The following is a 121896-nucleotide window of genomic DNA, read 5'->3' on the forward strand; positions in this document are numbered from 1 at the left end:
GGCTGGAACCCAGCTCTGGCTGAGCCCAGAGCCCACCCTGAGCTGGAGGTGGAAGGAAGGCCAGGCCACCTGGGCCCCCCAGGCCAGGGCCTGGGGACCTGGGTCTTTCAGGACATCTTGCAGACTGAAACTGGATTTAAAAAAAGAATTCATATTCTATGAAAATCTATTTGGAGTATGCGCTCATTTTTAATAAGTATTTAAGATCCACAATAGCACACCACGTCTGGGAATGTTTGACAGGTTATTTTTAGCAAACATTCTGTGTGATCACCTTTTGAATTAAAAGCTCCCGAACACTCAGCAGCAGAGAAGGGGGGACACAGACAAGAGAGGGCAGGGAGGGGTGTCTCCCTCCTCGAGAGGGTGTGACAAAGGGCACAGCGTCATTTACAGAGCAGCGGACGAACCAGGAAAGGGAGAGTCTGGAGTGGGAAGGGATGTTATCAGTGTGGCTGAAATGTTCCTTGCAGACCTCGCCCCCGTTCACAGATCTGAGGGTGCTGTTTGTCTTCACTTCTCCTCACCTCTGCTCTGCCAGGCAAGCCTGGCTAGGGGAGGGCAGAGGGTGGGGCTGCTATCTAGTTTACAGCGAGTAAACAGGGACTGGGACCCAGGAAATCCCCCCAAGGTCTCAGGAAATCCCCCCAAGGACGAGGCTGGATGTTTGGGCCTCAGAGTACCTTGGGTTAAGCATTGCCCTCCATGCATACAATAGAAGTGTCACAGAAGACCCTCAACACCAGAGTGACATCACCATGCCATCCAAGAGGGTCAAGGCTGGGAGATTTGAGAGGCTGGAGCACCATGTCGAAGGAGTTGCCACTCATGATGAGTGTTCTGACAGAACACTGCCTTCTTCCATCTCCCCGAGTGAGCTTCCTCTTCTGTGTGATGCGGGGTGAGTGGGCACCCTCTCTGGGCTCAGCTTCCTCCCTGCAGATTGAGACAGTGGGCCTCGGGGACATGTGTTAGAGTCGGCCACGTGCAGGGAAGTCGGCCCTTCCCCTTTGGGCTGGGGTTAGCCCAGGGTGGGGCAGGCTGCCTCCCTGATAGGCCTCTTCCTGATCTCCACCCCATGTTACATTCCAAAGGCACTTTCGCACGGTGCCTTTGCCTCTATTGTTCCCTCTGCCTCGCGTGCCTTTCCCCTGATGAGCTCTTAGTCATCCTTCAAGACACAGCTTGGCCGCCATCTTGTCTGGGAAACTTTCTCCCTCTCGGGTCCCTGGAACAAATGTGGCCCCCGTGCCCCAAGCTCCCACGGCACCTTGTCCTCGCCTCCATTACAACTTTGGCATGTTGGACAGTCATCAACCAGGTTCACACCTGTCTCTCCAGGGGCCCCGTGAGCTCCACTGGTGAGGGCCCACATCTGGTGGGTCTCCCTCCCCACACCCCTGATACAGGCCCCGCACAGAGGAGCCACTCGTGAAGGCTCAGGGACCGAATGTGGAAGCCTCCAGCGTGGCCTCCTGGGAGGAGGTAAGATAGCAGGGACGTGGGGTCAGGATGCAGACAGTGTGGACGCCGTGCAAACGCTGATCTCGTGTCATCCACACCAGACCCCCGGGGCGGGGCCGTTATCTTCATCTCACGCTGCAGATGGGGAAAGCAAGGCTCAGCGAGATGAAAAGACCTGCTCAAGGTCACACCAGGCGGCAGGAGTCATGCCCTCCGTGGACGTAGGATTCCCCACACCCTCTCCTGACCCCACTCCCCAGCACCAAGCTGAGGATAAACCGGACTCACACCTTGACGGAGCTCCGCCACCCCACCCCCACCCCGCCCCGCTGCAGCCTCTGGTCCCCCTGCAGAAGCTGGTGTGAGCTCGCAGGTACACACGTGCACACATGCGTGTGTTCCCTGGTTCCCCAGTCAATCTCTCCAGCTGTGTCTGCCCACATCCAGGCCCGGGTGTGCGCAGGGCGGGCTGGGTCAGAGTCAGGTCCACGGGCAAGACGGCTGATGGAGTGGAAAGGGCTCAGACTTTGAGCAGGACTTGTGTTGTAGCCCTGTGTCCAGACTCTTGCCAGCAGGAGGTTAAAAACACGGGTGAGGACAACCCCAGAAGCAGGGCTGACCCCGCTCCTCTGGGTCTCAGGCAGGACACACCTGCAGGGGTGAGGCTCCGGCTTCCAGTCTAACGCACCTGCTGGAGATGATTGCACTGAGATAGCCAGCTTCAGAGAGGGCCCTGGTCTGTCACTTGCTGAGCCCTGACCCTGGTCACACACTGACTCTGATCCTGGTACACACTGAATCCTGATGTTGGCCACATACTGAGCCCAGATCATATGCTGAGCCCTGACCTGCGTCACACATTGACCCTTGATCGTGGTCACAGACTAAGCCCTGATCTCAGTTACACACTGAGCCCTGCTCCTGATCACATACTGAGCCCTGATCCTGGTCACACACTGAGCCCTGATCCTGGTCATACTCTGAGCCCTGATCCTGGTCACAGACCCATTGGCCAGCACCAGTCACATGGTCTGGCCTCAGTTCAGGGGCTGGGCAGGGAGGGAATGCAATCCTTCTGGCCTCTTTTGAGGAGCTAAGCTGGGGCTCAAGCCCATGAGCCCAAGGGGCTGTGTCTACTCGGAGGAAGTGCCTTTTTCTAATTCACAGGGAGGGGCTGTCAACCTGGAGGGGGGCCCTGATACAGCGTCCCAAGTGCATATCTTAGTATCCTGTTTGATAAAGGAGCACACTGAGGCTGGCGAGGTGAGGTAACTTGCCCAAGGGCACACAGCTCATTCATGGCAGAGCAGAGTTTGAATCCAGGACTGTGGACCCCAGGAGCAGCCCCCTACCCTCCGTCTCAGCTGCCTGGCTAAACTACTTGATTCAGCCTGCTTTCAGGGGCCTGCTGCTCCCGCCAGGATTAGGAGTGGGGGCTCTAAAAATGAATCAGGGTGCTCCCCACCCCATCAGCACATAGGCAGGGTTCCATTCTGCTTCTGCCACCCATGAGCTGGGTGACCTTGGGCAAGTTACCTAACCTCTCTGAGCTGCTGTTTCCTAGTCTGTAAATGGGTTAAGAGGATTTATTTCCTGCATCAATAAGAGATAATGCAAAAAAAAAAAATTCTCAGAACAAAGCCTGCTACACAGGACACCCTTAATAAGTGTCAGATGCTGGCGGTGTCTCATGAGTGTTTGTTTAACACTGGAAAATCCAGGAGTGTTACAGGATCAAATCAACGTGACCCCAGTGGTGGGGTTTCAGGCACCGTGACAGCATTTGGAGGAAGGGGGAGCCCTACAAAGCCCGTGTTGGGGCCCCTCACTGTCTGGTAGGTCACCAGGAAGCTGGTTAAGGGGATTATGCGGCCCTCGGGAGGGATCTCTCTCTTACTGCCCATCTTACTGGGATTAAGAGCTGCCCTCCACTCAGGAAATTTATAATGGGCTCTCATTTCTGCTCGGCACTGGCCTGAATATCTCCCAGCGTGGCATGCCACCTTCCTGTCCCCCTGACACCTCTGTCCAGAGATTGGCTACGAGCACCACTGTAGCACAATGATCCCCTCTTCCATCGGAGTCCGGATACTGAGAACAGGAGCAGGTGCCGTCCCAGAGCCCACCACTGCCCCTCATCCTGTCCCCAGTCCCCCTTGCTTTGTCCCCATGACCCATGATGCCCGTCTGGGTTTTTGGCTACCAACTAGAGTTCCTGTGTGTAAACCCAGGACCTGCAACCTAAAGGCTGAGCTGGTCTGGCTCTGCAGAGTCCCCACCAGGCAGGCGGGGGGGGGGGGGGCTTCTCCCCGTTACAGCTGGGGAAAATGAGGCTCAGAGGGTGAAGCGGCTCCCCCAGCCCCACAGGCACAGGAGGAAAGTCCCAGGAGGCTCCTTCCCCGTCCCTAAACTTCCGCCCAGCTGCAGCAGGGTCCTCTGAAAGCTTGGCCAGAGCCCCTATCCCCACCCCGAGTCAAACGCTGCTCGTGTGGGCTGAGCAATCACCTCTCCAGTGGGCGGTGGATCCATTCTCCCCTGCTTTCTTTTCCCAAAAGGGCCAGTCTGGCAACAGACAGCTCAGGATAGGGGAATGGAGATGGAATAAAGTGATATATTTGAAATTGGAGGCAAAACTCCCAGTCCCCACGGGTTGGGTCGTGGGGTGAGGCCAGTGGGGAAGGCGGGACGTGGACAGGCCAGGATGCATCAGGGCTCCACCAGCTTCTAGCGGAGGGCACGACTCCCCGTGTGTGGTATGAATTCTAGAACTAGAGATGGGAGAGCAAGTCCTGGAGGATAAAGCCCATCCCGCCACCCGGCTCTCCCTGCCGCCACAGCCGCCCAGGTCCGGACCCAGACTTCAGCGCCTGCCCACCAGCACGCACCTGTGCGGGGCGAGCAAATGACGCTCTCCGGTCTCCCCCGACTTGACTCTCCACGAGCTGACACAAGAGTAAGGCGTAGGGAAAGGTCAACGCCGCCTTTATTCCTGAGTCAGCGGGTACTTGGGGGGTGCTCAGGCGCACAGCCACAGTGTGCTCCCTCTCGCTCCTCGCTAGACGCGGGCAAAGGCCACACCCCACACGCCCTGCAACTCAGCACCCCGACTTCCAGCGCAAAAGGTGCGCCGCCTGCGGGCAGGGGAGCTCCCGGGGCTGGGCATGCGCACGGCCTCCCCCAGGCCCACCAGTCAGAGCGGGTGGGCGGGGCGGGCGGCCGCCGGAGAGCGCCCTCCACGGACGGGAAGTGGGGCGTCAGCGCCCCCTATCCCGCACACACCAGCCCTCACGGCCAACCTGGCAGAAGGCCCGGCGGTTGTTGCCTCCAGCGTGCGGCAGTCCACTCATGTCTCCCCCTGTCCGCCCTCCAGTTCTGGCCAGCTCACGGCCTCACACTTGCTCCCTCCAAGCCTCTCCCAGGCGCCAGGCTGATCTTTCAGATCAGAACACATCACCCCTGCTTAGTCCCCTTCCACAGGCTCCAGCTGTGCTTAATTGAGAAGACCAACATCCCCAGCCTGCCCCCAGGAGGCTCGCTGGCACAGCCCAGCAGTGGGGCTCCTGCCCCAGGACATTTGTACTTGCTGCCCACACCTTGCTTCCTCACACTTCTTTTAGCTCTCAGTAGTCACTTCCCTGGCCCCCATCCGTCTGCTATTTGCCCTCCTAATGCCAGCCAGGTATCTCTCCAAAGGACTGAAGAGTCACAATTTTACATTTACCATCCATGTAAGGGGTTAGCGTCTGCTCCCACATTGTCAGCTCTGCGAGGGCGGGGCTTCCGTCTCTTTCATTCCCAGCTAAATCCTCAGTGCTTAGCATTCCACCTGGCCTATAGGAGGTGCTCAATAAATACTTGTGGGGGGGAGGGAAGGAGAGAGGTGAACACCCCAAGGCAAGGCATTGAGGGCGAGTTGGAGGGCCCTGAGTACTTATTCTGAAGGCAGATGAACGAGGGGCGTGAGTGAGCTCACTCCCAGAGCAGGGAGAGCTCACGTCCTGGGAGCAGAGATCAGCTCAGGGGAGAGGAGCCCACACAGCAGGCAGGAGGAGCCAGGGCCGAAGCTTTCCTGACGTGGCCACAGATCGCTCTCTCGTGGGGACCACATGCACACACGTGAGCGCACTGAATTCTCTCCCCGCCTACGGGAGAGGTGTCCCAGGGCCCCACTGCACAGAGGAGCAACTAGAGGCTCCAGGGGGTGAAGGCCCACCCGGCCACACGGCTAGGATGTACTTCTGACCCGGTTGTCTGCTGCCCCGAGTCCCGGGCGGGGCCTGGGCTGGGAGAAGCTGGCCTGCTGCATGTTGCCTAAGAGCTCTGGCTACCTTGTGGGGGCAACCCTGGTGCACCCCAGCCCCAGGTGCTGTGGGGAGCCCCTCAGGGGCCCCAAACGCTGGCTGCTAGCCCTCCCTGCCCTGGAGGCCCTCGCCTCCTGCAGCTGCTGGGGGCCGCCCTGGCGGAGCGCCCACCAGCCTGTGAAGTGCTTCCCGAGGGAGTCCCCGGGGAACCCCCGGCAGACGCCTGCTGTGGAGTACATCAAGGAGGAGGCCTTCCTTCCCGGCTCATCCGCCAAGGCCGCAGGGTCAGGTCTGGGGTCACCCTCCAGCTGGGACAGGAAGCCTCACATTAGTCTGGCGTGGGGGGTGGGCAGGGGCTGAGAGGCTGACCCAGCAGGCTGGGGACACCAGCTGTCTGGGCTGACACAGACTGGGACAATTCTGCTGCTCTTCACGCGACCCGCCACTGAACACTCGACAGAGCCCAGACCCAGCGCCGCCTTCCGTGTATGTTGGAACCCATCATTCTGAGTTCCTCCTGGGTCCCCTGCCTGGGCTGGTGTCCAAGGGGCAGCCCAGAGAGGGAGCCCACCACAACTCTCCCCTGGACAGTGGCCTCCCTCCAGCCTCCCTGCCTCCACTCCTGCCCCCACAGCCCATCGTCCACACCTGTGCTGTCCCATACAGCGGCCGTGCGCCTCATGTGGCTCTTGGAGTGCAGCCAGTCGGAACTGAGATGGGCTCTAAGTGTGAAACACACACCCGATTTCGAAGACCTAGTGTGAGGAAAATAATGTAAAACATCTTAATGATTTTTTTATTAATGACATGCTGAAATAATATTTTGGATATATTAAGTTAAATAAAATATATTATTAAGATAAATTGCACCGATTTCTTTCTTCTTTTTACAACATGACTACTAGAAAATTTAGTTACTTGTGAGGCTGGCATTTGATTTCTATCAGAGAGCACTGTCTACACCCTCTACAAAAACAGAGGGAGTTTTTCAAACTTAGGTCAGATCGGTCCCTCCCTTGCTTAAAGCCTGTCAGCGGCTCCCGCTGCCCTCGGAGAAAGTCCTTCACGCCCAGTGTAGACTTTTCCTATGACTCAGTGTCATTTCTCACCACTAACCCCACCTTCCAGCTGCCCCAACTGTGCCACATCCCCTCCCACCTCCGGGCCCTTGCATAAGCTCTTCCCTCCGTTGGGATCCCTTCCCTGATCCCCGCTTCTCCCTTCGTCTGGAGAGTCACCTCTTCCTCGATGCTCCTCTGACCATGCCCTCTATCCATCACGCAGCCCCTGCCACGGCCGTGCTGGCTTGGGTTCACAGAGGTGGTTATGGGGGTGCCAGGGTCAAGCAGGATGGTGCAGAGTAACCTACCTCTCTTTGCTCATCTGCAAAGTGGGAGCTCTCCAAATGGGGCCTCCTTCACAGGGCCGTGCGTGGTGCAGCTCGAGAGAGAGAATGTGCTGACATGCTCACATGGGGCCGGCACCCAAGAGGTGCCTGGGAGCCCCTGGTTGGAGGCGTGAAAGTCTGGAGGTCACTGAGGTAGCCACCCTCCCAAACGGAGCCCGTGAATTTCAAAAGTGTTTCTTGAGCCCGAGTCCTGTGCCAAGCCCCATGGTGACGGAGCAGATCCTGCCCGGTGCCTCCCGGGTGCCGGGAGGTCCCCTCACCTAGGGCAGGGCCTGCAAACGACAGCCACGGGCCAAATCTGGCCAGCCACCTGCTTCTGTACAGACTTTGAGCTAAGAATGGTTTTTACGTTTTAAAAGAGTTGAAAAAAGATCTCAAGAGGGCCAATATTTTGTGACACATGAAAATTATATGAAATTCAACTTTCCGTGTCCATCAGTAAAGTTTTATTGGAATACGGCCACACCCTCTCCTTTACATATTGTCTTGGCAGCCTTCAAATGCACCTGCAGAGATGAGTGGTTACAACAGTCAAGGGGGACCTTCCGAGAAGAAAATATTTACTCTCTGGCCCTTTCCAGGATGAATTTGCCGACCCCTGCCCTAGGTAATCCTCACAGCCCCCCGAGTAGGTGCAATCGGCTAATGGGCAAACAGAGGCACAGAGGGGTTAAGTCACTCACCCAAGGGCCCTCAGCCATTGTCTGTGCTCCTAACCATCAGGCTACACAGTCCTCCCTCCCCGCCAAGGGCTCAGAGGTAAGCCATCAGCCCTGCTCTTCCCCAGCTCCCAACATGGGGTCTTGGCAGTTGTTTTTTGTTTTGTCGAAAGGGTGGTGTGCTTTTTACTATTAATGTAATCACCCACGCTCAGTGGAGGCTCACGGCTGCCAGACTTTGGGCTGGGCATTTCATACACATTAATCTAAATGATCTTAACTACCTCCCTGTGTTAGTTTGTTCGGGCTGGTGTAACCAACCCCACAGCCTGGGCGGCTGGGACGGCCGACATCTCTTCTCTCGCGGTGCTGGAGGCCGGAAGTCCGAGATCAAGGTTGGCAGGGTTGGCTCCTCAGAGGCCTCCTTGTAGATGCCATCCACGTGTTCACCCAGCCTTCTCCCTGTGGACCTGGGTCCAAATTTCCCTTCTTATAAGGACCCAGTCAGATCGGAGGAGGGTGGCCTTGTGACCTCATTTACCTGGATCCCCTCTGGAAAGGCCCCATCTCCAAGTAAGTTCCCATTCTCAGGTCCTGGGGGTTAGGACTGGAACATAGGAATTTCAAGGGGCACAATTCAACCCATAACACCCCCCAAAGGGAAGACTCACCACCCCATTTCACAGATGAGGGAAGCCCAGGGGGTTAACAAGTGGGCCAGGATGCTGCTGGGGCGCAGAGGGGCCGCCGCGTTACCTGGAGGGCGGGAGGCTCTGGAGAGGTGGATCCCGGCCTGTGGGTGAATCAAGTTCACTAGGGCGACTGTCACAGTCAAATTTCAAAACCTGGGCCCTTGCAACAGCCTCCTCCTCCTTGATTAATTGGGCGCCCAGGGGGGTATCGATGTTTCTTCTCTAGGTCCCGGGTGACGGTTCCCACAGATGGGTGCGGGTCCCACCCTGTCCGGGGAACAACCTTGGCACCTTCCCTCTCGGCGACCCCATCTGGGGCTGGGATGCTGTTTTCCTGCTGGTTGTGCCCTCTTCTCCCTCAGCATGCCCATCTGTAAAATGGGCTGTGATGAGGATGGGGTTAGTGCCCGTGGAGCCCCTGGAACAGGAAACCCTGCAGAAAGCGCCCCAAGGAGCTCTGTGGGGAGTGAGCTGCTGGAAACCCCACTGCAGACGTTTGTCTCCGCTCTGCAGAGTCCGGCCGGCCTCTCTAATACTGAGAAAAATCCTGCGGGGGGCCTGACTGGCTCTGTTAGAGATGAGCGGGCTCAGAGAGGGGCCAAGAAAGGCAGAGTGGGGCTGGACCACAGGCCTGGCTGAGCCGACCAGAAGGTTCTCTTCCCCTCTGCCCCTCCCTGTCTCCAATCCCAGCCTGTGGAGTCGCGCCCCCAGGGAAGCCTCTCCAGCTGGCCTTCTCAGCACGCGTGTTTTGAGCGGGTCCGAGCATGGTTTTGCTCCTGCTCTGGCATCTCGGCAGTGCTGAGGAAAGCCTTGGTGAGTGAAGGCGCATTTTCCTGTAGTCTGGACGGGGTGGAGAGCGTGGGCAGGGCCGGGTGGCATTCTGGCAGAAGGAACAGTGTGTGCAGTGATTGGGAGTGTGGCTGACCACCGACCACGGCCCCAGTCTGGGCCCCACAGTGCAGGTGGGGAGCCTTCTGCATCCCACCCCATCCCCACCCACTCCGGCTCCAGCCCTCCCAGGGGGCTGCCCGGCCTTGAGGGGATCTCTAGGCCTCGATATTTTTGCACATGCTGTGTTCCTTCTGCTGGAACTCTTTTCCCTGTTTTGTCCATTGATAGAAACCAGCCCATCCTTACTGCCCAGCTCAAACACTACTCACCCTAGGAGGTCTCCCCGAGCCCTCGTCATAGTAACACAAACAGCAGCAAGCTCTGGCTGCGCCCTGGCCTGTGCACTATGACCCTGCCCCATTTCACAGATGAGGAAACCGAGGCACGGAGAACCACGTCACTGTCAGCCAAGGGCCCACGTGATCTAAGCCAAGGCCCCACAACCTTCCTCCTTGAATCTTTCACCTCCCGGAGCCCAGATTTTTCATTCACAGATGGGCTAATCCTGCTGGCCCTCCTGCACCCCTGGAAGGGTTGTAGGGTCAGTGGGGCCCATGGGAGCGGAATCCTTGTCAACGGCAGGTCCCACGCCGTGCCACATGAGGCAGGCCACGGTAAGTGAGGCTCAGAGCCAGGCCATGGCAGGCAACAGGGGCCCTGGGCAGCTCACTCAGCCACGGGGCCTCAGCATCTCCTCTGGGAAGGGGGTGGCAGCAGCTCTGTCTCAGGGTGCTACTGGGGATCACACTGGGGGACTAGTGGGACAGTAGGTCGGGCTCAGGACTGGGCTGTTTCTTGCTTCTTACCGGTTCTCCTCCACTCTTCTGGGCTTGACAATGAGGGTCTGCCACGTGCTGCACAAGACCCTGCTCTGCCCCAAAGAGCTTAGAACTGGAGACGGGTGCTGTGGTTACCAAGGGTCTCACTGCAGGGACCCAGCCAGAATGCTCACATTTCCCCATCAGCCTCAAGGAGGTCTGAGAAGCTTCCAGAAGGAGCTCCTGTCTCAGCGGTGCTATGGCCTTGGAGATGAAGAGTTTGTGTCCCATCCCTGCTGCCTCCATCATTGCTTTCCTTTGTCGAGGGCATTTCATGGAAACCACCTCTTACAGGGTGGCCAGATGCCAGCCCACCTCACAGATGGGGAAACGGGCTCAGCCAGGCAAAGGCCAGTAGCCCAGGTCGTGGGTGTGTCCACAGCTCCCCCTATACTGTTGGCAGAGTCCTGGGGAAGGGGCGCTGTGTCCTTAAAGGGGCCTCAAGGGACAAGCAGAGGTCTTGTGCAGGTGATCCCAGGACACTTGTCTGATCCCAGAGCTGGCAATGACCCCACCAGGACCAGGAGGACTCACCCCAGGCCCTCGTGGAGTCTCACCATGTGGCTGGCACTTTACTTGGTCCTCCAGCGGCCCACAGGTGGCTACTGCCAGTGTCCCCATTTTACAGGTGAGGAGACTAAGGCAGAGGGAGCCCAACGTCACACAGTGGTCAGTGTTGGAGCCAGGACTCCAGGTGGCAAAAGGAGTAGGGGGCTGTGAGCCCTCTGCCAAGGAGCAGGCCGGCACCCTGAAAGGAGAGGCCGCCAAAGCCTCCCCCAGGGATCCACAGGGCGCTAGGCGCAGGTGAATGGAACACTGCCCGCGAGCGGGCACTCTGTGGGGTAACAGGTGAAGAATGGGTGGAGGTGACCTCAGCTTGTGGGGACCCCCACGGGTCCCAGGCAGGGGCGGCAGGAAGGAGAGGCCTTGGCCTAGCTCCTGGCTGGTTCCTGTTTCTCTGAAGCCGCCTAAACCCTCAGGCCCAGGGCTGACTCTCAGGAGACGTGAGCTCCAGGAGCAGGCGTCTAGAAAAGGGGCAGGCGACAAAAAGCAAAGCAAAGTGGAAGCCTCTGCCAGCTTCTAGGGGTGCCTGGGGATGAGGGTGTGGCAGATCCGAGAGACTGCACTTGTAGGAGAGGGAGAGCCAGGCGTGTGTCTGTGTGTGTGGCGGGAGGCGTTTGGGCTGGATCCATGGGCACGTGTAGGTGAGTGTGCATGGTGGCCGAGTGTGGCATGTGGATGTGCACCCATTTGTGCATGCACCCGTGTCTGAGCATGTTCACCTGTAGGTCTGAGGGCAGAGCATATGCGTGTGGGCACAGATCCCCATCTCGTGTCCCGGGGGCCCCCCACTTGACGGGTCCCAAGTCTCTCTCGTTGGCATGAGAGTCGAATGTCCCCAACCATCCGTGCAAGCACGACATGCCACTACACGTGGGGACACTGAGGCAGGGGGAAGGGAAGCGGGTTGTCTGGCTTCACAGCTAGCAGAGGGTGGAGGGGACTTGAACGTCTGCATCTGATTCCAGCCCATGCCCTTTGACCCCACCCCCAGAACCAGGGGCTGAGCCTTGTGGGGTCCAGGCTCTGGGCCTCCACTCAGAACTGTCACTCCATGGACCCCTCCCCAGGCTTTTGTGAGGGGTGTTCAGTGTCTAAAGTTGCAGATGTCGAAACTGAGGCCCTGACTGGCAACATGACCTGTCCATGTCACGGACACGGCTGTCTGTGTCCCGAGTGGGGCTCCCATGCCCACCTGCCTCAGGGTCTGTGCAGCCCTGGGCGGCCGTCGCTGTACACCTGGGCTCACTCGCAAGGCTGGTGGGCTTGAGGCTTTGCCCAGCTCCTCAAACCTGGTGCTCTCCAGAGACTAAGGGGGGTATCCCAAGGGTCTGCACCCCCCACGGCCACAGTGGACTCTAGAAAGTCCCTCAGTGTGAGCCAGAGAGCTTTGGAGAGAGCCAGTGGGGAGGGCGGCGTGGGCGGGCTCCCCAGGCGTGGGGCGCTGGCAGGGCCAAACCAACCCAGCAGGTTGGGCGGGAACTGGGTGGGCCTGCTTCCCTCCCTGCACCCCACCTCTGCAGGATGTGGGCGGCCTTATTCCTGGCCCTGAGGACAGCCTGGGGCAATGGACAGAGGGGTCAGAGCTCTGCTGTCAGCCACAGCAGGGCCAGGCCACCGCTCTCCACCGGGGTTCTGCACGGATGGGTGGAGAGCGGAGGGCAGTCCTCAGACCAGAGGGTGAAGCCCAGAGAGCAGGGGGAGGGTGAGCACAGAGTAAACGCTCAATGAATGCCAGCTGTCGTTCACTCAGGCTCAAATGACGTTATGTGTACTAGAGTGACAGGCCACCCCAGGGTGAGGCGCCCAAGCAGGAGTCGGGGCAGCAGGCAGGGCCCTCCCCGCACTGCCCAGTCGCCCCTGAATTCAGATATGGAGCACCCCCACAGCACCAGTTCCGCCCTCGACGACCCTGACAGCTCTCAGGGTTTGGAGCTCCAGCTCCGGGGCCAGTGGTCTGGAGTCTAGCCCTGGTCCCTCCCGATGGCTGGGTGACTTTGGATGCGTCACTTAACTGCTCTGGGCCTCAGTTTCCTCATCTGAGCAAAAAGAATAACGGTAGCACCTGGTCCAGTGAAATGCGCTCTTCGAGGACTGGATGAGCCATTGTGGTTGCGCAGCCCCGGCCCAAGGTACCCCAACCCGCCTGCATCCCCAACCCTCGCTGCGGATGGGCCCAGAGTTCTCCCTCCACTCGGCCGGTCTGGGAGGGGCCCCCACGTCCTCTGACAGACCCACTGTCACCCCTGGAGCCCTGCCTCTGACCAAGGACTGACTCAGTTGGAGTGGGGGACACATGAGCCAGGCTGTGCAAGTGGCTGGTGGCCGGGCCCAGGAGCTGGGGGCAGGAGAACGGGAAGGGTGTCAAGCAGGGGCAGTTCCCCTGGTCCCATTGTGCTTGAAAAGATGACTCTGGAAACTCTGGAGGTAGGTATGACGTGGAGGAGGTGGGAGGCCTGGGCCCAGCAGGCCAGGAGCCTCTGCCCAGGACTGCACACTCCTGCTCAGATGGCAGATCATTGGGCCAGGAGGTCCCCAAAGCCAAGACCTGTGAGCTCGAGGCAGGGAGGGGAGGCCTTGAGCCCACGGGGACTTGGCCAGTCGGTCGAGCACCCAGAGATGATGCCCAGCTGGGAGCCCCATCACCAAGTTTCACGTGTGTCCCAGGACCGCCCCCCACCCCCAGCCATGTGTCCCTTGCTGATGCTGGTCCTCCCAGGGCTGTCTTCACCCCCACTGCCCTGGCCTCCGTCCACAACCTTCCCGCCAGCCATGCTTGTCTTCCTCTCGAGCTCTCATTCCTTCCTATTGTCTGCTCGTTCTGGTCCACCAAGGGTGGGCAGCCTCTGGGGCACGGAGCGCCCACCAAGCAATCACTCTGTCACCTAGTGGGAACTGGCTGGGGCTGCCTCTGAGCCCCTGGCAAGCATGGCTTGCTTTTTTCTTTCCTTTTTTTTAGAGATAACATCGGTTTATAACATACAGATTTCTGGTGTACATCATTATAATTCGACTTCTGTATACACTACATCGTGTTCAGCACCAAAAGTCTAGTTTCCATATGTCACTGTACAAATGACCCCCTTCACTCACCTCGACCTCCCCCTACTCCCCAAGCGTGGCTTCCCGCCCCATGGAGGCCAGCCTGAAATGCACTCTCTGATGACTGAGCCCTGTGCGTCCACAGCCGGCCCCCGCCTCCTGACACTGGCCATAGCTCACCTTGGCAACCAGATTCCCTTGCTGTGAGCTGACCCGCCTCCCGGCCTTTGCTCAAGCAGTACCCTTTGCCCAGAATGCCCTCCTGCCCGCTCTCTCAAATGAACCACCCGTCAAAGCCTTCTCCAGGGAGCCTTGAGTCCCTGGGTAGAAATACACCCCTGGTCCTTCCTGGGCCTCTGTGTATCTTGTACAATGGAGACTTGACTGAGCCACAGGGGAGAGGGGAGGTCCTTTAGAGCTGGGACTGCAGCTAAGTGACCCTGGAGTCTGAGGCACCTAGAACAGCGCCTGGCACAGAGGAGATGATTCTTAAATGAAAGAGAGAGGAAGATTAATGTGGCTGAACGGTGCAGAGAAAAGAGACCAGTCAACCTTGAGGGTTGTAACCGCCACATCATTTTCACGAGCACCAGTCCCATGCTGAGTTCTGTTGTCAGTCAGACTGAGTCCTGATTCCACTCCAAGATTAGCCCTAATGCTAGTAACAGACTGAGCCCTGATCCACACTGAACTCTGAATCCTAGTGACCCACCTAACTCTGATCCCAGTCACAGGCTGAACTCTGACCTTGCTCATGGACTGAGGATTGACCCTGGTCACACACTGAGCCCTAACCCTGGTCACACTCAGCCCTGATCCTAGTCACACACTGAGCCCTGACCCTTGTCACACACTGAACCCTGATCCTAGTCACAAACTAAGCCCTGACCCTGGTCACACTCTGAGCCCTGACCTTTGTCACACACTGAACTCTGATCCTAGTCACAAACTGAGCCCTGACCTTGGTCACATGCTGAGCCCTAACCCTGATCACACTCTGATCCCTGATCTGGTCACACACTGAGCCCTGACCCTTGTCACAAACTAAGCCCTAACCCTTGTCACACACCGAGCCCTGATCCTAGTCACACTCTGAGCCCTGACCCTTGTCACAAACTGAGCCCTGATCCTGGTCATATACTGAACCCTAACTCTGGTCACACTCTGATCCCTGCTCCTGGTCACACCTTGAGCCCTAATCCTGGTCATACACTGAGCCCTGATCCTTGTTCACATTCTGAGACCTAATCTTGGTCAGACATTGAAGCCCGACCATTATTACACGTTAAGCCTTGATCCTGATCTCAACATATCACTGGCTCTGGCTTTACCCACTGAACTCTGACCCCATGTGCTCCCTGACTGAGCCTAACCCTATTTACTGCCAGGACCCTTTTGCATCTGCTCCACCTCTTCCTCATCAGGCAGCCTGGAGAAGAGGTCTCAGCTCAGGTCCACCCAGCCCCCAGCTCTGAGCCCAGATCAGAGGTGGGCCTGGGCGTGGTTTCCCAGGACTGCAGATTAAGGTGGGCTTGGGCCGCCCACTCCTCTCCAGCTGCCTGCCACCGCCACCCTTCCCAGCTGGCCCAGGGCGGCATGGGCTCAGCCAACCCCACAGCTCCCTCCCGGCCTCCCAGTGTGCTGTCAAGGGGGTGACCCTGGGAACATGGCCCAAAACTCAGAGCTCCTTGGAGCCCGAGGAGCTCAGTAAACATCATGGCAAACACGCCTCCTGGCACCACTGCCCTGGGAAATGGGGTCAGCCCTCTCTGCAGCCTGCGGCTCTTGCTCTGGACTCCAGCCACTCCCCGGCAACTTCTCTTGGGCTCTCCTGCCTCAAGGTCAGACAATGCTGACCCTGCCGCAGGCAGCCACCTAACAGGGCTAGCACCCTTGATCCCAAACAGCCTGCCTCCACTGGATCACTATGGCCCCAGGTCCATTATCAGCACGTCCTTGCCTCTGGGTCCAGCATTGACCTCTCCCACCTCCTGATTTTGAGAAAGAAACCACTATCTGTGGAGCACCTAGCACGTGCCGTATCCGGGGCCCAGACCAGCTCCCAGCATCCATGGAGCCTCAGTCTGGCTTCATTGAACAAACGAGGCTGGCTCCACTCCCACACTCTCCCCGGCTTCTTCTCACCAGAGCCTGGGCAGGGAGGTCCTAGCACCCCACTTTACAGAGAAAGCTGAGGCTGGAGGAGGCTCAGACAAGCTTTCACAGCTAGTAATGACTCTGCTCCCGCATCCCATGGCCTGTCCACAGGTCAGTCCTGTGGCTTCAGCGTTCATCCGGAACCTGCCACTGCTCCCTGGTGCCATCACCGTCACGGCGCTCCCCGCTCCATCACAGGAGCACCCCGTGGTCCCCCGCTCGGCCTCTGCCCCGTGGTCATTTTCCAGGCAGCAGCCTGAAGGACCCTTTAAAACATCTAGGTCGGCGCGTCCCTCCTCTGCCCCGACCCTCCTGACGCCCAGGCCCGCCTGCTGCGCACGGCAGCCCCCTCCTGCCCTCCTTCCTCGGCTCTCTTTTTCTCAGTGGTAGGATAACCGTGCGCTCCTCTTGTTTATTTGTTGCTGTGTCTCCCCAGGAGAATGTGAGCCCCTTGAGAGCGAGGACTTAGTCTGTTTGCATCGCACTCGCTCACCGAGATCGCAGACAATCTGGACTACGCGCTGAGTGAACGACTGTGTGAAAGAGTGACCAGGCGGACGTGCGGATGAACCGGAGGGCCACAGCAGCAGCATGCAGCCCCACTTGGGCTAGTTTCTGAAGGGCGTGCTGTTTCCTCCTCTATCACCCCCTGATGCCTGCACCCCAGACAAGGGGCGTCTGGGAGCAGGGCCAGGGCCTGCCGCCTGCCCGCACATTCTCTCTTTTGCTGGTCCTTCGTGCGCTGGCCAGATGTGGACGCGTGCCAGGCCCAGCCCAGAAGCCAGGCACCCAGGGACCAATGAGGCAGGGTGGGGCCCATCCTGTGTGGCCGAGAGGGTTGCAGGACAGGCGGCTGGGGCTGGGGCGAGGGCCCGGCAGGCAGGCCAGGGAGATCCGCAGTGAGGGGCCAAAGGAGGCTTCTCCGAGCTTCGGCGGGTAGAGGGAGAGAGGCCTAGCCCCCAGCGGGAGACCAGCTGGCTTCCGGGTGGACACCTTCGGGGCTGTCCCCTCCCCTCCTTCAGGCCTTGCCTGACCTCCCAGCACTCTCCCCCCTTCCTGCTTCTGCACAGCCTCCGTCACCACCTCACTTACTGTTGTTACTTCTTCATCGTCTGTCTCCCACGAGGCTGGGATTCCAGGAGGAGGGGATAGTGCTGGTCTGTTTTCCTTGTCGCTGCTTCCACAGCATCTATGACAGCACCTGGCACAGAGTAGGTGCTCAGTCAACATTTTATTGAATGAACGAATGAATGGAAATCTTGTAGGCCAGCCCTTGGCACCCAGAGAAGTCTCAGTAAGTGTTAACCATTGGTACAAAACTAGACCCCACATGAGCTGGGGCCCTTCCCTCACCTCTTGGGTCCCCATCTGCAAATGGGGACAAGAACCCCCTGACCCCATAGGGTTCCTGTGAGGCTCCAGCGAGACCATGGATAGGAAGAGTGCCTTGTAAAGTGCAGATTGCTCTGTAAATGATGATTCACGATGTAACTAAAGCCCAGCTTTATTTCTGCTGTGTGCTGGGGGAGGCATGGATTGCCATGTGCTGGAATGGTCTGGGAGGGCTTCCTGGAGGAGGCACACACAGGACAAGCAGACCCAAAGAGGGAGGGCATTGCTGGCAGGGGCAACAGTGTGAGCAAAGGCAGGAGGAGGGAGAGTCCACCCAGAGGGCTGACCAAGCAGGGGTGGGGGTGGGAGTCTGGAGATGGACGCCTGGCTGGGGACTGTGACCTGGCCGGAGCACCCCAGGGGCCTGCCCTGCCCTTGTTGATGTCAGCAGGTGGGGCCTGTGCCAGAGGCCCTGGGTGGGGTGGCCCCACAATCACCTGTCTTCACCCTGCATTCTGAGAAGTCTTGCCAGACGCCCCACCCTGCCACCTGCTGAGGGCAGCTGGCTCCCTCCCTTCCCTCCAGGTCACCCTGATCATTTGGTTCACAGCTGGGCTGAAGGGACCCTGCGCCTCCCCTCTCACTGTCCTGAGAAGTAGACTCCAGATACCAAGTGGATGCTGCAGCCCCTCCACACTCTGACCGTCTGAGCCCCTTGCAAGCCTGGCGCCCTTGGGCAGAGGGCCAAGGACTCAGAGCCAGGCAGCCCGGGTTCAAATCCCAGCTCAGCCATTCACTCACTGCGTGATGTCGAGCCTGCCATCTTACCTCTCTGTGCCTCAGTTTCCTCTTCTAGCAGACAGGGACACTAACACACCGAGCACAGGGCTGAGGTGGGTCTGAGGTGACCTTGACCAGGCAGGGCCTGCGTCAGCATTCAGTCCCTCATGGTGCTCGTCCTTTATCATTCCCCAGGCTCACGAGTCTGAGCATTAGCACTGAATCTGAGCACCCGTCTTACAGATGAGAACACTAAGGCACAGAGAAGCAGAGAGATTTGTGCACAGCCAGGAACGGCTACATAATTTTTAGGCCCAGTGCAAAAGGAAAAATTGGGTCCCTGTGTTCACAAGTTATTAGAAATTGCAAAATGGCAAACAGAACGTTAAACCAAGCGTGGGGACCTGTGTGAAGCGGGCAAGGAAGGGGTAAAGCTGGGGCTGGAAGCCAGGCAGGCCGGCACCCCAGCTGTCCCCACCCTAGGACTCCTGAGTCCCCTTCAAAGAAGGTCCCTGGGCACCAGTGCCCTTTCCCGCCGGCGCTCGGGTGTCCCACGCTTGGCAGCTCCTGCCAGTCCTCTTGGGATTCAGAGAGGAGGAAGCCTCTTCACTGGTCATTCTTCAGTCCCAGGCCAGAAGGGGACTGAGAGGCTGGCGTTGCAGCCGTGGTGTGCGTGTGTCTGCACCTGTGCATGTGTGTGCGACTGTGTGTGTGCACACACCAGTGTGTGTGCCTGCTTTAAGGCTCTGTGAGCCCTCAGTTGGGCTCTACCACCCCCAAGTAAATTCCCCCCATGACACTCGGCCACTATGGCTCACGAGCCCTCATCGGCAATGCATTCCTCTGGGGTAAGCATTGCCCTCTTTTTAAGAGGCAAAACCCTGAGGGAGAAGGGGAGAGGAAAAGGCAGCTGGTTGTTCCAAGGCTCTGAGTGAGCCAGGAGGGGCAGGGGCAGAAAAGGATGCACGTGGCCTTTTGGATTACAGGTTGGCAACCAGGGCTGCACACGGGGTCAGGCAGACCCTACTTCTCGGCCCTCCTCTCCTGCCCCCGCCCTGCCCTAGCCCTGCCTCACTCTCTCACCAGCCTGGGACAGCTGCTGCCTCTCTGGGCTCCCCAGTCCCGATCCTGCTGCTTCAAGACCTCCCAAGGCTCTCTCACCCTCAGGAACGAGGCCAAATTCCCTCCCCAACACACATGGCCCCACTACCCTGACTGAAGCCCGTGTCTTATTTTACCGTTTTATTTATTTGCTCTACACGTTTAATTGTGGAATATAAGACAACTGCAGAAAAAGGCACAGTACAGTGACATCCATGTCCCCACCCCCCTGGTGGGGAGTCTGCTGTCCCCAGTCCCGACCCGCTCATCTTGTCTGGAAGATGCCCGGTGTTTTCTAGCATGGGGCCTTTCCCAGGCCACTCCCAGGCTGCCCAGCTCTCTTTTGGGAAACCCTGGGTCTGCTAGGCTGGGCAGGTGAGTGCTGTGGCCACCAGCTGAGCATAGCCTGTGTGCCTGTGTGGGCCCCGCACAACCCTTTCCTCCTGTACCCCTCACCATGGCCCTGTGCTCTGCACACAAACTTTCTGTCCACCTCACAGATGAGAAAACCAAGGCTCAGGAGCAGATGGGGCTCACCCAGGACACAGAGGCAGTGGAAAGGCCTAGAAGGAGCCCCAGCTTCCAATGAGACCCTGCTGTGACCATACGACCCCAGCGGCTCTGTGACCCCAACTGGCTATATGACCCTGGGTCACTCTATGACCAGGTAGCCATATGACTCCTGGCAATTGAATGACCCTAGGCAATCGTATGACTCCAGGTAGCCACATGACCTAAGAAACCCCATGACCCTGGGAAGTCATACAACCCCAGGTAGCCATATGACCCCAAGTGGCCATACTACCCCAAGTGGCCATATGACCCCAAATGACCATATGACCCCCAGTGGCCATATGGCCCTGGGAGGCCATATGACCCTGGACAGCCTTATGCCCCCAGGTGGCTGTGTGACCCTGGGAAGCTATATGACCTTGGCTGGCTGTATAGCCCTGGGCAGCCTTATGATTCTGGGAAGCCATATGACCCCAGACAGTCTTGTGACCCCCGAGTGGCCATATAACCCTAGGTAGCCTTATGACCTCAGGGAGCCGTCTGAGGTGCCGCCATGGATTTGTCCCTCTTGGTGCTGAAGCTCTGAAGGCCCCTCACTGCCCAGGACACCTGGGCAGGCATTGTCCTCTCAGGGTCTCAGGTTCCATCATGGGCAATTCGGGGGGCTTGGCCTTGCTTAAGATCTGGGACCTGCAGAGTATGGGCCCGCCTACCCTGCACCCCAGGAGGTCTGTACCCCACCCTCTGGGGGGTCCCCCCCCTCCCTTTTACCTTGGTGCTCACAGCAATTGGGTATTGTCCCGAGGTCACACAGTGGGAAGTGGCAGAGCTGAATTCTGGCTCTTTGCTCTATGCTTTCTCCGCCACCCCTGAGCATGGGGCCCCAAGGGGAGCGAGGAGTGGGGAGATTGGAAGGCTGTCAGGTAGACACAGCGGAAATCAGTGCTCTGAGAACACGGCCTCCCGTGTCGCCTCCCCAGTGTGGAACCTGGCCTGGCTCAGAGCAGGTGCTCAGAAATACCTGCTGATGAATGAGCATGCTAACTGAGATATTGGGGTTCTGCAAAAATTTTTTTAAAAAGTTTTTGCTGCTTACAAAACAAAGGAGAGATTTGCAAACGAGCAGAGGAGACGTCCACTAAGGGATTGTCCAGTTGGGACACTGTCTCAGCTTCTATGCTCTTTTCCCTCTTCTGCCTCCCCATCCCCACTCCCACTGTGTAGACTGCAGTCTCAGGAGAGGACTCCTCGTCTCACTTCTCCAAAGAGATCCGACAAGGTATGGGAGGGGCCTGGCGCGCAGTAGGCCCTCAATCGGTGAGAGGGTTTATTATTTTTAATCACAGTAAAATCTGAGCTGTCCCAGTCAACCGAGCTCCACGCACATCCCCTCCCTTCCCTTTCCAGCCCCCACTAGTTCAAAGTCATTGCTTATCAGACGCGTAGAGGTGCTTGCTCGCAGTTAGGGGTACTAACTCGTCCATCTCTCGTAACAGCCCGAGAGGCAGGAACTATCATTCTTCCCTGTTGGAAGCTACAGACACCCACCCAGGTCCAGGGAGCTGAGGCGACCTGCCCAAGGTCGGAGAGCCGGTCAGCAGCAGGGCTGGGGTTTCAGCCCAGGCAGGCAGCTCCACGTCGGTGCTCCTGACTGCGCCCTCTCCGGGTAAGGTCCCCTCCATGTCACAGACTGAGGCTCATTTACGTTGAGGTCAAAGTTCAAACCCAGACCCTGTGATGCCCGAGCCTGTTGGCCAGCGGCCCCTTCACTTCCCAACCCCTGATCTGCCCCGAATCTTGCCCCTCCGTCCTGCCTCTCCCAGGCCAGCTCTCCCTCCTCTGCTTGCCTCCCGGCACACAGGGTCAGGGGTGCTAAAGGTCGCAGGGGCCCCATGCCTTCTGCTGCAGGTGTCCCGAACCCCATAGGGCCACAAGACAACATGAAAGCGCTGGACCCATGAGGGCACGTGACCGCAGGAAACACACGGAGTGCCGGCCCTCGGCGAGTCCCCAACCAAGGTTGGCTCATGCTGTTTCCGGGGTCTGTGGACCACCCCTCCCCCGACCAGAGTCTATCAATGGGCCCTTGTCAAGAAATTCCTTTTCTCTCTCTTTCTCTGTCCCCCTCTCCACCCAAACATGTCTGCAGCCCTGCTGTGGTCAGGCTCTGGGACACAGCAGTGAACCTGACCTGGGACCAGCCCCTTGGACAGGGCTCGCAGACCATTAGGGAGAGAGGCAATGCCCAGTTACAGTTGGGAATGAGGGGGTCTCAGGATCTATGGTGAAGGGAAGAGTGCCTCAGAGCTCACGGGAGGGAGCCACTCACTCCTCTGAGGCAGGAACACTCAGGAGGGCTTCCTGGAGGAAGCAATTCCTGGCAGACCTCTAGAAATGGTCAAGATTAGTTTTACTAGTTCTTAGGTCCTAGGATTTCAGTGATGAGAGGAACACAGCCCTGCTCCAAGGGTCCACCAGTGAGGTGGGGAGAAGGCAAGGTCACACAAGCAGGGATCAAGACATCATCATGCCCCAGGCTCCCCAGAAGCGTCCCGGGAGGTCGATGCGTTTATAGAAGAGCACACAGGATCAGCTCCATAATTTGTGGGGCCCTTGTTAAAAACTATGAAGAATTTAAAGATGGTGAAGTGACAGCAGAGCCATAAACCAGGCATGGAGCTCTTGGGAGCACAGGGCCTGCGTGACTGCCCAGGCTGCACACCTGTGACAGGTAGGTGCCCAGGCATGCCCTGCTTGGGAGCCAGGCCAGAGGCAGGTCTTTCTGACTCTGGAGCAAGAGGGCTTCTCATATGTCAAGCTCTCTGCTCACAGGACTGGGGGCCCAGGCATTCAAGGATGGAGTGAGGAGAAGCTGTGTAATGGCCCCATGGGCCCCGTTCCCATGTTGCCCTGGGTAGCTGGATAATGGGGCCACAGACCACAGACACATCTTACCCTTTGTCTTAGTCAGCTGGGGCTGCTATAACAGAATACCAGAGACTGGGCGGCTCAAACAACAAACACTTACTTCTCCCAGTTCTGGAGTCTGGAAATCCGAGACTAGGGTGCCAGCACAGTCAGGTGCAGGGGAGGGCCCTCCTCCTGGTTATGTCCTCACTTGGCCTTCCTTGGTGCGTGTGTGTGGAGACAAAGCAAGCTCTCTCATGTCTCTTCTTATAAGGGCACTAATCCCATGAGTAGGGCTCCACCCTTGTGACCTAATTACCTCCCCAAGGCCCCACCTCCAAATACCTTCTCACTGGGGGTAGGGCTTCACCATGAATTTGAGGGGGACACACACGTGCAGTCCACAACACCCTTCTTGGTGGTGGCAGCTGGATGAGGCCCCGGCTGGCTAGGCCGGGATGGAGTGCTGGCCCAATGCCCCTGGCCTTCATGCACACGTGTGCACACATGCATGTGTATACGGACACAGGTGCCGTGTTGGGGCACACACTGGGGCTGTGCTGCTCCTTCCCCTTGCTCTCTGTGTAGTACTCCAGATTACAGAAGGAAATCAATCTGATGTTTCCACATCTCAGGTATAGAAACTGCCTTCTAAATTTCATTCACATGAAACCTTATGCATACACTTTTATACATGCATTTAGTCATTCTTTCAGAAATATTCATGGAGTGCCGACTACGAGTCAGATCCTGTGCTGGCCTCCACGGCTGCAGTGCTAGTGAGCGTTCCCTTACCTCTCTGTGTCCTCATTCCACACTGGGATCCTTAAGGAGACAGAGCACATCTTGTTGCCAGCTCTAGTCCCAGAACCTGGCATGGTACACAGCACAGAGTAGGCACTCAGTAGTTGGTTGCTGAATGAATGAAAATGAAAAAGATTCAATAAATATCAGCATTTAGTGTTTAGTGAATAATTAAAGTTATTAAGCTCTTACTCTGTGCTCCTCACTGTAGCAAGTCTTTCTAAAAAGCATTATTTAATCCTCAAGATGACGTGTGAGCCAGGGGTTCTGAGAAGGCTCATTTAGAGATGAGAGCTCTGAAAGGTTAGGGGAGGTGCCCAAGGTCACGCTGTTGGCACACAGCACAGCTGGGATCGCCTCTGCCTCTATCTTCTGGCAGTAGGAGCCAAAAATCCAGGGAGGGTGTAGACAGACAGTTATGAGCACCCACAACATGTCAGGTGCCGCTTTGGGCTTTTCACGTGTACACCCCTGATGTTCTCAAGAACCCCTCCTTGAAGTATCACTTACACAGGGAAAAGCACACACATCATGAGCATGCAGCTGGAGAAACTTTCACACAGTGAACACACCCCTGTAACCAGCACTCAGATCAAGAAACGGAATCTTACCAGCACCCCAGACACTCCCTATCTGTCCCCTTCCTGGCTCTGGCACCCCTCCCTCTAAGGTTAACACTATCCTGACTTCTACTACCACGCGTACCATGTACATACTTCAGCCAATTTACATACATGGAAACCAACACGCTTTAGAGTCTGGCTTTTTTTTTTGCTCAAAATTGTATGTGAGAGTGTATCTTATTGTTGTGTGCAGTTGTAGATTATTCATTGTCATTACTATCATTCCATTGTGAAAATATCACAATTTATATATCCATTCTACAGTTGATGGGCATTTGGGTAGTTTGCAATTTTTGGCTACCACAAACAGTGCCGCCATGAACAGCAACATCATCATATAAGGCATGCACGTAGGAGCGGATTGCCGGGTCATAGGGGTTACATAGCATCAAGTACTTTTAAGCAGACCTCCAGGTGGCTGCATCACTTTGAATCCCCATCAGCAGTGCATGAGAGTTCCAGTTGCTCCACTTCCTGGCCAACACTTGATATCGTCAGATTTTCCCATCTGAACTGCTCTGGATGTGCAGTGCACCCTTGATTTCTAAATCCCTTCAGCAACCCCATGAGATGGATCTTATGATCTCTCTTTTACTGATGAGGACACCCATGTTCTGAGAGGTGAAGTAATTTATCCAAAGCCACTTAAACCCTGGCGAGGGCGCAGGGCTGTCTGACCTCAGCCCATTATATCATCTATTTCCCTGTCAAGCTGCCTCCTCCCACCTTGTCCCTCTGGGTTCCCAGCAGCCTCATCCTAGGATTCTAGCCCTCCTGCTTGCGGGGTGACACCGGATCGGTGCCGTTGGCATGGGTCAGGCCTCAAGTGGGAGGCTCCAGGTCCGGGTCCGGGCTTCTGCCCAGCCCTCCGGGGGGCTCGCCGGCCGGAAGGCGGGCACGCGCAGAGCGCGGGAGATGGGAGGGGAGCGGGGAGGAGAGGTGGCCCGGGGTGAGGCAGGGGGTTTGTGGAGGGAGAACAGGACGGGGAGACCAGGAGAGTGTTTGCTGCGGCACCTGGGGGCGGAGCTCGCCCTGCCGGGGTCCGACCGGGGGCGGGGGGCGATGGGAGGAGGGTGTCGCACAGGGGCTAGGCTGGTGGGCGGTGACGAGGCTCTCCCGTCCTCTCGGCGAGGAGGGCGTTTGGGGAGGGGGAGGCGCGGGGAGAGCAGGGGAGGGGCGGGGGCTGCACGGCTCTCCCTCCCGCGGCCACCGAGGCCCCGAGGCCGGGGCTCTCGGGGAGGAGCCGGGCGGGGGGCGCGCGGGTCGCCCCCCCCGAGGAGGGAGGAGGGACGCGGGCAGGGGCGGGGCTGCTCCGGGGCGGGGCCTCGGGCGGCGGGGCGGGGCGGCGCGGTGGGCGGGGCGCGCGACGGCCAATGGGCGCGCGCGGCGCAGGCCCCGCCCCCGGCCTCCCGCGGGCTGCTGCATAGTCATGAGCGCAGGCCGGCGCTGCGTCAGCGGAAACGGCGCGCGGCGGCTGTTTCCGACCCGATAAAGCGGCGTTGTCCCCGCGGGCCGGCCGCAGCCTCGCAGCGCTCCCTCTGCGCCCGCCTCTCTCGGTGACTGACTGCCCGGCCGGCCGGCCGAGGAGCAGCCGCCGCCGGGCCCCTGCCGCCGCCGCCCCCCCGAGCGCCCGGGGCTCCGCGCCCCCGCCGCCCCCGCCGCCCGGCCCGGCTCGGCCCGGCCCCCCGCCGCGCCGCCGCCCCCGCGGCCCCGGCTGGAGGAGACAGGTGAGCGGCCGGCCCAGGCCCCGCCCCTGGGCGCCCGGCACCTGCCGCGTCCCCACCCCCACCTCCGCGCGGCCCGGCCTCGGGCGGGGGGCGCGCTGCCCGCCCGCCCGGGCGTCTCTTCCCCGGGAAGGGGACCCACACGCCCCTGTCCTTGACCCCCCCCTTCCCTCCCGGACTGCACCTGCCCCTCCTCGTCCCGTCCCTGCAGCCTCCTGGAGCATCCCGGGCCCCTCCCCGCGGTGTGCACCTTCCCTCGGCCCCTGCCCCCGTCCACCCCTCAGCATCCCCCACGCCCATTTCCCCGGGTTCTGTACCCGGAGGGAAGCCTGGCGCCTCGGCCTGACACCTCCAACTTCTGAGAGTTCAGCCTCAGCCCCCTGTGCCTGGACCCCTCCTCCCCCAGCACACACGCTAGTGTTCCCCACCTTGGGCTTGGAACTGCCCCCTGGGCTTGCCTGTGTTTTTATCTTATCTGCACTGTCCTCCAGTCTGTCCCTTTGAAGACCCCTTTATTTCCTGCGGCAAGCTTGTGCCAGGAGGAGAGGGGCCAGGGCATCCGTGAATCCAGGGCCCGAGCCCTTGCCCTGCAGAAGTCCCCGCACATCTTATCTGCGTCTCAGCACCGCTTTCCCTTTCCCGAGCACCTCGGCCTCCTAGAGCTCTTGAGCTTAACCCATTCCGCCCCAGGTGTGTGGCTCTTGACTGGAGTTTGACTGGGGTGTCGGGAAGCACATTCCAGCTGAGGGCTTTTCCAGGGGAGGTATGTCAAGATGCGGTGGTTTGAAAAAAGCACAGCCTTCTGGTTAGCTATTTACAGTGATTCTAGAAGGTGGAGGGGGATGCTAGAGAGGAGTGGGAAGGGGGGCTTGATAAGGGAGTTTTGTTTTTCCAGTGCCCCACTGAGCCCAGTCCCATTGGATACCTCAGCTGACTTCAGCAAAAGGGGCCTTGTAGCTCCTGGGTTTGGAGATGTCTCCTAGCCTAGGGCCTGGGAAGGGAGGAGGGTTCAGAAGATGAATATTGAAGGAATTTTGGGGTCAAATGATTGTCAGAATCAAAGCCTGTTTCTACGGGGAAAACTCGAGGCGATCTTGCCAGCATTATGTGTGTGCCCTGCACTTCCTTCTCCACACCATCCCACCCCATTTCTCTCGTCAGCGACAGACAGGTAGGGTGTGGGGGAATCTTTCCTCTCTTCTATTTTGTGCTGGTAGTAGGGAAAAAAAAGAATAAAAAGCCGGAGGATTGGTTTACTGATTAAGAAGAGTAACACATGGCTGGGTATCAGAAACAGTAACCCCTAGCTTCCTTTAAAAAATGTAATTTCCACACTTTTCTGCTATATCTGAATTACATGTTAAAAGAAAGACTAAGAGTTTAATGCTTGGGAGAGATTCTGCAGAATCTGCTTGAAGATGAGGAGAGGCTCCGACTGTGGCCAGGGCTATGCAGGCCTAGGTGGAAAGAGCCTGACAGGATAAAGAACTCCAGTGCTCCTGGTGAGAGGGTGGGGAAATAGGTTGTCTTAAGAATCAAGAATTTCAGTCCCATTCCAGCTAATTGTTTTTATGGGCAGCAGCTGTAAAGGAAAGAAGTGGCTCATTTGAGATGCATTTGAAATGCATATTAGGTGTGCGAGGTGGGTTTGTGTGGCCCGGGTTTCCCCCTGGGGAGGCTGCCCGGGGCCGGCTCTGGGGCCAGTGAGGGAGCCTGCTTCCCTTGCGGAGATGTGTGCTGCAGCCTTGGCCCACGTCGCATCGTGAACGCAGAGCAGAGATTGGACTGGGTGATCTCCAAGGTAGCTTGCAGCTTTTAACATCCTGGGGCTCTCTCTACCCTCTAACTTTGCTTATTGGGCGGGGTTGGGGGTGGGGAGAGGTGGGAAGGGGCGGGAGGAGCCTGGGACCGGGACCCTGCCCTCTCAGAGCCAGGAGATCCCGCCCTGCTGGTCTGCAGGGGAGGAGGGGCTGCGGCACCAGTGCCTCCCCCATCTCCAGTGGAGGAAAGGAGCCCCAGAAGGTATTTTAGCCAGCGTCTCGGTTCTTGATGTTGGATTGGTTTCCTCCGTGTTGTCAGAGGGACAGTGGGGAGGAGGGCGGAGGGCCAGGCTGGGGCCCAGGCTGTGCTGTCGTTTTCCTCCTGTGGTGCCTGTTTGTCCCTGTCTGCACCCTCTGCCCTCTCCCGCTTGTCTTGCGGGTCCCGAAGCCCAGCCCTGTGTAGCCAGCAGGGGTGGTTTGTGACTAACAGCCTCGCGGCCTGGCACGGAGCAAGGGCGACTGGCGAGCGCTGTAGGTGGCAGACAACCCCAAATTGCCAGTGCTCTCCTCAGGAACACCCCTGGCAGAGCCTTGTCTATAATTTGTGGAGCTGGAATGTGCTGGAAGCCGTGTTCCTTCTGAGGATGGGTGAGGATGCTGCCCCACGCTCGCTTCCTCTGGTTCCCCAGATTGTTTTGATCACAGCATAATTCCGCTGATGAAGGGGCACTCAGTGAAACACCATCAGGAGGGTGGCCTCGACTCTGAGCCAGGAAACATGAGAGCGTTTTAGCTTTGCTGAGTGGAAATCTGACCAGAGGGAAAAGCCTCCCAGATGAAGAGCAGCCATATAGAAGGGAAGGGTGGGAGCCGCCGCTGTCTGCAGGGGGCTCCCAGGCGAGGCCGGCCTGCGGCACCTCCCCCACCCGCGCCCAGACAAGGTCCCCTTGTTTAGATTAGCTTAATTACCCCACCGAGATCAATGAACAAGGGTCTTTTGAAATGTGGAACTTTCAAAATGTGCCTGAGCGCCACCGCCCCCCCCACCCCCCGCCTTTTTTTAAGGTGTCAGGTGCTAAGCCCTTGTGAAATAAGGCGCTTGAAGGGAACTGGGAGATTGTGGACCTTTTTACTGTGTGTGCGAAGGAAGCTTCCTTGCCTTAAGTCAGAAGGAAGCTTGCCAGAAGTCAGGCTCCACCGGTCTACACAAGAGTCGTTTTCAGCCCGCTGCCACTCGGGTAGCAGTGACATTGGAAACATTTAGTGGGACCTAATAGTGTTTATGAACTTGCTTCCTTGGCAAGTGACTTTTAGAGGAGGCATTTTAAGAAGATTAAAAAATCCACGAACTTCGATGGCAACAGCATAATCCACTTACTGTTTTCCTGTCCCTAATAGTTTTCCTTTTAAACTTGCGTGTCCGCGGCGGCCCCTCCGAAGCAGCGCCTGGACTGCTGTTGTTGTCACCTTAGCTGACGGGGACGCTCGGGCAGTTGGTGTGGGTCCTTTGTTGACTGTGCTAACCTTGAGTTAAGCACACAATGAGTTTTTTGAGAGAGATTATGGGAAATGAAACAAAACCCTGAAGTTGGAGAGAAGGGCTCTGAGTTTTGTTTGGCTGGTTTGGAACCTTAGGCTAGACAGAGGTCACACAAGGTCAGTGGCAGAGTCTATAAGGAACCCCCAACGAGGGGGCACGTTATGCTAGGCGTTGCCCTGCAGTGCAGGAATGGGAGCGCTCGCCGTCCGAGGTGGGATCCTCTCGAAGCTGAAGGGATTCGCTGAGCCTTTTCAAGATGTGAAGCGAGGCTGCCTTGCCCTTCCACCTGCTTGGCCCAGAGCCCGGGTGAGGGAAGCGTTGTTCAGACCTGGGTCCTTGGTGTTTTCATCCTCCCAAACCTGTTGAAGGATTCTGCTGGCAGTGAGAGGAGCACTGCATTCCTGAACTGGTGCCCACCAGAGAGGTGCTCTGTTTTGCTGCTTCTAGAAAGTACCTTCCGATGGGGTTCTGGGGTGCAGCTCGGTTTGAGTTTTTGGAGTTTGCTGGAGGGTCTCTCCTGGGGTTCTGCCTTTGAATCCCAGAGCCAGCTGAATTGCTTGGCGACCAGATTCTCCCCATTTCAAAGAAAGGAAAGTCTTGAGTGCAAAATACGTAGCAAACCCTTAAAGCAGATGGAGAGGGGAGTTGGAACAGGGCGCTTGTCTGGTTCAGAGGTCGTGGTCGCTGTGCTTGTACATACAGATCTCGTTGCACAATTTTAAGCAACCACTTGGACATTGCAAGGCCAGAAGACAATATATAAGCTCCTCATTGCCAACTTGTAGTCATCGTTGTAGAAAAATGTATTTAAGAGTATGATTTTTGGCTTGGAGTGGGAAGGGAATGTTTTTCCATCAATAATTTTGAGGGGAGGGGTTTTGACATCTTAACACCAGAGATGAACTTGTTTATGCAGAGTGCATTGGGCGTCGGGGGAGTGCCAGCTTAGGGGGTAGGAGGCAGTGCTGTCGTCATCGTGACTGGTTACATGATGACTGTTGCCGAGTTGCATTGCCTTATAGCGGCGATCTGCAGATTTTTGCTCATGTTCTGTAAAATAACTTTGAAAAACTATGGGCACATTTTTAAATTGACATCTGAACTTTTTCATGCTAATTTTAAAGAGCTATAGATGTAATTTCTAGTATATTGTAAATGTGGACATTTAAAATAACTATTATTGCTCTCAAAAGTAACCAATGTTAAATACTCTAATGGCTGATAGCCACCGTTGTCCTTTAAAACCGTGAGCAAACCACTAGTGGCTATAGTGCGTACATTCTCCGTACATTCTCTTCTTCGTGAACTTGTGTGCGGGCTCCATTTTCCTTCATGGAATTTTATTCTAATATTACACGCTTTTGTACTTGAAAGTCTTATTGATCGTTCTTCACACTTCTCTGTGACAAAAGTATAAACTGCAATGTAAAGTGTTTCTGTGGTAGGGCTGGGTGAACTCAATCCAGAAGAATTTTGTGTCATTGTGATGATCAGTACAGAATTGATCACAGAAGCATAAATGTATTAGTCGTCTTGATAAATAATTACTAAATGCACAGAATAAAAAGACTACATTGGAAGGGCATGTTTTAAAGAGCTGGGTGAGGTCCACTTAAGATGCCTCAATTAAAGGAATTATTGAACTGCCATTGGTGCCAACTATGCCCTTGCCACTGGAACATTCCACGAGAGGCGTGCCTTCCTTTTGTCGAGGAGGAAGGGAGAGTGTGAAGGGGACCTTGGGTGGGGGGCCCACCAGGGGCTGGGACTTCTGCCGCTAGCGACCTCTCAGGCAGTTCAGTTTTAGGAACAAGTTTATGGGGACGTTGAGGATCTCTAAATTCAGTCTCTCCAAGTCACCCACGCCTGGGACCTGCCGAGGCTGTCCTTGCATGTGCACACGTGCCATCAGGTGCTTCTGCTGTGTGGTGCCCCAGTGCTTGGTAGATGCAGGCGTGAAGCATCAGCCATTGCGTTAAATTGCGACATCAGTGGTGCTCCGCGTCTACTTCAGTATTCAATTGCGTGTTTTCTGGTTGTGCTGTGTTAAAGGGCGAAAGATGCTACATCTCATAAATGTGTGTGTTTCAGTTAGTGGCAATGCGTTTTTCCTTGGTTGGATTAAAATTTAAACCTATGGAATTGTGCCTTGAGTTAAATTTTAATTTTTGACAAAGATGTGTTAGAAGCAGAAAAGACAGCCTGGCTGGGCTTTGGATTCCGAAGAGGGTCTCACCCTGCAGGAATCCAGGAAGCCTGCTCTGCTGGTTTTCCTTCTCCAGGCAACAGTGAGCCTCTGCTGGGAAGAGGAGAGTGTTGTCTGCTTGTCTCCAGGGAGAGGCCTGCAGGTTGACTAGAAGCTCCTGAGGGTGCAGAGGAGCCTCACTGGTGGGGTGGGGGAAGGTGGGCCTCTCTCCCTGAGGAGCCAGGATGAGGTGGTGTCAGTTCCTGAGAACTTCCTGAGATCTCTTTGAAGGTCCTGGGCTGGTCCTCTGTTAGTTAAGCAGGAGATGCTCTCAAAGTATAAACATTTACTGTTTTTACCCTAAAAGCCAATTGAAGTTTGATATGAAAATAAGTTTAGTAATTAAAAAACAACAAGAAATTCCTCTACCTTCACGCCCAGAAACAGAAAATGCTTTGGCTTGAGAGCTGTGGAACTTAGTCTCACGTGACACTTTTATGGCATACGCAGAGATTCCAAGTAGGGGGTCTCTTGGTGTCATCCATTTCGTGGGGGACGCAAGCCAAGCCACTGGCGCAGCTCTTGGGATTTTGGGAATGTGGGTCAGCTTGAAGTTTTAGCTGTCTTCTGTCCTCAGGGCTGGCCATTAAGAGTCCACTTAAGAATGCTTCCCCACCAATTTGGACTTGTAACTATTTGGGTACAAGATGCGTCCTGAGATTGTGAGGCAGTCCCTTTGTTCCTGGGGATAAAGTGAGGATAGGAGCTGGTTCCAGGTTCGTGTTCGAGGAATCCTGTGGTTTATCTAGATAGTGAAGAGTGGAACTGGGCAGGGCGGCGCAGCCCCTACCCACCCCGTAGGAGGACAGGGTGACATGGCCCCGAAGATGCAGCCTCTGCTGGTCCCTGGAGCATGAATCCTTACTTACACCTTCTCGGCATTTTGGGCCTTGATGCTGAAGTCAAGGTTCAAGGCTCCTAAAACAAAGGCTTAGAGAAAGGCATGAGCTGCTGAAGGAGAGACAAGCACCTAGGTGACCCTGCCTGCAGAGTTCAGTTGTTCTAGAAACTCTGGCCCTCACCTGGTGCTTGACTCCAGTACGCAGATCTACTCCCAGCCCATTGTGCTGCATGAAACTGGAATACAGGAATAACCGTTAGTGGTTTTTTCATATCACTTTTGTGAAAAACCATTTGCATTAAAAGCTTGGAGTACGAAATCCTCCCTGTCAGGCCCTGCGCACCACTACCCTCTGCTGGATGGAGCCAGATCTTCGGGGATGGCCCAGCTGCCGCTCTGTCGCACTCAGCGTGCCCGTTTGAAGGCAGCTCTGATTGGTGCTGGGGCTGGATTGTAGAGTTGAAGCTGTCTTGCTCTTTGATTTGCCAGCATGGGCTCAGCGAGCCTGGCTGACGGGAAGCTGAGGGGAAGCTCAGGGCTGTTGAAGACATGTCTAGCTCATCCTTGATTATTCAGATGTGTAAAGTGTTTTTACTTCTTAGGGTAGGGAGGGGCCCTGTGCCTTGTCTTCTGCAGCAGAAACATTGTAGAGCAGGGCGTTGTGCAGGGAGCAGTTATGTCCCAGGCTGGGCCATCCCTGGCTTCGTGACCTTGGCCCAGAAGCTGCCCACTGACTGCTCTGAGCTTCAACTTCTGTTATAACCCGGGGAGCATAATACGTATTTCTTCCTGGCACTGAGTGTAGGACTCAAGAAATAACATATAGACAGCTGGGCTCTCAGTCACATTCTTTCCCTAACAGAACCTGCTAAGGGCTGTGCTATATTACCTCATTTTACAGGGAGGAAGAGGAGGCACAGAGAGGTTAAATAACTTGTCCAAAGCCACACAGTAAGTGGTCGAGCCTGGGAGTGAGCCCTGGAGCCCACCCACGGGGTGCTGGGCCCAGGCATCTGGTCTCCTGGGTAGCACTGTGAGCCCATGGGGGTGCGTGATGCCTCTACTCACCTGAAAAGCTGGGTTTGCAGGTGCATCGAGAATATACGTAGTTTTGCAGTTTGGGGTATCTTGTTTTTCTCTTTAATACTGTGACTGTGTGTATGAAAAATATTGGTAACTTTTCACAACATGAAATGAAGTGATGTTTAACACAAATGTAAAATAAAATCGGGACCTTTTTTTCAACAAGTGAACTAGCCGGTGGCAGTTATACTAATAATTCAAAACGGTGTGAGACGGGCCAAGCATTCTGCAGTGTCGTAGAAGGTCCCGGTGAACGGAGGTGTCCACAGGGCGCGTTCCCAGTGGCACTGTCCCGGGCTGGTTATCGTGCTTGGTTAATTCGTGGCGGTTGGAGCAGCTTGAGCCGGGAGGCTGTGCCGATAAGGGTCTCGGGGTGATGTCGGTTTGTGGTTGTAAAGCTCAGATAGGTTTTGATGAAGTCTTGTGGGTCTGTGGCAGAGTCTGGAAGCCAAGAGAATGCAGGCCGTGCTTTCTGCTGGTTATGATACGGTTTTGGAAGAGAGTTTCTAACCATTTTCATGTGGGTTTCCTCAGGCTGCCTTCAGAGCCTTGTCCGTCTGGGGATTTGTTCCTGCCCACACAGTTCTGTCTCGGCCAGGAGCCCTGCAGACCGGGACTGGGGTCCCAGCCTGCCTCCGCCGGAGCTCCACTGGCTCCCCCGCTGGACGGGGCTCACCGAGGCTCTGCGATGCCCCTTCCCTTTCGGAGGAGTCCTGGGTGCACTGACTCGGGTCACCCAGGGAGAGGGACGGGGACAGCTGTCATGTTCATGCTCTCGAAAGCATTAAATGGACCGTACGGACGGGATCCGAAGGGAACAGTGTCTGAGGTTCTCGCCGAGGCCATCGCTGTGAGCTGAGCGTATTTCCAGGAGAGTGTGAACCCGGGGCTCTCGTGGTTAGTTCTGGTGAACTGAGTCACCGGTAGAAGCTGGTGGCGTTGCACTTTGAGTGTTGGTGTGCTGGGGCGTCACCCCACCTCTCTGAGTATTTACAGTGTCCTCACGGCCCCAGGGACTCCCGCGGACGCCTTTGTCTTCAGCGGGCACCTCTGAGTACCTGCTGGGGTCAGGTCCTGTGTGAACTGTCACCTAGATCCCGAGTTAACTCTGAACTTCGACTGCTCTGCACGGAAGTGGTAGTACCCCCATTTCATAGATGAGGAAACTGAGGCCCAGAGACATCAAGGAATTCATCTGGAATTCTGTCTCCTGGTTGACTGTCTCTGCTGGAAAATGTCCTAGGGACGGTGGGAGGGGGAAAAGCAGTATTAGCCTGAGCAGAGAAGCGACACTGAAGAGCAATGATGCAGTGCTCGTCGAGCACACAGGAGGACATTACCACCTTCAGGGGAGGCTGTTCAGGGAGACTTCTTGGAAGTGGAGGCTCTTATAACCGGCTTAGGAAGAAGCAAAGCCTGACTGTCAGGGCCTGAGGGCGTGGTTGCTGCTCTGGACAGTGGAGGTGGGGTGCACCTTCAGTTGCATCTGATGTAGTGAGTGACCACCCCGCCTGGTTGTCACCAGTGATTTGGCCAGGAAACAGGCCCCACTGAGCTTGGATGGTGGCCTTGTCAGAGACTGACCACCTGGACTGTCGGGAGGGGCAAGGGCTCTGCACCAGAGCCAGGGAGACAGGGCGGGACCGAGATGGACCCCAGATGCACCGCTGGCAGGTGCGGAGCCCTTGAACTTCTCTCAGAGCCTTTCAACTTAGGGGGAGTGGTCTGCACCCAGTGCCTGGGCTGCTCTGTGAGCGGCGTCCATGTGACCGCACTGCCACCTGCGCGGTTTGATCAATGGGAAAAGGCGCTGTCTTCAGCACTGCGTACATCGAGGGACAATCTTTTTGGTGTGACCTCAGTGCGTTTGCAGATGGACTGACTGCTCCCCTGCCCCGATCAGTGTGTGGCCCTCTCCGTCCCACCCAGCTGCTTTCCTGGCCTGGTTTCCCTGTCTCCTGTCTGCAGGGTCTCCCAGGGCAGCTGCTTGGCTGAAGCCTGCTCTGTCCCTTCTTTTCTGAGCAGCCCCGGGTGTTACCGAGGGAAGATGGGGACTGCAGACCAGCTCCTTCGTCTGGGATTCCATGGCGAGACAGCAGGTGGGAGGGACCAGAGAAAGCAGTCCCTCGCCCCTGCCGTCTGTGAGAGCCGGTGGGCTACACTCACAGCTTCAGATAACATGTGAGCTTAAAACAGCCCTGTGAGGAGTTAGTATCCCCATTTTTAAAATGAGATATCCTGATCTTTATTGGTGAGGTCAAGAGGCTGTCACAGGTCACCTCATTGGAAAGTGGTGACGCTGAGAATCCCGGCCCTGCACCCTTGGGCCACGTCCACCAGCTGATTGCAGGTGAGGAGGCTGAGGTCAGGAGACCCTTCGGAGACTGGACCCCACTGCCTCCCTTAGGGACTCTGTGACTTGGGACCCGCTGCTTAACCTCTGTGAGCCCCAGGGCCCCCGCCCAGAAACAGCCGTGATGGTCATGGGCCTGCACCATGGGCTCCTGGGGGCTGAGGGAGCTCGGGAGTGTCCGTAAGCCCAGAGAGCACCTGCACACCCTCTGCAGCCAGGCCACCCTCCCCTGCCAAGCCTTCTGAGTGCTGTCCCTCTGCTGTCTTCTGTGTCTCTCCTGCAGCCCGACCTGTGGCTCCCGTACCAGCCAGGGGCTTCTCTCCCGGACACTGTATTGTGGTGTATTCCTGCTTCCCGCCCTGGGACGCCAGCCGCCTTGGCCAACATAAGACAGACCTCTAGGCTTGGCTTCTCCTGAAGCCCACATGGAAAGACTCAGTGTGGAGCCTGGGAGAGCTGCTGCCCCTGCTCTGTGGGGTGACCTGGGTCCCTCACCTGCCCTTTCCTGGCTCATTTTCCTCACCTGTGAACCCAGGCAGCTGGCAGTGCCCTGGAGGATCAAGCGAAGAAGGCCTGGGTGTGGGCCCACCTGGGAGGTGCTCCCCAGACGGCAACCTAGGAGTTGACACTAGTGCAGTGCTGCCCAGCCTCGGGGAGCATCTTCTACCCCTCGGATTCCTGGGCGCCCTGGGGATCTTTGCAGTAGGTCCACTCGGGGCTCTTGAGCAGCCTTGCTTCCCACGCCTATCTGTCCTCTTTAAGTCGGGGCCTTGGGGCAGCCCCCTGTTCTCCTGACCTGTGCTGCTGGCTGTCTCTTGTCCTGCCATTGGGCTCATAGCTAACACTGGCTCACATTCAGTAAGCGCTCACTGCGAGGGACGAGGATTGCCAGGGCATGCTCACGGCTGTCCCCACGATGTGAGTTCTAGTTACTGCTGGTCACCACGAGGACCAGTGCCAATGAGCCCTGGGCTGGAGAAGCCCTTCAGGGCTCCGAGAGTCCTGGCAGCCATGTGTCAGGCTGAGCCCCATTCCCACTCTCCCTCTGTTGCCCCTCGGGACCAGGTATTTCAGGACTGGCACTGGTTGGTGCCACTTCTCCCTGCTCTGCCCTCTTCCCTGGGCATGTGTGCATGCCTCTGAGCCGCCTCCTCAGCATCAACGAGCTCTCACTGTGTGCAGGCATGGGAGACAACAGCAAGCGGAAGCAGACAGGTCCCTGCTCTTGTGAAGGGCAGGCAGACTTGTGTCCAGCGACCCCTGACCGCTCTCGTTTTGGAGTGTGGAGTGTCTTTCGAGCCCAGGCAGGTCCCTCCCAGTTGCCCCTGGTGGGACACCATGCTAATGGCAGGGTGCAGTGGAGGGGGCCGTGACCCCGAGACCCTGGCCTGCGGGCTCAGGATCCTCCTGGTCAGAGTTCAGCCTGGCCCGATTCTCTGCCACAAGTTGGTCTTAAGCCCCAAACCAGGATTTCTCAACCTTTTTATTTTTTTTTATTGATTTTTTAATAGTTTATAACATTGTGAAATTGTGGGTTGTACATTTTTGTTTGTTCATCACCATATATATGTCTCCCTTCACCCCTTGTGCCCACCCCCATTGCCCCTGGTAACCACAATACAGTTTTCTCTGTCCATGTGTTGGTTTATATTCCACATATGAGTGAGATCATACAGTGTTTGTCTTTCTCTTTTTGGCTTATTTGGCTTAACATAATATCCTTCAGGCCCATCCATGTTGTTGCAAATGGGACGATTTTGTCTTTTTTTTTTTTTTTGGCTGAGTAGTATTCTGTTGTATATCTATATCACATCTTCTTGATCCAATCATCAGTCGAGGGACATTTAGGTTGCTTCCACTTCTTGGCTATAGTGAATAATGCTGCAATGAACATAGGGGTGCATAAGCCTCTTTGGATTGTTGATTTCAGGTTCGTTGGATAGTAATGGGATAGCTGGATCATAGAGTATTTCTGTTTTTAATTCTTGGAGGAATCTCCATACTGTTTTCCATAGAGGCTGCACGAGTTTGCATTCCTACCAGCTGTGTATGAGGGTTCCTGTTTCTCCACATCCTCTCCAACATTTGTAGTTTTTTGTCTTGGTGATTATAGCCATTCTAACGGGCGTGAGGAGGTATCTTAGTGTTGTTTTGATTTGCATTTCCCTGATGATTAGTGATGTTGAACATGTTTTCATGTGCGTATTGGCTCTCAACCTTTTTTTAAACCATTCTTTCTTACTTTTTCTTTTGCACATTTTCGCATCAGGAAGATCTTGTCTAGATTGATATATTTTTTAATTGTAAAACTATTTTATAGATGCAGTATTCATTTCCAAACATAACTGCCCCCTCCCCAGCACTCTAAGCTAAGCCCAAAGGCAACACCTTAAACCGTCAGCAGTGGAGCCTCTGGTCACATTTTAGACTTCACAAGGACGGTCTGCATTTTTCCCCCCTTTGACTGTAGGTGTGATGTAAGTAGGTTGCCATCTTTACAGTGAATTGTTGATTTACATTAACTAGGGCCTGCATATCCAGTTTATGTGGAATTCCCTTTAAGTTCCATTTTGTTTGCACTGACCCGAGTGCCGACACTGATTTGGGAGTGTGATACCATCTCTGATGCCTCCCGTGCAGTTGGGGCCTTAGTACACGTGGCCTCTCGCTGAGTGTCGCGCAGTCTGGAATCCGCTCGCACGTCCTCCTGTCTTGCACCTGAGCATCAGTTTCAAGGCTGCTGGTTCCAGACTTGATTTGGTAACAGGTTGATCGAGAACTTCATAGAATCAGTCCTTCACAGCTGCGTCAAGGTCGAGTTGTTCTCACTGACAGCCTCAGCGCCCCATGGTGACCGTGCGTGTGTGTGTGTTGGTGTCGGGAAGGATGTTCTCAGTGGATCTGTTGTGTCCTGCTGTTGCCAGGAAGCAGATGGCGTCCACAAGTAGCTCAAGGAGAGTGAGAACGGGCCACACAGAGGGGTGGGCAGGGTTGAGGGACACTGGCAAGGAGGAGCCTGGCCGCAGCTGGGGGCCGTCACCCCTAGGCCCAGGGGCAGGGGAGAGGAGCAATTGCCAGAAGCACCCAAGAGACGGGGGCTGTGGGAGAGGGGGTGGCTTTCCGTACAGGGGCCGGGTCAACTGGTGGTGACCTGTCAGGGCAGGAGCCTGGGAGACCAGTGCCAGGCCTTCACCGTCCCTGTCCTCCTCTCTCCTCGGCTCCCTGGGGTGGAGTGTGCGTGTGTGTGTGACTAGCCTGTTGGCCTTCCGGTCGCCTGGCGTGGTTCTCTGGTTGGAGCTGATGGCTCTAGGTTTTTGGTAACTTGGGGTCTTGGAGAGATGGCAGAGGGAAGGAACTGCGTTGGGCAGTGTAGCTGAGAAACTCAGACCGAAGGGGCTTGGTGGGTCCAGGGCGAGCTGTGACTGTGCTCAGGATGTGTCAGGCCTCACGTGTGTGTGCCACTTTCTCCTTTCCTAGGGTTGCAGGTGGGCTTCCGTTGTCTCCTGGGCGGCCTTGAAGCAACTTGAGGGCAGTCTGAAGCCTTCAGCCCATAATACGTGCATGGTAGGAATCCAGTGAGAGGTTGGACGAGGAGGGAGAGCCTTGCATAGATCCAGTGTCCTAACCGTGATGCCTCTGCCCTGCACCGGGCAGCCAGTGGCAGCCAGCTCTCGAGCAGGCACGGTGGAAAGAGCATGACTGTTCTTGGATCTGAGGGAGAGAGCTGATGGCCGGACCCCTTGTTCAAACGCAGTGTGCAGATTGGATTAAGGTTTTATCTAGAGTGTGGCTCGTGTTTTGGTTATGCAACTCGAGACCAGCGTTTCGCTGATCTGTTTTTTTCTCGCTCAGTCTTTCCCCAGCTCGGTCTGTCCTGGGTTACTTTTCAGAACGAATGAGCTAAAACCGTGTACAAAATGTGCAGAACAAGCTCATTATTGTGCTGGGGAGCCGGGTCAGTACCATCCATCCAGGGCTCGACCCGGACGCCATCACCTGCCTGCCTGACTTGACTTTATTTGACAGAGTGATAGTCGTTTTACTTGTGGTTGTTCATACTTTTGCCCAGTCCTTTAGGATCAGTTCTAGAAATTGTGGTTTGAGCTTTACTTTCTGATGTCACTGTGACTTTGTTTGATGAGCTCCAGAAAAGTCTCAGCTCTGTGATAATGTGGGCTGGCCCTTATAGTTTTTCCTAAATTTAGAATGTATCTTTCTGGTTTTTTTTGTCTCTGTCACCCCCCCCCCTTTTTTTTTGGTGTGAACCTAAATTGCTCAACTAAGTGCTAAAGGAAACTACAAAAGGAAGGACTGACTTTTAAAAATTATGAAAAGATTATGTAATAATCATATCACAGCAAAAATCCCTTTAACCAGCTGAGTGACCATATTTACTTCCTCCTTCCCCATTTCTCTAACTGGGATAGTTCTTAAACTTTTTTGGGTCTTGGAGCCATTTGAAAATCTGGTGAAAGCTATGGATCTCTTTCCCACAAAAATGCAAAAAGACACCATTTTGTGTATACTTTAAGGAGTGCTTATGGGTCCTCCTAACACCCACCCAGGGACGGTCCTCCCCAGCTCCCCTGTCTCTGGGCCCCAGCAGAGGACCCTCTGTTCTGGAGCCGAGGCCGCGAACGCTGCAGGATGGGCGCCTGGGCTGTCTCTGGAATCCTGAGGACGGGGTGCCGGGCCTGGGAGCCACGTGAACCCGTGCGTCCAGCAGCTCCGGAAGCAGGCCGGTGCTGGGCTGGCGCTGGCCTGGGGCCAGTCTCTCCCTGTGAGGAGTGTGTCAGAGATAACCCCGAGGATCATGGTCGATTGTGTTTCCTTGTTGTTGTGACCACGATTAGCAGTGACCACCCATCAGACTCGGGACATGTGTCTCAGGCACTAGCGAGTCTGAAAACCTGGACCGCAGAATGCCATCTAGAGGGACTGTTGGCATGCTGTCGTGATGGTGACATTGGGGTGCTCCAGTTTACTTTGTGGGGAAATGTAGGGTGGCTAAAATTAGCAGTGAGTGCCGTGGAGAGTGGCCTTGTCCAGAAGAATTAAGCAGTGTCACATTGAGATAAGACTATTGGAGTGGCAGGATGGAGTTCCTGACCCTCAGCTGAGCTGAGCCGAGGTGGCCAGGTCAGGCGGGGCACTCAGGTGGCCGAGGTGGCCAGGTCAGGCTGGGAGCTGCAGCACGTGGGACCTTGGTGTCAGCACCAGAGAGTCCCGGAAGAGGGGCCACCAGGTTACAGCTCTGCATGTGCACCTGTAGTTAATCCCGTAGCCAGATATGTACCACGGCATGAGAGCGCCCTGGACTTATAAATATATTCATATATGATGTAGTATTATATTGCAATAAATTGTATATTATAACATTACATATATATTATACACATTTTATTTAGCTATATAGTGTAATATATGTAATACATCATTATACATATATAATGTTTGTGTATAATGTATTATATAGTATATAATAACATATATTTCATTTATTTAAAATTCTTTGGGGGGATGTCTAGCTGTCAGGGTTTGAGTTCTCCGCTAGCTCATGTTCACTGATGAAGTGAGGCATGATGTGTTTCGTAGGAGACTGTGCCTGCGGGTCTGAAGCTGCAGTGCCAGGAGTCCCCCGAGCCGCCTCTGCATCCTGGGCCCGCAGGCAGAGAAGGTGCTTGACTGACTCCTGATTCAGAGGAGCTGGGAGGTGAGTGAGGGGCCTGCTTTGCCCAGAGTCTGTTTCCCTGGCTGGCCTGGAGGACCCGGGGCTGCTGGCTTTCTCCAGCATTCACCGCTGGCCTCCCTCGAGGTCCCCTCTGCAGAGGCCACAGCCACCAGGGACCCTGCAGGTCTCTGGCATGTGGCTACTTAGTTGCGCTCAAGACAGGACGTGTGATCCTTTCCAGCCTGGCTTCTCCGGACGTTGGCAGCCAGCTTCTTGGCAGGCCAGCCCAGCTCTTCTAAGCTGGGAAAACCCGGAGTCCCACCCGTTTATAAAATCACCTCTTCGTCCTCTTCAAATAAAGAGAACACAGCTTTAGTATGAACAGTTACTGATAATTCTCAGCAGTCTTACCCCATCTGCTGCCCTAAAGATAGGAATCCTTGTCGTAATGGGAAGCCATGAGTCAAATAACATCTTTGTGACTCGATGCTTTACACTGATGGTTATCTATAAAGTATGGAGAGAGAAGTAAAGGACTTTTAAACTGAGAGTCTGCTCAGGCCAGGTTTTAACTTCTTCCAGCAAGAGCACAAGCACAGCCCTCCCCTCTCTTACTCCACCCCGCCCCACCGGCAGCCTCCTCTTGAGACCCTGCGTGTGTGCAGGTACTGTTTCTCCATCCCCCGGCTCTGCCCACCGCTGTCAGCTTCTCCAGATTCCTGACTCAGATCTCGAACGCAGCCCGGACCGAGCCTCGAAGTTCTAGGGGCCTCTGTCAGCATCTTCCTGACATCCGCGTCTGGAGCAGGAGGATTCCCACAGAAAAGCAAGGCCAGAATGGGGCTCGAGCCAGCGCTGGGAGGAGGCACTGCCCAGGGCTGCTGTCCCGGTCCTGCTCAGTGCCCAGCGGTTCTAATCCTGCATCTTCCGGGCAAGGGCTTGGCCCTTTGTGCCTCAGTTTCCTCATCTGTGAATTGGTGCTAATAACCGTATTCCCCGCACTGGACTCCTGCGAGCATTGGTTACGAAATATAAAGCGTCTAGAATAGTGGTTGGCTTGTAGAAGTGCTTTCAGAGTTTCAGGTGCAGTTACGCACCCACACAGAGCAGTTGAGGATGTCGTTAGATCAGCGGCTATGCAGTTCTCAGGAGCGAGGGGGTGAGGTCCAGTGGGGGAGCGTGGAGGACTTTCTGTCTTGGCTGTTGGCGCGCATGCCTTGATTGACGGCGGGGCAGAGCCGACATTCCAAACTGCAGGGATGGCGCGGCCACTTAGAGGAAGAAGCAGCGGCCGAGCTGGGCTGGAGCACAGGGAGGCCGAGCTGGAGGAGGCTAGAGGGCGACCGACCACCAGGCTGGAGGGCTGCTTGTCCTGGCAGATGCTGTGGAATCCAGAAGGATTGTGAAGAGAATGAAGCAGTGAGAGCAGGTGGGTCTGTTGGACGTCGTCTCTGCGTGCTGGTTCCTCGTGTGCGCAAGCTGGATCCCCGGGGCTGTGTGGGGACTAGCTTTGGGGGGTGTAGTGAATGACTGGCTTGCCTGCAAGAGGAGGTTGCGATCCAGGTTGGGAGAGTTGGGATCCTGGGAGCAGGGTGGGAGGGCTGGCCTGGGCGTGACCCACAAGTAGGCAGAAGAAGGTAGGAGAAAGGGGGGAGTTGAGGGTCCTGCACCTCTTCTCGCCATGCACCCTGCCCAGGGGCCCTTGTGCGTGTGCCCTGGGAGGCCCGAGAGTGCTGCTCTGCTGCTGCCAGAGATGCTGTCAGTCCCACCTGGCTGCAGTCTGAGCACCGGGCCCTGGACACTCCTGGCTGAGAGGCTGTTGGCCTGGCAGCGAGCCTGCTGCCCCGAGGCAGCACTTGAGGAGGGTGGTGGGCTGACCCTTGGCGCACTGACCCTTTTATGGCCTAAAGTTTTTTCTTGATAGACTTGTCAGATCCCCAAAAGAATAACCCCTTTAACCAAATTCATAAATAATTTTCGTATTTGTAGTTAACTGCCTTTAATTGGCTGTTCAACCAACTAGTCCGGAAGGAGTTTGGAAATCCAGATGTACCATGAAGGGTTAATGAGGGACCGGCCCGGGACTCCGAGGGCCTTGGAGGTGGGAGGCCAGCGAAGGTGGTCCCTTTAACCAAATACATAAATAATTTAACCAAATACATAAATAATTTTCATATTTTTAGTTAACTGCCTTTAATTGGCTGTTCAACCAACTAGTCCGGAAGGAGTTTGGAAATCCAGATGCACCGTGAAGGGTTAATGAGGGGCCAGCCTGGGGCTCCGAGGGCCTTGGAGGTGGGAGGCCAGCGAAGGTGGTCCCAGTTGGGAGGGGCTGTTGGGAGGTGCACAGCCTGCTCTCCTTGCCCTGTGTGTAGGTTGTTCCCTTGTGAAGACACCAGTAGGCATCCAGGTGACCTCACCTATTAGGCTGTCAGGGCAGCTGAGTCATGATGCTGTAAATTATATCCGCAAGGAAAGGTTTGTTAGCTGCGGTTATGTCTTCTCTCTGTTAAAATTAGTCTTGAAGAAAGAGTGAGGTGTGTGGAGTTTATAGCGTGTCTGTTACAGGCTTTTTGCTGGCCCTGCAGGCCTTTCTGCTGTGATGGTTATGCCCTCGGTGTGCAGTTTAAAGTTGTAGCATCAAAGCCTGTGGACGGGGAAGGAGCAGGGAACGTGCTCTGCTCACACCCTGCCGTTTTGCTCATGGCCTGGGGAGGTGAGCCACTCACTCAGGGCCCTGCAGTGGCCGTGGCGTCCTGCCCTGCTGCTTGTGCCTGTCTGAGTTCTTAGTGCGCAGGGATGAATCCTAACTGAAGGTGTGAGCCCTCCGGCAGACCCGAAGAGCCCCCCTCAGCTGGCGTGGAGCAGTCGCTTTGTTTACTGGCTTCACTGTGCGTCTGCGTGGTCTGTAAAGCGCAGCTCCTTGTTTTCTCCAGTAGTCTTGAACTTACGGGGAAGGCGTGGATGCGATAGACAGTGGGATCAAGGCAAGGGCCACTAGTAAGTGGACAGACAGGAGCGTCTCCTGGTAAACTGCAGGAGGGGTCATGTGCTGTGGGCCAGGCTTCTGGGGACAGCAGGGCCTGGATCCGGGCCAGGCGCAGAGGGATGCGGTTCGCTGTTCTCAGTGTGCCTCCATGGGGAAACACGCTTTTGAACTAAACCTGTTACTCTGCTTCTACTTGCTTTATTCTGGGAAGGATTTAAGGTGGTTTAAGTAGAGAACGTGCTACTTAAAAGCTGCTTTTAAAAGCACAAGTAAGATCCGTTTGCAGGCTGGCCTGCTTATCTCGCTCTGCCTTGGTCTGTTTCTAGTGAGTGTACGTGCGAGGCTTCCTCCAGACTGAGCTTCCTGGGGGCGCAGTGGGAGGGGCTCGGGAGGCTGGTGACACATGTGCCATAGCCACCGCAGGTCCTCCTTTTCTGTTCCCAAGCCCCTGTTTCCAGCAGGGAGCTGGGGGGGAAGAGGGATCATGAGTTCAGAGCCCTGCCTCCCGGGGGCTGGGTGGGGGCACAGGCGGAGATTTGGGTCCTGGTGCAGGGGCCCCTCAGAGGCTGGATCCGGGCCTGTCTCCCTCTTGCCTTTTGGAGGCAGCTGTCACCCAGGAGCTCCCAGGAGAGGGTATTTGATTGGGGTTCCCCCGTGGGTAGCAGCTCACCCAAGCCAGCGCGTGGCCTCCCCACGCTGTGTGTGCAGTCAGTGACAGAGAGGAGCCACCAGGGACTCCGCGTACCCTGCTCCTGCCCAGAGTGACGCCCCCCGCCCGCCCTCCACGTGCCCCCTGCCCCCACTTCATGCTGACAGCCTCGGTTGTTTCCTGAGAAGCAGTGTCCACCCAGCTTGTGGACTGACATCAAAGGGTGAAAAGCACCATCACTGGTTCTAGAAGCGTTGAGGGTGCTCCATCTGCAATCACTGCTAAACCTCACTATTTAGCATTGTTAGGGATTCTCTGGGGAAAGACTAAAATCTCCTGTTTGCAAACATCCTGGCGTGGAAAGCCGCTGCAGTGCGGGTGTGTGTCGGGAAGCGTACAGATCCGAGCGTATAGCGGCTCCTTCCTCTGCTGCTTCAGTGTTTTGGACTCACTTCACGGGCTTTCTGCCGTGCGTCCTGTTTCTGCCTCTCCGTCATGTTTTGTGGGTCCTTGTCTTCGGGGACAGTATCTTCCCAACTGGGGTGTGCACGTCCTCAGGAAATATCTTAATGAAGATGGACATGGATGTGCGTTGACGAGAATGCAGGCCTCACAGGAGTTGGACAGACAAGTCTGTGTGAGGCAGTCCACTTTGGTGGACTTTATACGCCGGGAGTGTGGGTCCTGCTGCAGAAAATGGCCCATGCTCTGGCCTGGGCGGAGCACGAGGCCTGTCCCCCTGGAGTGGGGACTCAGTGATGGTTTAGTGATGGTTGAGCCGACGTGTGTAGCGGGGAAGAAACATGGGGAGCTGCCTATATTCCAGCCCAGGCAGGGGCCGGCGTGAGGTCGTGGACTCTGAGCTTGGAATATTAGGTGAGTGGAAGCCTTTGAGGTGTCATGACCCCTGGCCTGGCTGGTGTTGAGTGTGGTCGCTGTTCCTGTGGCCGCCCTTATGGAAGACGGCTGGCCGAGGACCACGTGGTGAAGGCGGGATCTGACTTGCACTCACTGGGCCGCTGAAAGTGATGAGCCGCGGGGAGGCCATAGAGGGAGCTGGCCTGGTGATGGGGGGAAGAAGCCCGTTTTGGAGCTGGGAGGACCCTGAGCCCACTTTCAGCCCTGGATCTGGTTCTGTGCCGGCCTTTGCAGGTCCCCCATTCTCTGCTGTCAGCCTCGCTGGGCAGCTGGGGCGGGGGCCCTGTGGATGCCTGAGGGAGACACAGCTGAGCGGGCGGTTCTGTTCTTCCGTGGTGAGGCTCCAGTGGAGACAGCATCTGGGCCGGGGCGGCAGCACCTGGAGGACCCACCTGAGGGAGCAGAAAGCTTCCTGCATCTCGGCCCTCTTTGCGGGCCTTACACAGACCGGCCGACTGGGGTTGGATTAGGATTTTTATCCCCAGGGAGAGTTCCGCTGTAACCACATAAACCGAATAGAATTGCCTTGGGCCACTGGCCAGATGAGAAGTGTTTTGGATCTGGTGACCTGTTTCTTTGGGTGGCTGTTCACTGTAGAAGGTTTTGGCCTGTGGTCCGTTTCAGAATGGGAAGAGCAGCTCGTTTTCAGGTGGCAAATGAGGAAGAGGATGAAGGTGTCCTGGAGTCTCTGTCTCAGAGTTTCCCCTGAGAGGAACATTTGTACAGACACCAGACATCCTCGCTAGCTCCAGCCAGCTTTCCATCCTGACACGGTGGGGGTGTGGCGCCGGCTGGCCCCTCCCCGCCCGAGCTGCCGGCTGGCGTCAGGCCCTTAGGCAGTGCCCTTCCCGCTCCTGCAGCAGCACCTGCCCCTCTGGTCCTGAGGCTGCCTGTCCCTCATCTGAGCTGCAAACTCTACCCGCCCAGCTTCCCCTGTGACTGCGCGCTCCCTCTGGGACTCTTCCTTCTCAGATCACAAACCTCAGCATTTTCACAAGTGAGTTGCAGAAGGTCACTGTCGTCATTGAATTTCAGGGTAAAGCAAAGTGCTTATACCCGTAGTTAAAGCCAGTGAAGAAAGGGTTTCTTCTGCCGTCGTTACAATGTGTCCGTACTCTTAGGATCAACATAAGAACACTCCGTGTCTGGTGTTTTCCATCTTTTAAGTGACCCGTGCTCCCGAGGAGCGTGTTGTGATTTATACCGTGGAGACGCTGCAGGACTTAGAGACAGAGGGGCAGGCTTGGGCTTTGGAAACACCTTGTGGCACTTGGAGTTGTCACTTTGCGCCGTCCACCCGTACTCCATCGCTCTGCCGTCGGGTCTCTAGATAGGAGTGTCAGCGGGACCTGGCCTGTGTCCGTGTTGCTGCCTGTCTTCTGTGCCTTCGAGCTGCAGAGGAACAGCAGCAGCATTCCTGAAGCTTTGCGTTTGTGTAGCCAAAAGCTGACCAACTGCAGCCCCTTCGGCGCTCTTTGTCTGGTGGGCCCCCTGGGACCACCCTAGAAGTGTAGGCAGAGTTGGAGCTGATATCGATGCCTGGGATTTCTGGAAAAGCTGAGACGTGCCAGGCTGCAGTGTCACGAGCGTCCTCATTTGTCTTCCATTCTGCCCTCCTCTCCCACCTGTCCCAGGGCACTGGACTGGAAGCTGTAGGTGGGCCTAGGACTTGCAGGCTGAGCGGGGATCTTTCCTCCACCTTAGGCATGGCCCTGCGTGGAGGCAGGCCACTGCCTGCCCGTGGAGAGAGGCGCTCAGTGCCCGCAGCTTCTCCAGTGCAGAGGCTTCTGGCATCCTTGGGGTGTCTTAGGCTCGGCTTTCGCCTTGATGGGGTCTGTGTAAGCTCAGGATGTGGGTGTAGTTTGGTGGTGAGGTTGTGGGGTAGGAATTACGTGGCTTATGACAGGTTTCGGATACAACGAACCATGAAATAACAGACATTCCAGGGGTGGTTCGGGTGGCTATCGATGCTTCCCTGTATGGCGTGCAGCCTTGGCCAGAAACACCTGCTGGCCACCTGGACTGGGCCTACGGTGGAGGCAGGCTGGCAGATCTGCTGAGTCTCCCCGTGCCAGTGCCCCCCGCTGGACTGGGTGTGAGGCCATGCTAAATCCTGCAGGCCCTAGGCTGCCGCCTCGAGTTCTGGTCTCGTCCAGCTTGTCTCACTTCCCAGACGCCCAGGTGAGAAGTAGCCTTGGAGCTTCAGGAGGAAAGGAGACTCGCTCAGGCCCCCAGACTGTGGCTGCTTGTCCCAGCACCAAGGGGACACAGCAGACTCATGCAACATTGTCCCAAATCTCAAAGGCATTGCTGCCTCCATGGGGAGGGTGGCTGACTTCTCAGAGGTCGTCTGCTGTTTGTAGCCGGGACCTTGGACGACGACTAGTGCAAATTTGTTATTTTGGAGGGGTGAGGAAGGTGAAAGCAGGGGAATAGCAGACGGAAGGTATGAGGGGTGGGGTGGCGGGAGGGGCCGAGTTGAGCACAGAATGTCCTGCGTGTCCCTCGTATCCTGGCCAGGCCTCGTGCGGGGGACAGAGCAGCAAGGGGCCTCGAAAGTCAGAGAGAGGAGTGAGGGATGGAGACTAGTTCAGGGAGATGCTGCCAGTGGGGCAGGACTTCAGGACGGGGGAGGTGGGGACATCTAGAGAGTGGTGAGGGACCCACAGGCCACGGGGATCTGAGTTGCAGTCAAAGATGCGCAGTAAGGGGCACGTTTGTAATTTCTTCTGATCAAGACGGGAGCACGCAGGACAGGCTACTTACAAGTTTTCGGGGCCTCCTTCAGAACAGACATCCAGTTTTCAGGAACTTGGAGGAAACCCTAGCCGGGGGGTACCTGGGAGGGCAGGAGGAGTCGGTGTTGGGGTCAGCTCAGTGTCACTGTCGTTGCTGGGAGCCCCTGGCCTCCCGGGCCCGTTTCTCCTCTGAGGTTCTGGTGGGGCAGGACCTTGTCTGAGCTCTTCTAGCCTCGATGGTCTTTGACCTGGAGCGTGATAATTGCGAGACACCTGTCCCCCTTCTGAAGGAGTTTCCTTTTGGTTCTTTTACGTTTGCCTCAGGCTCCTGGAAGCCCCACGGCTGACCTGGGTCAAGTCTGAGCTCCTGCCCCCACCTTTGCACTGGTGGCCCCCACCACCCTCGGTGCTGCAGAACTCCTGGACAGCACCTCTTCCTGCCCCTGGGCTGTGTTGGCCCGCGTCCACATGCTGCCCACCATGGGTGTCTCCACGAAGGGGCAGGGCGGGTCCTGCCGTCCCCGTCGCCAGAAGGTGCCTGGCACACCCCTGGCCACGGTGAAGTGAGCCAGCTGCCCTGCTCCTGTTGACCATCGAGTCCAAAACCTCTGTGCTCCGTCCCCGGCAGGACGCCTGGGCCTCAGTGCAGCCGCCTCCTTAGTCGTCCCGGCCTGCCCGCCGCCCTCCGTCGTCGGGGAAGGGGGCTCCCCCTGCCCCCTCTGACACCCCGGCCTTGGGGCAGCTCTCACGGGCTGGCTGTGCGTTTAGGGAGAGGTTTTCCTCTCACTTCCACCTCCACTCGTAGGCGCCTTAACGGAAGGGGCCGTGTCCTGGACTGCCACGTGGTCGGTGTCCGGGTGTCCACCCCTCCACAGGTGGCCAGGGAGGTAGCCCTGCTCTCCGCCACCGTCCTGCTCGCCAGCACTCCTGTTTACCCAGCCGACCTCCCTCCTGGCTGGTCAGCATTCCTAGGGGCGGGGAAGGTCCTGTGCGAGGCGACACGGAGGTCCGTGGTGATGTGGGTAAGCGTGCTCCGGACCGTCTGCAGTGAAGCAGCAGGCTACACCTGGCTTCTGGTAACTGCATAGAAACAGAATTTTCCAACAAAAATTTACCCCTTTTAGTGACGACTCTGGGTTAATATTCTCATAAGACCGATGGTATCTTCATTATTAGATGACTCATGCTTCTGGACCATCCAAACAGAAGTTAGACCGAGTTTAGTAAGTTAAATTCTGTTAGGTGGTTCTCTGTTCTTTTTTGTTATTTGTCTCCTTCAGTGCTAAGTACCTGAACACCGCATCCTCCGTGATGGAGTTGGACAGAGGCTTTGCTTGTGCCAGGCAGTTTTCCGCACCGTCCTATCTGAGTGTTGTCGGAGGTGGCCGCTGTCCTGCTCCCCAGCTTCAGGGCTGTGACAGCAGCAGCTCCCTTTCTTGAGACCCTGCTGCGTTGAGGACCGCATAGTCATCTGCGTTGTTGCATCCTCAGAACAGAGTGTAGGTGTCGTCCCCATTTACAGACGGGGGAGCTGAGCTCCGGGTGTCCCAGTCACAGCTCTCGTGAGAGCCTGTGTGTGTGACTCAGACCTGGCAGTCCGTTTCTCTGCACCATTTCCTGCAGTCACGTTAGGAAGCCTCACTTGTTTCGAGTGCGTCACAGGTTAACTCCGGAGACGCTGGGAGAACGTTCCTCATGCCGCTTTGTTTTAGAAGGAGCTTTAGGAGGAGCATAATGAGATCAGAGCGTGGCATCGGAAGAATGAGGATGTGCAAGCCGGGGTCCGTGGCTCGGCCTTGTGGGCCCCTGGCTGACCCTTTCGGAGCTTGACGTCCCCACCTGTGACGCACGAGGCCGTGCTCTCTGAGGTCCCTTAGCGCACCTGGTTCAGGAGAGCCGGCTCCTGGTGGTCACACTGAGTGGGTGCCTTGTTGGGGAAGGCTTCCATGTCACCTGTGCTGCGGCTGGCTCTGTTCTGAGTTTGCTTCCAAGCTAGTGTATAACTGGAAGAAGATCCCCTCAGGTGAAGTGAGGGGTAGGTCCCATCTGGCGTCAGTCGTGGGGATTGGCGGCATGGCTGCCGTGGCAGGGTCCTGTGGCCTGGGCGATGGGCCTGTTCTCCCTGTGCTGTTCTGCATTTGGTCATCCAGGCTACTTAACTGTCTTGCAAGAAATTCAGTTTAAATCAAATTTAAGCGTAATGCTCCTTGTTCTCTTTCATCCCAACAATTATCTTAAAATCTCTCCTTTTAATTAACTCCATTTTCCGGTTTTTTCTGTTTGCCAGGGTGGTTTTGGTTTTTGAGTGCCTGGCTCCGTGCCCCCCATCAGGAGACGGAGCTGCAGCGCTGGGACGGGGGGCCAGAGGGCGTGTGGGGGCCCGGCCCCGGGCACGAGTGCTGTCTCCTGGCCACGGGCAGGGTGAGCGGGGAGTGGGCCCGGCCACCGCTGGCTGCCCTCTGGCCGCTGCTCCTCTTTGCTTTCTTTTTAAAAGTGCTGCTTGGGCAGCTTTCACTTCTCATGTAGGCAAGTCTCAAGCTAATATTTATCCTGCAAAGTATCTTAAAAATGCTGGAGAGCTGAGTATTTGCAGAGAACTTGATCAGTCTTTGAAAGAGAGGCATTGTTACATTGATAAACTGAGGCGGTTTACAATAGCCAGATTGTGTTTGAACTTGCAGCCTTTAATTCAGCAGTTAGTTTCTGTTAACAGATGGAATTGTTTTGGCTGTTCTTGTAAAGGGGTCTTTATCCATGCGGTTTTTGTTTGTTGCTGGCAAGCGTTTGGCATGTGCTGGGGGAGGGGAGGCCTGGCACGTGCGGCTTTTTCCGTAATACATTCAGGTGTTACTCACTTTATGATTGGCAGGCTTTTCAGGAATGTGGACTTTTACTTGGAGCTGTAACTTTTTATGAATTGTCCCTGTAAACCTGGAGGTACCTCCTTCCAGAGGGAAAACTGGCCTCACCAGGAAAGAAAAAGTGATAGAAATAACAAGAATGTGGGGTAGATGGTATTACTTACGTGTGGTCAGGTCTAAAGGAAAGCACACTGATGGTGAACTTATTGTTCCTTAAAAACAAATCAAGTACAGCTCTCTCCTGAGGGTGTTAACTCTCCTGAGGGTGTAAAAGGAGCCACTTCCTGGATCTTCTTCAGCATCTGTTTCCTGTACCTGGCAGCCCTCGGTGCTCTCGCCTGGGCGGGTTGGAGGTGTGGCAATGCCTCCTTGTGGGGACAGAGCCAAGGGGCCCGGCCCCGACAAGTGCTCCTCCGTTCGCTAGCCCCTGCCTTGTGCCAGGCACGTCGCGGAACAAGTGGTGAGGGGCGGGCATGGGCGGGAGGAGACGAGAACTGTGCCAGCAAAGTCCAGGTATGGATATGAAAAAAACAAAATTAAACCAAGTGAGTGTGAAGACCTAATTGGCTTTATTAAGCGGTTCGTGGATCGGACAGCATCCCATTGCAGCCAGAAGGGTGCTCCGAGGACTCATGCAAAATAGAAGGCTTTTATAGGCAGAAGGAGGGTAGGGTAGGGAGTTACTAGCAGAGAAGAGAAGACACTGTTTCGGGCCTGGGCGTCTTCCATCCGGCACCTTCCCTCGCCCATGCGGATCAGGGCGTTTCAGAAGGTCGTAAAGGTCACTTCTGGGATAGGCTGCAACTGCAGTTAAGTCTTGGTTTGCTGTCATGGCGGCAAATGACTATTTTGGGCCTCTGTCTTTTTTAACATGGGGTCTTGCGGAATGTGTGCAGGGACAGTCACGGTGATTCGTGTGTGGCCGGGGTGGGGTGGCGAGAACTGGAGAGGGAGCTCTGGAAACAGTTGAACTTCACCAGGGGCTGGGGAAGCCTGGGTAAGGGTGTTAGGCGGGCAGGGCCCTTGTGTCTGGCCTTTGGGGGTGCAGAGAGGGGCTGAGACGGGCTGCCCTAGGGGCTGGAGGCCGGGAAATGTGCACTCACCAAACAGGTCAGAGTGGCCCTGCTTGAGCATGGGCACCCGGCAAGACCCGGGCTGGCTCTCGGCGCCTGTGCAGCGGTGTTTGTGCCCTTTCGGGACCTTAGTCAGGGGCCAGGCACTTCCTCCTGGGTCAGCTGACTCCCCCTGTCCTGTTGTCTTGCTGTTCCTCCTCTGTCGCTGTCTGTCTCTCACTCGTGTCTCTGTGTCTCCCTCCTTCCCGACTTCCCTGAGCTGCACTCTGAGCTGCTGCCAGTCGCAGTGGGGCTGGGCAGTGTGTGTCCAGCGTCTTCCTGCTGTCTCCACGCTGCCACAGAGGTTTTTATCCCTGTCCGTACCCCAGTGTCCTTGTGGGTTTCAAAATCCGTGTTTAAAAGATTGGTGGTTGGCTGAATTGTTTGGGGATGCACTGAGTTTCTACAAAGGGGGAGAACCCCCTTTCTTGCTAAATGACTTTCCGGGTCGTGTCTAGATATGTCTCTCATATTATATTTATTTACTTTTTATTATGGTAAAATCTACCTAACATAAAATTTACCATTTAACCATTTTAAGGGTACAGTTCAGTGGCGTTAAGTATACGTTCACAATCTTGTACAGCATCACCACCATCCTTCCCCAGAACTTTTTCATCTTCCCAAACGGAAACTCTGTCCGCCTTACACTTATTTTTTTTATTTTTTATAATTTTATTTATTTATTTTCCCCCAAAGCCCCAGTAGATAGTTGTATGTCATAGTTGCACATCCTTCTAGTTGCTGTATGTGGGACGCGGCCTCAGCATGGCCAGTGAAGTGGTGCGTTGGTGCGCGCCAGGGATCCGAACCCCGGGCCGCCAGCAGCGGAGTGCATGCACTTAACCGCTAAGCCACGGGGCTGGCCCTCCCTAACATTTATTTTTAATGCATCTGAAAATCCATCATAAGCAGTAAGGCCCCATGGTTAGTGCTGTGTGTTCATATATTTGACACCTGTTGCCAAGATGTTGAAAGCACTCGCTGTCTGGTGCGAGGACTGTTGGAACGTGAGCCGCCCGTGCCAGGGCGAGCTGGGGGAGATGCAGAGGTGTGTACAGGCACGGAGTGTGACTGACTCTTGGATGGGAAGTGCCGTATCTGAAATCGGTGACTTATGTGAATTAGCATTTATTTCCAGTGGAGGTAAAATCCAGCCTGTCTTAATCCCGTTCGTTTTAGCACCTGTGACGTCTGTGTGTGATAGCACGTCTGGGTCATCCTGTCATGTTGAGTTTACATAAAGTAAATAGAGTATATTTACATCCTTGAGGACTCCAATGTGCCCAGAATAGCTTGATTTTAATTATTTTCCCAGGTTTTAAAGACTCTTATGCTTCAGTTTCATAAACTCTTGTCCAGCTTAGTGGCCAGACGTTACTCCTCAGGGAAAGTCAGTGGTCCCTCTTTGTATTTATGGTGTTCCCTGCGGCCTCCTGATCATATTGACCTCTCGGTCATTATGTGACTTGCGTCAGCATTGAGCATCCCGATGAGGCGAGGTTGATGGAGGTTGCTAGTCTCCCAAGATGGTGAAGGGAAGGTTATGACCCCATTGGGTTGGCTGTATGTGCATTTGCACCATTTGGTGTGGGTATCAATTTGTAGGAGGCGGTTATGTACTTCTCACCCTCGTGTTAGGCATACTTAGAACAGTCTAGCGCTTCCACCAGCGCTCCCCTGGGTGGCAGGTGCATAGGAATTCTGGGCCTCCTTTCCAGCTCAGGCTCTCTTTCCTGTTGCTGCGTTCTCAGCACTGGCTGGAGGCAGCATTCTGCTGCTGGCTCACAGACGGTAATCCGATCCTGGAGGGCAGTGCTTAGGCTGGGGGACGACAGCACCCACGGATTAATGAGTTGGAAAGGTGCCCGTTGGTGTTTTCAGCCAAGAAACCCAAATGAGGCCTTTGGCCTTGAGAGCCCAGCGCTGTCTGGGCCGGAGGCAGGGAAGGATACGCTGTGCATCACCTGGACGAGAGGTCGAGTTTGTTAATCCCACGGAGACCTGTCTTAGACCTTGGTGCAGAGCTTCTTGGTCTTGTCTCTTTTGGTCTGGAGAGAAGAGAAAAGAGTGGTCGACTCCTCTTTCTCCCTGATGGGCACGTGCCTGGTCGTCAAGGCTGACTGTAAGTACCCCTGAGTGCAGTGCATCATGGGAGAATCAGGATGAACAAAGGAAGCGGTGGTGCAGCTAGGGGTAGGTGCTTGACTAGTCCAGTGGGGAGAAGGTTAAATAAAGCCGAGCGAAATCTGAGCTGCAGGAGGGTGAGGGCTGCTGTTGAAGGAGAAGCCCTGTGACTGTGCTTGGAAACGGGACTAGCCGCTGGGTGAAGTGCCCCACCAGGGATACAGTAGGAGTGAAGAGCCTGCGTGGACCGGGACACTCGGGAGAGGTCTGCTGCTTTCCTGGGTAAGGTTGCAGAATAGTCTGTCACTTTAATGCTGATGTCGGATCAGGGAAGGCTTCTGAGGTGGTTCTTGGTAATCAGCTCTGAGTCTGAACCAGCTAAGTGGACCTGCCAGTGGCTCAGTGAGTTCACAGGCGGCGTGTCAGACCTGCTGCCCCCTCCACTCCCCCATCTACCCCTCTTAGGGGCTGCTTGTCATCGCAAGCCTGTGTTGGCACTGCCTAGGCCATTTGAGATTCAGCTTCATCATTGTAAGACACTCCTGAATGTCATACCACAGATCACGATCTTATATGATGTTTGGGTGGAGCAACCAGAAATCTATTTTTAAAGGTAATTTACTGGGTTTTTTTTCATTAAAAATAAATTTTAGGTCATATAGAAGCAGAAAGAATATAATTACAAATCACTCAGAGATAAGACCATTTTTTCTGCATCCGTACCTTTTTAAAAAATGTGATGTGATCATAGTATGTACTTGATTTATAACCTGCTTCTCGTACTTAATATTAGGTACGGTTCCATGTCAACAAGTAGTCACACAGCATGATTTTGTGTACGGACATGCCATACTTTATTTAACCCATCTTGTTTGGATACTTCAGGTTTCTTAGTGGTGTGGTGAGCAGCCTGTGGCTCTGTGTTCCACGATGAGTTCCAAAGAGTGGGACTGCAGGATCAAAGGGGATGCGCGTTTTAGGGCTTTTGACGCATCTTGAGAGGACTCCAGTTTGTAGTTCATCTTTGAGGCCCCAGGACTGGCAGCATGAGTCCTGCAGGTGGTGTGATGCTTGTACTGCGCACGTGAGCTGTCCATAACCCCGCAGCAGCGCTGCTCCTGCACAGTGACTTTTCCAGACAGCAGAAGGATTAGTAATTTGGGTACCAAACTGGGTTTCTTCATCACAGAGAATCAGGGGGCCTCCAGGTTAAGGGGCTATTCATCTCTGTAGAGGTGGAGGAGAGATTCTGTGGGTTTATGCTCTGATTTACTCCACCAGGGAACCTCGAGCAGGCTCCATCTCTGTCTCCTGCCCCCCAAGAATCGTCGTCTCTGCTGCTTCCAGCCATTTCTCTGAGCTGAGACGATGGGGCAGAGGAAGCGGCTGCCCTGCCCTCTCTCCTCCGTCCCACGCCTTCAGTGGGCCTCCCGACTGGGGCCCGAGGAGGAACACGGGGGCTCCCCGACAAGACTGTCCCGGGACCCCCTTTTCCTTGCGGTGAAACCCACTGTAAGTGACGTAAGGGGTCCATGAGACAGAGCAGGGGTTTAGGAAGGGCGTGGAGACTTCTTTAGACCACGTTTCTAGTGCTCAGCTGTGCCACGCTGCCTTGTACAAGGTGCAGGCAGGACGCATCCTGGTTCTAGATAGCTCACCCTCCAGCCCGAGCTTCAGGAGTGTAAGGAGGGCGACTGAAGAGCACTGGGTTTTGTCGTTGTTCTTCTTATGGTCTTAGAAAGTAAGAATAAATTTAACCAGGGGCCGGCCCGGTGGTGCAGCCGTTAAGTGCGCGCACTGACGCACTGCTTGCTGGGCCATGCTGTGGCGGCATCCCATATAAAGTGGAGGAGGATGGGCACGGATGTCAGCCCAGGGCCAGTCTTCCTCAAGAAAAAAGGGGGAGGATTGGCATCGGATGTTAGCTCAGGACTAGTCCTCCTCACACACACAAAAAAATGAATAAATTTAACCAAAGCCATATGTAAGTTCTCTTCATTCACCAAAACTTTACCTAGTTTTGATTTTAACATTTCTCAAATATATTTCATACTTCCCCTCTTTAAAAACATTGACATTTTGTGTTAACCTGACACATGGACCATAATTCACGTGATTCCGTGTTGGTAGTCCGGTTGTTTCCAGTTTTTCTGTTCTTTCCGCTGCATCCTTTTCTGCCTCGGGATAAATTCAGAATCTGGAAGCTGCTTTGATTGGACTTTACCTTTAAGTGCTGTCGAAAGCTTTCATTATATCTTGGCAGTCTTTAGCGCTATTCCTTAATTATGCCCCTGTCTGTGATGTCAGTTCTTGATTAATGTATGTAATGTGAGGAATTTTTATTTTTATTTCTTAATACCATTTAGTTGTAATGAGTGTCTTTGGGCAGCTTGCGACCTGCCTCTTTTCATATCGTGTGTCGCAGAGACTGGGTTTATTGGTACCTGGCCTTGCTCCTAGATGGAGTAATTAGAAGTTCCGAGAAATACCATTGGCAGTGGGTGCTGGTTTGGCCTTTTAGGTTGATCCTGAAGCTTAGTTTTCCTGGGCTAGCTGGCATTCTGGAGCTGCGCACTTTAAAAGCTTGCTGCTGTTGCCATGGTAGCCAAAGCGTCGTTCTGACTTAAGGGGCTTAAACTAGCAAACCGATGGGAGGAACATTTAGAAGAAGAGGGGAAAAAAAAACCGTCGCTGCTTTTTAATTAAAGAACAAAAACTCTCCTGTTCAGCAGATTGTGCAGATCAAGGACAACTATATAAAGGTCAGGGTAAAAAGTTTTAAGTGAGCAAGTTTTCTGTATTTTACAAAAGGTACATGTTGCAGAGAATACCGCGTTTCTTCTGGGGCAGTTCGTCCTTGTCTCGGCGTGATTTCCTCCTGGTTGAACCGTGTCCCCTGCTTCCTGGGTGTTGGCTGCTTCGTCATGTTCTCCTTCCCTTGTAGGTAACTGTTTGTTTTAGAAGAGGAAGATGGATTCTGTTTAAAAGGTGCTTGATTTCAACCCTAATGCTGTGCCCCCTAAATTTCAGGAAGTGGAATAATAGGAATTTTGATTTGATCAATATTAAAAACGTTTCCTTGTCGTGCAAACTGTCGCTAGAGTTGGCGGCTTTAGCTTCGGCGTACCCTTCCTTGTTTTGATCTGGTGCTGTGCTTGTAGGCCGTCCAGAGCCGCAGCGCCCTGCAGGAGAGGGCAGGGCGGGTGGAGTCCTGCTGGAGCGCGGTGCCGTCTGCACTGTGTCTGGCCTGCGGACCGCGGGCTCGCGCACAGCCAGCGTCAGAGCTGACCAAGGCTCTGTCCGGCGGTTGGTGGGGGTTGTGGCCGTGTCTGGTGGAGAGAAGCTGGGCTTTCCAACCCCGGCTTCTTCTGGAGTGGGGTCAGGAATGGAGTTCACCTGGGGCTTGCTGTTTGCTCCCATGTAATTCGCCAAACAGCCCTCTGAGGCGGGGCTGCCCCCCACTGTCCCGCCGTATGTTGCCTTTCTGAGAGATGTGGTTCTCGGATGTCCAGGCAAGTCTTGGACCACAAGGAACCTGCAGCCGTGCCCTGTCCTGATGGCCCTAGGAATTCCTGGTAAGATCCTGTGGCTCTCTTGGCAATTCTGATGTTTTCCTTTGCTGATGGAAAAGTAGCTCTGGAATTGGGTGTGCTAGCAGAGAAAATCCAGGATCCTGCGAGTGGATAGCATTAATATCTGCATGGCAGCCTTTTCATCAGCATCTTGCACTTGGCCTGTTGTTTCAGTGACTGGAAGGTCACTGTTCCTGGAAGCCTCTGGGTGCCCTTCCGGGAAGGCTCTGCTCCTGATGCATTTCCCTGCCGTATGTCCTAGCGGGGGCAGTGGGAACAAGAGGTGGTCCACTTGCTGTCATGGGGCCACCAGGAAGCCCCTGGGCTGGGGAAAGGCCTTTTGGTGTCAACATTTACCACTGAGAAAGCAGGCCCAGCAAGGCCACCCAGCTGGTCTGGGACCAGTCTGCTAAGACTGCGTTGGTGTCAAACACAAGGCAGCGAGACCCCCGACAGGCAGGCGGGTGATGATTTGGAGGATGCCGCGGGTAAAAGGTGACTGCACAGTGTCTCATGCTCCAGGAGCCAGATCACGCCCTGAGAGCCACTGGACTCATGCTCTGTTTCATTGGAGTTTGGTAATTCCTGAGAAATTCCACATAGGGGTGAAGTTGTGAGCTGCTGTGATTCATCTGGAGGGTGTGGCGACTTTTGAAAAATAGTTCTTAAAGTAGTGTGTGTATTTTAAAGTTTACTTAAATTGCAGTATGCCAGTTTTAAGGCATTAAAAAGACCATGTCTACTATTCATTAGTGTTGACACACTGGTTTCTGCTTCCTGTTCAGAAGAGAAACGGATTTTCTTTGAGCTGTGTGATTATCTTGCTCTTGTCTCTAGAAGGGAAGGATTTCTAAAAAGTCGTTTTCTTTTTTTAATGGCGTAATTGTGGGTTAGCCTGGCCCCCTGCCTTCAGTGCTTATGAATTCGTTTCTTTTAAAGCCACCTGGTGCCTGCGCTGGCGAGGTGCTGGATGCTCAGCCGTGATCCGAGCGCGTCCTGCTCTCGGGCATGTGCAGTCAGGGAGGGCCAGAGTGGGGTGTTCTTGTGTGCGCCGGCCGGCCTAGGCCCAGTTGCCTCCCTTCACCGGGATGTCAGGGTGTGAAAAAGGTGCAGATGCTGCTGTTGGGAGCCCCCTGGTCTGATGGGGCCTGAAGGAAAAGCGGAGGAGCCAGGCCACCTCAGAGGCACCCGAGTGGATGGGGGAGTGGGAGAGCGGGAGAGCGGGAGCCACGTCCCCGCCTCTGGGAGCTCGCAGGGGGTGTGGGCGGGTGATGGTGAGCTGTCACATGCCCTGCAGTGAGCGCTGTGACCGGGCCTCCTGTGGGAATAAGCAGGCTGGCCCAGGCTGGGGTGCCATCTGGTTGAGACCTGAGTCTGTGAGCTGGTGTGTAAGGGGCCAGGGGAGGAGGCCCTGGGCGCTGTCCAGCGGGAGGGAGCAGGGTGCAGGGCTGGGCTGTGTAGTCAACAGAAATCCAGGGTAAGGAGCTCTGGAGGTCCAGGGGACTTGGCCGGGTCACTCCTGCTTGTTGCTGGGCTAGGAATCCATTGAGAAATACTGTAATTAGACTGACTTGTTATAGTGTAGCAATATTTTCATCCCTTCGCTCCCTCGGGCCCCTTTCCAGATTTCCTTTGATTCAGTCTCCTAATACTCAGAATATTTCATAGACACAAACACCCTCTCTTTCTTAGAACACAGATGCACACACAGTCACAGATACAGACTCCCCCTCCGCCGATACCAAGTTCACAGCAAACTGATCAAAAGGAGTGCAAATAAAAAGGGACATCAGGTCTGATGCATGTCATGTTTGGTTTCTGAAGGGTCCTTGACTATGTCTTGTGACACAAAGCGCTGAAAGGCTGGGTTGTTAAAAGATTTAAGTCATAAGTTATGGGCCAGCCTGGTGGCATAGTGGTTAACTTGATGCGCTCAGCTTCGGCAGTCCGAGTTTCGTGGGCTCGGATCCCGGTTGTGGATATACACCGCTCATCAAGCCATGCTGTGGTGGCATCCCACATGCAAAATAGAGGAAGACTGGCACGATGTTAGCTCAGGGACAGTCTTCCTCAAGCAAAAATAAAATAAAATAAGCCTTTGGTCATTTGTATCTGGAGTGGCAGTGTGCTATCCAAACTGGGACACTTCTGAGAGAGAAAAGGGGGCAAGGTTAATAATCACACCAAGGTCACACTTCATTTGAGATCGTCCCCTGAATCCAGGACGTGTGGCTGTCGTACGTGCAGCATCTCGCGCTTGGCTGTGGCGTGGGAGCGGGTTGCAGTGCAGGTTCTTGGGCCCTTCCCCCAAGATCTGGTCCAGTGGACTGGGGTGGAGCCCACTGGGCTGTCCTGATTCAGCCTGACTCACAACGTCTCAGTCCATGCCGGCTACCAAAACAATACTGTAGACCGGGGACTTATGACCCACAGACGCTTGTTTCTCACAGTTCTGGAGGTTGGGAAGTCCAAGATCAAGGGGCCGGCAGGTTCACGGGTTTTCTGTCTTAGGGGGCCTGCTTCCTGCTTCATAGATGTCTTCTTGCTGTGTCCTCACGTGGCAAAGGCGCCAGAGAGGTGCCAGAGCTCTGAGGTCTCTCGTAAGAGCACTGATCCCATTCATGAGGGCTCCGCCCGGGTGACCTTATCACCACCCACAGGCCCTGCCTGCTATCCATCACCTTTGGGGTTAGGATTCAGCATATGAGTTTTGGGGGCCACAAACATTCAGACCATAGCACACACTAATCCACATGGGTGTTGAGGAGCTGTGTCTTTTGGGGATACCACAAAGTCACATAGCTAGTTTATGTTGTTAATCTTGTATTTCTTGAGCCCACATGTCTAGACTAGATGCACATTGAGTGATCAGAGGAAACCAACCTGGGTTTCTGCAGGTGACACACGTAATACCTAGAGGTAGATAAATTCATGAGCGGATAATTTCAGACGTGAGATAGTATCCCAAGTAGGTAACATTCAGTGTGACCATGGCTTAATTTCTTTCTTGTCAGGTGTTTTTCATTGCATCTTTATTTTGTTAATGTAAGGACACAACACTGGTTTTTTTTTTTTTAATTAATAAACTTGATTTTTTAGAACAGTTTTCGGTCCACAATTGAGCATAAGGTACAGAGTTCCCATATAGCCTTGCCCTTGCACACGCACAGCCTCCCCCATTGTTAACATCCCCCACCAGGTTGGGACATTTGTTACCCTTGCTGACTCTACACGGACACACTGTAGTCACCCGAAGTCCATTGTTTACCTAGGGTTCATTTTTGGTATTGTGCATTCTGGGGGTTTGGACAAATGTATAATGACAAGTATCCATCATTACAGTGTCATACAGAGTAGGTTCACTGCCCTAAAAATCCCCTGTGCTCCGCCTATTCATCTCTCCCCACATGTATGCTCCTGGCAACCACTCATCTTTTTACTGCTTTCATAGTTTTGTCTTTTCCAGGATGTCATATAGTTGGAGTCATACAGTATGTTGCCTTTTCAGACTGGCTTCTTTCACTTAGTGATATGCACTTAAGGTTCCTCCATGTCTTTTTATGGCTTGATGGCTCATTTCTGTTTAGTACTGAATAATATGCCATTGTCTGGATGTACCACAGTCTATTAATCCATTCACCTCCTGAAGGACGTCTTGGTTGCTTCCAAGTTTTGGCAATTGTGAATAAAGCTGCTATAAACATCCGTGTGAAGGTTTTTGTGTGGACATAAGTTTTCAGCTCCTTTGGGTAAATACCAAGGAGCGTGACTGATGGATCGTATGGTAAGACTATGTTTAGGTTTGTAGGAAACCACCACCCTGTCTTCCAGTGTCTGAACTGTTCTTCATTCCGCCAGCAGTGGACGCGAGTTCCTGTTTCTCCACGTCCTCTCCAGCGTTTCATGTTGTCGGTGTTCCGGATTTTGCCCATTCTATTAGGTGTGTAGTTGTATCTCCTTTTGATTTGCATTTCCCTGATGACACATGATGTGGAGCATCTTTTCATATGCTTATTTGCTGTATATCTTCTTTGGTGAGGTGTCTGTTCAGGTTTTTTGCCCAATTTTTAATCAAGTTGTTCATTTTCTCTTTGTTGAGTTTTTGGTATATTTTGGATAACAGTCCTTTTTCAGGTCTGTCTTTTGCAACTAGTTTCTCCCAGTCTGCAGCTCATCTTCTTATTCTCTTGACGCAACATTGATCTTATGTTGGAAATTGATGGGATTTGTTAAATCTTTTCAGGAAATAGCCTTATAAACAGATTTGCCAGAATGCTTTTCTTCATTCTTATCAAAGATGCTGTGACCTTGCTTGGTTCAATTCTCCATCTTTTATACTCTTGTCCAAACGCTGATCTTCTGTGTTGCATGCTGCAGTTTGTCTGGTTTCCCTGGCTTCTGTGTTGTCTGTAAGGTAGTGTTCTTTGCAGTGGTCGTCTGGAGAGAGAGGGGCATGCTGATGTTAGTGGAGAGGACTGTACTAGTGAATATTAGGTAGGTTCATCTGAGGTGAACAGTTGATGTTTTAGAAAAATGTTAGTAGTTACAGTGGATTTTTCAAGGATAGGGTGCCTGCTTTTAATGGTGGGCGTACAAAACAAACAGCTGTCGCCACAAACCAGCCACCATAAAGCGTTCGCTACACACCTACAGTGCCCATAACTGTGTGTGCGTGCACACGTGCGTGTGTAGGGGGCCGTGAAAGGAGCAGGACGTGTTTAAGTCGCAGCACAAACCTGTGTTAACTCCTCCTGAACCATTTTCCGGGAAGCATCGATGACTGAATTTTGTCATCGTATCACTGTCGAGTATTGTGACCATTATGCAGAGTCTCAAGCTTGAACCGAAGCTTGGGGTGCCTGTCAGAAAATCAGTCTGCAGTTAACTTTTTGATGACATTAGGTTTACAGCCAGCTTTTCCACACAGCAAATTGTAGGAAGTCACGTGTTTTGGCATCCCTCACCCTGAAATTAGAAACAGGACAATAGAGGAAGTTGTTGATTGGAACAATTGTAGTTTCACTTGTCTGAGTGCATCTGCAAATCATAACCAAGTTATCATCACTGATGCTGGATGGTCGCTGGAGCAGGCTCCACGGGAAACGTTTCCTTCTGTGCTGGGGAAAACCTGTCTTAAAGTGTTTTTTTTGTCTTTTGAATAGAAGATACTGGAATAGGTCACAACTTAAACTTCTCTACACTTTTCCACAACTCCGGAGGAGGCTCTTAGGAATACAGTCTTGCCTGTGCTTTCTGGAAGGAGCCATCTAATCTTTCTGGAATTGCTTCAGTGTGTTGTTGTGCTGTAGCTTGGGCATTTTAAATTAGGTACTTTGGAAGAAAACATTTTAATGTTTTTAGATATTATAGTTAATGCTCTAGCATTTATATAAAGTAGCTTCCTTAAAAAACACACTTTGCATGCTGTGCGAAGATTACGTCATGGATCTCATTTTATGGGCAGTAAACCAGACTTCGTGGTATCCCAGGGTTCTCTAGACGTGATGACACACCCGGCCGCCCAGGGGCTTGGCTACTGGGAGAGCAGCCATGTGGCTCCGCCCTGCGCGCTCCTTCCTTTTCTGCTCAAAGCTTCTTTCCTTTCCTTTTCTGTGGGGCCCTGGAAATGGAGTAAGTGGGGGAGGCTATAAAGAGAAGAATTTCAAATTTTTTCAGTCTTTGTGCCCAGGAACGGTGCAGCCGTGTGCCACATGGGTCCTCGTTCCGCGCCCCTGAGCCAGTGCTGTGGTTTAGATAAATTCACACTGAGAGGGACCCCGAGTTCCGTCTCGAGGAGGATGAGCAAGTTCCAGACAATGTACATGTGAGCTTTGGGACAGACTCCTCCTCTAAGCTGGGTTGGGAACTGTGTGTATTTTGGTGATGGGTTGTAGATTTGTTGTTAATTTGGTTATAGTCTTCTTTTTGTCCATTCTCACTCGGACAGTTAAGGAATTAGATTATCAAATTAAAATATAAAAACCAGTAGCCTTAATTGGATGGGAAGGGACACATGGGGACTTTGCAGGGTGTTAGAAATGCTCTGTGTCTTGATATAAATTTGTCAACACTGACTGAATGGTGCGTTTTCGCTGCATGTAAATTACACCTGAGGAAATACACCAACACTTAGTGGCCTTCCTGTGTGCAGACCAGCCAGGCGGAAAATAGAAGAGAAGAGAAAATCCCATTTATAGTGCCCACAAAAAACATAAACGAATTAGGAAAGAATGTAAGAAAGTGCAAAACCTGTTGAAATTCTCCCAAAGGGCTCTGGGGTGGGCTCGGACACGTGGAGAGACCACCTCCTCGGACAGGGTGACGCGGCAGCTGAGGATGGCACTTCTTCCTCAGCTAATTTATAAAGTTAATGGAATTTCAATAAAAATACCAACAAAGGTTGTTTTTTTTTACCCAGAGCTCGTCAAGCTCTTAAAGTTCATGTGCTCCTAAAGTTCTTGCAAATAAACATGCAAGAATAAGTCAGAAAACACTGAGACACGCAGCAGTGAGTGGGAGCTACCTCAGCAGGGATCAGAACATACTAAAAGCCGTTTTTTTTACAGGGCTGTGTTGTTGGACATGGGCAGATGGGCACACTCTTAGAACAGAATAGAAAACTGAGCACTAGACCCAAGTACAGTTGGAAGTTTGATATACAATGCAGGAGAAATCTCAGAGTTCCGGGAATGGACTTATAAACATAAATCATGTTGAGACAACTGGATGGCCACTGGGAAGAGATGAGAGAGGCTCCTGACCTCACCCCGTATCGAAAACATGGGAACTAATGGCCGCCTCGAACATTCTGCAGCCTTTGTGCACAGCCTGACCCAGAGTCATGTCAGAATGTGCCGGTACATTTCCCATGTCCTGTGGACCCAGGAACCCACCTTTCAGCTGTGGCTCTTTAGTGGGAATGGTCGCACTGGTTCTTCTGGCATTAACCCTTAGACCTCTGGCTCTTCTTTTGGCATGGCCGGTGTGCAGGCTGGATCACTGTGGTCCTCTCTGTTCTCTCTCCCTTCTTAGCCCCACGATTTAGGTCATTAGGCACCGAATTCACTCCTTGACAAGGTGTTATGACCCTTATTTCTAAGGTATGATGCTTAAATTTTATTTTTAAGTAGTCTGGTGATATCCCCTAAAATGCTGATAAAATCCGCAGGGCTTTGCAGAAGAGGAGCATTTGGAAACAGTGGCTATGCCAAGTGAGATCCTGCTGAGAGCCGTTGTAAACCGGGTTAGTCATACCAATGCGTAATCTTTGAAGAAATCCAGAGTTCACTAATAGGAGTTGATTTTTAGTTAGTCAGTTTAGCCTTATTTAAAATTACTGTTTGCTAAGTTGCCTCAACGCTTTTAAAAAGCTTAGCTTGCTCTCGAGAGTTTTGCTACCCGGTGTGGTGTTATCACCGTAGCTTGCGACTTCTGTACTTGCTGCTGCTTGAAAACCAAACTAATGGACAATGCTAACGGCATTTGTTATTTTCATCAATATAGATGACAGTGAAGGTACCCACGTAAAATCTGTTCCCTCTACCACTGCGTTTTTGCACTGTTGAGGAAGGGGAGCCAGCGTGCTAATGCCTAGACTACTTGAGTAACAGGTAAACCCCACACCACGCTCACACCATTTCATGAGGACGCCCATGAGGCCTGACCCTGGCCGCTGGCCACCCGATCACCTGGGTGGGGGGTGGCTTTCCAGTGCAGACAGTCCCTAGTAAGTACTGGTTAGCTGGTTATCATCATTCATTCGTTCATTCATTCATTCAGTAGCCTTGCCAGGCTCCTGCTGTGTGGCCAGGCACAGTGGGGGATGTGAGAGCAGATGACAGCGGGGGGTGGGGTCTCCCCTGGGAGCTTCTCGCTGCCTGGGGCAAGACTGTTACCCATGCACAGTTGCTGTGAGAGCCCTTGGCACAAGGAGGACATCAGTTCTGTAGGCCAGGGCTGAGCTTTGAGAAGAGTCCTCAGGGACTGTGTGGCTTGAGCTGAAGAGGGGAGAAGCAAGGGGTGGAATGAGAGGCAGGGCTGGGAGAGCTGGTGGGGCCAGATGAAGGGCCGTGAGCCATAGGCAGGCTGGGCTTAGTGGTGTGAGCGCTGGGAGAGAGATTGAAGGGCACAGCGAGAGGGAGGCAGGTGTCAGGAGAGAGGGAGAATCTCCCTCTGCCCTTTTCCTTAAGGTTCTTATGGCTGGCCAAATAATGAACAAGACAGGTTAGCAGGAGAAAATAATACCAAGTTTTTTTTTTTTTTTTTTTTTAAAGATTTTATTTATTCATTTTTTTCCCCCCAAAGCCCCAGTAGATAGTTGTATGTCATAGGTTCGCATCCTTCTAGTTGCTGTACGTGGGACTCAGCCTCGGGTTGGACGGAGAAGTGGTGCCTTGGGGCGTGCCCGGGATCCGAACCCGGGCCGCCAGCATCAGAGCGCGCGCACTCAACCGCTAAGCCACGGAGCTGGCCCAATAATACCAAGTTTAATAACATGTATACATGGGAGAAAGCAGGGACACTGAGTTTCTCAGCACAATAGCAGAAATTCTCGTCTTAAATACCATGTTCAGCCAATGACAAAGGAGGATGTTAGGTGGGGAGTCAGTTACAGGAGATTACCACTAAAGCACAGTAAACAAGAGTAAGGTTTATTATGCAGCCCCAAGGCCTCACCTTCCACATTGATAAGTCTCTAGAAATGAGGTCATCCCCCCTCTTCCCAAAACAGAGAGGGAGATACCTTTACAAATGGAGATTTCCCTCATAAATGTAAATGTTTGTCTGGCAGCTCCTTGCAGGGCCATCCAAAGAATGTGGCCAGAGAGACATAAGATGGGCTTATTGATGCCTTTTCTATTGTAACATCTATTTTACATTATATTACAGCCATCAGATAGAAGATCCGTTCCAGGAAGGAGTTACTATGTCAAATTCTTTAGGCAGTTAGTGGGAGAGATCAAATGTTCTCAGAGAAAACAACCAAGGTAAAGAGATAGATTTCAGGGTGGCCAAATTTTGATCTTCCACACAGGCATCCTGCCCTGAAGGATGATTCCTTCCCTCTGCCACCCAGACATAGTGTCAGGACAGGAACTAGACTGCGAACTGAGTCCACAGCAGGTCACAGCACTGCCCCAGCCCATGGCAGTTTCCCCTCTTTGAGAAGACCACTCACCGGGCCCGGATTGAAATGCAGATTCCCTGGGCCATTAGACTAACTCAGCAGCACTCTAGGTGTGGAACAGACTCTGCTAACGAGGTAGACAGCTGTGATCAGCAGTTCAGTAGCTGCTGGCCCCTGACCGAGCGTGTGGGAGACAGACAGAAGATGGGACACTCCCGGCCCTGGAGAAGTCCAGTGAGCGTGGACCGTCCAGCTCTCTGTCTCCCTCCTCTTCACTATCTCTTCCCAAGGCCAATTTTGGACCATTTTTAGAAATTTGGTAGGGAACTCCAAACAGTTAAGAGTAACTCAGATGTGGTAACTTGCTCTCTCTGTCAGCACGTAACTTCGCTCCGAGTGTTCAGTTCCCTACGCTCCTCAGCTTTTCCCTGGTAAAATAAAGACATCTTGCTAGGACTCCATAGCCGATTCCTCAGATATTTCAGCAGGTACAGCCGTAGGCCTGTGGCTGGAGCCCAGAGTCTGGACAAACATGCGGGAGGCCACGACGGTGTGCTGGGGCTTTCTTTACGGCTCCTCAGCGATTCTTACAAGAAATGCCGCTCCCCGTGGAGTAGGTGGGTGGACTGGAGAGGGAATAGCTCACGCCCTTCTCCTCTTACAGACGTGACCCTGGAGCCCACCCCCTCCTCCTCAGGGGCCTGTGGCTTGAGCTCTTCTGCATTTTCCAGTTCTGCTTTGAACAAAGACGAGAGGTTTAGTAAAACAAAGGTAGTAGTGAAGTTGAGTTTGTGATGTTTGGTCTAGTTGATTGATGCAAAATGTAGTAATGAAGGGTTTCAGCGTTTTTTAAGAAAACTTTTTTCCTATTTAATAATAACCTTAGAACAGAGTTTCTCAACCTTGGCACGGTTGACATATTGGGCCGGATCATCCTCTGCCGTGGGGGCTGTCCTGTGCACTGTAGGATGCTGAGCAGCATCTGTGGCCTCCCCCCACGAGATGCAGTAACACCCCCCACCCAAGTTGTGACAACCAAGAATGTCTCCAGACATTGCCTGCTGTCCCCGGGGGCGCAGAATTGTCCCCAGTTGAGAGCCACTGCCTTAAGATAATTCGAGTATACTTATCACAGAGCTTTATTGCCTCGTTTTTAGCTGTTGCTGAAATGACTCTTAGCAGAGACTGCTTTATTTCAGACATGAGTCTCAGGATGGATACAGCAGTGGGACAGAACTGAAAAGTTTGGTGTTCATAATGAAGTCATTAGGATTTCTTAGAAAACTGATTACTATTGTTCCCACCAAAAGCCCAGCTGATCAATTTAGACTTTTTTGTGTGTGTGAGGAAGATCAGCCGTGAGCTAACATCCGTGCTAATCCTCCTCTTTTTGCTGAGGAAGACCAGCTCTGAGCTAACATCTATTGCCAATCTTCCTCCTTCCCCCCCCCCCCCCCCGCCAAAGCCCCAGTAGATAGTTGTATGTCACAGCTGCACATCCTTCTAGTTGCTGTATGTGGGACACGGCCTCAGCATGGCCGGAGAAGCGGTGCGTCGGTGCGCGCCCGGGATCCGAACCCAGGCTGCCAGTAGCGGAGCGCGCACACTTAACCGCTAAGCCACGGGGCCGGCCCCAATTTAGACTTTTAAAGCCTGTCTGGATACACTTTCTTCACGTAAAAATCATCCATTTTATCTGGTGGAAAAATGCGTTTAAAATCATTGACCCTGTTTTGGTGACAGAAAGGAAGATGATGATATATTTGTCTTAAGACAGAAATCCCTTGAAAGGTAGGGATGCAATAAGAGCAGCAGAATGTTGGGAATTTAATGCTGGGTGATTTTTTGTTTTAATACTATTTTGTTTACTTTGTATACTTTGTAAACTACTTTGTTTACTTTGTAACATATATTAGAAATAGTTTCATAGTCTTTTAAAAAGATTGTAGGAGGGTGACAGCTTGGAAGCACTGGTTTTAATTGAGATGTTAATTATATGATAGAGGACCCTTGGTAAATTTCAGAGAAATCTCAGGTAAGGGCTGCAGCGTGGGATTGTAGTGAAATTTGGGGGACAGAAGCAGCACATGTATAGGTAGGAGTCCTTGGACTGCAATTCCCAGGGAAGATTCAGTTGCAGCTGGAGAGAGAGTGTGAGAAGGCACTGGAATGCTGGAATAGCGGAGGGGCCTCTGGGGACCTCTGAGGGGGAGCAGCTCCAGCTCTGCCCAGCAGCCAAGCTCTGGGACCCTCCACTGCTCCTGGGCACCTGAGGGGGGGTACCAAGTGAAGACTGTCCCCAATGTCTGGTCCCTTCTGGGGAGAAAGAGAGAAGGGGCTAATGAAGATCATCTTTGGTTAAGTGAATATTAACTAGAAATATTTTTATTTAAACCAGTTGTGGAAAAATTTTGGTAAGATACAAGGTCACAAACCTACCTTAATGTAAAATGTGAACACCATTTTGCGTGATTTCAGGGTCACCTGTTTTAATGCACGTCTGGAGGCCCAAGTCTAGAAGGGGCAGCTTTGCAGCTGCATCTGGATCTTGCCTCACATGGGGGAGAGGGACCTCATTTTCCTAAAACCTTTCTAAAGTGGCATTTCTAGTTAAGATTCTCAGCATTCGATGCTTTACTGTGGTGTGTTCATCCAGGTAGAGAACATGTCACAAAGCCAGGTCACAGGGACCAGGACGGTGGAAACACAGGACTAGGGGCCAGGGTCCCACAGCCCCCTGGGAATGCTGTGTGCGGGTTGGGAGTCCCTGGGCCCCTAGACATGGTGTTCCGAGTTTGGCACGCATGTGTGTTTTATTCTGGAGAGGGGCTGTGACTTGCATTTGATTATCAAAAGGTTGTACAACCTAAAGAGGTCAAACACTGTAGACAGCTCTCAACCCGAATCCTGCCACCTTGGGGTGGACCTCAGACTCCCCTCTTCAGGTGGCGCATCGCCCCATTCTTGCTCCGCCCAGCCTGCCACTTTGCATTTTCCTCTGCCACGTCTGCAGGCAGCATCCCCTTTCCTTTTTCAGTCTTTCTCCCGCCTCCCCAGCCCCTCCACCCTCACTCCCCGTCCTGAGGTTTGCAGACCTTGGGTGGCCGGACGCCTTCCCTGTGCGGTGTCCTCGCAGCCCGTCCCCGAGCCCGCCGAGGGGAACTGGGGAGAGCAGGAACCTTGAGCTCTGTTTCTCTGTCTACTCGCTTTCCCTGGTGCGGCTTCCCTTTGCTGTTGCGGTCTTTGTCCTGCCCCTGAATTAAATTCCGTACAAGAAAATGTTGTTTCTCTAGAAATTAAGGTTTGTTTTTTCCACAGATGACTCAGAATAAGCACAGAACTGAGGCGGTCAGAGGTCCGTGGTCTGCTAAGTGACCGCCGACCAGTCCCGCGGGGCGCCCGGACTGCTAGGGGGTGGGAGGCCACATGGTGGCCGCCCCCGTCTGACTCTCCGGTGGGGTTGTTTTCCTCTTTTGCAGATCAGCCAGTCACTCGATGGGGAGCAACGGTGGACCACCTTTTTGTGTCACCTTCCCACCTCTCTGTAGCAAGAAAAATAACTTCAGCACCTCTTCAGTAATAATGATGAAACTGGTATTAACTGAATGGCAATTATGGATTTTTAACTCTAATTCACAGTAAACCAGCAAGCCATATGTTTCAAATCCAACCAAAAATCGCTTTGTTTTGCTGCGTGTCTCATCCGATTGTGAGAAGTTGTGAGATCTCTGTTTGTACAAAGAGGAATATAAGTATTACTTGCCGGAGAAACACAACCGAAGCAGAAAGAGAAGACGTCTTAATTTATCCTTAAAGATATATGATAGAATTATTTATATAGATAGAGCAAATATATATATATTTTTGGTGGTAATGAAAATGGCTCCACAGAATGCCGACTCAGAATCTATGCAAGTTCAAGAGTCCCCTGTGCCCCTGCAGACCCCCGGAAGCACGGCGGCGGAGCCCCGAGAGGAGACCGGCAGTGAGGGCTCCATAGACCGCGTGCCCGTGCGCCGGTGGGTCATGCACGGGGCCGTGATGTTTGGCAGGGAGTTCTGTTACGCCATGGAGACGGCGTTGGTCACGCCGATCCTGTTGCAGATTGGTAAGTCGGCCCCCGCCTGCGTAGGCCTTAGCACGGAGCCTCGGCGTGGGCGGTTGGAACACACGGGCGAACATCGGCGCGTGGAGCACGTACCGGGCTGGAAAGTGTCAGGAGCCCTGGGAACCAGCGTCCTGGTCTTCTCTCCCTGCAGCCACTCTGACCGTTTCCTCCTCTTGTGAACGGGGCGGGAGAGGGGCTGGTCCTCGGATGCTGACATGGAATTCCGAGTCTTGGCAAAGTGGTGATTGAGTGTTTGGGTGTGTGCAGTCAGCACTGATAAGTTCTAACTCTGCAAGAGCCCTTCTCCCTCGAGGTACCTGCCGCCGTGCCCCAGCCCTCCTGGACGTGGTCACCAGGTGTGTCATCCTGGGGGAGCCGGTGAATCTCCCTGCATCTCACTCAGCTCCTTCTTCTAAAGTGAGGGTAATCGCAGAGCAGCCCCTGTGGGGTACGAGGCTTAGAACAGTGCCTGGCTGTAGAAAACACGGAATAACTCTATTTTCTTTATTATCTTATTGTCATTGTTATTGTCGACTTAAATCTGAGTTTATTGTGGACTTTAGGTGGCTGAATGACGGATATGCCGAGAAATACTGTAATTCACAGAGTCACACTCAGGTTAGCATTACCAAGCCCGGTATGCAAAAACGCTGGTGTCCCTTCCAAATAACCACCCGGGGTGCCCTAGGCCCTAAGAATTTTGTCAGTGTTTTAATTTTCCCTGTTGTCTAAGGAAGTTTAAAACTCTGTAATTTTCCAGCTTATGAGAGATCTGGGTAAAGGGCCAAGCTATGTAAAAGCATCAGTTTCATTCTAGAATTCCACGTGTGCATAGTAAAATATTTTAAAAATCTACTTGCTTTGGTTCTAGGAATGTTTCTTCAAACATAATAAAGTGTTTCTTATTTAGTGGGCGCTAACTAGGCCCCACTGTCTGCATCAGTCAGTTAAGTGCATGGATCTGGAAATTGTGGCGCTTCCTGCAGTTACAAGCGGGCACAGTGGTTGGGGAGCACAGACCTCCTCTCACGGCGGCGGTGGCAGGTGTCTGGAAATACCGCTTATGCTCGTGGCTGTTTCACGTCCAGTAGTTCCCGCACCCTGCATCTTGACACCTAACACACTAATAAAGGAGCGTGCGTATTACTCTGTCAGGATTTAGGTGGTTGTATTTCAACATGTTTTTCCCTGTGTAATCCTGTGTGTTTTATTTTCCGTCTTTAAAAATGTTGTCCCGAGAAGGCTTCACGAGGCCCCAGGCAGGGTTAAGAACCTTTTCTGGAGAGTTGGAGATTGTGGAGTGTGAGTGACGTAGGTCCCTCTTCTGTTCTTCATCTCTGTATTTGTCATCTCTGCAGTTCTGCTCACGTTCCTGGGTGCCCACTGTACGCCAGGGCACTTCGGGCGGACAGGACGCCACGTCTCTCCTCGTGTGGCTTACTTCTGATGGTGGAGGGGGTGGGCCACTTTCACAGTGCTTTGAGGGAGAGGAACGGGGCGGGGGGACGCACACCCTTGGAGGGAGTTACATCCGCCTCATCCAGGCTGGTTGGGAAGGCCTCACATAGCAGGTGGCTCAGGGGTGCAGTATGGAGAGTAGGGAGAGGGCACCCCAGGAGAGAAAGGCTTGGTATGTTCCAGAAACTGGGCCAGACCCCAGGGATGGAGAAGTCCAGTGGAAGTTAACTTTACGTAGGTTTATTTTGTCCCTTCGATGTCTAAGGACTTGGGTTTGGCCCTGTAGTGAGGTCATTACAAAAGCAGTTGTAACTAAGCCAAGGTGGTTAGAATAGGGTCCCATTGTTCTGTTTCTGGATCACCTTTTATGGTGACGGCGACAAATACAAAATGCAGAATCTCTGGTTACTGAGAAATAAATTGATACCATAAATAGAGATTTGGGAGCTCTTGTTCCCGAATTTTCTTTGTGATCGGTTGTGTGTATCATGGCTTAAAACCTCAGCACTAACATAGCTCCTTGGAGTTTTCACACTGTAAGGTTGTGAGTCTCAATTTCCATACAGCTTAGCACGTTTCATTGTTTACTTTTGAGTATTTAATGTGTTACATGAGACTTGTATTGATTTTAGATAATTTGGGATAATATATATTACATATTTTACTATAATATAATACATACGCTGTATATTAAAGGTAGTTTTTGAAAGTCATAGGTACTTTGTTCCATATAAACTTCCAGAAATGATGACTGAAAATGGGAGATTTGTAGTAAATAGGTGACTATGGCAGGCTGACCTAAAGGGGATAAAAGTGACTGTTATTGACCCTAAACACTGCACAGCCTGTGTTCAGCCTGAGAGCCGGACTGGTGGGTGGAGGGTGTTTTATAGGTTAAAGAGGACGGCACTCAAGGAGAGTTGTTTCTAGATGGGCTTTCATTGAGTCCAGATGACAAAGGCCTGACATATGTCTCAAGGTTGCACTTTAATTACACTTAGAGGGGCAACATAGTGATGAGAATTTTCTCTGATTTAAGTCAGAGTTTCTTAAGTGTCTAGAGGGGCTGGCCCAGTGGCTTAGTGGTTAGGTTCACACGCTTCCATTTCAGTGGCCTGGGGTTCGCAGATTCGGATCCCAGGCGCAGACCTATGCACCACTCATCAAGCCATGCTGTGGCGGCATCCCACATACAAAATAGAGGAAGGTGGGCACAGATATTAGCTCAGCAACAGTCTTCCTCAGCAAAAACAGGAAGATTGGCAATAGATGTGAGCTCAGGGCTAATCTTCCTCACCAAAAAAAAAAAAAAATTGTCTACCATACCCAGATGTACAGTGTTTATTATTGGATTTTGTGTATTAATAATTATCGAAGCTGGTGTTGAAACAGTAACATTCTCCCACTCTAAGAGGACAGTTTGATCTGCTTGATAGATATCTATAGTAGTCCAGCAGCCACCACGATTAAGGCCAGGAATATATATATATATATTTTTTTTTTTTTTTCTGCTGAGGAAGATTGGCCCTGAGCTAACATCTGTGCCAGTCTTCCTCTATTTTGTATGTGGGTCGCCGCCACCCAAGCATGGCTGCCAACAAGTGGTGTATGTAGGTCTGCACCTGGGAACCGAACCCCCGTTGCCAAAGTGGAGTGTGCCGAACTTAACCACTAGGCCATGGGGCCAGCCCCCAAGGCCAGGAATATTTTCATCACTGGAAAGGCTTCCTAGTGGCCCCTCACATCAGCCTGCCTCTGTCATAGTCTTGCCATTTCTGGAATTCCGTATAAATGGAATCACACATATGTAGTCTGTTCTCGCTGACTTAACGTTTCTTTTGTGGTTGATTCATCCATCTTACTGCATGAATCAGTACTTCGTTCCTTTTTAATGATGACTTGTGATCCTCTGAATGGACACATCCCTCTTCTCTCTCCACTCATCCACTGATGGACGTCTGGTGGTTTCCGTTTGGGGGCTGTTATAAATAAAGCTGCTCTGAGCATTCACCTGCAAGTCTTTGTGTGGACATGTGTCTCATTTCTCCTGAGTAGATGCCTAGGAGTGGGATTGCTGGTCACATGGTAAGTACATATGAAAAGAGACCGTTCCCTCCAGCAATTCAGGAGTTCCTATTTCTCCTGCATCCTTGACAACGTTTACATTTCCCCAGTGAATACTGATGTTAAGCATCTTTTCATGTGCTTATTGGGCATTAGTATATTTTCTTAGGTGAAGTGTGGGTTCAGAACTTTTGCTTTGCAAGTTATTATTGCGTTGCAAGTGTTCTTTATACATTCTTGATAAAAGTCCTTTATCAGATACATGTTTGCATGTATCCACTGAGTCTGTGGTTTCCCTTTTATTATCTTAATGGTATCTTAAAAGCAAAAGTTTTTAATTTAGGTGAAATTTGGTACCTCAGTTTTTTCCTTTTATTCTTTTTTGTTTTAGCTAAGATATCTTTGCCTGACCCAGGGTCATAATGATTTTCTCTTGTTTTCTTCTAGGTGTTTTATAGTTTGAACTCTCAAATTTAGAATAAATTTTTATGTGCAGTAAGAGTTGAAGGGTCCTCCTTCGCGTTGACATGGAAATCCAGTTGTTCCAGCACCATTTGTAAAGACTGTCCTTTCTCATTGAATTCCATGGCATCTTTGTTGACAGTTAACTGACCACATATATGTGAGTCTGTTTCTAGACTATTCCTTACCAGTGATCTATTCATCTGTCCTCAGTACCACAATGGCTTAGTTACTGTAGCTTTATAGTGCATCTTGAAATTAGGAAATATAGGTTCTTGGACTTCATTTTACCTTTTAAAACTTGTTTTGGTTCTTTTAGGTCCTTCACCTTTCCATATAAATTGTAGAATTATCAATTTCTACCAAAAAAAAAAAAAAGCCTGTTGGGTTTTTATTGTGATTGCATTGAATGTATAGATTAATTTAGAGAGAATTGACATCTTACTATTGAGTCCTCCAATCCATGAACATGGTGTATCGTCTCCATACATTTAGATCTTTAATTTCTCCTAGGAATGTTTTGTAATTTTCAGTATGTAGGTCTCACACATATTTTGTTAAGTTTATCCCTAAGTGTTTAATGGTATTATGCTATTGTACTGTTTTAACTTCAGTTTCTGATTGTAAATCACTATATATGAAAATATAAAAGTATTTTTATATGTTAACCTTGTATTCTGCCGTCTTGCTAAACTCACTTATTAGTCTTAGTAGCTTTTAATGTCTGTAAAGTCTGTAGTGATGCTTCCACTTTCCTGATCTTGGTAATTTATATCATCTCTTTATTTCTTGATCAGTCTGGTTAAAGACTTACCAATTTTATTGATCTTTTCAGACTCAGCTTTTTATTTCATTCTCTGTTGTTTATCCATTTCCTATTTCATTAATTTTATGTTTTTCATTATTTTCTTCTGCCTACTTTGGTTTTAATTTGATCTTTTTCTAGTTCCTAAAGGTCAAGCTTAGATCATTGTTTTTTAGATTTCCCCTCCCTAATAAAATCATTTATTGGAAATTATTTTATTTCTAGTAAATAAAAGTGCTGTTACCCAGGGGGATCAGGGAGGAGTATAAATGGGACCCCAGAGACCCCGGAGTCCCTGCCGTGGTCAGCAGCCTCTGAGGTGCCTCAGAGACCCTGGGGTCCCTGCTGTGGTCAGCAGCCTCTGAGGTGCCTCAGAGACCCTGGGGTCCCTGCTGTGGTCAGCAGCCTCTGAGGTGCCCCAGAGACGCCCGGGGTCCCTGCCGTGGTCGGCAGCCTCTCAGGTGCCCCAGAGACCCCGGGCTCCCTGCCGTGGTCAGCAGCCTCCAAGATGCCCCAGAGAACCCCGGGGCCCCTGCCGTGGTCAGCAGCCTCCAAGATGCCCCAGAGAACCCCGGGGTCCCTGCCGTGGTCAGCAGCCTCTGAGGTGCCCCGGGGACTCTGCCGTGGTCAGCAGCCTCTGAGGTGCCCCGGGGTCTCTGCCGTGGTCAGCAGCCTCTGAGGCGCCCTGGTGACCCCCGAGGTCCCTGCCGTGGTCAGCAGCCTCTGAGGTGCCCTGGTGACCCCTGGGGTCCCTGCCGTGGTCAGCAGCCTCTGAGGTGCCCCAGTGATCCCTTTCTCCTTGTGTGATGCCCTCCTCTGAGTATTTTCTTTTAACCAACAAGATGGCAACAATGAGAGGATGTGGCTTCTGTGATTAGGTTACTAAAGATCGTGACTTCAGTCTGGTCAGAAGGTGCTTTCTTGCCTTCTTGGCTTGTACACTCTCGTGAATCAAGCTGCATTCCTGGAGAGACTCCTGTGGCCCGAAACTGAGGGAGGCCTCCAGCCAACAGCCAGCCAGGGCCTGAGGCTCTCAGTCGAGGAGCCTGTGGGAAACCGAATCCTTCGTCACTTAAGCAGTGAGCCTGGCAGCAGGTCTTCCCCTCGCTGAGCCTTGAGAGAGACCCTGAGCCAGACCACCCAGTTGAGGCCGGACTCCTGACCTATATAAACTTCCAGAAATGGTGACTGAAAATGGGAAATTTATAGTAAATAGTTGGCTGTGGCAGACTGACCCGAAGGGGATAAAAGTGACCCTTGTTGACCCTAAACACTGCACAGCCCATGTTCAGTGGACTGGTGGATGGAGGGTATTTTATAGGTTAAAGGGATGGCACTCGATGAGAGTTGTTCCTGGATGGGCTTTCATTGTGTCCAGACGACAAAGGCCCAATTTATGTCTCAATTGGACTTCAATTACACTCATAGGGGCAACACACTGATCAGAATTTTCTCTGATTTGGGTAGGAGTTGCTTAGACATTAAGCAGTGGATAACTAATACACATGCTCTTTGTTAAAGTGTTTGCACTGTTTTCCCATTTATAGTTTAGAACATTTTGTATTTTTCCCATCACCTAAATATTTATCATGTTAGAAGAGGGTGTGAAAGTGCTTTAGAAGAAACATATTTGTGTTGATAAGTATCTCAGCATAAAACCTTACGTTATAAAGTGGTTGTGTTTTGAAATATCAAACAATACCAGATTTGCCCTTTCTCTTTTGAAAGATCGATTCCCTAAAGAAGACTTTCCCATAGGAAACAAATAAACTGGAAACTGTGAGAAGTAAATAAGTTCAAACTCTGCCATCGTAAGTTACCAGAAAAGTTGTTTTTAATCCAAGACTAGCCAGCTAATTGACAGTGTGCATGACATTTATCTTTGACAGTTTTCTAAAGTTATTAAACTGGTACCATCCTATTACGAGTGTGTTTATACCAATCAGTGTGTTGTCTTCTCTTAAGATGTAAGTGACTGGCCTGATTGAACATGAACCCCACTGTGTGGCACAGATGCAGCTGCAGTGCCTGTAGCTTCACTTCATAGCGAAGAAGTCCCTTCTGCTTGCCGCCCATCATTTTGTGGCTGTCCTGGGGTTTAGTAGCCATTGACAGCTAGCTCACAGACCGAGCTCCTCTGCCTGGGAAGGCCCTCTATGCCTACTGGCTCTTTGGTGTCCTGAACATTGGGGTTGGGCCGCTGGGCCTCAGGCTGGGTCTCAGGGCCCCTTTGTTCCCTCTGCCTTTCCTCCGCGATGGCCTCCCCGGTGCTCCTTGCAAGGTGCTCTGGAAGCTGTGCTGTTGCTTTGTAAAATCCCAGCTTGGGATAGATGAGGGTCTGGGCTCCCGTCTGGCCCTCAGGGCCCAGCACCCTCTGAGCCGTCGGCCTCAGGTGCCTTCAGTGTGCTCTAGATGCTGAGCCTGACTTGGAGATGCTCGGGGTTCGGAGGCCACCTCCTGTGCCAGCCCGTGGGAAGGGGGAAGGGGGTGCTCAGGGAAGCTGGGTCTAGACAAAGGCTGTGGGGGTGGGGCCGTCTAGCAGCTCTTTGGTTTCTCGATGGACCAACATTTGTGGTGAATTATAACCCTTGTCTTTATGATGATTCAAGGTCTGTTTCTGGTTTCTCTCATTTGCATTATTTGTTCAAGTGGCACAGATTCCCCTCCCTTCCCCCCCGCCATGGTGTTGGGAGGGGGCGGCCTCCCACCCAAATGTTGGCTCTTGGTTCCAATCCTACCACCTACCATTTTACATCTTGCTAGCCTTATTTATCTCTGTGTATACCAGCATCTCTTTTTTCTGAAAATGCCTACAGAGCTTCTATGTATGAAGTGTTTGGAAGTTTATACAGAAGGGCTTACTACCCGGCCTGCGCTCATCATGTACATGCCCGTCCTGAGCCCCTTCAGTGTCCAGCTCTGTCTGCTGGATGACCCCGTCGTGCTGGATGACTCCCATGTCTGTCATACTCAGTCACTTCTAAAGTGGGTGGCAGTTTAGATGTGATGAAATACGGCCCATCTGCGGACCAGGCTGGTGAAGCCAGCCGCTTAGAGTCCACGTCTGCTGAGGCCGCCCAGTTGTGCTCAGACTCGAGTGGTCAGCTCTTGCACGTCCCCTCAGCTCCCAGGACGCTCCTGGGAGCACCTGTAGCTTGTCTTCCCGTCACTTGTTCCTGCAGCCCCCCTCCACCTTAGGTTGTGAATCCATCCGGGGCAGGTTCGGACTTACTCACCTTTGAACCCTGTGCCATCGTGGAGCTGGGCACCTGGGAGAGCTCTGAGCTTGTTGAAGGAATGAATGGTGACTTGATGAAGGGGCAGGTGATGCCCTCAGACACCTGATAGTCCACATGCTCTTGTCAAAGCCTGGAAACGTGATTATCACCTCCTTGAGGAGGTCCAGGACAGCGCTGCTCCCACCCCAGGCGTGGCGAGTCCTCTCGGACCTGGTCGCTTGTACAACGCACGGGAGAAACTGTTGAGTTCCTCAGGGAAAAGGCCTTTAAAAACCAGGTGTTACTATCTCGCACCTTACCCTAACAGAACCTCCTCGTGGCCCTAGCGTGGCCTGGGTACACCTGCCTCCATCGGAGCCCACCCCAATGAAGTAGGGCCTGAAAGTCTCTCAAGTAGCCGAGTTGACCTGTTGGGGAGGGAAATATATGGGGTATGTTTAGATCTCGGGCAGTGTCCGGCAAATGTTTCCATTTTAGCATACTTGGTGTGAGCTCTCTTGTTTTTCTGCAGTGGAGGTAGTAGGTTTTGCTGTGTGTTATAGTCCTTCCCAGTTTGTGGTCCTGAAAGCCGTCCATTCACACAGAGGCCCCTTCTTTCTGTTTGCTGTGGTGGTTGGGCTATGCGCCACAGAGCTTATAGATCTTGGGTGGTTTCAGCTTAAATCCCCAGCCCTCTGCGTGGGTCTCTGAACTGTGAGTCCTGCGCCTCCCTCCATCTGGTCTTTCAGGTCAGCTGCGTTGGAGGACCTATGGCATCAAAGGGCCGGTGTCTTGGGACACAGAGAAGGAAGACGTGACGCCCTCCACCCCACAGCCGCCCAGCAGGGGGGACGGACGTGGGAAAGGTTGCTGCAAGGTGGTGCTCAGAGGAGGAAGTAAGTGTGCAGGGAGCCGCTTGGGGGAATAATGATCCTGATTCCCATAGTAGTTGTCTTGTGGTCCTGAAAAAGTATTGAGATGGGAGGCCTGTCCCCTCCCTGCTGGCTGTCCACTGCCCAGGAATCAGTGTCAGTAGACACTGAGAGTTCTGGAGTCTTTCTCGGGGAGATGAAGCATAGGCTGTAGTCAGGAGTTAAGTACCACGTGGTCTTGGTTCTGAGATGGCACTGTTAACTTGAAAAATCTCAAAACGAGTTTATTTGGGAATAGCCAAAAGAATTGCAATTTGGGATGTGCACGCTATGGCAAACCATAGACAAATCCAGAGAACAGAGGAGGGAAGCTGCTTTATAGAGAAAAGGGGGCATAGAGAGGGGCTGTTCTAAAGGAAAGTCCGTAGGGGGAGGTAACAGTTCAGGGCAGCAACAGCTTCTTGTTGGCTGAGCTACAGCATTTCTGATTTGCTGGGCTGTTTCCCGGTGGGGAGAGAAATCTTCCTTCAGTAGTCGAGTAGTGTTACTTCCTGTGGGAGATGCAAGTCAGTCTCTTCCTGTTTGGTGTAATTGATGATGTGCATGGGGCATGAGAGCTCCCCTACAGCCTTCTGCACTCCAGTTTAGTTAAGGTTTTTCTAGGTTCCACAGCGCAGACGGGAAGGAGCGAGCCATGGAGTTCTTAGGGACTTTGGGGTGCCGAGCCCTACCAAAGGGGCCCCAGACCATGCCTCACCAGCTGGTGGTTGTCCCTATTCACTGAGTGCTAACACTTCACCTTCTTGTAAGGTGCCACCACATGCTCATCGGGGTTCTCCCTAGTCTCAGCGTCCCGACATGGCGTGCTCTGTTGCCGGCACTCAGGCCCTGGGCTTTCCCGAGTCTTTTAGGATTGACGTGATATTTTGGTGGCATGCTGAAGAGTAGTGGCTTTCCTTTCCATCTGTATCTTCTGTGTAGTTGAAATAATTCTTTTCGTAGTTGAGTGTGTCACGAGGGTCTAAGCAGCTCTTCTGGGAGTCAGTGCACATGTTTGGCAGATGCCAGGAGCTTAAGGAGGCTGTCTCACGGGGGCCTTGGTTAGCTCTGAAACCCCAGCATCTCTTGCGAGAGTCACGTTGCCTGGCCTGGGACCCAGGCAGCCTACTGTGTACCCTCGAACTTTGTAGCCATGTTTTAAGATACATTAAGTGATGGCAGGTAGGATCCATATTTAAATTAAAATTCAACTTCCTGTGGTATTTGTGCGTAAACTCAGACCAGGGGCTGGTCCGGTAGAAGTATGTGGAGCACAGCCTCTGGGCATGTGCTTGGGCTCTGCAGACGCTCCTGGGAGGCCAGAGCATTATTCATCGTCTCCCAACAGCCCCGTGGGCCAGGGCGGGAGAGGCTAAACAGATCTACAGATGAGTGAACCTGGACTGGGCCGAGTGCCCTGTTACCTGGGGCTCTTGCCACCGTACCATGGAGCTCCAGCGGGGCCAAACCAAGTGGCTTTTATTCTCGTGAGAATCTCAAGTTCTTCTACCAAACCAGCCTCTATTCCCAGTTCCTGATATGGTGGAGTGTGGTGGTCTTTTTTTCATGCTGGATCCTACATTTTTAATTGGAACATTTTTTTCTTGTGCAAAACATCCTTTGTAAGGAAATAATGTGGAAATGTCATAACCATAGCCAAGCCCATTCCTGGTATGGTATGGAAGTCAACTGGGCCTGGCCTGTTGCATTCCTAGGTTTGGGAAATTAAAAAAAAAAAATTCTACTACTTGTTTTGTTTTATTCTTTAAATTGTTTGTCACCTGAGCTGGATTATTTAGAAGAATCTGGGCCTTTCAGTAGTCATCCTGGTTGTAAGGATTTTGTTTGTTTGTTTTCTTTCACAGTAAACCAGTCTTGGGGTTTTATATTTTTGGCTGCAAGTTGGCCCCTGTGATCCTGTAAATGCTCAGCCTGTGACCCAGCTAAATGCACATGTGGTGACACATGCACTTGGCAGGACTTGTCTGTTTCCATGCTCTGGGGATGCCGGAGCTCTTCTGTTTTCATATCGTTCCATCAGGGAGGTTAAAGGGCAGGGTCTGGGCGCCTGGGGTGCCTGCCTTTTGTCTTCTCTCCCTGACCCTGGAGCTGAGATGGGGCTGGACCCACCAACTGTTCGTGGCTGTTGTCTCTTTGTCTCGGGCAGTTGCTCTAGGGGATCTCTGATAGGGAGTTAAATTGCCATGCTTTTCCCTAAAGAGGTGACTCATTTTGGTGCCAGTTTAAATCCAAACACTCGAAACTGTGTGTGCGTGCGCGTTTCTGCCATGTGAAGTGTGTGCTCCCTGGCGCTCGCAGATATGTGAGGAGCGCCGCAGCGCTCTCGTCTTACTCCCACGGCAAGCTCTGCCATGGAAACGTCGGCCCCATTTCACCTGGCTGGGCTGGGACCTGAACTCAGGCCTCTCGATTCCGAATGACCTCCTTTTTTTCTGAAAGGGGCCTCTAGACTAGTAGCAAGTGTCATTCCTCGGTGCTAGAAAGGATGTTGCGGAATTGCTGAGCTGAGGAGGAAAGAAGGCTCGTGAGATGGCAAAGGAGGAGATGGGTGTAACGTTAAGACAGTGGAGGGGATCGTGGTGGGGCCGTCCCTCCCTTCCTGGTCCTACATGCCCCAGACCTCTCTGGCTGCAGAGAGGGGACAGAACGTTGGCACGAAAGGACCGTCCACCTTTCCCTGGACGGCGCCAGTCAGCAGTCCCGTGGGCGCTGTCCCGTGCGCATGGAAAGAACAGTCGCAGTGGCTCAGCGTGGCCCACAGACCGTGCCCACCGCCGTTCTGAATCCTCACTCACAGGGGAGGCTGTCTTTAAATAAAGTTAAATTCTACTTTCTTGAATCGATAGCATTTTCACCAAGGTCAGAATTTGAAATTCACGATAGTGTAGACAGTGAGATTTCTGTCCCAGTCCTGTCCCCAGACACCTTCTGTCCCTGAGCAGCAGGTTTCCGGCCTCCTTCCAGGGCCTTCCTGCACCTATGACACAAGACAGGCGGCTTTGTGTCTTGTCACTGTCCCCAGCAGCGGCTCTTGGAGAGCATCCAAAGCAGATAAAGCATCCAGTTCCAGGTCAAAGCAGGAGGCCTGTCTGTTTCTCTCCAGGCCATCCCGTTCTGTCTGCCTAGGGAGGGGGGGCCCTCCCTGGCTCTTGTGGGAGCTTCCCAGCTGATCTTGCCCTGTGTCCCATGTGCCTTTAGATCACCGTCATCGGGCCGGCCCCGTGGCTTAGCGGTTAAGTGCTCGTGCTCCGCTACTGGCGGCCCGGGTTCGGATCCTGGGCACGCACCGAGGTACCGCTTCTCCAGCCATGCTGAGGCCACATCCCACATACAGCAACTAGGAGGATGTGCAGCTATGACATATAACTATCTACTGGGGCTTTGGGGGGCAGAAAGGAGGAGGATTGGCAATAGACGTTAGCTCAGAGCCGGTCTTCCTCAGCAAAAAGAGGAGGATTAGCATGGATGTTAGCTCAGGGCTGATCTTCCTCACACACACACACACACACACACACACACACACACACACAATCACCGTCGTGTCTTCCTCCCTGAGAGGCTGGATTTGTCACGTGCTAGATTCCCACACCATTTATTGAACAAGTCAGCTTTTGGAGGGGACGTCTGAAAATATGTATGTTCCTAGGCCCAAGGCTCAAAGATTCAAATACGGGAGATCAGAGAAGCATCTGACATTGGGGGTTTTGGTTTCTGTTTTGTTCGCATGAAGGTGGGTTCTGATAGCAGACCCACAACCCTGCCTCGAAGAAGAGGATGAGGATGAGGGTGTGGCCCTCCACTGAGGCCCAAACGTGTGCCCGCTTCCTGCAGAGCTGGTGGCTCCCCGGGCCCTCGCATCCGGGGCGGTCTGAGTGCGGAGGAGGGCTGCCTGTGAACTGCTGCTGGTGCCGGGCACCGCAGGTGAGGTGCTAGCCATGTACACGTCTGGCGTGTGTGAGAGCAGCTGATGAATCTGGTTTCTCAGAGTTAGATCAAGTGGGGATGTGGGATCACTCTTAATGGAAAGTCTCAGAAACACTGCCCCAGAGCCCTGGGACAGGCCTTCCCAAAGAGCAGGTGCCCCCTGGGCCTGTCCCTCCTGCTGGTGTGGTCTGTTCCCTCACTGCATTTTCCCTTGGGAAGAAGTCTGCCCCTCCCCCCCACGCTTATTGTTTTCCTCTTGGTTCAGGAAGTATCTTTGAGGGAAAAGGAAAGTCATATAAAAGAAAAAACGGTGGCTGGTTGTGGTCTGGCAGTTTGACTAATGAATTAGAACTGGGTTAACGTGGTGAGATCCTGATTGCTCTCCTGCTTGATGAAAGTCTTGAATACTGTGGCATCTGAGAATGAACAAGCGATGGCTGCAGGTTTATTTATGCGGAAAGTCAGATTTAATCTTGTCTGTCTCATTTGGTGTGGGGGGTAAAGCTTATGTTCATTTTGTATATGTCTTTTTATTTTAAAAAAACACCAGACTTTTCCACTTTCCATTGTAGCTTAATGTGAATCAGGATTCCTAGGATATGATTTGTTGGGACTCAAGGCTCCCCTTTCTTCCTGTGGGAAAAGCCTACCCTTTAAAAGCCCGCCTTCAAGAGAACATTAGAAGTTTAAGTGCCTTAAGTGGTAGTCATTTTCCTCCACTCCCTGGATTGTGTAAGGAAATTGACATTGGAGGCCGCGCTGGCAAGAGCAGGAGTGGGAACGTGACCCGGCTCGCAGCCCCGCGCTGACTCATCTGTGGGATCAACACCCTCCTGAAACCCTGGCTCGGCCTCTCACTGTCCTAGAAGTTCAGGGCTGCAGGGCTACAGCCAGCCCTCGTAGGGACTCTGTGCCCAGTCTCGAAAGCCGCCTGCCTTCTTGTGCGGCTGACTCTTAGTTTCACGTTTGAAATCCACAGGGCAGTGCCCATGAACACAAGTCTTTGGCGAGAATTGAGAAACACAGGTTCACGCTGTATCCCAAGTGAAAGCGCATCTCATTATTCTGTGCGTGTGCGTGCACGTGTGTGTGTAGAAATATGCTTCAATGGACTTGAGAGGTGTCGTAACTGAGCGCGTGTGCATCTGCAGCCTCCTCGAGTGAGTGTGGACATTGCTGCGCAGGTGGCCTGTTGTGAGGACGAGTTACCTTTCTTTCTCTACGATTCGTCTAACTTGTATGTGTAAACTTGGGAGCCACTGTCGTCCAGTGTCGTCGTGACTCCCTGGCCTGGGCGGTAGCAGGTTATTTTAATGGTATGCTTCCGCAGTTTGAACACGCTCTCGGCCTTCTGCGTTTCTAGGAATTCCCTTTGTGTGTGAGGACCCCTTGACAAGGGTCTGGTGAAGCCTGCTGTGTTTGTTTGGAGCCCTGGCACCCCCAGGGCCTTCTGCAGGGAGCGCTCTTGGTTTGTTTTCCTGTTTTGAAAAAGCAGACCCAGCAGCTAGGTACCCACAAGCAATTTCCTTTGTGCAGGAGGAATTACTAAGGCACACCTGCCTGGCACATGGCACCGCTTTGTCTCAGCAGGCGTCTGTAGTGCTGAAATGGGCCCCACAGAAATCCACCGGTGCGCCCACTTACTTCGTGCCCTCCACTCACCTCATGCCCCAGAGATGTGGGGTGGCAGCGCCCACGCTGGTCTGGACTCTTGCTTCTGCCAAGTTGTGGGCACCCTGGTGGGTGGGAAGGAAGCTGTGTCAATTAAGGAATATTTCAAAGGATGGAGACCTCATTCCCGAACACCTGGAAAATGGGCCAGTGGCGGAGGCGTGAGCTGAGGCTCTGGGGACCAGAGCCCAGGAGTGGAAGACAGGTTGCCCAGCTGACCACTGACTACGACCATTACCCAAGCTGAGGTGAGGCCTACAGGGCTAGAAGTGCCGAGAAGGAGGGAATGGTAAATGGCTAAAATCGGATGGGCCCTTGAAGACATTAGTCTAAATGAAACGATCCAGACACAGCAGGACAATATTGTATGATTCCACTTAATGAGGTGCCTAGACTAGTGAAATTCATGGAGACAGAAAGGAGCACGGTGGTGCCGGGGGCTGGGGGAGGGGGCTGGGGAGCTGGTGTTTAATGGGGCAGAGTTCCAGTTTTGCAAGATGAAAGAGTTCTGTGGGTGGATGGTGGTGATGGTTGCACAACGGTGTGAATGTACTTAATGCCACCAAACTGTATACTTTAAGTGGTTAAAATGGTAAATTTTACATTATGTACATTTTACTACAACTTTAAAAAAATGTAAAAAATAATTGCATGGGCCCTACAGAAAATCCAACTGGAAGCTGGATTTCCTGCTGCCTAGAGACTAAGGAAACCTGAAGGGTGACACATGGCCCGGGCTTGGCGATGGCAGACTGCCTGCTGGCCCAGAGGAAGCTTGTTGTCCGTGCCTGGGAGTCCTGTCGGTAGAGCCCGCCCGGCTCGGGGCCCGCGTGCACCTCCAGATGCAGTCAGGATGGACATGGAAAACAAGCTGCATAATTGAGGCAGGAGTTTCTCAAAATCTCCTGAATTTTGACCAAAATAATTGAAAAACTTCTGTGCAAGGCTTTGTTTGGATTGGGAGGTCTGGATTTCCTTGTGTTTCGGATCATTGTATTTTAGAAACAATGAAATGTCAACTAGAGTCATTTTTCCCAAGGAGTTACATGCCTGTTATTCTTTCATCAAACACTCATTGAGTACCCACCTGCCAGGTGCCGGGCATGGGGCCAGGTGCCGGCAATGGTCTGGGGCAGCCTGAGGTTTATAGTTCAGATGGAGATGTGAACTCGGGACCACAACAAGGGGTTCGGTGAGGTGGGAAGTTTGGGAGTAAATGTGTGAATACTGGAGCCCCATTCCAGGGATCGATGGTTCCAGATCAGGGAGGGCCTGGAGGGGGCTCTCTCTTCAACCGGGTGTTCCGCCAGCCTGGAGTGCAGGTTGTGATTGATGGTCTTGGAGAAGCAAGATCAGGAGGGACGGTTAGAATACCAGCCATTGCCTATTCCGTTGAAGGCGAGCACGGAGGACAGCGGGAACAGGGTGGAAGGCTACCCGACTAGACCCAGAAAGAGGGGGCGGGAAGTGGGGAGGCTGAGTAGAGGAGGTGGGGCTGGGCCTCTGTGTTGCAAAGAGTAAGTAGTGGTCAGTGAGTGAAGCAAGGCTGAGTCGGCATATTCTAGGCTGTGGCAGAGAGGAAAGTGTGCTGTGTGAGGGATGCTGTGACAAGTACAGCACGGCAGAAGTGCCTGAGCCTGGTATGGAGTGGTATGCGAGATCTGGCCCCTGGTAGGTCATATAAGGCCACTCCAAGGAGGTGATTTACAGAGAAACCTGAGCAATTCTGCCCCTTTCCGATATTGCACACATGAGCACTGGTAAAGCAACGGTAGTTTTAGAAACCTTAATAGTAAGCAGTATATTATAGCAGTTTCCAAACTTACTAGATCATTATAATTTTCAGAATTAAAGTGACAGACCATGAACCATATACACACTTGGATTAAACAAAACCGGAAAAATTCTATCAGTTACTTTGCAGAAAATGATCATTTAAATTTATAATGAAAGTCAAAAATAAGTTAAATTTTAACAAAACATTACAAATGTGTGTTGAAATGATAAGGCAAGATACCAGCTCACCCAGAGACGGGGGTTTGGGGTGACCTGTGTGCTCGCCCAGTGGGTCACACGCGTCTTCCTCATGTTGGCATAGTCCAGTGGCTTCCGGGCTTTCTTGGGAAGGGCATGCTCTTTCTCGAGGCAGAGTTCTTAAGGAAATCACTCTGTAAATGTTTAATATTTTTCTTAAACACATATCAAAAATAAAATTAGAATCATGAAGTTTTTTTTTAACGGTAAATTTTAGAACAAATACCGTCTTAAATTTCCTCTTAAAAACCAATTAGTATGGAATGTGTCCATCCGCAAAGTATTTCCCAGATGGTGGTAATTTTGTCATGAAAAAATTAACTACAGTCATGCGCCGTGCAGCGACGTTTTGGTCAATGACAGGCTGCGTATATGACAGTGGTCCCATAAGATTAGTGCCATGCAGCCTAGGTGTGTGGTAGGCTGTGCCATCTAGGTGTGTGTAAGTACACTCTGTCATGTTCCACAACAACAGAATCGCCTCACGACACATTTCTCAGAACGCACCCCCGTAGTCAAGTGACAGGTCTGTATTGTCTTACACAAAACCCTGCACTTCTAAGTTATGTCAGTAGGATTCGTCTTTGGGTGCAGTGTAGGTCATTTGCCCCCCTTTTAAATGAAGGGTGCATGGGGATTATCTTCTGGCTTGTAAACTGTTTGGGGAACATTACAGAAAGAAACTTCAACCTAATGTGTTGAGTTGGAAGTAACTCTGCTGGAGGCACTTTATCTGCAGACCTGTGTGGAGGTGTATCACCGAGTAGAAAATGGGGGGAAACAGGAAGTTTGCGTTTCAGTTGGAGGAGGTCAGGGCTGGATGAGAGGGAAGGTCCAAGGGACTCTCCAGACGCCTGCGGGGTGGATTAAGCATGGCTTGGGAAAGACCCTGTGCCTGGGTGTGAACTTCCCAGCTGGGGAGGTGGAGACAGAGTCACCAGAGCCTCCAGGAGTCCAGGGTCGAGGGTCACAGGCTCCCTCTGAGCTGGGGGGATTGGGAGTTGGGGGGCTGAGTGTAGGGAGAGCTTATAACGTTTCATCACTATCAACCAAGTTCTGTTCTACTTGAAATCCCTTTTAGACTCACACACACATTTTGCCGTTTTGCCGTGGTTTTGGACCTCGTCTCATGAGCATCGCTGCTGTCTCGAGGGTCATGCTGTTGGTCTGCAGCGTCCCACACGCTTCCTCTTATCCACCCCCAGGAGAACCTGAGCCGCCAGCGCTTCCCCTTTCTCGCTGCCAGGCCTGAGCTGGCCTGTTGCCCAATGCTTATCGTTCGTCCGTTCTTATCAACAGTCCTTGTTTGTTTTTTAATTTAATGTATTATTTATTTTTTTGAAGGTCTAATTGGCTATGTTCAGTGATTCATGAGTCAAGCAGCGTCCCATCCAGCAAATAGATCGGAGCCTCCTGTAAACGGTCCTTCAGCGCCGTCACAGGGTAGCGGAAGGAAGGCTTTTGTTCCCTGTGTTCTCCGCAATGTGGAGATGTCCTCATTTTCCTCACCTTGATTCTCGCTATGTTGTGACAGCAAAGCACAATTTAACCACAGCCGAACCGGAAACGCGGTCATGTGGACACAGCGGCAGTGTTCTGGGTCTGCAGTGTGCTCTGGGTGCCAGTGTGATCTGGCGCTCGTGGTTTGTGAAGGGGCCTCCCGCACGTCTCCTGAATCTTAGTCCCTCAGTGAGAGAAGGAGAGGCCCCGGAGCAAGCGGATGTGTCTCGCTGTGGGTTTCTATCGGTTGGTACTCAGCAGTGCCGCTGTGGTCAGGGTTTCTCTTGGGTGACGCCAGGACACACCCAGCCCTGGCCTCTGCGGCTCTGGTGAGCAGGGTCACTGGAGAGTCCAGGCCCAAGCATTTCACCTTTACAGGGAGGTGAGATGACACGTACTGGGGCACCAAGAACGATGACACAGGCCCTGTCCTCGGGGGGGCAGACCAGCATTTAGAGGAGGGACACACTTCACAGCCGGTTCCATGGTCACCAGGCAGGACGGCCACTCCAGGCCAGGGCACAGAAGCCCTGAGATGCTGGCTGCTGGGAGGGAGGAGCAGAGCTGGCCAGGAGTGCTGGCCCTCCTGTGTCATCAGGTCTGGGGCAGCGTGGAGGCCACACTGGGGCCAGTGGTCATCTCAGGGGCAGAGTATGATGAGGGCCCTAGCCGTGCTGGTGTGGAGAGTACTCTAGAGGCAAGCTGTGAGTCTGATGATGACCCTGGGTTAGGATAGAGCTGGCACATTCCCAGACCACCCCTGGAGCCCTCTTCTGGTGGGCACTAGGTGCTGGTGGGGCCTCCGGGCTGCCTGGGACCCTGTTTGGATGGAGAGACGGTAAAAGTCATAACAGAAGGTAAATGTCAAAGTGGAGAGCTGAGTAGTTTCAGTGACAGGGCTGCGGGAGCCTCACAAGAAAAACACACCTGCCCTGCTGTTCCCGATGGTCCTGGGCGTGGCTGAGCTGTGCGTGAGGGCATTGGAGCTCAGGAAGGCAAATGACTTCCCCAGGGGTCTGTGGCCAGAAGACGTTGGCTTGGCATTGGCGCTGCTGCTGCTCTTAAAACCAGGCTGCGTTCCCCGCGCTGCACCAGGCCTGAGGCTGCAGCGGGCGGCGAGAGGGAGCCCGCAGGGATGGAGAATTCGCAGGTTAATGATGGCAGTTCCCCACTCCTGCAAATTAAATATGCGCCCCCAGTAATCATTGTTTATTAATGGTTTGCGTCAGCAGCGAGCTGTTCCAGATGACTTAATTCTTATAAAAATCGGGAGATAGTGGTATTTTACAGATTTTTGCAGGTGAGGAAATAGATGCTCACAGAGCCAGTGAGTGGGGGAGCTGGGATTCAAACTCAGAACGCAGCCTCCCTCTTAGGCACCTGGCCGTCATGCTGTCCCCGGCCCCGTCAAGGGGCTGCGTCAGGGAAAACAGAGAGCAGGGTGCTGCCCACCCAGCACACACTTCTGAGAGCCTGCTGCCCTCGGCAGAGGTATCGTGAAGGGAGGGGTGGTCGTGGCTGTTTTTAAATACTCAAGATCTTTATTGATAAAGTGTAATAGCAACCTGTAGTAAGAAGTTATTTTTTTTCTTAATTTCTAAGCACTTGCTAGTTTTAGTAGTGTTTTGGAGCCACCTCCAGTCTACTTTGTGGCGGGAGGCAGGATATAATTAATGCTCCCTGAAGTTTCCAGCTGCCCACAGCCCCGGGTGTGCTGAGACCGGCTCACACTGCCTCGTGAGGGCCGGCTATGAAATTTTCAGGGCTTTGGTGAGCCAGTGGGTAAGTGGATCCATTATTAAAGGTTAAATTGCATACTTACAGTTGAGTTATGCTGACAACAAAGGTGATAAATACTCGTCCCTTTGTAACTTTGGCTGCACTTGACTCTTGTCTGTGCTCGTGAGGTTATTTCCTCGTGTTGTGTCTGAAATGTGGAGAGAGGCCCGGCTCTGCCCAGCTCCCCGCTCACTGGCTCACTGAGGTCGCCTGGGTAGTGGGAGGTGGGCCACGGGCAGGGGGGGACACCTACCCCACAGAAGTGGGCCAGTGTGCAGGGAGACTCCCCGTCTGAGACCCCCAGCTGTGAGTGTTTACCGGCACCCCTTCAGTGCACGTGTTTGTCATTGTGGGGGCGACAGATGCTCCATGTGTCAACATAGAGACTCTGCTTACCTGCTCCCCGCTGGAGCATTTGGGGTGTTTCTGGCCACCTGTTCTTACTAAAATCAGAGCTGTGAACAAGAGCATGTAGCGTGGCTGTTGGGTTCCTTTCCCCCTGAGCCTGATTCACATTGGGGACTCTTGGAGTTGGAGAGACCTTGACTCTCATGGGGTCCTCCCACCCCTCCAGCCTGTAAGAGCGCAGGACCTTGGGCAGACTGTGCCGTCTTCTGGAAGCTCAGCTCCCTCACCTGAAAGCCCCCTTCTGAAAGGCAGGCAGGTGTGTAAGCACTGGGCATGCGGTGTTGGCCTGCGATTCCCTCGGCCGAGCGTTGACCTGACCTTGGCCTTGGCGACCTGACTTTGGCCTGGGTGACCTGGGCTCTACTTTCCAGCTCATGTGAGGGAGGAGAAACTCCTTCCTCGAAGCTTTGTGGCGAAGCTGTCATCTGCGGATTCTCGGGCCATTTACCCTTGTCAGACGGTGTTCAGAGCTGACAGCACTTGTGTCCCCGCAAACGAGAGGTTCACAAACGAGAGTAAAGGCTCGTTAGTGGTAACCTGCGTGTGCGGTCGGTGGCTCAGTCCCACGTCTTTCATGAGCGCTTCCTCTCTGTGCCGCTGGGTGTAGCACCCTGCCTGCGCACACTGGTGCTTTCTCTCTGCGAGAGGCCGGGGGACCAGGTAACCCCAGCAGTCACGGTCTCCCCTTGAGCCCCACAGCTCAGGGTGGAGGTCCCATGCTCCCGGTGTCTGCCAGCCTTTTGGCACCATGGGCGTTTCCCAGTGTGACGTCCAGCTTGGTAGCTCTGAGAGTGGCCCCCCGACCATGCTCCGTTTATTTAGTTGACCTCATGATTCAGCTTACCTGGCCTTTGACCTTGGAGTCACACTGTTCCTCGGTCCGGGTGGTAGTAAGCCCTATGAATTGGCCTTCCTGCCTCGCTGTCCACTCTCTGTACTTTGATCTTGTTGACCCCTCTCCCAGACCTAAACCCCTGAGCCTTCCTGCTGCCCCCGGGCAGGCTCAGCTTCCTTATCCTGACTCGAGCCTTTTCCGGCCAGGGCCACACCTGCCTCGTGTCCACTCCTCCTGTCTGCTAGTGGCCGTGGCACTTTGGCCTCCTTTCTTTGTTTGCTGCCCCCCGCCTCCCACAGGGTACTCTGCCAGGACGCGTCCTTCCTCTTGCCCTCTCCACCGTCCCAGGAGACCCTGCTTGGACCTTCCTCTCCTGGGGGCCGTCAGCCCTAGATGTGAAAGTGCAGCTTATCCTTCAGGAAGGCAGCATGGCGTATCTAGAAGTGAAGGTAGAAGCTGAGAGAACCAGCTCAGACTTTACGTCGAGATAGGAATCGCCTCTTGCTGGGCTCTGTGCCCCACACGGTCACTGGTTGTGCAGGTCACTTGGAGTGTGGCACACGCTGCCTGCAGCTGCTAGGAACAGGAGACCGTCTCGGCTGGAAGTCTGTCTTACACAGTGTGGGTCCTGCATGGCACTGTAGATGGGTGTTGACGGGAATCCATCTGGAAGGCTACCCCTTCCTTCACTTCAGACCCCAGGAAGAGGTTGGCAGGCGAGGACACTTGAGGCTTCCTTGCTCGGGTCCCAGGGTGCTGGCAGAAACCACAAGCGAAGGCCAGGCTGTGCTTCATGCTCTTCCCTCATGTCTCATGCTGTTCCCTTGCCTGGGAGCCTTTCCTGCCCCTGCACCCCCACCGCCAGAGTGAGACCAGCTGCTGTCATTGCTGTCACCAGTGGGTGGGAGCTCCTCTTTCCTGCTCTGTGTCCCTGTCCCAGGGGCTCCTTGACCTCGGGTCCCCCCGCCAGATGAGGCAGCAGTGACCCACCCACACGGGCATCCCACCCACTCACCCTGGGCTGGGCACTCCCCGTCTGCTCTCCTGCCTCAGACGGGCGGGTGCAGGTACAGCCCACAGGACGGTGGCTCTGGGGGGCGCTGCGCTGCTGTGCTGTGGAGGCCACGGGGGCAGCAGGGCCATGGACCATTGGCCCCTTTTGGAAGCCTGGTGACTCAGAGGTGCTTCTCAGGCTCCTTTGAGCCTCAGTTTCCACATATATTTATTTATTCTTTTCACTATTTTTTGTCAGAATATCCCGTATGTTGGACTCCAGGCACTTCTCATGGTCGATTTCATTCAGTCCTCAGAGGGGCACGTGTTTTCTCCGTCTTATAGATGAGAAAAGTGAGGCTCTGGGAGGTAGTGGAAATGCTTCCCTGGGTGGTTAGACGCTGTGCCAGGCAGTGGCAATGGCAGCTGCCAGCACAGCGTCGTCCCTGGAGCAGGAGGTGCCCTCCCACCTGCCAGCTTGTCGGTGTGGGGCAGGCCTGGTTCCAAGTCACTCATCCTGTTGTCAGCATAACGTGTCCAGTTTTCAGTCAGGGAAAACGTGGTCACCAGGTCACGTGTCCTTCTGTGGAGCATCGTTCTTCAGTCATTTTCTTCCAGGATATAAGCAAAGTGTCAATGTTTATATTACCTGGGCATGAGACTTGTTAGGTATCTGATTTCACAGGAAAATATTAGGTGCGTGGGGCCCCAGTGAGGCGACGGCGGTGGTCTGTGATAGGAGTGGTCTGTGCTGGAGTGTTTCTGAGCTGCTCAGTGGGGAGGGGCTTGGAGGTGGGGGCTTGGCTTCAGCCCTGCAGCCGCCAGCGCCCCCCCCACCCACCCATGGCCTTTCTCACCACCATTGTTCACCTCGTCTGGGCGCTGGGGCCGCCTGGAGCCTCAGACCTCTGCCAGGTGATCAGAGCCACCGTTTCCGGGACCCCCTCACAGCTACGTCTGTCTGATATGTGGGTGTGTGGAGCCCCGCCCAGCGTGTGCTCGGGGTCCTCGGGCACCCAGGGGTCTTTCCAGGGGACCCTCCCTCGGGACAGAAGCTGCTTCCCTGTGTTCCATTCTGCGGGCCTTGTGAGTGGCGGCTGGGTGCTCTGGGGGTGGCCCATGGTCGTTGGAGATGCGTTCCTCAGAGCAGCTGTAGCCTAGAGGAGCTCTCGGGTCTGGGGCTGTGCCCCAGTGGCTCTTAGACTTGAGGATGCAGAAGTCAAGGGCTCTCTTCATCCCCTCCTGGGGAGACTGATTGCAGAGTCAGCCTGTGGACCTGTGGTGTGCAGGGCAGTGGCCTCTCCCTGTAACCCCTTTCCTGAGGGCAGATGGTCTCCCGGAGAACTTTCTTACGAACAGCAGTTGAGCTGTTGGACTGTCCTTCCAGCATTTTGAACTCGCTGCCCATTAGAATCGTGATGGCACTGCAGCCCCAGAAACAGAGGGAGGTTCGTGTCCGGGGAGCGTCCCGCGTGCCAGACGCCGAGGTGCGTTTATATGTTTTCTTGTTTAAGCTTCAGAACGTCTGCCTTTATCTGTGTGTCCACTTTACACAAGGGATCAGGATGTTCAAGGCCAAGTCTGCTTCCAAAGCCGCGCAGCAGGTAGTGGACAGAGTGCTTCTGCCTGCAGAGCGCGTGCGTCCCTCTGGCGCCAACGGGCCTGGCTGTGAAGGGGAGGACTAGTGGGTAGACCTCTGGGACATCTGGGCCTGGCTCTGTCTCCGGGCTCCGGAAGCTGCTTCCACGTTCACCCGAGGGGTCTGTCGTCAGGCCCACTCTCCGTGTGCGGAAAGGCTGCCGTGGTCTCAGCCGTGGGGTCGTGGTCTGGCGGGAGCCATGCTGACCAGGCGTTCTTCTCTCCACCAGCGTTTGTGGGGAGCCTCTACAACACGACAGTGGACGAGGCCCGCTGTCCAGACGCTGACCCTCAGACAGACAGAGACAAGTGAGCGAGACATGTCAGGATGGCGGTGGGTGTCGTGGCGGGGACATCTGAACGACAAGGGAGCCGCCTGCAGAGGGGGAAGGGAGCTTCCGTGCAGAGACGGCGGCCCTGGCGGGGTCCCGAGCTGCGTGTGGGCGCAGAGTTGGCTAGGAATAGGAGGTGGAGCTGGCGGCTGCAGCCTAGTGAGGGGAGAGGGCAGCTCTGGCTCGGGACGGGCTCGGCCAGTGGGCAGGGTAGGGCCTTGCAGGACGCTGGGAGCCATGGGAGCGTGTGAGAAGTCCAGGGACATCATTCATTTAGGGTGTAGAAGATCACTCTGGCTGTGAGCTGGTGGGTGGTGGAGAGACAAGGGGGAAGCCAGGGGCCAGTTGGAAGCCCTTTGTGCTCAAATAAAACTCTGTGTATAAAAATGCAGCTCTTCGGGGGTACAAAGGAGTGAGGTGGCGTCGGGAACAAGAGGGGAAGGCAGAGTGTTTGGGCATGAGGAACTGGCAGGAGACAAGTGCTGGGGTGGGGCGGGGGGCACGGAGCACTCTGCTCTGGTGGCTGGGGCATGGGAGGGGCCTCCCGGGCTTCTGCCAGCGTGACTGGGTGGACGGAGCTGTCTTCTCTCTGGTGAGGGGACTCCGGAGGGGGTCCAGATTCGGAGTGGCAGATCAAGAGGTAGGTTGTAGACATGCTGAAGTTGAAGATCCTCTATCCCCTTCTTCAAGGTCTCAGAAAAAGCTCTCCGCGTCAAGGGGGCTGTTGGCTTCTGGGACTGACAAAGCCATGTAGCTGTGGGAGGCAGCAGGGACTTGCAACTAACCTTGACCTGTGAGTTTAGTCGGGGGCTGCAGGACATGCTGTGCGTTTTGTGCACTCCAGGAAGCTTCTGGAGTCTCAAGCTGAGAGCCATGCAGTTGCTTGTACAGCTAAGGTAATATTGCTTTGTCATCATTAAGATGTTTGCTTATTGCAACATCTGGTTTAAGGAACAGTGGGATGGGTGGTTGTCTTGATAGTCGGGCAGAGAGCAGCCGGTGCTCTAGCTTGCAGTGGGCCATGCTCCTGAGGAGCTGCTGGGAAGGAAAGACCCCCGTGGCTGGGCCCCAGAGGAGCGGGAGGCGTGCTCCCCCTGGCTTTCAAGAGGGTCAGTGTCCTGGTTGCGTCTGGTCAAGTGCATCCAGCTGGGCTGTTAGGCCCCTCGTTTAAAAATAGGACCCATACCCCATCACCGACTTGTTGGGAAGCCCCCAGGGCCGGGCTGGCGGTGGCTGGGCACGTTTATTCTCTGGAAACAAAGTCCCGCCTCTGGGCCAACATAAGGGGCTGGAGAATGTTTATTTTACCAGAAGAAAGACATTCTGAGTCTACTGGAATTTAATTAATGGAGTCTTCTGTAGGTTTCAATGGCACCGTTTCTAACCTGTTGCCTCCATCCAAAATAACTCATTCTAAAATGGCGCAGTAAGCCCCAAAGAACCTCTCTGACTGTCTTTACCACAGTCAACCCGCCGGGAGCACGGAATGAATAAGCTGAATGAACCTGGCCACTTGGGTTACATCTGCATCACACAGCTCTCCCCTCCGCCCTGCTGTCGCCTCTGCCTGACGTCAAGGTGACCTGCTCCCCTCGGCCCAGGTCTGGGGACCAGCACCTTCTGGGGAGCTGTGAGGAACAGTGATGTGGGGGGACTGGGGGGTGTTGTGCAGCACGAGGCCAGACGTCTGGGTTTTAATTCCTCTGTTCCTGGGCCATCCCAGGCGCAGGGACTTTGTGGACCCTGAGAAGGGCTTTGGGGCCCCACGCTCAGGAGCCCAGCAGACCCTCACAGGTCCCGTTCCTTCTCACGTAAAAACACCAGGAGGCACTGCTCCACGTGGAGCCCCGGAAGAACCAACTGAGCTTTCTTCCCTTTCTTTATTATCCCTCCTCCATGCCTTCCTGTGGCTCCCGGATTCTGGAATGTTCCTTGCAGCTCTAAGGCCCTCCCTCCAGCTGGGGGAGGTGCTTGCCCCCTGTTTTGGCCCCGTGCAGACCCTCCCTGCTCATGGGGGCCCTTTCCTCGGGGCCGGGCACTGGATGCCACAGGGCCTGTGGCATCTCTGGAGGGCAGGGACCCTTCTCTTTCACATCTGTGGCCCTCAGTGGCCACTTGGTGATGGGTTCCCCTCAGGGTTCCGTGACTCAAATTCCTCAGAGGTCACTCAGGGCTGCTAGGCGATTCCCACAGAGAGCTGGTTCTCAGGAGTCTAATGTTATCGTGAGATTTTGTCTCAAAACACAAACATGTCTCGATGTGGAAGGCTTTGTCTATTGAAGAAAGAATGTAAGTTCCTATTCCCATTTCAGATCTTTTGTTAAACGCTTATAGGCAACTTTCCCGTTCCCCTGGCCCCCTCCCCCGAAAGTACCCGTTTATCAAAAAGACATTTTACTGAATGGAAGTGGTGCGCGTGACCGAGCGTGGCCGCCGTCGCCTGTGACCTCACAGCGCCCTCGGACAAGCGGTGACACACTGAGCGTTTCCTGTGAACGGGGAGCCTTCCTGGTCCCACCATTGTTGTTCAGCTTTGCCTGGAAGAAAACAAAAATTATTTACTAGGGCCGGTGTTGTGTTTGTTTAGAGCCTGGCTGGGAAATGCCCTGGCTGAGGCGTCCCAGCAGCAGCCTTGCAGGGACCGGGACACTGTTCTCACTACCTCGGGGGCGGCCAGAGTGGCTGGCTCACGCTGGCGGGGCTGCTTGGGGGACGTGCTGGGGAATGTTTCATTTTCTTGCCAACATGCTGAAACAGAAAGCTGCCGCCCAGCGTCCCTGCCACCCAGCGTCCCTGTGCCGATCTCACGGTGCCCGGCTCTGGGTGCCCACCAGGGGCTGGGGCCTCACCCCTAGCTGTCCCCATAACCCTGACCACTGAGCTCAGGTGCAGACAACTTCCTGGTAGGCTTGCAGCTTCTGTGGAGCCTAGGATTTACTTTCAGGAGGAAAGAACAAGAGAGAAGTAGGCCCTGTTTGCTTCTCCTGGGCTCCCCCACCTCCCTTGGCCTGATCCCCTCTTAGTCTCTCCACTCTGTGGCCCTCTCCACGGGAGGCCTCCCTGGATTTGGGGGTGACTCGTGGAGGCCTCCCTGGATTTGGGGGTGACTGCAGAGTGTGAGGGAGGGAGCAGTTCAGGGCAGTGGGGGGAGGATAAGCCACCCTGCAGGGAGGAGGTCCGGGAAGGGTGAGGAGCCCAGGCCAGGTGGTGCTGGGGCTCGGCCCTGCCGCCCAGTGACGTCTTCATCCAGCACATGGTTTTGGCGCCGGCTGCGTGCCGGGCACAATGCCAGGTGAGCCGGCACCTGTGCCAGCACACTCTGCCCTCTTGGGGTTTTCAGCCAACTCAAATAAATGAGGCCCAGCTGGGTTGGCAGGTAGCCGGCACTGGTGACCTCTGAGAGGGCAGTTTCAAGGGGCGCTGGGGGGAAGCCAGACTGCAGTAGGTGGAGGGGTGAGTGGGAGGTGAGGAAGGGGAGCAGTGTGTGTGGGGGAGTGGGGAGCAATAATGGCACCATGACTAGAGGAAGATGCCCCCCTGGCCTGTCATGGCAGCAGTTAGTTTTGAACAGGCTGGAGCAGGAGGGGACAGGACAGCGTGCCGGGGTCCCGGAGGGCTCTGGAGGGGCTGTCGGGCAAAGGAGGAGAGCAGGTGGGCTGGGCATGCTGACTCCTGGGCCAGGTGGCTCACCGCTAGCGCCATCTCCCTTTGTCCCTCGGGGTTGGAGCCTCGCTGTGAGCTGGTGCAGGCTGCCCCGGTGCCAGGGACCTCCCCAGCAGGCGCTCTGTGTGCCTGCAGACCCTCCACCCCCAAGGCCGACCGGCACTCCAGCACGTGATGTTTGCTGAGGGTCGTGTTTCCAGGTGAGCAGGACACAGATTTGGGTTGCCCCACTTGACAAATTTCCTAACGTGTTTCTGAGATTCGGGTTTACATTGCCTGTGTTTATTGCTGTTACGTGCCTATTGTCAGAAAGGAATGACAGCGCTTCCCAGTCGTGGCTGTGAGCCCTGGGCCCAGGAGCCAGGCCCGTACCGCCACAGGCCGGAGGGCATCTCTGCGTCTAAGGGACGTGCCCACAGCACAGGCTCCCCAGCAGCCCCCGGGTGTGCCCCGACGTTCTTGCCGGGAAAGGCCACCTTTCGCCAGCTTAGCCCGGGGAGTAGCTCAGGGAAGAGAAGCCGCTGGGCGCGGGCGGGCTGTTACAGTCTGTGCGGAGGGTCACAGAGCGGCGGCTCGGGGAGCGCTGAGCTTGAACCTCAGACGCCTGGCATGTTGGGGTGAATGCGCGGATCTCACCCGTGCAGCCGTCTCCCCTGCTCCCTGGGCGCGGTAGTGCTCTAGGAACAGCAGCAGCTCCTCGGGCAGGTCACATGACCGCCAGCATGACCAGGACCCCCAGGAATATGAACGCCACTTCCCGCATTGAAATCATCATCCCATGTGTCCTCAGGTGGCAGTGAGGGGCGACACGGGCTGAGGCGTGAGCTGTGACATGAAGACACCTTTGGGCCCAGTCACCACCACCAGTGGTGTTCGTTGGGCACAGGGGTGGCCCAACAGTACTGCGGGGTGGCATTTTGCACTGTGCAGTCAGTCTTCAGAGACTCCCCCCTTGCACGCCATGTGCCTCTTAGGATCTTACGGGATGTTCACATCAGCTAAAGAGGGGACGGTTATGGACAGCTCTTGTGTGGCCAGGCCCTGTGGCCTTCCAGCGCTTGGGCATGACTGTAGTGATGACTGACCGTGGCCAGAAGGAAGGGCTTGGCCACGATTTGTGCCTCTCCAGCTGAGAGGCCGGATCTTCGAGGAGCTTTATCTCTGCAGTTTCCTCCCTGCCTGTAATTAGCGAGGCAGAAGTGGGGTCTGGAGGCTGATGCCAGCGCGTGTGGTAAACCCATCGTTAAAGACAGCGTTCTGTGGGGCGTGCGGGCATGCCATCCTGAGTCCCTAGGTGGCTGTGTCTTAGTGCCCAGAGGGTGGTACCCGTCATCACACGTGTGTGCCGGAGCTCTGCACCTGTCCTTCTGGCTCCAGCCTGCCCTCAGTCGACCCCAGCTACCCTGCCTTCTTCCCCTGAACCCCAGCTTCCGGCTCTGAGGCCCACTCCGTGCAAGTGCCCAGGGCCCCCACCCTGCAGGGTACAGCGTTGCTAAGGTGTTGTGGGGGACTTGATGGCACCGTCCTCAGACCCAGCCCCGGAGCTGCTGCTGGCCTTCTGGTTGGCTCTGGGCCCGGTAGCAGAGACAAGCCCGAACCAGAAGCTGGATGCACCCCGTGGGGTCTTCACTGTGGTACAGCAGCAGGAGGGGGGCTCTGGCAGCAGAACACCAGGTTCAGGCCGTTGGGGTGTTCCTCCCCATCTGGGTGAGCAAGTCTCTTCTCTGAGCCTCCGTTGCTCACCAGTAGAATGGGCACGGTAATGCAGACCACACTGTGTACCTGTGGGGATAAGTACGGTGTGCCCATGCTCTAAATTGTATCACAAGATTGTCATCATCAGTGGGACATCGAGAAACTGGAAAATGAGGTGGTCTGGTGAGCTCAGCACATTGGGAGCTGCCCCCTCCACCAGCTAACTCCAGCCTCCCATCTGGACTGTGCTGGTGACGGCAGCTAGCCCTGCTTGCCCATCACTTGCCGTGTGGTCCGTGGGCCCATGGGCCCGCTGCCCTCCTGCACGGTTAGCCCCATCTCACAGTTGGGCGCATGGGGTGTAGACCAAGCTGGCAATTGCTGAATGACACACTTTGGTTCAGTAGGTAGTTATTGAGCACCTGCTGGAGATACAGCGGAACATAAGGAACATGTCCCTTTCTTCACAGAGCTTACATATAACAAGCAGGGCAGACGCAAGATTATCATAGCATGGGGTGCAATAAAGCCAGTAATACTGGCCTCACAGAGCTGTTACAAGGATTAGCTGAAATAATAGCACTCAACATTACCCACTTGTAAAACCAAGCAGAAGGTATGGCAGAGGAGCTCCTGTCAGAACAACCTTTCTGCAGTTAACAGTTAGGAATTCTGGACAGAATGTCAAACAACTATCTGAGGACACTGGAGCGCATCCAACAACAGGAGAAGGGAGCGGCACTGGGTGGGTTTCTCGTTGTCTGCTTGTTCTTAGCCCAAGGATTGGCCTCATTTGATGCCACACAGGGTGGCTAAAACTTCACAAGGCACCTGCACGTTCAGTGTCTTGAAGAACCTGAGGACAGAGTTTAGGGCAGAGTTAGGGCAGGGACCCCGTATCCTGTGTGTCATCTCTGCTCACATTTCTTGCTGATTCCTGAAATGGGAGTTCATGGGACAAACTTCAAGCAGCTCAGCTCAAGCTGACAGAACGGAGCAGAGGTTTCTGCTGCCCCCGTTGAGGGGGGAGAGTTTGAGTTTGAGTCCAGCCAGGCTAATCTTTACAACAAAAATATCCACGCTCTTCAAAAGACTATAACAGAGTGTGGTCTTTATAACACATCACTCACAATGTTTAGGATACAACTCACTGTTACTAGACACGTGGACAAGAAGGTGTGACGGTTCCTCAGGAGAAAAGGCAGCGGTGGAGGCTGCCCCCAGGTGATGCCTCGTGTGGGAATTACCAGACAAGCATGTGTAACTGTGCTCAGGGGCAGAGGAAAACATGCTCATAAGGAAAAGTAGTAAATCTCACCAGAGAAATAGAAGCTGTTAAAAGGGAAAAAAAACAAATGGAAATTTTAGAACTGCAAAATGCAATATCCGAAATAAAAATGAGCCAGATAGGGTTGAGACCAGGTTGGAGATGACAGCAGAAAAGTTCAGTGGACTGCAAGACTGGTCAGTAGAAGTGATCTGATGTGGAGAACAGAGAACAGAGTGATAAAGGGAGTGAGCAGAGCCTCAGGCAGCAGTGGGCAACGTCGGAAGGTCTGATGTACCTGTGATTGCAGCCCCAGAAGAGAGGAAATAGAGAACGGGGTTAAAAAATGTGAAGAAATAACTGAAAAATTTCTAAATATGTTGAGAGACTGAAATGCACGGATTCATGAGGCTCGGTGAAGCCCAAACAGGATAAATGTAAAGAAAACCTTGCTTAGGCTCGTCATAGTCAAACTGCTGAAAGCCAACGATGCAGAGGGAAACGAGAACACCCCTAGGAAAGGAAGACACGTTGCATATATACAATCCCATGGGATACCACGGCCTTCCCTTGAGAAGGAGTGAGGCCAGGAGACAGTGGAGTGACATCTTCAAAGTTCTGGGGGAGAAGAGTTCACCCCGAATTCTGTATCCAGCAAAAATATCCTTTCAGAATAAAAATGAAATAGAGTTTAGATACAATCTAAGAGCTTTTGTCATGAGCAGATGTGCTCTGAAAGAAATGCTGGGGAAACTAAAGATGGTTCTTGAGGCTGAAGGGAAGTGATAGCAGATGGACATTCATCTTCAGGAAGGAAGGGCTGAATGGGAAAATACAGGGCGAGTTTTCTCTTCACTCCTTTACAGTAGGTATGACTGTTAGAGCAAAAATCCTAGCAGAGTGTGGGGTTGACAGTGTCTGTAGACATGGTCTCGGTGCCAGCTACAGCAGAAAGGGGGCAGCAGGAGGGACAGAGCTGGCTGCCAGGTCCTTCTGTGATGTGTAACAGTCACCATGTAGACTGAAAAGTTGACATATAATGTCATCCCTAGAGCAGCCACTACAAGATGATGCCAAAAAGCCAATGTGTAAAGTAAAATAGAATGCGCAAAGATAGTTAACCCAAAAAAGGTAAGAACGGAGGAACAGAAACAAGGAGAGAACAGAAGCAAGGGGTGGTGCCCTGCCGTCAGCCACGGCAGTAACTGCACCAGATGCTGGTGGACTGGACATGCGCGGGAGGAGAGCTGGGCAGGACGGAGGATACAGGATCTGCCAATATGCTGTTTAAGAGAGATGCTCTTAGAATATTATGACACGGATGGGTTGAAAGTAAAGAGAGGGATAAAGATGTGCTGTGCCGATAGGAAGCCTGCGTCGGCCGGGGTGAGTGCATTCATATCAGATGAAGTGGACTCAGATAAGGGGTATTGCCAGCGATAAAGGGAGCAGGCAGCCCAGGGAGAAAGGGTCGGTTCAACACTGAGACGTAGCCATCATCAGTGTGTGTGCTCCTAATAAACAGAGCTTTAAGATACAGAAAGCCCAAGTGGACAGAATTGAAGGCTGAAATGCACGATTTTGCAGTCATCGCTGGGAACTTGAACACCCTTCCTTCAGCCCAAGAGGACAGCTAAACACAGAAGGGGAAGACAAACCGCACAACAGAAAACGCCGCCCGCGTCCCTCAGCAGGCTCAGCAGACTCTTGCGGTCAAGGGCCAAAGGGGTCTTCTGCCCTGTGGGCCAGCCGGTCCCTGTCGCCGCTGCTCAGCTCTGCCGTCAGAGCTGGAGCAGCACAGACAGTACATAAACGGACGAGTGTGGCTCTGCTCCAGTAAAACTTTATGTGTGGACACTGAAGTTGGAATGTCATCAACTTTTTACATGTCAGGAAATATTCGTATTTTGGTCTTTTTCAACCATTTAAAAAAGTGGCAACCATTCTTAAGGTGCAGGCTACACAGAAACAGGTGGCAGAGTCTGTCAGCCCGTGTGGCAGAGCCTTGACCTTGAGGAGGAGGGGAGTCTGGTGCACACGTCAGTTCCTCCAAGTAGCAAGGGGACAACAGCTGGAACCCTCTGGTCCCCCAGCTGGGCACCCCTCCCAGGGCAGCCTCCTGCCAGTCATGCCCCCTGGAGGGTGCCAGGAGGACGTGCTCACCGGGCTCTGGACCCTGTCCTGACACCCTGAAGTCCAGGCAAGTGTGCGTGGGGCCCCACGACCACCAGCCCTTGTCCCCCCATGAGAGGCCCGCCAGGGTCCCCAGGCCTGTGGATCTAAAGCCTGCCCCTTCGTCTCGCCAGGGCTGCCTGTCTCCTGGTCTGTAAGGATGTGGAAGCTCATGGTCATGGCCCCTGCACAGCCAGATGAATGCCCACCGCTGCTTTCCCCCTGCCTGCAGCATCCTGTCTGCCTATCTCCATCAGACCTTGGCATGAGGGTGCTGCCTTCCCGACCTGGCCAGTCCCCAGCACCATGGGTCGCCCTGGTGAGCTTGCTCATGCCCGTCCCTCCCCAGGACTGGAAGCCATGGGAAGCCAGGGACCAGGTCTGGTTCTGGCTGCCACACTGCCCGGGCAAGCACAGGGGTCACAGATATGCTGTGTGTGCTCATCTGCCTGCACCTGGACCAGCGTCGAGTGCGTTGCCAGAACCAGGTGCCAAGAGCTGTGATGCTAGAGGGGCATGCACGTGTGGCGGGGTGGCAGAGGAGCGTGGGAGCTGCACGCTCGGTTAGATGGGGCGCTTTGCACCTCGCTGGAGAGAGTGGGCTTGTTGGGAATCTGGTGGCTTGGAAGGGGCTTGGTAACTTGGGGCAGACTGCAGGCCAGGTGGGTGAGGTGCTCCAGGGAGGGGGTAGGCCAGCCACAACCCAAGGACTGGACCAGACCGGGTTAGCAGGGGGCCAGCCAGCAGCAGGGGCCGGGGGTCAAGGGTTGGGCTCTCCAAGGGTGGAGGGGCCTGGGGGTCAAGTGTTGGCCTCTCCAGGGGTGGAGAGGGCTGGGGGTGCAGGGGGCTTCCAGCTGGCCCTGCAGGTGGTGTTTCAGAAAAGGAGCCAGTAGGAAGGTGAAGGGCGACAGACAGAGACGGACTGGCAGTCACTGGGCAGCGCATCTGGGGCTTTCTCTCCAGCAGCTCAAGGTTTGGTTGAGTTCAACAAACATGAGCACCTCCTGTGGGTCACATCTGGGGAGGGACGAATAACCCAGTCCCCGCCCTCAGGGCTGTCTGGTCTCTTGAGAATGCATACATGTGTTTCAGAAGGTGTGGAAATACAGTGGTGTGCCTGGGTGAGTGGGAGCTGTGGGCGAGGGGGGAAGCTTCCTGGGTGGGTGACCTCAGGATTCTAACAGGAGCCAGGCAGGGATGTGAGGATCAGCAAGGGGTGTGCAGGAGACCCAGGGGCTTCCATGTGCCTGAGGCCGGAAGGCCAGGACCCGAGGAGAGAAGACCCGTGGGTGCATGTGTGTGTGTGTGTGTGCATGTGTCTGTGCGCAAGCATGTGCTGCGGCTCTGCAAGGAGCTGCCTGTCACCAGGCATGTTCGAGTTCATCAGTAAAATTGTAACGTGTTTACAAATCCCAACAGAAGAGTCTGTGTACGTTGGGATAGGAAAACTTTCTGCTCTTTCTGAAGTCCTGGCTCCGTTTCACGGTCTGCATGCTTTTGTCAGGGATCACTTCTGAGCAACACGAGGCTGGACAACGTGTGTCATTGAATGTGGGCAGTGTCAGCACGGCCGGGCAGCTGGTACTTCCCCTCCGCCTAATTTGATGATGAAAGACGAGGAACCAGGCCTGCCTTATGAACACACTCAGCAAGCCTCGAGTTTCCTGAAACAGTACATTCTGCTGACTTGAAACAGGAGCAGAATTCACCCGTCCTACAGTGCTGTGTGCATAGAGGTCAGAACAGACGCCTTGCATTCTAGCCTGAACGCATCAATATTTTCACACGGGCATGTTAGCGATAATTCTGAAAGGTGCTTCCCTCCTCCTTTGAACATGGTTTCCTCCTCCTACACGAGTTTGTTTTTCTTGGTAGTTCAGGACAATATCATCATTCAGTGTCTTTGGCGAGGTAAAACATTAGCCAGAGGAGTCGCTGGCAGGCTGGAGCACCATTTATTGTTTAAGTCAACGTTTTACTGAAGCATAACATAGAGAAGTGCATGACCGAAGCCTGCAGCTGGGTGGTTTCTCACCAGGGACCACCGTCCAGATCAGGGGCAGGGCATACCAGCCCCGAAGCCCTTGCCCTCCCGAGGGCAGCCACCCTGGCTGCTGCCGGCAGAGCCTCTTTTAGCCGTTGTGGATGTCGGATAAATGGAACCCACAGCGTGTCTCCTCCGCATCCAGCATTGTGTGCGAGGTTCAGCTGTGTTATTGCGAGAAGCTGCAGCTGGTTCATTCCAGTTGCTGCACAGCGCTCCAGCATACAAATGTGCCAGACCCATTTCGCCGTTCCGCCGTCGATGGGCATTGGGTTTGTGTGACAGGGTGCAGCATATGGGGGTGGGGGACACATGGGCTTTGGAATCTGGCAGCCCTGGTGTTAAGTCCTGGGGCTCCCACTTCCTAGCTGTGTGACCTGGGGCAGGTTAGCTAATCTCTCTGAGCTTCAGATTCCCCTTCTGTAAAATGGGCACAATAATCCCTACCTCTCTGGGCAGTTAGGAGGACTCAGTGAGAGGGGATATCCAGCGCCAGATACACCCCTTGGTTCTAGCTGGACACTGAGGCTCCTCCCCCTGCTGCCCCTAAGCGGCCCCCTGCTGGGGGCGTCCAGCACATCAGTGGCTGCATGGCCCCGCCTCAGGACCCTGGTGACAGATTCCAGCCATGAGGCCCAGGATGCAGGCAGGGGGTCCTCACCGCCTCTCCCAAGCTGCAGTCCCCACTCCGCCCTTGTCCTGGGCTGACTAGGCTCAGTGCCTGGTGCCCCTGAGGTGACACTGAGCAGCCCCCGAGACCAAGGCTGGGTCAACACCAGTGGTATGCGAGGGTCTCGGCCTCTTGCCACCCATGGGCACCTGCTGTGTGTGGGCCCTGGCGTGGCACTCCCATGTGTGTGCATGGCTGTTCCATGCTCCGCTGCGACTAATGTTTGCTGCTTGTTACACTTTGTGCCCAGTGGCCGGGTGCACCTGCGGGCACATCCCAGGGTGCCCACTCCAAGGCCCAGGGCTGACCTCTGACCGCCTGGTGCTTCCCAGTGAGGCTTCGGTTGGTTTCCAATCGCCCAGCCTTGCGGGTGGGAACCTCTACCCCGAGGAGTCTCTAACCAGCGGGGATGTGCACTCAGTGGCACCTGTCCCCATGCTTTGTGAGCAGAGTCCGCCTGGGGTGAGCGGGTGGGCTTGTGTGAGCGTGTCCCCATGCGTGCCGTGTGTGTGACGGCCCGCGTGTCTGCTGCAGGCCTTCCGGAGCAGTATTACAGTCTCACCTGGTTCCTGAGCCCCGTCCTTGGCCTCATCTTCACGCCCCTCATCGGCTCGGCGAGCGACCGGTGCACCCTGAGCTGGGGCCGCCGCCGGCCTTTCATCCTGGCCCTCTGCGTGGGCGTGCTCTTCGGCGTGGCGCTTTTCCTGAACGGCTCTGCCATCGGTGAGTGTCCTCTGCCACCTATGCCTCCTAAAACCTGTGGCTGAGTCCTGACTGGGGGTAGCTTTCCATTCAGTGCGATATGTGGTGTTAGATAACTCCGAGTGGCGGCCGTGGGACGGCGTGGCCTCCTGGGCGAGCCCTGCCCCCTTTGGGTCCCTGAGCAGCGCGGCTGTGCTGAGCCCTCTGCCGCCCGGGCGGTGGCCGCACTTGGCAGCGCTGGATCCGGGCCCACGTGGGAAAGCTGTAGGAACCTGTTCACAGGGAAGCGTTTCCTGTTGTGACCCATTTGTTTTTAATGCGTATCTGACACCACATCCTGTTTCCAGCATTATTTCAGAAATTATCTTTTCTTTTTTTTCTCCTTTTCTTAGACTTGGTGTTGAAAGTGTCCAGACCTAGTTGGATGCTTGCTTTTTGGTTTCGTGTGCTCACGCTTTGTTCTGCTGCTTGCTGTGTTTGTGTTTTTGGTTAAAGCACCTCTATGTGGGAGCATAGCTTTTGCCTTGAGGGTGCCCGTCAACGCTGCCAAAGACAAAGCCATGTTTTCTGGCAGCGACTTTTTAAGATGGAGGCTTGCTCTGCGTTCTGACATTCACAAACTTAGCCCGAGTCTGCATCAGCTCAGATGGAAGTCAGGGATGCCGGAACGCTCAGGAGGAGACACCGCAGGAAGCCTTTTGCTGTAGCGGGAGCCTCACTGGCTTCTCAGAGGCCTGTATGGGGGCAGGCCGGGGGCACCCCTGAGCTACACCCCTTATGTGGGGCCTTCTCCAGCCTGGGTGTCTCCCAATCAGAAGTCCAGGGGTGCCGCTTTGCTGGCCCCTGCGGGCACTATGCTGTGGGCTCTTGAGGGCTGTCACCCTCACCCTGGGGAGCAGCGGCCTCTGCCCCACACTCACCCAGAGAGAACCATGGGCCTTCTCAAGGCTGTGTCCGTGGGGTGGTCCCGCCTAAATGTGGCCCAAATGCAGTGAGTTGGGGGCTCTGGCCCATGCCCTGGGCACCCTGTCTCTTGCTGTACCTGTGTTTCTTCGGGCACCACAGGGTTGGGGTAGCCAGCAGGGACCTCCTAGTCAGAAACCCCTTTCCCTGCCCGCATGCAGGGCGGGTTGTGCGCCTTCTAACTAACCTGCCGAGCTTTGGAGCTGGGCCTGAGTCCCCGACCACGGGCCCACGGCCACCTCTGCATCTTCGTGCAAGAGGGCGCTGCTTGTTCTCAGGGGCGGTGAATCCAGTGATGTGGTCTCAGGGTTTAGGGGCAGACTCACCTGAGGCAAGTGAGACATGGTGTGTGATTATAGCGTCTTCTGGGTGCTTACAGCCCACTTACAGAGGGATTTTGTGAGAGGCGAGGCCATTTGCATCTCTCTCTCCAGTGCTGCATCTTCTCCAACCCAGGCTGCTCAGAGAATTAGCTTGAAAAGCTCCCAGTGGAAGGAATTAGTATTTTCAGTATTATTTCACTTCAGATTATACAATACAATTAGCCTGTAGGTCTGGTTGGCTGCCCTGGATGCAGTGTGACTCGTGAAATATCGGTGTCTGCCTTCGCAGTTAATTATTTGTAAAGCAAATTGGAAAATAAACACATGCTCACCGTGTAGCATCAATAAGACAAATCCAAACAGAGTCTTCCTCTGGAAGGCCCGAGAAACCACAGCGAACGAACGAGGAAGCATCGTTTGGTGCTTATGCCTTCTGTGAGCACCGGCGGAGCGTCCCGCAGACCCTGGGCCGGGCAGGCGCACAGGCTCCCCCTCGAGGCCCTGGCCCAGGGGAGCTAACGTCGAACCGCACACGCAGCGCGTGCACAGAGGCGTGAGGGACCTGGTGTGTCACACGTCATCCTTTCTCGCTGACACAATTGGTGCTCTCAGCACAGCCCCCCAGTGAAGGTTGGGTAGGAAGGACCACTTTCCCCTTTTTAGTTACAAAATGTAAAAGTCACGTAAGCTCTTTGAGGTTCACCAAACAGCTGATGTGAACGGGGAGAAAAAAATCCTGTAAATGACAGAAATGGAGACAACAAAGCCCCCTTCCATACCGAGTCTGTGCCCAGAAACATGCCCCTTTCTGGTCGGAGTGGAAGTGTCGCTGCTGCCCCTTGGAGATGACCGTCGGCATTGGGAGCTGAGATCTGACTGCCCCATGTACTCTGTCAGGTCTGTCCCTCGGTGATGTCCCCAGCCGGCAGCCCATTGGCATCGTCCTCACAGTGCTGGGGGTGGTGGTCCTGGATTTCAGCGCTGATGCAACCGAGGGGCCCATCCGCGCCTACCTGCTGGACGTGGTGGACAGCGAGGAGCAGGACATGGCCCTCAATATCCACGCCTTCTCTGCCGGTGAGCATGTACTCCTGCTCCCCACTCTCCCCCCTTCACCCCCAGCCCCCCACTTCCTGCCTGGCGCTGAGGACCATGGGAGTGGAGGAGGCTGCTCCTGAGACCAGCACCCCCACTTAGGGGTGGGCTTCCACTGCCCGGGCGCAGCTGCACCTCAGATGCCGACAGGCAAGGCAGTGAGCAGGGACCCCCAGCCCAGCGGGGCCAAGTGACTGTGGGGCTGGGATGGGGGTGACGAGCTGGCCAGGTGACCGTGGCCCAGGGCTCTGTGCTGACTGTTCCTTGTAGTTGGGCAGCTTTCACGTCCGACGGGGCCTGTCGACTTTCTGAGCCTAGGGGGTGGTGGTTTGTGCCGAGCGGAGTCCCGGGGTAGCCGCTCGTTTCCCTCCTGACAGTCGTCTGCTCCTCATTTATGGGCAGGAATCTGTTAGGTCAGAATTCCAAACCCAGGGTCAACTGTAGTTTCTTGTTTTCTTTTCCCTACCGTTTCTCACTCTATGTCCCAAAAACTTATGTCCTGATTTGTGACATAACTGTGAGTGGCAGCCCTGGCCCCCGATTGAGGGTGAAAGCCCTTCTAGATCTTTCCAGCCTGCCTGTGTCCTCTGGGGGGTCAAAGTGCCCTGCACCACTCACTGGCCGCTCTGTCTCCTCCCCCTGCTCAGGCCTCGGTGGGGCCATCGGCTATGTGCTGGGCGGGCTGGACTGGACCCAGACCTTCCTGGGCGCCTGGTTCCGAACACAGAACCAAGTGCTCTTCTTCTTCGCGGCCATCATCTTCACGGTGTCGGTGGCCTTGCACCTCTTCAGCATCGAGGAGGAGCAGTACAGCCCCCAGCAGGAACGGAGCCCGGAGGCGGCCGACGCCCTGCCCCCTGCCGCCCGCCCCAGCGTCCCGGACGGCAGCGCCGGCCTGTTTCCAGACGAGGTGCAGTCGGAGCACGAGCTCGCCCTGGACTACCTGGACGTGGACATGGTGCGGAGCAAGAGCGACTCGGTGCTGCATGTGCCAGACGCCGCGCTGGACCTGGAGCCCCAGCTGCTCTTCCTGCACGACATCGAGCCCTCCATCTTCCACGACGCCTCCTACCCCAGCACCCCCCGCAGCAACAGCCAGGAGCTCGCCAAGACCAGGCCGCCCTGCCTGCCCTCACTGCTCAGGGAAACCGCGAAGGAGGATGAGACACTGCTCGACAGTCACTCGAACGAAGCCAGAGTCCCAAACGGAAGTGGCTCCCCCCCAAAAGACGGCCTCAGTGGCTACACCAGGGTGGACGGGAAGCCCTCGACCACGTCAGCCTCCATGAGGCGGCGCCGGCACATGTTCCGCCGGCAGGCCTCCAGCACCTTCTCCTACTACGGCAAGATTGGGGCCCACCGCTACCGCTACCGGCGCGCCAATGCCGTGGTCCTGATCAAGCCGTCACGCAGCATGAGCGACTTGTACGACCTGCAGAAGCGGCAACGGCAGCGGTGCCGGCACCGGAACCCGAGCGGGGCCACCACCTCCAGTGGGGACACGGAGAGCGAGGAGGGGGAGGGGGAGACCACCGTGCGGCTGCTGTGGCTGTCCATGCTGAAGATGCCCAGGGAGCTGACGCGGCTCTGCCTCTGCCACCTGCTCACCTGGTTCTCCGTCATCGCCGAGGCCGTGTTCTACACAGACTTCATGGGCCAGGTCATCTTCGAAGGGGACCCCAAGGTGAGCACTTCTGGCACTGGGAGGGGTGGCACTCTCGGGATGGTTGGGCGGGATCGCAGAGATCCAGGAGGAGAGCTGGGAGAGCTTGGCAGGGGTGACAGCTCAGTGCACTGAGCGTGACACGGCCTTGGCCTTGGGGAGGCCACTTCCCAGGCAGCCTCCACTGCCCACCACCTCCTCGAGCCCCATCATCCACATGAGTCAGGGAGGGGCACGGTGCTTCACATGCAGGGGCGGGAGGCGCACGGTGGGCAGCTAGCCAGTGTGCGCCCGTTGTTAGGGTCAGGCGTCATTGTGTGCAAGCCCAGCAGGGTGTTGGCCCCCGGGCCCATGGTCCGCAGGCGGAAATGACGAGGGCTTCCGTGAGGGTGAGGCCGCCGTGGGAGGCTGATGTGAGGCGTTCTCGTTTGTCCGTCTACCAAACTGCCTAGCTCAGTGCCTAGAGTAACCATCGGGACTCAGCTGGGCGCTGCTCCTGTTCCCCGTGGCATCAGCTGGCTCACACTTGTGGCCATGTCACCCAGGGTGGGCCAGGAGGGCCAAGATGGGCTCTACACAGGCTCATGCCTCCTTGCTGCAGGCCATCCCTCACCTCCGGGTCCATCTGAGCTGCTCTCTGTGGCCTCTGGGCTCTGAGAGGGCAGAGGTGGGGGCTGCACATCTGATCAGCCCAGAGCAGGAGGCGCGAGGCTGGGAGGGATCGCAGAGATCCACTCAGAGCCTGACCTGGACCATGGCTGGCTCTCTTCTTGATGAAACATTTATCACCTCTTTCAAAATGAACAGCTTGTCTGTAGTTGAGTTGGAAAATAACCTTCTTTGCCCAGAGAGTATGGCACGTGGTCCCTGCCCCCCTGAACCCCAGTCTTGTTTCTGGAACAGGCCCCCTCCAACTCCACCGCCTGGCAGGCCTACAATGCCGGCGTGAAGATGGGCTGCTGGGGCCTGGTCATTTATGCGGCGACCGGCGCCATTTGCTCAGGTAAGTGAGCCGAGAGTGGGGTTACAGTGCACCGGGAGCCTGGGCGATGTCAATGACTAGAGACGTGGGTGAGGGGTCCTGCTGCACAGGCGCAGGCCCTGGCTTTGACTGAACAGGCTGTCCCTCAGGGACAGGAGCATGGAAACCCATGCATCCTCCTCTCAGGGAAGAGCCCCTGTAGCCCGACCCCGGGACCTGGGTGTCCTGAGACCCCGCTGCAGGCTGTCTTCTGACTGGGAGTGGGCTCAGGGTGATTGAGGACTGCAGGCGTGGTGCCCCGAGCCCGGGACAGAGGTCTTGGTGCCTTAGCCAGGAGGACAGGGAGAGGCGGTGCAGGCACAGAAGCAGGGCATCCCAAGTCTCGAGGGCACGCAGTGTGTCTGGGGCCTGCTGGCTCCCTGCCTGGTCTTTGCCCAAACCGTGAAGGAGGCAGCCAGCTTCGTTCAGCCTGACCTAGACTTGAGGATAGTCAAGGTGAATGCCACACCGCAGTGGGAAGCCAGCGTGACAGTCACACAGCACTGCCTACGCTTGATAGAGAAGTTGTCAGGGCAGTGTCTGAGACACTTTCTGGAGGAGGTGACATGAGCTGCTTGGTCAGGAGGGGTGAGCAGGAATCCGTCCTTCCAGATCCAGAAGGGTAGTCATGAGGAAAACCAGCTAGGACTCAAGTTCCCAAGGCAGGATGGGTGTCAGGTCGGAGAGCACTGCTGAGTGGGCCTGGGTTGATGGGAAGGATCTGGGCCAGGCCGGGCTGGCGTGGCAGGGCAGGGAGGCCCCACGGAGCCGCAGGCCCCAGGATGGGTTCAGGTTATGGGTCCGGGACAAGAGGGCCTAGAGCTCCTGGAAGCGGAGTGCGCAAGGTGAGCTAGCTGCAGGTGTGTTTGGGCGCGTGTCCGGCTGTGCAGCGTGGGCACAGAGGAGGGGTGTGTCTGCCTGTTCTGCCTGTTATGGAGCCAGGCTGAGTTCAGCAGGGGAGGTGGGGCAGCAGGGGCCGAGCAGTGGAGGGAGCCCCACAGGAGTGAAGCGAGCTGAGCCACCCGCTCGGGGGCCACACCTGTCGGTCACCGTCCTGTGGTCGCACTCTCTCTGCAGCCCTGTTACAGAAGTACTTGGACAGCTACGACCTCAGCATCAGGGTCATCTACGTGCTGGGGACGCTGGGCTTCTCCATCGGCACGGCCGTGATGGCCATGTTCGCCAACGTCTATGTCGCCATGATCATGATCAGCACCATGGGCATCGTCTCCATGAGCATCTCCTACTGTCCCTACGCCCTGCTCGGGCAGTACCACGACATCAAGGAGGTGCGTCCTCGCCTTGGGGGCCGCAGCGGCCAGGGTGCTGGGGCACGAGGTCACCGGCGGGACAGATGATCAGATCCGTCTGCCCCAGAGCTTGTGCTCGTTTCTCTACGTCTCTAGCCACAGCTCTGCACCTTCCGCTTGTGGCCACTCGAGACACAAATGGTCCCCAGCTTTTCAGTTCTGAATGGCCCCTGAGGGGCTAAGAGAGCTGCTAGCTGCCCGGGTCAGTCCAAGCCCCGGCTCCCTGGCCGCAGGTCTCCTTCTGCAGCTGCCCGGCTGCTGGCACCCCGGCCCACCCGGCACCTGCCTGGAGGCTTCAGGTGCATCTCCCAGCGTTGCACTTAGGGGATGGGGAGGCTGCCTGCTGCCTATGGTCCCCTCCCACTCAGGCCCCTGGGCGGGGAGCTTGGGACCAGCACTGTCCCTTCAGGTAGAATGTGGGCCACCTGGGTAGGTTTACACTTCCAGTAGCCACATTTAAAGAGTGAAAAGGTGGGTGAAACCAATTTTAATGCTATATTTTATTTAACCCAGTACTTCCAAAACATCATCATTTCAACACGTACTCAATACGAAAAGTTGAGGTATTTTGCATTTGCACCAAGTCTTTGAAATTCAGTGTTGATTTAACACCTTTCGAGTGCTCAGGAGCCACCGTGCAGGTGGAGCCCAGGTTCTCAGACTTCAATCAGACCCTTCCAAGGGAAAGGAAGAAACCACAGAGAAGCTCATGTCTCTCTCTTCCTAAACCTAAACCGTGTTTAACCTCATCTCTTATACGATTATTAAAGCAAAATAAATGCACTGTGATGAGGTGAATCAATATGGGACTAAGGAAAATCTAAATGATGGCATTTTTTTAAATAAACTTTTTAGTTGAAATTAACATGACTACAGAAAAGTACGCGCGTTGTAAATGCACAGCTTGATGTGTTTTCGGAAGGGAGAACACAGCTGTGAATCCACTGCAGACCAAGAAGCAGACGTGCAGATACTCATCGTCCTGCCTTCTAACCCATGTGCTCGACTGGCCGGTTTCTGAGCCTGCTGTGGCTGGAGTGTCTGTGGTTACCCCCTGCTGCTAACTCCTTTTCCTATACCACCATCTGGCCACAGTTCCTGTATCCGTCCTGCTGTTGGGGGCACTGGGCTCCTCCAGTGGGGGTCAGTGCTGACCCTGCCGCAGGGAGCGTTCTTGCCTGTGTCCTCCGTGCGCCCGCACTCTCGATGTGTGCTCTTCCCTGGTAGGTGTGTGTGTGTGGTTTGAAGCAGGGGATGGAGACTGTTAGTTTTCCCACATACAGACGGCCACCTGTCCCAGCGCCACTCACCGTAAAGGCTGCGTGTTCCCCACCCGCACTGCACTGCCGTGTTTGCCCTGGTCAGGTGTCCATCCGGGGGTGTTTCTGGTCTCTGTGCTCTCTCATTGGCCTGTCTGTCCTCAGACAGATGTTACACTATCCTAAGTAGTTTTATAATAAGACCTGAAACCAGATGGTACACGTCGTTCAACTTTGTTGTTCTTCAAGATTGTCTTAGCTCTTCTTTTTTTAATCATCTTTTTTATAGTAGGCGAAATGCAAGTTTCACAAAGGTATTTTTGTGCCATTCTTTATATTTTTAGGTCTGTTTTATTTTTGTTTTTTTTAATTGTGGTCACGTTGGTTTGCAACGTATCAAGTCAGGTGTGTGTCGTTACACTTCTCTGTCTGCATGGGTTACACCATGTTCTGTCTTAGCTTTTCTTGGCCGTCTGCTTTTCATCTAAATGTTAGAATCAGCTTCTGGGCTTTTTATTGGAAACACAATCCTTATATAGATTGATTTGGGGAGAGTGAAAAGCTCTGTAGTACTTTGCCTTTCTATCCGTGAATGTGGCACGTTCCTCTCTTCTTACAGCATCTCTCCAGGTTCTTCTGGACTTTCCACACACACAGTCACATCATCCACGTATGATGAGTTTTACTTCTTCCTTCCCCATCCTTACTACGTCTTATTTGTTTTCCTTGCCTATGTCAATGGCCAGAACCTCCAATACAGTGTCGAATAGCAGTGGAACAGGGTGGGGGAGGCAGGCTGAGTGGAAGGCAATGATTTGTTTCCAGACTCCTGAGCTAATTTTCAGATGCGAGAATGCTGACTGGCCGGTTTACCTCCGCATGGCCCTCACCCTGTGCTCTCCTCTCTTGCAGTACGTGCACCACAGCCCCGGGAACTCCAAGCGCGGCTTCGGCATAGACTGCGCCATCCTCTCCTGCCAGGTCTACATCTCCCAGATCCTGGTGGCGTCTGCCCTCGGGGGCGTGGTCGACGCCGTTGGGACTGTGCGCGTCATCCCCATGGTGGCCTCCGTGGGCTCTTTCCTGGGCTTCCTGACGGCCACGTTCCTGGTGATCTACCCGGAGGTGTCGGAAGAGGCCAAGGAGGAGCAGAAAGGCCTGTCTTCCCAGACGTCGGGGGAAGGCGGGGGCGGCAGCGAGAAGCCCACTGTGCTGAAGCTCTCCCGCAGGGAGGGCCCACAGGGGCCCGTGGTGACGGAGTCGATGGTGTGACCGAGCTCCTGTGCACACATTCCAGAGGGCGGCAGGGAGCGGGGCACTTGGGCCGGGGCAGAGGCTGCCTCGAAGGCTGGTTGCCGTTGCTTCGGGGCAGCACAGGCAGAGTTCCTTCCCACAGTGGGGTGGTGACTCAGCAGTTGTCGGGTAGGTTTGAGCCACTAGGCAAAAACATCACGCTAATTACTTTTTCCATAATTAAAAAAATCATTTGAAATCTTTTTTTTTAATTGAAAAAGATCTTTTAATTTCAAGTCTATCTTTTTTTCTGCAGGTGTATTATTCTGCATGTTTTTAAATTGTAGACCAGATTTACAATATAGACAAGCAATTTAGAAAAAAATAAGATTTTGCATTTCTAAAGTTATAATTGAAAACAAAAAAATATCTGATGTCCTTTGCTATATCTTATCTGAATCTTCAGATGATAGTCGTGTAGTCAGTGACTAAAACATTTTATCACGTTTTTTTCCTGTGGACGCCTACAGGGATTTGGACCTTGTCAGATCTCATCACATTCTGTTGGTGCTGCAGCTATTGGAGAGTATTTTTCTTTATGATTATTATAGAAAAAAATATTTTTTTTCCAAAACTGTGGTTTTCTTAGAAGAACAACATCTCCTCTTTTCCTCAGAGTCTGACAGATTGCGCCCGGGCAGCCCTGCTCGCGGCCACACACCAAAGCTGGGAGGAGGCGGGGCCCCGGGGCTCCCTGGGTGTAGAAGGGCCATTTGCAAGGGCCATTCCAGACGCCCCGACCAGGGGGCTGGGGTGGGACCCCCGCCAGGGCAGCTTTGGAACTGGCGGATTTGCTCCCACTTGCACGTGTGCACAGTGTGCGCGTGTACCCTCCTGTCCCCAACCTGTCGTCTTTGTCCTAAGCTCCCTGGAGAGGTTGTGGACTCTCATTGCACTTTGATTCACCTTGAAACCATTTGTTGGGGAAATTGTGAGGGCAGAACTCCAGGCGTGGCATTGCCTGAGTCCTGCACCAGGCCTACCTCGGGTGTGTGCGGGCACTTCTGACCTCCTCTGACCTCTCACCTGCTCACTCCACTGGACGCTGGGATCAGAACACCTGCGATGTGAAGAACGTGTCGTCTGGGACAGAAGGTCCACTCCATGGACGGCACCCTGAGATGTTCCTGCTTTCAGCGTATAAACCAAACCTGGACTTCGGGCGAGTGCAGTCGTCAGATGTGCAGCTGTTTGGAACTCTTTTCCAGACCACAGTCTCTTTAAAACGAAGCAGTTTCTGCTTTCCTATTTGGAATGGTCGGTCTGAGCTGACTGATCTCAGGAGAAAGAGGGAGGCCTCCTGCACAGGGCCTGGGTAAACTCAGACAGTCGATACTCTGCTGCCTCAAGTTGATGTTTTTTAATAAAGTACTTTAAAGTGCATGAGAATCATGCTGCAATATGATCATCCTAAAGCAAATATATATATATATATTTCAAGATGAAACTAAGCAGTTTTTAAATAAATTACTTGAATTTTCTGTATATTTAAAGGAGTGACTATGTTTAATGTACCTGACTGGCCCCTGGTCTCGCTGAGTCTCAGCTGTGGTGGCACCTTGTAGGCTGTTTCGTGTCCGAGGACCACGGCGCCCATCCATAGCAGATGTGTTCCTCGGGCCGGGCGTCCTCCCTCGCAGGCCAGGGTCACGGAGGAGTGACTTGGAGACACGAGTGTGTTCTATGTGTGTTCCAACTTGAAAGTGGCCTTGTGAGTCGTGTGCTTAGACAGGAAGAGTCCTCCCTCCTGCTGAAAGCACTGTTGGCATCCCCGCGCACCCAGTGCCCGCGTGAGCCCAGCCCCCCAGCATCCACTCCTTCTCCCCGCCGCCCCAGCCGGGCGCCCCTGCAGGTCACTCACCTGCAGTTGAGATCCCCTTAACGGCTTTAAGATTGTAAGTCCTCTTTCCAAGTCGCAGCCTCTGTTCAGCTTGTTTATCCTGTTCCTGGACAGGTCTCCTGACACCTAGAAACAGACAGGAGAGCAGAGAATACAGGTGGGGGTGGAACAGACCTGAATCAAGATCTGAAATGAACCAAACACATGTCCAGCCATGGGGCGCCCACCCTTACCCATGGCCAGTGCTCAGACACCTGTGGTGGGGCTCAGGGCCTGGCTGGGACTGGACTTTTAGGACTAAGAGGGGCTTATGGTGAGGACCACCACCCAAAAAGTGCATTAACCCTTGAGATCCCAGCCTTAAACTTGACCATGATCTGAAATAACAAAGACGTCAAAGCACATTTTGTTGAAGTCCCTGTTAGGAGAAGAACAGCGCTGAGAAGCAAGGCACTCGTCTGCGCTCTTGGTGAGAGCCGGTGAAGGGCGTGGCTGCTGTCTGTTCCTCGGCGCAGAAGCACGTGGCTGTGCTCCAGTAGATTTGTAGAGATTTTTAAGCCCTTTGGGTGTTGTGACCAAAGTCTGTCTCACTGTGTAGGTCTGGTCAGCGTGCAGGCCGGAAGGAAGGGAGGTGCCTTGTGGTCTGGATCAGAGGACTCGGTGTGAAGCTGGTGTCTGGAGCTGCCTTGCTGGGCCCTTGCTGGGGGGTGAGCTCGGGGAGGACCAAGTAGCCGAATCCTTTAGCCTCAGCCCCATACTTCCAGTGAGATTATTTCAAGATTGCGTTAACTTGAAACTCTCAGCGTGTCATCACCTTGTGTCTCAAGCTGAGGGGAAGGGACTAGCTGTGCAGTGTGGCTGCAGACTGGCTCGGGCGTGTGTGTTTTCTAACGCTGTACCTCAGACACGGTGGGATCGCAGGAGAACTGCCCCGGAGCAGCTCTTCTGCAGCCTGGTGACTGGATAGGCTCTCTGTCTGGTGCCCTAGCTGAGGGGCCTGGTTGGGCTGGGCTCTGTTAGTGCCCACTGGGTGGGCTGGCCGAGTGGCCGATGCTTGAGACAGCCTGGAGTTGGCCTCGTAGAGGCCCTGGGGTTTCTGGGCACAGGTCGGCAGGCCGGTGCCTTCGAGCAGAGGACTGGGAGCATGTGTGGCAGGGATTTGGTTGGTTGCTGTGTAATATAAATGGACTTACTACCAAAATAGGGTAACGTTGGTCTGATTTGCATCTTTTGTTCCCGGGCCGGCTCCGTGGCTTAGCAGTTAAGTGCGCGCGCTCCGCTGCTGGCGGCCCGGGGTTCGGATCCCGGGCGCGCACCGACGCACCGCTTCTCCGGCCATGCTGAGGCCGTGTCCCACATACAGCAACTAGAAAGATGTGCAGCTATGACATACAACTATCTACTGGGGCTTTGTGGGGGAAAAATAAAATTAAAAAAAAGAAAGTCTGCATCTTTTGTTCCCTATGAAAGTCAACTAAGTAAAGAATCTTTTAAAGGGATGCCTCAGACACGTGCGGCAGAAGCGAGACCGTGCCAGAGTGTGCGCTGGTGGGAAGGGGCAGAGGAGGATTGGCGTTAGGCCAGGCCAGCCTGCCCTGCACCCCTTCTTGCCTGTTCCATGGGCAGAGTGGCATTGTGACATTCCCGGGTGACGAGAGCTGGCAGTAGAGGCAGGTGTCTCAGCCGGAAGCATCCTGCCTGCTGCTGAGCGTGTCCGCTGCTTCCCCAAGAACCGCCCCTGAACGTCTCGGAGCCCCTACGGGGCCAGGCCAAGGAGAGGCTGAGATCAGCGGTGTCCTCTGGGGGGAAGCAGGACGGCTGGGCCCTCCTCGCTGGGTCAGTGGCCCCACAGCCCTCAGGTGTGTGGAGAAGTAGGTGTCTGACCCCTGAGAACCCCAGAGAGGAACCCGTCTTTGAAGGGCTGCAGGGAGCAGGGGAGGTCAGGAGGACTTAGGTAAAGGGCGGCACTCACCCTCCCACCTCCGCGGCAGCCCAGGCCTCCAGGGCCATGGTGTGTGCGCAGCGTGTTGGAGGAATGCTCTCATACATGCCGACTGTCCCTCCCTTGTGGCTGATGGTTCAGAGCCAGCGACGGCAATGCTGTCACAGACCGAGTCTGTAAAACGTACCCCAGATCCACACTAGACACTAACCAACTTCAGAAAAGACGCACCAACACGTGACTTCCCAAGCTGCTTGGCTTCTCCCTGAGCTCTGTCCACCTGTGGCCGCCAGAACTGTGAGTGTGCAAGGATGCCTGTGACCCGTCCTCCTCGGAAGGTTGCCGCCAGGAACCGGCAGACATGCCTGTCGTCTTGATGTTACATCTGCGAGCGGCTGCTTCTGAGATGCACCATCCATCCTTCCGCCTGCGTCCGGGCCTGGGGGCTGCTGGCCTGCCAAGGGGCTGCCTCGAGGGCCCACTTCCTGAGTGCTCCTGGGGCACAGCTGTTGGGGGGCTTGGCCCAGCACCCACTGGCCGTGGTGTCGATTCAGTATGGCCGTGGACATGCAGCATGTTTGGGGGGCCCAGCCTAAAGCCATCCTCGTCACCTCCTTGTGGGAAGCCAGCCACCACCATCCTGGCCGAACCTCAGCCTGGAGACAGCCCCTTGGCCATCCCATCCTCAGGATCGGGCCGGCTCCACTGGGACCTCCGGGAAGGCCGAGCCTCCACCCTCACCTGCGGCGTCCCCTGCTCCCCGCCACTGGGCTGCCAGGGCACATGTCCAGGTGCCGTGGACCGAGACCTTCTGGGAGGCAGAATGACCCATTGGTTGGAAATGTCTCTTGTTACCAGAGAAGCTCCCAGGCGTCTCGAAACAAAACTATTTAGTTCTATTGCGAACTGCCCACAGGACAAATTTTTTTTATCAACTTATTAAGTTGGAGCACTACAATAGCTCTTGCTGATTTTAGCAATGATGTACGTGTGTGTTAAACACACAATGTATTATGAGGAAAAGGGATTATAAAGAAGAGTACTATCGCCCGTAATTTTTTTATTAGGTGGGCACAAGTGGCCTGGTGGTGGCATCTGTCTGTACGCAGAGCCCCGGTTTCAACGTTCCTTTTCAGGTAGCCCTTGGTTGTGTGACATGCTGTTTGCTTCATCTTTGTTGTGCACACGGCCGTGTCTGTGTAACGCTGTCATCTCCACTGTGCATACACCAATCTGGGCTTGGACCAGGACCTCCCTGTGTCTGATGTGCTCTCTACTGCTCTGCGGTTGAATCTGAATAAACCTTTCCTTATGAGGTGACGATGTGGGTCTGTCTGTGTCACTTCCTCCTTCTGTGGCTGGGCTGTGGGACCTGGCCTGCCCCCTGCTTCCTGGAGCCTGGGTGGGTCCAATGGTGGGAGGGTAGAGATGGCTGGCTTGGCCAGGCCTC

At 54.1% G+C, this 121896-nt stretch overlaps 1 protein-coding gene across 4 annotated transcripts; it reads left to right on the plus strand.

Moving 5' to 3' along the window:
• Positions 1 to 25574: 25574 nt before the first annotated feature.
• Positions 25575 to 117315, plus strand: SLC45A4 (solute carrier family 45 member 4). Of its 4 annotated transcripts, none has more exons than XM_087447395.1 (8): positions 25578 to 25780; positions 70843 to 71471; positions 107570 to 107758; positions 109921 to 110100; positions 110766 to 111802; positions 112685 to 112784; positions 113880 to 114091; positions 116284 to 117315. In XM_087447395.1, exons 2-8 carry the CDS (start codon positions 71237 to 71239, stop codon positions 116641 to 116643), a joined length of 2313 nt encoding a protein of 770 aa, XP_087303521.1. In that variant the 5' UTR covers positions 25578 to 25780; positions 70843 to 71236; the 3' UTR covers positions 116644 to 117315. The 4 variants fall into 4 exon arrangements, with proteins under 4 accessions (XP_087303524.1, XP_087303521.1, XP_087303523.1 ...); XM_087447397.1 differs by lacking the exon at positions 25578 to 25780 and adding an exon at positions 26651 to 27578; XM_087447396.1 differs by lacking the exon at positions 25578 to 25780 and adding an exon at positions 41171 to 41312.
• The last annotated feature ends 4581 nt before the right edge of the window (positions 117316 to 121896 follow it).

The sequence above is a fragment of the Ceratotherium simum genome, chromosome 23, assembly GCF_057802395.1.
Source record: "Ceratotherium simum simum isolate JZ-2026a chromosome 23, ASM5780239v1, whole genome shotgun sequence".
Classification (NCBI taxonomy): domain Eukaryota; kingdom Metazoa; phylum Chordata; class Mammalia; order Perissodactyla; family Rhinocerotidae; genus Ceratotherium; species Ceratotherium simum.

Bases quoted from the DNA above. Each gene is read 5' to 3' on its own strand.
- SLC45A4 (XM_087447395.1), top strand. From the start codon at position 71,237: ATGAAAATGGCTCCACAGAATGCCGACTCAGAATCTATGCAAGTTCAA. The intron at 71,472-107,569 runs GTAAGTCGGCCC...TGTCTGCTGCAG, and splicing joins GCCGATCCTGTTGCAGATTG to GCCTTCCGGAGCAGTATTAC. The intron at 110,101-110,765 runs GTGAGCATGTAC...CCCCCTGCTCAG, and splicing joins TATCCACGCCTTCTCTGCCG to GCCTCGGTGGGGCCATCGGC.